Here is a 144,179-nt window from a genome sequence, read left to right as displayed (position 1 = left end):
CTTCCTCTCCCCCCTGCTCTTCAGATCAGTGAGGATAATGTGCATCAGATCTTCAGTAAACAGAAGAGAAGGAAAGCACCAGGGCCAGATGGTGTCTCACCAGCCTGTCTGAGAACCTGCGCTGACCAGCTGGCTCCCATTTTCTCACATATCTTCAATAGATCACTGGAACAGCGCAAAGTTCCATCCTGCTTTAAGCGCTCTACTATCATCCCAATCCCGAAGAAGCCAAAGATCACAGGACTCAATGACTACAGACCTGTGGCCTTAACATCTGTGGCCATGAAGTCATTCGAAAGACTGGTGCTAGCATATCTGAAGGACATCACTGGACCCCTGCTGGACCCCCTGCAGTTCGCCTATAGAGCAAACCGGTCTGTGGATGATGCAGTCAACATGGGACTGCATTATACCCTACAACATCTGGACAAACCAGGGAACTACGCAAGGATTCTGTTTGTGGACTTCAGTTCTGCCTTTAACACCATCGTCCCATCACTGCTTGAGTACAAACTGGCCCAGCTCTCTGTTCCTAGCTCTGTCTGTCAATGGATCACCAGCTTTCTGACAGATAGACAACAGCTAGTCAGAATGGGCAAAATCACATCCGACAGCTGCACCATCAGCACTGGTGCCCCCCAGGGATGTGTTCTTTCTCCACTGCTCTTCTCCCTGTACACCAACGACTGCACTGCAAAAGACCCCTCCATCAAACTCATTAAGTCTGCAGACGACACTACTGTTATCGGCCTCATCCAGAACGGTGACGAGTCTGCATACAGACAGGAGGTGGAGCGGCTGGCGTTATGGTGCAGATACAACAACCTGGAGCTGAACACGCTAAAAACAGTGGAGATGATAGTGGACTTCAGGAGAAACCCCCCTGCACTCCCCCCACTCACCATCATGAACAGCACTGTGGCTGCAGTAGAGTTATTCAGGTTCCTGGGCACCACCATCTCTCAGGATCTGAAGTGGGACATTCATATAGACTCTATTGTGAAGAAAGCCCAGCAGAGACTGTACTTCCTTCGTCAGCTGAGGAAGTTCAACCTGCCACAGGAGCTACTCGTACAGTTCTTCTCAGCTGTCATCCAATCCATCCTCTGCACTTCAATCACCGTCTGGTTCGGCTCAGCTGCCAAAACCGACCTCCGTAGACTACAGCGAATAGTCCGGACTGCTAAACGAATCACTGGCACAACCCTTCCTACACTTCAAGAACTGTACTCTTCCAGAGTGAGTAAAAGGGCTCGCAAAATCACTCTGGATGCCTCACACCCAGCACACTACCTGTTCGAACTGTCGGCGCTTCAGCCGTCTGGTCGGCGCTTCAGAGCACCAAGCACAAAAACAGCCAGACACAGGAAAAGTTTCTTTCCTCAGGCTGTCTACCTTATGAACAGTTAAATATTCCCCTACTGTGCAATAAATATGTGCAATACTTTCTCATACGCACTTGTACACAGCACCTTATATCAATATACAATGCAATACTTTCTACATTCGCACTTGTACACAGCACCTTATAACCTGTATATTTATAACAATCTGTACATACAACTCAACATCCAGGTTTCACTAACCGCATCTGTTTAATGTTCATCTTTTTTTATTATTATTATTTTATTTTTTCAGATTTATTTTGTGTTGTCACTTGTCACTTTATGTACACTGGAAGCTTCTGTAGCCAAAACAAATTCCTTGTGTGTGTGTGTGAAGCACACTTGGCAATAAAACTGATTCTGATAGTATTTTTTTTCCGATGAAGATCAATGGATACCAGCAACTGGCATTCTTCAAAATATCTTCTATGTTCAACAGAAAGAAACTCAAATAGGTTTTAAAGAAATTAATTTTACATAAATGGAAGCACAAAATACAGTAAACTGTTAACAAATGTTTGTTTTTTGCCAAACTAGAATGAAAGTTTTTTTATTATTATTATTTTGGTTCTCTTTATATCACTCTTTAGTTCAGAAAAGATTGGAAACAGGCATAACTACAATCTACCATTTTTATAGGATAAAATGTTGCAAATATAATCAGGCAAATTACGTATTAACATTCACAACCATCAGAGTATTTAAATGAAAAATGCTGCTAAAATGTAGATTTATGACTTTTTTTTTTTACATAACACAAATCACTTTTTAGAGATCCAAAAAGCCCCAAATCTCAAAATTTAGGTTGATAGAAAACTGCTTTTGTCTTAAAGTCAAACAGTGTCTCGCCTTAAAGTCAAGGTTAAAAGTCAGAAGTTTCAAGAGGGGCTGTTGCAAGTCTTTACACAAAGCTTAAAAACTGGGCCCCTATTCTTAAAGTTCAACGAGTTCAAATGTAGGCAATACATAAATTATTAACCCACACTGTGACGCAACACCATGGCACTGTGACCTTATTATTTCTGCTTTCCTGTTTTTTAATATACAGCTTCTACGATGAAATTGGCACTCCGCTGTTATCTGACATCCGTGTGGAGTACTCTGAGGATGCTGTTGAATACATCACCCAAAACCTCTTCACAAACTACTTCAACGGTTCTGAGCTCATCGTGGCTGGAAAACTGACCAATCGCAGCTCAGATTCGCTACATGTTCAGGTCACGGCTAGCAACAGTGATCGAAGCATCGTAATGGAGAAAGACGTGTCGATACAAGAGTGTGAACAAGAAACTGAACGGCGGCTAGCAGAAGCTGAAGCGGGTTCGAAATCGGATGGTTATGTGGAGCGACTGTGGGGATTTCTGAGCGTTAAAGACGGGCTAAAAGGACGAATGCGAAGCCAGACAAGCGGAGAGCGGGAAAATTACACACAGCATGCTACAAATTTGTCGTTAACATATAATTTTCTTACGCCGCTTACACAGATGATAGTGGAGAAGCCACAAGTTCTGGCTGATGGGAATTTAGCAGAAGCTCCACCTAAAAGCACTGAGGCTCCACCCTCTACTGAGTCACCCAATCAGCTTTCAGAAGATGACAACAGTCTACCGCCTCAGAGCCTGCATAGAAACGAGCCACCAAAGCCGATCTCTGCACCCGCCAAAGCAACAAGTGTGTTTGTTTTAACTGGCCAGGAAAAGTAACATTTGCTTTAGATTAGATTTCATGGCACAGTCGGTCTTTAAAATATTAGGGTGGCTCAAACAATTCATGACTTTCCACTGTTCACTGTTTTTTTTCATCTCCAGGTGGCGAAAGCAAACTGGCCCAAAAGTCTGTTACCTTATCCAAAACATCCGGTATTTCAGAATTTTAGCATCTGCTTTGTGTTTCTCAGAGTGAATGTGTGCAAATGTGTGAGAGTGTCTGTTCACGTCGACAGGGTGGCTTGTAATTTTGTGCTGCTTGGGTAAAGGGGCTCATCAGAGCTCAGTTAATTACTACTGAGAGTCGTGTAAGGGCCCTAATTTACAGTGTCTGTGAGTTAGATGGGAAAATTTTGGACAAACATCTAAAATTAAATGTAAAAAACTTTTTTAAAAGGCATTACATAAAACTAAAACTTTTACTGACATGACTGTTATATCAGTATTGTGTAAGTTTCAATTTAAACAACACAAGCACTGGACAGATGGATGAATGGATGGACGGATGGATGGATAAATGTCAACAATTTAAATCGATTTGGTGTCAGTTGACTACCTTGATGTCAAAATAGCATCAAATTGACATCTAACATTGGCATCAAAAAAAGGAATTCAGAGATTAAATTGACATCTAACATTGGCATCAAAAAAAGGAATTCAGAGATTAAATTGACATCTAACGTTGGCATCAAAATATATCAAAAATCGAATTCAGACATCAAATTGACATCTAACATTGGCATCAAAAATCGAATTCAGACATCAAATTGACATCTAACATTGATGTCAAAAAACACATCAAAAATCAAATTCAGATATCAAATTGGCATCTAACATTGGCGTCAAAAACACATCAAAAATGGAATTCAGACATTAAGTTGATGTCTAAAATTGGCATCAAAAAACACATCAAAAATCGATTACAGACATCAAATTGATGTCTGACATTGGCTTTAAAAACTATTATAGACATCAAATTGACATCTAACATTGGTGTCAAAAATCAAACTCAGATATCATATTGACATCTAACATTGGTGTCAAAAACACATCAAAAATCGATTTCAGACATTAAATTGACGTCTAACATTGGCATAAAAAAACACATCAAAAATTGAATTTAGACATTAAATTGACGTCTAACATTGGCGTCAAAAATCAAATTCAGATATCAAATTAACATCTAACATTGGAGTCAAAAAAGACATCAAATCTCGAATTCAGACATCAATTACAGACATTAAATTGACATCTAACATTGGCGTCAAAAAACATCAAAAATCTAATTCAGACATCAAATTGACATCTAACATTGAAATAAAAATACGTCAAAAAACAAATTCAGACATTAAATTGATGTCTAACATTGGCATCAAAAAAAATAAAAAATCGATTATAGACATCAAATTAACATCTAACATTGGTATCAAAAAACACATAAATCAATTACAGACATCAAATTGACATCTAACATTGGCATCAAAAAACACATCAAAAATGTATTACAGACATCAAATTGACATCTAACATTGGCGTCAAAAACACATCAAAAATCTAATTCAAACATTAAATTGAAATCTGACATTAGTTTCAAAAACACGTTAAAAGTCGAATTCAGATATCAAATTGACATAACATTGGCATCAAAAACATGGCAAAAATCAAATTCAGACATTAAATTGACATCTAACATTGAAATGAAAATCATGTCAAAAATCAAACTCAGACGTCAAATTGACATCTAACATTGGCTTCAAAAACACATCAAAAACCGAATTCAGACGTCAAATTGACACCTAACATTGAAATGGAAAACATGTCGAAAATCAAATTCAGACATCAAATTGAAATCTAAAATTGCCATCAAAAAACATCAATAATCGAATTCAAACATCAAATTGACATCTAAAATTTAGTTAAAAAACACATAAAAAATCTAATTCAAAAATCAAGTGGTCATCTAACATTGGCGTCAAAAACATGTCAAAAATTGAATTCAGACATCAAATTGACATAAAAAAACACATCAAAAATCGAATTCAGACATCAAATTGACATTAACATAGGCATCATAAAACACGTAAAAAAATCGTTTACAGGCATCAATTTGACATATAACATTGAAATGAAAAACATGTCAGAAATCTAATTCAGACATCAAATTGACATCTTACATTGAGATGAAAAACACATCAAAAATCAAATTCAGACATCAAGTGGTCATCTAACATTGGCATCAAAAACATGTCAAAAATTTAATTCAGACATCAAATTGACATTAACATTGGCATCAAAAAACACGTAAAAAATCGTTTACAGGCATCAGTTTGACATGTAATATTCGAATGAAAAACATGTCAAAAATCGAATTCAGACATCAAATTGACATATAACATTGCCATCAAAAACAGATCAAATTAACATCTAACATTGAAATGAAAAATACATCAAAAATTGATTACATGAAATTGACATGACAACATTGGCATCAAAAATGCGTAAAAAAAATTAAAACTATCAAAAAACTAAGTCCTGTAATTTTTTATTATTTTTTTTTTTTTACATGTTTTTGACGCCAACGTTGGTGTCAATTTGATGTCTGAATTCGATTTTTGAATCAATTTTTGTCCATTTGATGTTAATTTGACATCAGGTAGTTTACATGCATCGTAGCGATACAAAATAGAGTGTGAATTTGGAATTGAAGATTTCAGTTAAATGCAACTATTTGTCTTTATTTTGTGTCTTTATTTTATCGGTCAAAATAACATCTATTTGTGGATGTCTAATGGACATCAAGGTTCTTATATCAAATCGATTCGCATTATTGATGTGTTTTTGATGTCAATTTGATGTCGTTTTGAAATCAAGGTTCCCGCTGGGATGAAGACCACAACTCCCATAATTCCACACTTAGTAACTATATACCATCTTCCAACTACAACTTTATTGTGAATATCCACCCTCTAGTGGCGAAAATTACATACTGTGCCTTTAAATTTAAAAAGTGAATCAAAAAAGTTTAACAAAACTATTGAAAAACAAAAACTGATAATTAAACAACAAGCCAAATCAAACAACAATTCAGAACCCCTAGTAACTAAATTATAAAACCCTAGCAACTATTATCATTAAGGGTCAAGTTTAGTAAGTGGTTGTGTGTAATTTTAAGGTTTTCACAGAATGTCTGAATAATGCAGTCAATTTACAAAATGTGTCTGTCAAGGGTTAAACTCAGTCTGCAGGGCTCACAAAGAGTCTTTTTCAAGTTTCAGATGACGAAATCTCCTAGATGCGTTTATCAGATGAGTAAAACCGCCCTCTGTTGAGCTGAATCTAAACGCTTTGAAAAGCCACTTCTCTGCTGGCATGATTTGGAATCTCATAAAATGTTGCATAAAAAGAAGCATGCATAAAAATTGCTAACTCTGAGAATTCAAGTTGCACACACCAAGCTTGATTTATTTCTATGCAATAAAATTCAAGTATTAAAAAGTCAACCAGACTGAAAATGGATTTAATTATGTTTTCTGTTTTTTTTTTATTATTGTCATCATATGTGTGTTTTAGCTGATGGAGACCCTCATTTTGTGGTGGAGATTCCTCAGAGTAAACTGACTGTGTGCTTCAACATTAATGGAGAACCAGGACAAATCCTGCGACTGGTGACGGACCACAAACACTCAGGTAAACAACAAACACTATTATTGTAGGTTCTTTTTAGTTTTGTAGGTGTTATATGTTTTGGTACTATTTAATATTTGCAGTTATTGTTTGAAGTGTACTTTTAGATTATAATATAAACATATTATTATATATTATATTTTTTGATTATATTATAGATTTTATAGATACAATTAGACTTTATATGCATTGTTTTTTTTATATGTGATGAGTATAGAAATTACTTTAAAAACAGTGTAAACATGTGAAATTAGAATGCCCATATACTATATTTGTATTCATGTTTAATGTTTTTTGTTTAAATTGGTTTGTATTTAATTTTAAAATATAATTATTTTATATTGATCATAAATATTTAACATTATATTTATTCTAGAAAAAATCTTTAATGTAATATTTATCAAATTTAGACTTTGTGTATTTTTTAGTATTAACTATTTAGTTATTGTTTAAATATTTGGGGAACTTAAGATTTTATATTATACAATTTATGTGCATAGTTTTTATGAACATCATTATTAATGCATATTTTTACAGTAGATATAACATGTAAAAGTACATTTAATTTAATTTTAAAATGTTAATTAAATGGACAATGTGGATTTTTTATATATGCATACATTTAGTATTATTATAACTACTGTATAACAAATAACATTTGTGCGTTTTTCCTTGTTTAGCCTAGCCATGTTTTGTATTGTGACACAGTTCCTAGAGAAACTGAATATTAAATGACAAATCAGTGAGCGTGGCTTGTTTTTTCTACTGTGAGCTGATTGAATGTAGTAAAGTAGGCCTTTCGTTCAGAAAGATCTGGAAAGGGGTTTGGGGAGAGTTTTTACAACCTAACAGACTCCTCCTGCTCACCATTTTTGTTTGTTGCCAAAACTGACAGCTAGAGTGATGTGGTTAAATATGTTAACCATATCCAATTATAAAAAAAGATATACATAATCTGACAACTTTACTAAAAAAACAAAAACAAAAAAAACAGGAAGTGCATTTTCAGATTTCAATTAAAGATTAAAAGGCCAAACTTTTTTTTTTTAAATGACATGCACAGATGAATTGTTCACCCCAACACTAGCAATTTGAGCTAACAAAACCATATGGTTAGTTTTGATTTCTTGGGGACTTTAAAATGTATATTCATATGCATGTTTTTTATGTTAGGTGTGACTGTGAACGGTGCTCTGATTGGTGCTCCAGCTCCAGCTGGCAGTCATAAACAACAGAGGACATATTTCAGCATCATCACTATTGTAGCCGATAAACCAAAACGTTCATACATTGAGGTGACACCACAAAAAGTGATCCTGGATGGCCGAGACCGGATGATTCTCCCCACCAGCTCCAGCATTTCAGTTGAAACCGCAAACCTGGCTGTGGTTCTTATTGCTAACACAAACCTAACAGTAACCATCCAAGGGAACATCCAGTTTGTCGTCTTATTCCACCATTACAAAAATCCAGCAGCCTTTCAGCGAGATCATCTGGGTTTTTACATTGCTAAGAGCAAAGGACTGAGCAAGGATACACACGGTTTGCTTGGTAAGCACACATACATGCACTGTTTTACCTCAGTCTAGAGCAGTGGTTCCCAAAGTGGGGGTTGAGACCCCCTGAGGGTCACGGGACAATGACAGGGGGTCCCCTTGGTCATTTCCAAAAGTCAAAAAAAATTATTAAACTATTAGAATTGTCATATTTTATCCATAACCCACAGAAGATAAAACTAGTAGTTAATAGTAACATAAAAAACAACAACATGCAAATGAAATGCCATCAGCCCTTTAAATTATTATTTTTTTCATAGGATTGGTGTGTTTATGTTAAATTAACAACACAGCAATAGTGTCAGATGCAGCAGATTGATTTCATAACACCAAGTTAAACTTTCTGACACCTTTATGACAATCAAAATACGTTAAAAATAAATACAGGCCCCAGCTGCACATTGAGGATGATCTCTGAGTGGCGGTCTCCAAAAATAAACCAAAGATTGGCCTTGTGCTGAAAACATTGTGCCCACCAGCACAGGTGAGATTAATATTAAATTAAAGAAATTAATAAATGACTATAAAAATTATATGATTGTTAGACTGTTGCACTTTTTTTTGTCAATATGCTCAGGTTTATACAGGCCTATTGCTGTGTGAACAACATTTGTATATTTATAACCACATCCAAGAAATGTGGGGGTCGCGAGTCACTGGCAGTGTTATTTTGGGAGTCGCTGAGTGAAAAGTTTGGGAACCCCTGATCTAGAACACTAAAATGAGGGCGTTTCACACTGGTAGTTACAGGAACGCTGAGTTATACGAACTAAACACCTAGAAAAAATTTATTTCTGTCTGTCATTTTCCTGCATTCATACTTGTGCTGGTGTTTGATATGGCATACATTTGAGCAATCAGTGTACACTTATGTCTAGTGCTGTGAAATGATTAGTTTGTGTTTACACAATATATGTGTTTACTGTGTATATAGTATAGTAATTCTAATTAATAGTCCTTATTGTGATGGGTCACTCTATTTTGGTATGATTTTGTACCCCAAAAAACATTCCTGAAACTAAAATCATTCCCAGTTTCTGTGGTGCAAACATAACAAAAAATGTCTGCCAATAGTTCTAAGAACTATGAATATGTTGCTTTGACACAAAAATTCTTATGGTTAACTGTTAACTGTGTTCTAGCCTGGCAAAACTGATATACTCTTTTATTTTTTATTTTATAATTTTTTTAGTAAAGCTCTGAGAATGGCTAGCTTGATTAGATAATTTAGCTAAAAATTGTTTTAAAAGTTTTAAATAATAGTAATGGACAGGAACTAATGTGTTTGAATGCATTAAACAAGATGAGCGTTTATATCATGAAAACAATCTAATTAAATGCATAGATCTCTGGAAGTGGTCAAAAAAGTAGACTTAAACAATTTATAGATGGTGCGCTGAATTTTTGGTATTTGGCTAGAAATCTCGAGCTGAAAAAAAGGCTATGCTGTGCCGAACTGCCCATCAGTGTTCTGCACTTTGGTTTCATTCTCCCTACAGCCATAGTCACTGTGCAGTATGAAGCCGCTTTCAGACTGGACGCAGAAAGCATTGCGCTATGAAAACCATTGATTCCATTAATTTCATTGAGCATCAGAAAAGTTTGCTCAAACAATGTGTTGATGGGACATTTAGTTTAACTGAAGTTGTTGAATTAATTATGTCTTTACCTTGTTTTAGACCCTGTTGATGCCTCTCGACTCGTTCACTGATCTTTTAAACTCAGTATAATTTACGTTAGATTTAAAACGTTTATCCTTAATTTTTGACCCTGCTTACAGCTTTGTTGCTAACTCGCAATGCATGATATATCGGCTACCATATTATTATTATTTTAACTTTGTTGTATCTGTAAGATCTGTTAGAGTTAGTTTTTTATGTTGAACAAAATAGTTGTTGAAGAATGTTGGAAACTGTAACCACTGGCTTCCATTTCCGCCCCACTATGGATGTGAATGGTAACCATTTTCCAACATTCTTCAAAATATCTTCTTTTGTGTACAACATAGACTCATAAAGGTCTGGAATCACAATAAATGGCGAGTAAAATGTAATTTTTGGGTGAACTATCCCTGTAATACCAGGTGTAAATGGGGCTTTGCTTTTTGTAACAGTGCCAAACACAATAAAACTAAAAAAAAGAAACATTTCTGTACTTACAGGCCAGTTCCTGTATGAAGACATCGGTTTAACGCAGTTTCCTGGAAACAGCACACAGGAAACACTTGGTAAAAACATCACACTACCCAGTTTCCACTTCCTGAAGGTGAAAGATCGAAGCGTCGCCGTCATGAAGAAGAGCAGGAGAATCTACTCTGGAAAGCAGACGGTGGATTGTTGGTTCGCCAAAAACAATGCAGCTAAACTGATCGATGGACAACATGATGATTACATTGTTTCACATCTGTTTGACACAGGAGCTTGGGCTAATGAAACAAACACACACACATACACAAACTGATACTGGACTGATGGGTTTTGACCCTAATGTATTCACACAAACACTTTAAAATCATCACAAAGACCCATAAATCATATTTTAAGAAGGTGATTTTATTTAGCAATATGTTTTTGTAGTCATCTACAGATATACTGCATATTTTTGTTAATATAATAAGACTGTTTTTCTACTAATAAATTAAATGTTAACAATAGACTGATTTTCATTTATTTTTAGATTAAAAGGATACAGATACAGATCAGTGAGGAGACAGAAACAGATTTTTCAGGGTTTTTTTTTACAATTGTATATAAATATATTGGTCGAATATCGGTTATATGTCAATTTTTCTGTCATAGTGATTTAAAGTGTTTCAGTTATGTTTGGAGACTTTTTTAGTATTATTAAATGTATTAAAATATAATTTTCACAATAAATAATAAGATAATATATACTATTTTGCATTAAAATAATGTTAATAATTATTTTAATTTTGAGTTTTTTCAAGACGATCTCATTGCAATTTGTAACTTTTTGATTTAGGGGCTAATTCGCATTAATTTGTACAATCTCATTTGTACAATTTACATTATAATGGCAAAAAGTCAAGACAACAAATATTTTTATATTGCTTTAACTTATCATAATAAGTTAATCATACAAAGCTAATCATAAAAGTTATACAAAGTTTAACTTAATATTTTTAGTCAGTTGAGATGACTAGAAACTTTAATTTGATTCAACAAAAAAATAAGGCAGCAAGATTTTTTTTACAATGTAGTACAATTTGAAGGTCCCCAATGAAGGTTGGCTTTAGGGGTGGGGTTGGGTGCCACGCCTCCTTTTTAAAATCGTAAGTTTTTGTACGACTGAACTAGTGCGAATTAGTCGCCAAACTGACAAAACGTAAAATAGTTACGTTTTCTCATGAAATCAGGCTGTTTTTTTCCACACATTTTAAAAATATGCAAAATATTTAGAAATATTGACTGTTGATTATTGAATGTTGATCAATATGATTAAAAAATGTATAATTACCCGATAACCATTATGATACTGATTTATTATGTTTCCAGTTATAGCATTGATTTTGTGATACAAAATATATTTTGATACAATATATATTTCTGAACTATGTTGCATTAAAAATATGAAGAATATTTATAAATATTTGCTGACTTTATAACATTGAAATTATTGAATATGAATGCAAATTAAAAAATAACCAATACAGGTTTACTTCACTTCTTATTCCAATATAATACATTCTATTATAGACTGTCTTGCATTAAAAATATCATTAAAAGGTTGAAATAATTCCTGAAATGCTTCATATCATACTGGTTGATCAGAATATATTACCCCATAACCGATACAATACTGTTATATTATGTTTTCACATATATACCATTCTATTGTGTGTTACTTTATTTTTTAAACCAAGATGAAATATACATTTTTTAACTATATTACATAAAAAATATAAAGAACATCTTTATACCAACTTTAAAACTCTGAAATGAATGAACATTAACCAATAAACTTTCACTTCTTAATCCAATACAATACATTCTATTATGGACTATCTTGCACTAAATATATCATTAATGGGTTGAAAGAATTCCTAAAATGTTTCTTATCATACTGGTTTATTAGAATACATTACCCAACAACCGATATGGTACCGATATATTACCACAATACATCATTTTGAACACATCCTAAAAATCAATTTCAAGTAACACTTTAAAATAATGATCCATTAGTTAATGCATTTACTAGCATGAACAAAATATTGGTAATACATTTATTACATCTTTGTTAATGTTAGTTAACGTTGTTTAAATTAAATATTTTCAGTTTATTAACTAATGTTAACAAGCATAACTTTGGATATTAATAACGCATTAGTAAATGTTGAACCATGGTTAATGAATGCTTTACAAGTTTATTGTAGAAATACATTAACTAACATGAACTAATCAACCATTATTTCTAAAGTGTCACCAATCAGTCTGTACTGTATATATACACACACATTTAAATCCTCATCCTCAAAATGAAAAAAGTTACATTTTTTTACAAAATGCATTGGCAAAAACTGACCAATTTTATTTTTTTTAATGCAAAAAAAGTATATAATTTTATTATTCATTACATATTGGTTATTAGAACACATTACCGATTTTGCATTGTGTCACAAGAATATTTTATTTTTATTTTTATTTGTTGTTTTTCTTGTTTTTTTATGTGTATAAAACTATTTTATTAAAAAAATATAAGAATACGTTATTAAAAATATATATTTACGATTAATAAAAAATAAATTGAACTTAAATGTTAAATTAAAAGTTCCTAAAAATAAATTATTTACCTCCCTTCCTCTCAGCATTTGCAAAGCTTTTGAAATAAAAAATATATTTTATGTTGCCTATAGAGAGAGAAATGAATAGGAGAAACATTTCTTGAACTATTATTACACAAATATAGGCGATTATTGTGGCACTAAGAAATAAACATGGTTAATTACACAAACTACAAACGTACAAATGAGTGTTATAGATCCATATCATCTGAGAACAGTCTTAACTCTACCTGACTTGACTGATGTCTGGATAAGGATGAGCAGTTTGGCCCCTGTCATCAGTCTAGGTCAGATGGTCACCAGATCCTCCCAGTCCAGGTGTTCTTAGTTTGCTTTACCTCAAACAGACTCTTTGTCTCACAGGACAAACTGGACTTACTGTGGTTATAACAACAGTCAATATGCCGGTTTTCACACACACACACACATAAAAATGACTTGACCCTACTTACAAAATGTGAAATATTGTGCAAAAAAAAAAAAAAAAAAAAGAAAAAAGTGTGCACTGACTGACACAAATCCACTTTCTTAACCTTAAATTCATAAAACATTGACATAAATGCTTTTCTACCTCAGTGTTTTTGTCTTGTTTCACAGTAAAAATATTTAAGCTTTCTTAAATTAATGTGCATTTACCTGAGAAGCAGAACTATATAAGATAATATTTTTCTTTGGAAAATATATACTAATTAGGTGGTTTGTAAAAAAAAAAAATAAATAAAAAAAATATATATACATATATAGTGGGTACGGAAAGAATACAGACACTCTTAAAATTGTCACTCTATTATATTGCAGCCATTTGCTAAAATAATTTAAGTTATTTTTTTCCCTCATTAATTTACACACTGCACTACATTAAGGACAAAAAAAAACCACACACACACAGAATTGTTGACATTTTCGCAGATTTATTAAGAAGAAAAACTGAATTATCAATTTGACATATCAGTCTGAATACTTTCACATCTCCACATCTAACTTAATTTTGCATCTCAATGAATGTATCTAACTTTTTTTTAGATATTTGTACAGAAAAACAAGACAATTTACAACCCCAATTGAAAAAAAGTTGAAAAAAATTTAGGTGATATCATGTCGAAATTAAAGGGATAGTTCACCAAAAAAGGAAAATGTTCATTAATTACTCACCCATCCAAACCTGTTTCACTTTCTTCGTTTTGTTGAACATAGTATGATATACTGAAAAATGTTGGGGGAAAGAATGTGCACCAAAAATGTAAATATGACTTTGTTCATCTAGATCTCCCACTTCAGTTTAGAGTGTGTGTTTATTATGGGCAATATGATGCAGATGTGAATACAAATACGATTGGCCATAGTAAACGCACACCCTGACATGTTTGACAAAAATGTGTGACAAGAGATGTTTTATATTTACAGAAGATATATATATTTCATTTCATTTTCCTTCGGCTTAGTCCATTTATTTTACCAGAGGTCACCACAACGGAATGAACTGCCTACTTATCCACCATATGTTTTACGCAGCGGATGCCCATCCAGCCGCAACCCAGTACTGGCAAACACCCATACATTTTCACACTCATACACTATGGACTTGCTTATTCAAGTCACCTATAGCACATGTCTTTGGACTGTGGGGGAAACCGAAGCACCTGAAGGAAACCCACGCGAACACAGGGAGAACATGCAAACTTCACACAGAAACGCCAACTGACTCAGCCAGCAACCTTCTTGCTATGAGGTGACAGTGCTAACCACTGAGCCACCATGCTGCCCATATTCGTATAACTGACGCTGTTGTTTATTAAGATCCCCATTAGCCACGACCACCATAGTGGCTATTTTTCCTGGAGGCCAACAAATAACATGACAAATTTACATTAAATCATCATCACACTCATTAAACATCATGGAACGTTTTGACATTTGACATGTTTGAACTTTGAATGTCTTTGGACAATTGTTGTCTATGTAGGATGAGGGAACTCTCAGATTTCATCTCAAATATCTCAATTTTTGTTCTGAAGATGAACCCAGAATGTTGAAATGACATGAAGGGGAGTATTTAATGAAATAAAATAGTTTTTCGAGAGAACTAAAACATGCATCTGTCGCTCAACTATTTTGGAGGCTGTTGTGGCTATCAAAATTAAAATCTGTTCACATTTACAGAATACATTTACATAACAATTTTGTCATGTTAGTACATGTTAAAGAAAATTGTAATTTTATAATATATCCCCCATTTTTGGAAATTGGGGTTGTAGATCGTGAAATCTAAGTTTAACTTTCTATCTAAATCTTTCTAAACTAGATTTTTTTTTTCATTTTTAGTATTTCACAACTTAAGATTGTAATAAAAAGCTTAGAGCAGTCAAACTCTGGTTTTATTTTTTTATTGTTTTTTTACATCATAAAAAGGCATCAAGAGAATATTTTTCAATATCAAAAATGTTTCCTGAAACATGTTGAAGAAACAGCATGTGCGAACTGACTTTCGTCAATTTAAAAGACAAAATTTGACAATTCCTGTACAACATATCATACACTATATACATGTTTTAAATCAAACTGTCAATCAGAACTTATGCATGATGTTGCAGGCGTAAAAATTAAAAACTATTATACAAAAATGGAATAAGGTACATTCTTTAAACATTACAGGTTAAAACCAACGCAATCTTGTGGGAAGTTGCAACTTTTGAATTAGCGATTAATTCCAACGCTATCTAATGCCAATTCATCATTTTTGATTTAGTGGCTAATTGGTATGAATTTCTATGATCTCATTCATACATTTTAGTACGATTTGCTCAGCACCCAATGATGGTTGGGTTTAGGGCTGGAATTTGGTGCTACATCTACTTTTAAAATCCATATGACTGAAATTAGCCACTAAACTGACAAAACGTATAATAGTTACGTTTCCTCATGAGATCAGATTGGCTAATTCATATGAATATGTACAACTTCATTTGTATATTTTAATACAGTTTGCTCATCCACCAATGACAGTTAAGTTAGGGTTTGGGGACATGCCTCCTTTTAAAAATTGTTTTTATATGAAATCAAATTAATTTGTACAAATTAGTAACTTTTTTGGCAATATGTAAAAAAAGTGATGTTTTCTCGTTAGATGAGGCTGGTTTATTCAACACTAAATATAAACATATTCACACACAGATTTCACATAAAAATACTTTACTGTATTCCCCCTGAAAAATAATTCTACAAAATTTTGATTCCTTAACCTTTGGTATTATGTCTAAAACAGTGAATATAAAACTGTCTTAAAACACGGCACCTTGTTGTTATTTATTTTTTGGTGGGAAAATAAAGAATAGAACAAACATTCTGTCATAAATCAGAAAATCTGCGAAAATGACATTTTTTATGTTTTCAATAGCTGAATAAATATGAATCCTAGCCTGTTTCTGATACTGTAGTAGTGAATATTCTGAGGTGTTCTTCACAGCTAACACAAGCTCTTTAGTTTTCAGTTGAAGAGTGAGAATGTCTGTAATCAGGAGAAACTCCTCTCTCATCTTCTCTGCTTCTCTACTTTGAAATTAACTTCTCAGAAGTATGAACTCAAAAGGAGAATGTTTGCCTTTAGAACTTCCAGTGCTACTCATTATCTTCTGCTGCTTATATATTTACATACAAATTATCTAAAAAGTAATTCACTGTTGGCACTTCTCTTTTTCAACCACTGTATATTTAAGTCTGAATGAGTTTCAGGTTACAGCATAATGTAAAATGTATAACTTAGGCTTAGGCTTGACAAATGCTGACCATTTTAACCACATATTTGATTAAATAATTGTACAGGCATGACAAACACATTTTAAATGTACAGATTTCCATGTATTTTCTTAAATTATAGTCATTCCTAAAATGGTCTCATATGTAATTAAGCTGCCAGTGTCAAACTTATAAAAGAATACAAAAATGATGAATTATATAAAGTATGGAATGTCAAATTACATTTGTTTCTAATGTTTCATCAGATCTTAAATTTACTGAGCTGCCAAACTAGACAGAACTTCCTCTCTGAGCATTGTTCGCAGAATGTTCAAAAAATGTAACAAAATATAACCAGATTTCACCAAAAAACAAACAAAACATACCAACAATTTTTTTTTAATAAATATTCTGAATATTATGGTATTACAGTACATTTATTTAGCTGAAAAAAGGTAATTGTCAAATTATCTCTTATTTTTAACATTTATTTTGCAATTGTGAGTTAATCTCAATTAATCTATCAATCTAAATTAAGTTCATAAAAAATTCTCAAAATTGTTTGTATATCTTCAATTGACTTCTTTTCTCATAACAATTTGAAATTTAAACTCTAAAGTTTAATTCTGAGAGAAAAATAAGCACAACTGGGAGTTATAAAGCCAGAACTGACATCTAAACTCTCTTTTCTTACAATTGTACATTTATATAATGCAATTCTGGCTTCTTTTTGACATAAATTTGCAATTACAATTACAAACAACTTCTATTCTACAAAGTCCTCAAAGAAAAATTAGAATTGCGAGTTTATTGCTGGGGAGAAAAGTCTAAATTGTGAGATATAAAAGTCTAAATGCATATAATACAATTCTGAGATTATGAATTTAGTCTCTGCACTGTAAAACCCAACAGTCAACTTTATCAAATGAAATGATCGTGGTTAACTCAAAATTTACTCAAAGTTAATTCTACTAATTTAAAAAAAGAGTTTTGAACTCAGTGTTGAAGGTAATGAGTTAATTAAATATCCCATTACTTCAACTTAAATGTAGTAAGTTCACAGTACTCATTAGGATTAGTTTAACTCAAATGGTTTGTAGCAATCGGTTTCCTCAAACGGATTGAGTTGCCTTAACTTATTGGGAATTACAGTACTCAGTAGGTTTGAATTCTCTTCATATATTGGGTTTTACTATGCTCAAGTTGCTTCATTTACTGAAATGGATTAAGTTCAAAGTAGTCATTAGGATTAGTTTTTGAACTTAAATGATTTGTTGCAATCGGTTTCCTCAAAGGGTTTGTGTTACCTTAACACAAATGGGTTTTACAGTATTACTTTGACACACAATTACGAGAAATGCAATTCATTGCGAGCAATTCTAATCAAACCATTTGTTCTATTCAACTTTAAGAAAAAAGTCAGGATTGTGAGCTGATATAGTGTACAAAATAACCATAATTGCGAGATGTGAGTGCATAATTGCAGGAAAAATTATGCAAAACAAGCTCATTTAAAGAACAGATACTTAAAAGAATATGTTCTTTATGTTATGTGTGATTTACAAAAAATAACCGGGAAACCAGGTTAGATTAGCATTATTTGTTCATCATAGGCACACGTCCAACACAAAGACTACTAAAAAGTACTATGATAGTAAAGAATAAGCAGCAGCACATGTGTTTGTGAGAGAAAGCAATCCAGGAAAACATAAACATAAAAATGGTGGACTAAGACGGCAGACATTTTGACAATTTAATTCGATGTCAATATAAAACTTTAACATAGCTAAAACAAAAGATGAACAGTAGACTCAAATGGAATCAAATATAAAACTACTGATTTAAAGGCACTGTTCACTCAAAAAGTAAAATTTTCTTACCATTTAGTCACTCAAGTGGTTGTAAACTAGATTGTTTTTCTTCTGTTGAACACAAAACAAGGTATTCTGAAGAATGTTAGGAAAAAATGTCATTGACATCCATAGTAGGAACAAAAAAATGGAAGTAAATAGCTTTTTATTACCCAACATTCATCAGTATAGCTTACTTCGTGCTCAAAAGAAGAAAGAAACTCTAAAAGGTTTGGAACTAGTGGAGGATGAGTAAATGATCACAGCATTTTAATATCTGTGTGAACTATGCCTTTAAGCATAAATTAAAAGCTATTTAAAATATATCTGTTGTGCTTTTTGGGGGATTTTTGTTTCATATACTATGTAATATGGCTGTTTTTAAACAAAATGTATGTTGACCCTATTAATCTTCAAACGAATCGACTGAGAATCAATTGAGATGATATTAAATAGTATATTATGAGAAACAAATTCAGTTACAGGTTAAAGAAGAACGAATTAGAAAATTAGAAAGCTTTAAAATAGAATAACGGGTCAACAAAAAAAAAAAATACTAACAGCGATAATAAACAATATGATAAATATAATTAATTCGTTAGCAAAATGTGGATCATAAAAGTTCAACCAGAATAAAAATTACAAAATTGTGTATGTGCCATGAATTTTTATCCTTATGATGCGTTCAATACAAAGTCGCAAGTAAAAATATCAGAGTTATTTGAATATTCGACTGCAGTGTGTCCCAATTACACCACAAGATGGCACCATGACTCAACCAAATAATTTGGCAAATTCCCAAATTAAACTTTAAACATTAATATTAATTAATTAAATCTCTCCCAAAATGTTTATAGCAATGCTAATTCGACGTTGATTTGTTGATACAAGCAACACTTCTAGCCCACATCATATATTGCACATCCATACAATTTCCGCAGCAAAATATATTAAAGTGACATTTCACACTGAGCTTACATGCCAGATGTCCCACTGAGATTGGCATTCCAGACTCTACTTTTCACTCAGGAGACGGGAGTTTCGAGCTGTCTGGAATGCACCGTTAGTATTTTGTCATTGTGTTGTTAGCTTAGCATCATGCTAACAGCAAACTACTGGAGTCCTGTTTCATAAATAGGTCTATTTGTTTGGATGTGTTGAGATTCCACCTAATTAGAGGTCCAAATCCATCCTTTCCTAATCAGTAAGCCGCCTTCAAAGGTAGTTGCCTATTTAGAGAGTAAACAACAAAGCAGCTCACTGGGATTAGCCATTTAGAAGTAAATTATACTTCTAAAAGTGTGTTAAACCTCCATGCAGACTCGTATTAAGGCCTCTTCTTTTGAGACATGATCTTCCTCTTCAGAACACACTGCGGCATCATCATCTTCCTTTAGCAGCACCTACACAAACACAGACTGTGGTCAATCGCAAAAGCCTGAACAGATCTTACACTTGATCCTTTTCCCATTCATGCGTTGGACAACATTATAGTGGCATAAAACAATAATCAGACGGCTAAAGTAGAGTAGTTTTATACGGTGAAAATCAAAATTAGAGAACAACATCATTGCTTCTTATGTTATCCTACCAGGAGTAAAAGGAATTTCTAAACAGATTTTTCAGATCAGAGTTACATATAGTTTTTCAGCAATAGCAAGAAAAAGAAAAAGTGGCTCCAAAACTGTGACTTCTAAAATACCCCATTTTTACAATGTCATTAAATCATTCAAGTCCCCCAAAAAGAATGGTCGTCTATAAAAACAAATGTTTGAGAGAAAATACTGATATGGAGAATTTCATGTACCAATCAGCTAATTACTAAACATTACTGGACCAAACCCTATGGCTTTGGTTGTGTGATTGTAGATTATAACTCTGAAATCTTTTTGGTCACAATGTATTTCAGAAGAAGTGCTAAGAAAACCCGACCTTGTCAGAGAATTGACCTAAACCTAAATTTTGGCCCTTCTCCCACCAAATAAAAGGGCCACGATAGAGATTAAGAGCCACAGATTGCCGATCACTGACCTAAACATTGTGTGGGCAAAGTTAGTGGTGATCTTGAGTTAAGCCATGCCATGGTGAAAGTGTTTGACACATGATGGAGACGATTTTAAAAACTTTAGACACCAACCTTGAGCCTTTAGACTAGGTTGGGCAACAACAAGACTCAGTTTATCAGTTGCTCTTTCGGCAACTTGTGGTTCCTTCCATTCTTTCCTAGCTCAATCAGCCAAAAATGTACATGCAGCACATTAAACCCTGAACACATCAAAACGAGTGAAGCACATTCTTCAAACTGAAAATATTTAAATAATGGAAGGGCAGCCCAGAGCCCTGACCTAAACCTGAATGAAAATCCTTGGTGACAAATTTCTGGCTAAGAAATACTAAAGTTAGTGAACTTTGGAAGAGCCTGAAGAAGAGCAGTCTAAGATCACAACAGAGCAGAGTGATAGACTAATATCTGTGAGAGACTAGTGATGCCTAATTTATAATGCCTTATTTTAACACCAAAATAATTTTGAACACTGAACATTAAATAATTCAAGTGTTCATAAACTGTATGCTTCTGTAAATCTGATCTCCACTGTATGGCCTCCTTCATACTGGCACTCACCAAACACACTTTTCCAGAGCATGAGCTTATGGAATCATGTTCTAAATGTCACTCCTCCCGCTGAACAAACGGATGATTTGTGAGCAGTTGGCACACAACCAAAACTGGAGGAGTGGAGGAAAGAGGGATGAGCAAAAAATAAAAGCGGAAAGAAGAAAAACAAAGAAAAAAGATGGGAAAGACCTACGATTGGTCAACATGCTGACACCAATTGACCCTAGAAGTCAGTGGCCTTTGGAAAAGTCTTTGGTCGAATGACGGATATAAGAAATAAATGGAAAGAAAAAAATCTGTCCAGTAATCACATTCACAAAGCACAATCCCACCATTCAAAAACATGAATACAAGACACAAACACACAATTAAACTATTCATATTGAATCTCAGCATGAAAACACTGATTTCAGCTGGTAGATTTCATGCTAAATATTACATGCAAGAATAAAGCCAAACTAATGTACTCACTGCTGATTTTGTGTGTTTGCCCACTGACAAAAAAGATCAGTCTATAATTGTAATGATAGGTTTATTTTAACTGTGAGAGAAAAACAACAAAACAAAAAGTTATAGACCGATTTCCATTTTAATGAGTGAAAAAAGCAGTTGAACCCCTATTTATAAGCAGGATTTCTGGCTACCAGTTATCTTTTATCCAGGTGAAAAGATGAGATTAGCTGCTAATCTCAGTTTTCTTACCTGTATAAAAGACTATTGTTCACAAAAGCAATAAATCAATCAGATTTTAAGCTCTCCACCATTGGCAAGACTAAGAAGTTGATCAAGGATGTCACAGACAAGACTGTAGAGCTGCACAAGGCTGGAATGAACTATAAGACTATCATCAAGCAGCTTGGTAAGAAGGTGACAACAGACAATGAAATTATTGGCAAATAAAAGAGGCACAAAACAACAGTCAATCTTCCTCAGGCTCCACCTCATGGAGTTTCAGTGATCATGAAAACGGTGAGGAATCTGCCCAGAACTAATGAGGAAGATCTTGTCAATGACCTCAAGGCAGCTGGGCCCATAGTCCCCTAGACAACAATTGGTAACACTCTACACTAAAATCCTGAAGTGCCTGCAAGGTTCTTCTGCTCAAGGAAGCACATGAACAGGCCTGTCTGAAGTTTGCTATGGAACATCTGAATGAACTGTGGTTTGACGAGACCAAAATCAAGGGCTGCATCTGAAATCGCATCCTTCCATACTATATAGTATGCTAAAAAGAGTACATATGTCCGAATTCATAGAATTCGAAAAACAGTATGTAAGAAGTACCTGGATGACCTACTACTTCTGGCGAGGTTCTGAAGTGTGCATCGTATGGACACTACGTTATCCCATGATGCCCCATGAGAGAATTCACGAATAGGAGTAAAGCGTTGCATTTCATGTGGGTAGGTCACATAATCATGACAAAATGGCGGATATAGTATGTCCGAGTTCCATTCATGCTACTAACAATTGTACTGTATAGAACATACTTTTCTAACAGTCGAGTAGTTCATTTAAATTCAAATGCAGTACCTACTGAGAAGTAGGCAATTTCCGAGGCAGCCAAGCTCTTTGGCATCAACCCAACTCGCCATGTTTGGAGGAGGAGGAATGCTGCCGGTGATCCAATGAACACCATCCCAATGGTCAAACATAAAGGTGGAAGCATTCAGCCTTGGGGTGTTTTTCTGCTAAAGGAACAGGACAACTGCTCCACATCAAAGAGATTATGGACAGGGCCATGTACTGTCAGATCTTGGGTGAGAACCGTTAAAAATGGGTCATGGATGGGTATTTCAGCATTACAATGACCCAAAACACATGGCCGGGGCAACAAAAGAGTGGCTCAAGAAGAGGCACATTAAGGTTCTGGAATGGCCAGTGTCCAAACCTTAATTCGACAGAAAATCTATAGAGGCAGCGGACAGTTTGAGTTGACTCATAACCTTAATTATTTAGAGATGATCTGCCAAATCATCTAAAAAAATACCTACTGAAATGTAAGCCTATATGTATATATATTTACATTAATTCATTCATTTTCTTTTCGGCTTAGTCCCTTTATTAATCTGGGGTCACCACAACATAATCAACCGCAACTTATCCAGCCCGTTTACGCAGCGGATGCCCTTTCAGCTGCAACCCATCACTGGGAAACCCATACACAGTCATTCGCACACATACATACACTATGGATAATTTAGCCTACCCAATTCACCTGTACCACATGCCTTTGGACTGTGGGGGAAACCGGAGCACCCGGAGGAAACCCAAGCAACCCCAGGGAGAACATGCAAACTTATTTCCATGAATTGATTTACGTAATTTACACTGAAGTGGTTCTAAACTTTTATGATCTTTTTCTTTTCTTGAAAACAAAGGAAGATATTCTAAAGAGTGTTGGAAAAAAGCAGCCATTGACATCTATAATAGTAACAAAAAATATTATAAAAGTCAATGGCTGTTTCCTTTGTGTTTAACAGACGAAAGAAACTCAAACAGGTTTGTATCTTTTTATTTTGTTATTAATCATCAATTATCCATTTTGAGGTCAATAAATCAGCATTACATGCATAAGCCCAATAATTTGAACATTCACTATTACATACTGCATGTTAGCTTGAGGTTAAAAGTCAATAGTTTCATGCTATTGACAGCAAACATATTTTGGTCCTGAATAATATTGGTTTGTAATATTCAATTTATAGTCTATATTTAATCTATAATAATTTGTGTATTTGTGTAAAGTACTTTGTGTCATATTTCCTTTTGTTTTGCATTTTTTGAGATGAGGTCATATTACGTTAATAACTTGTTATTCAAATGTATATATAAATATAGGAACTGCATAGATGAAAAGCATGGTTTTTGAAGTCATTAATATAGTATGTGCTACTGATTCATTTTCAGTTAGGAAATCCATCTATTATGCCATTCGGACAGTACATACTATAACTATACTACTTTAAATATTTGAATATAACTAAAGAAAAACAATATTCTTAGCTTTATTTTTTATTATTTTATTGCATTTAGCTTTGTTTTTTACTCCTCAGTGTGACTCAAAACTAACCAGTTGAGAACCACTGAAGTAAACTAAACAAGGGTAAAATGTCCAAAGGGACAGATTTGTGGAACAGGGTCATTAGGATCAGATTTAGGAATTTTCACTGACTCATTCTTTCCTGGATCTGAACAAGGATTTGCTAAACCCAGGATACAGAAACTCCTGGGTTTCCCACATGATGATTTGATGAAAGTTTGTGCAGTTCTTTAAGGTGCAGGGGAAACAACAAGCTTTACAATTTATAAAAAGTGCTTTAAAATATGTTTACGGTGGTCAAGCCAAAACTGGACAGATAATCAGTAGATTGTGGGTTCAAATCCTACAAGAGGTGATTCATGAGTAACACATGACCATTTGCATTTGTTAACGTAAAGGCAGTGTAGTCTCTTCACATGGCTGTAGCATTAGGTGGTCTAAATGTATTTTTTTCATCTGTGGAAAATGTAGGACCAATCAAAATATTAGGTCTAAACATTATGATAGGTTGTCCTACCTGCCTGTCAACATATGTCTTTGCATACCTCATTGTGGTCACGTCATCAGCACTTTCCCACTATGTAAACTGAAGGGGCACATACTGTATACTAAAGCTTAAGTGCTGAGTCTTCTGAGTGCTGTGTTTAATCCAGAGTTGAAAACTGCTAAAGCATTTAAAAACCATCAGGCAAACAGCACCTCGTCTACATTAATCGTGCTCCTCCCTTAATGCTTTTAAATTTCATTTTTTTAAATAGCCTTTTGTCTCTTGCATTTGAGTATAAATATATACATATATAAATATAATTTATGTACAGTTGAAGTCAGAATTATTAGCACCCCTGAATTATTAGCCCCCATTAAAATTTTTCCCCAACTTCTGTTTAACAGAGAGAAGATTTTTTCAATACATTTCTAAACATAATAGTTTTAATAACTAATTTCTAATAACTGATTTATTTTATCTTTGCCATGATGACAGTAAATAATATTTTACTAGATATTTTTCAAGACACTTTTATACAGCTTAAAGTGAGTAATTAGGCAAATTATTGTATAATGGTAATTTGTTCTTTAGGCAGTCGAAAAGAATTTAGCTTAAAGCTGCTAATAATTTTGACCTTAAAATGATTCATAAAAAATTAAAACTGCTTTTATTCTAGCCAAAATAAAACAAATAAGACTTTCTCCAAAAGAAAAAAATATTATCAGACATACTGTGAAAATTTCCTTGCTCTGTTAAACATAATTTAGAAAAATAAAGAAAAAATTCAAAGGGAGGCTAATAATTCTGTCTTCAACTGTAGGTATAATTGTAGTTTGTTTGCGTTTTTGATTTAAAAAATTTTGGTCCACATTTGTTGTTTTTGAATGTTATATAAAGAAATAAAATGAAAATAAATAGCTATGTTTCCATCCAAAGAGACACAAGGAACAAGAACTTCACTTCCTGATAAACTGGTGCCAAATATTAAGAAAAATGGAATTTGCTGTGCCACCGTGGGTCTTTTTTCTTAAAATAAATTACCTGCACCTCAGAAGATGAAATAAGTGGTGGCTTTTGGAGGTTTGAGACTCTCTTTGGGAGCGCAGCTGCTCAAGACAGTTCTGGAAGTAATAATACTGAACTACTTTGATGATAGACTTTGGCTGAGGCATTTTAGAATGACCAAATCTGCTGATTTGTCTATTAATGCTGCCCAATGCACATATTTTTGTCATCAAATGATCAAACAAAATCACATGCCTTTTTGATTTGCATGATGGAATTTTAGTATTGTTTTGTTTTTTGTTCATTGTAGTTTATGCAGAGTTATTTTATCACTATTTTATGCGCAATTTTAAAAAATTATGCACATCTCTGCATTTTCATAAAGCCTTTTTTATGCGATATTTCAAAACGCACATAAAAATAGGCGGATGAAAACATAGCTATTGAAATCAACAAAAAATGTGCGTGCCTATTATCTTGCTACTGTAAAATTATGTGCTTTGAACTGTAATGCTTTCTCACAGGTGAATGAGACATGAAGTAATCACCCTTGTCTTGTCACTTCTTATTTCAGGTGTAACATTACTCTGCGACTGCTGGTGCATGTTTATGTGTTTTGAAGGAGGCATGACTTTGAATAATGATTATGCAGGGTAAGCTGGATCTTTAGCTTTAGCAACTGCTAGCCTCTATGAAATTATCTACTCTACCTTTTATGAACCTAAAGGACAGTATTTGATGTGAGATTTGTCACATTACATTTGGCAGAACTTGCGAAAAAATTAGAATGTCTTGAATATAATGTAATTGTTGCCACACAACTGTATTTTAAGCCACTTTTTAAATTAAATTCCCAGGCAATTTGTAAATTTTTTATGGTTTTGGCGACAGTGTGTTAGTGTTACTTTCTATGAATTTGTGCAATCTCATTCATATTATTATGAATTTTATGGGCCTACTGTTTCTAAACATATATCTTTTTTTGTATGAAAGATATTTGAATTAGCCCAGTTATGTGCTGTACACAAATTACAATTTTTCTGTGAGATTAAGTTGGATACTTTTTATTTATTTAGTAGTAATTATTGAGCCAGCAATTTTAGAACTCTACAGCAAATGCATATGGCTATTCCTTATTAAATATGGCTTTAAAAACACTACAATATTCTATATTACTTGATTGTGTGAGATACACAATATTGCAGATATTTATCAATATGAAATTGTAAAAATACTACATAGATTTTACTGTAAAATCTGTTTTCTTTTCATGCATCTCATTCATATTCTCACCTCAGCTTCATCATTGCTCTCATCTGGCAAAATGTCTACTTGCTTCGGAGAGTCGCGCGAGCCTTCCAGAGATGTCATCTTCTTATATTTGCGCATTGTTAAACTGTCCACCAGCCAGAACATTATAGACTGAAACACAAACATATTATATTACTCACACATAGACATAGACAGACAGACAGACAGACAGACAGACAGACAGACAGACAGACAGACAGACAGACAGACAGACAGATAGATAGATAGATAGATAGATAGATAGATAGATAGATAGATAGATAGATAGATAGATAGATAGATAGATAGATAGATAGATAGATAGATAGATAGATAGATAGATAGATAGATGTTATGCATGCTTTAAGCATGACTCACATTGACTATGAAAGGCACGATAAGCATGACGATGGCCAGCTCCAGCTGTGGGTTTGGGATGTAATCCAGCACCACCTCCTCCAACTACAACACACAAAAAATAGCCATCAAGCCTTACAGACATCTATCTCTTAAATAATGCTAATAATATTAATAAACAATTGGATTTTAATTGTCCAATGTTTTATGAACACTTTACCTTCTGAAACTAGCACTTCATATTCTTTTATTATTTTATTTACCACTTTGTTCTAAAATAAAATAAAACCTACAGGAGGTAAGTCAATTAGCTTTTATTGTCCTTATATGCATGTTGCTTTAAATATAAACTGCAATTATAGTGACAATTTTCTTAAGTTCAGTTTTTTTTTTTATAATTATTTTTATAGGGGTTTTCACCTTTATTGATAGAACAGTGGAGATTTAAAGACAGGAAAGTGTGGGGAGCAGAGAGAGGGTAAGGATCGGCAAAGGACCTCGAGCCGAGAATCGAACTCGGGTCGCTGCAAGCACCTGGGTGCTTTATGTCGACGCACTAACTGTAATGCACTGTTTGCTGGCTGCCCAGCATCCTCTATTAACAAACTTCAATTAATACAAAATGCAGCTGCCAGAGTTCTTACCAGGTCTAGAAAATTTGATCACCTCACACCAATTTTATACTCCTTACACTGGCTGCCTGTTAAGTTTCGTAGTGAATTTAAAATATTGCTTCTTACATATAAAGCTTTAAATAATCTAGCTCCTGTTTATCTAACCAATCTTCTGTCTCGCTACAATCCAACTCGCTCTTTAAGATCTCAAAACTCATGGCTTCTAGTAGTACCTAGAATAGCAAAGTCGAGTAAAGGAGGTCGAGCCTTCTCATTTATAGCTCCTAAACTCTGGAATAGCCTTCCTGATAACGTCCGAGGCTCAGACACACTCTCCCAATTCAAAACTAGATTAAAGACCTATCTGTTTAATAAAGCATACACTTAGTGCACCACTTAGCGGGCTTCTACACAGGTTCTGCATCTTGTTGATATACACTATGAACAGCAGCTATGCTAATTATTTTCTTTATTCTCCATTTCCACCTGGGGATACTCTTCCCGAGGCCCTCAGACAATGCAGAGTCACTGATTCGATCCAAGACCAACGACGAGATGATCCCAAGGTTTCCATATCCTGGACCAGGCCGAATCCTGAGCAGCTACTGTGGTGGTCATGGAAGAGTGGAAAACATGAGACTGATTCCTGTGACGCTCCAGAGACAGACGAGTCTTCGCTGAGGCCAGCTTCCAGCCTCTGCCCCTGAGACTGCAGCTCTGCGCAAGACGTTTGGCCAGCGGAGAAATTAAAATGATCGTGCCCAACTGAGTCTGGTTTCTCTCAAGGTTTTTTTTCTTCACTTCCGCCATTTAGTGAAGTTTTTTTTCCCTCTTCGCTGTCGCCACTGGCTTGCATGGTTCAGGATCTGTAGAGCTGTGCATCGTTGGATTTGCTCTTCAATATTTGGACTCTCAGTAGTGATTACTAAACCACACTGAACTGAGCTAAACTGAACTGAACTTAAACACTACAAACTGAATTACACTGTTCCAATTTACTATGACCTTTTATGTGAAGCTGCTTTGACACAATCTACATTGTATAAGCGCTACACAAATAAAGGTGAATTGAATTGAATTGAACTAACCACTAGGCTATTGACGCTGACTTAAGTTCAGTTTAATGCTGCAAACTACTACTTGCACATTACTATATTAATAAAGGCTAAAATTAAAAACACAGCCCAAACAATTAAATTATGTTGCTTTTAAGCTATAATAATCAGACACTAGGAGGCAGTATGACACCAACATTTGTTCCTTTTCACACGTTATACATGATATTTACAGGCACATATTATTGCAGTAGTATCTGGATGCAGCCTTTATGATGCAACCTATCTATATACATGGACAACTTTTCTGGCATGGTCAGTTTGTACAGTGTTTTGCTTGTGATGCAGAGTGCTCGGATTTGAGTCCAGTGAAGTACAATTTCACAAAAGAGATAAAAGCAATGTAAAATCAAGGTAAAACTAGGTCGTTAAAGCGTACTTTCTCTTACATTTGCTTATTAAAACACTATTGGTTGGGTATAGGTCAGTGGTTCACTGGGTGATCTGTATGAAAAGCCCCACCCTCTCTTGGATATGTACAGGATGGACATGTATCTGAATTGTATTTAAAACATGAAATGAAATGTACCCAGAGAAACCTATTTTATGTTTTGCAAAAATGTAGACTGTGGGACATAATTTCAATGAGACTGGGCTAGCACTTACTCAAGTTTGAGTTATTTTATCCAAAGTAACAAACAACACAGCTTTGTGCCATTATTTAACATAAGGTGTGCTTATATCAAGTGAAGCTTGATACAAAAAATAAATAAATAAATAAAAAATTCAAGCAAAGTCTAAAACATCGATTTTGGAAAGAAAAAAATCAATATTAGGCCATTACAATGAAAATATATTTACTATTATTAATATAAATGTAAATGTTTTAATAAAAAAACATGTTTCATGTGTACAATGGTTAAAAACAACACAGTATTTGTTTCGAACTAAAAGACATGTACTAAAATTTCAGTACAAATACACTGTTAAACACCAGCACATGCACAGGTTATTTCCAAGCTATGAATAAAATTAATTTAAGTCTAAAATTGCATAACATAAATAAATAAGTAAATTAATAAATAAATAAATATAGCATTTTAATTTAAATCAAACCAGTTTATTTAGGAAATTATGCTCAGTTAATCTGCTCAATATTCCAAAACTAATTCAGACTAAACAGATTTATCTTTCCATCACTTCTTTCATAGTAAAAAGCATTTCAAAAAGTAATGTTTACTAGTATGTAATTCACTCATTTAACAAAAAAAGTTGGAATTAGTAAGGAAAATGTACAACCACGTGAAATATTTTTAACACAAGCAAGCTGTTTCAATAAAAAAAGTTATACCGTGCACAGTGGGTACAGATAGACTTACTGATTGTAGTTCAGGCTATCTTTGGCTAGTTTTATTAAATATTGTTAAAGGAAATGATGGCATTGTTTTGGTGAGCCTTTTACAATAACAGAAAGTGTGAGTGTGTGAATGTTTAGCTTACATTGGTCCATCCAGGAATGAGCAGCACCAGAGTGACCACACTTTTCTCCAGAGCAACGATGAGTAAATAGACTGAACACTGAGCCAACCATGCCGAGACTCGAGGAGGATCACCTAAAACAGAAACAATGACCATTTATTTACGTTTTGTGTCGAAAAATTCAACACCATTGATATTGCTTTGCAGTTCTAAAGGGATCAGTTCCACAAACACAAACAAACAACTAACAAAAGAAGAGATACAAACAATATTTAAGAACAAATACTAATAGAAAAGAACACAACATCGAAGCAAAACATAACTAATGTTATGTCTTTGGGATTTGAGACCATAATAGCCATTATTCACATGATTATTATCCATACTTTAAAGCATCAATTTATGAGTTCAATTGGAAAATGAATAATGAAAGTTGTTAAGTGAATAAATGAATAAATGTAATGTGACAGTAAATGAATATAGAGTAATATTTTTTTCTCTCACTCTCTACATATTAACTATGAGAAATCAATACATATGCCAACATACATTATGCAAGTAATGAAAAATATAACTCATGAAATATTATTAAATAAGTAATATTTTTTGAAGTAATTAAACAAACAAATATTTATTTTCTATATTTTTTTATAAATTAATAAACTACAAAATGTTTTAAAAAGTAAATATGCCAATATAAATAATTCAGGCATTCATTTATTCATTTTCTTTTCGGCTTAGTCCCTTTATTAATCCGGGGTCGCCACAGCGGAATGAACCGCCAACTTATCCAGCACATGTTTTACGCAGCGGATGCCCTTCCAGCCGCCACCCATCTCTGGGAAACATCCATACACACTCACTCACACTCATACACTACGGACAATTTAGCCTTCCCAATTCACCTGTACCACATGTCTTTGGACTGTGGGGGAAAATGGAGCACCTGAAGGAAACCCACGTGATCGCAGGGAGAACATGCAAACTCCACACAGAAACGCCAACTGACCCAGCTGAGGCTCGAACCAGCGACCTTCTTGTTGTGAGGCGACAGCACTACCTACTGCGCCGCCAATATAAATAACTTGTCAATGTTATTATAAATTATAAATGTCAATAAATTTATTTATTTAATAAATAAATATAACTTTCAGAAAATAAACAAAACACAAAATGTCAAAAAACCTTGCATAAATAAATAAATTCTGAAATGTAATTATTATTATGTAAATATAATTATTTTACAAACAAACAAGCTGTACAACGTATCAGTAATTAAAATATACAAACTATTAATTCATTATTTACCCATTTTAATGATAATTATTCATTGAAATACATACTGATGCATTTAACGAAAAAAAAAAAAAATTGTTTATGTAGCCTAGCGATCCTATTCTTCCATATACAAAGACATCTTATAAAATCGCTTAATTTAACGTTAATTACTTTGGGGGAAAACAAATGTGCTTATATTTAATCATATGATCAAATTATTTATTTTTCTATTTGAACCTTTAAGTGTTCAGCTTCCAAACTTTTCTGGTGTATTAAACATGGCATACAGTCAAAACAAGGATTCAAAAACTGACCTAAGTAGAAAAGCAGTCACGAACAATTGCTTGGCCAAAACCATCTTGAAACGGTGGGCGTTGTCCATCTGCTTTGTGTAAATGTTTGTGCAATTTTATTTTGCTATGGTGTTTTACCAAGGGAATCCCTCAGAAAGTACGGGGAAACTACATTTTAACACATTTGCAAAATCTATTAAGCAGCGCCCTCTGATGGCGAAATGTGACAAACGAATGAAAAGATCTCTCTTTTGTTTTAGTTTGTGTTTTTTTTCAGGTCAACATGACAAAATCCTTCAACTTTAAACTGAGCCCCTTCTTTTTATCCATTCAACCATTAACACTGGTGTTTATCAGTATAACTCACCGTATTCTCCGAACATTAGCAGTGTTAGCTGTTTATGTTCAACTATTTTGGAAACAACTTTCACTCCCACCCAGATCACCAGCATTCCCAATGTGGCATCCAATAAGAAGTTTAGCAAATACCTGTCAAACAGAAAACAGACGGGTAATGTCATGCTAAAGCTATACACTCTAAAAAAAAAAGAAGATATTTGTACATAATAGTTCCATGTAACATTGTTCTAATAATAATGCTAAAAAAATTAAATAACATTTAAAATTAACATTAATAATTATAATAGTAATTAAATAAATGATCTCATGACAAATGTTAATACTAATATTATTAAAAATAGTGCTAAAAATATTTTTTACATTTTCAAAGCATGGTTTACTGAGGTGGTACTGTTTAGAAACACTTTTCCTAAAAGCGTAATGTAGGGATCAAAACTTGAGAACATAAAACTTTCTCAGTTTTGAGGTCACTGTTTAATCTTATTTGTGAAGTTTTTGTAACAGAAGCAATAGAACGGTTTTAAGCATATTTTGAGGTATATTCTAATTAACTAAGTATCAGTAATTAACACTTAAATTAGATATCTGAGAAAGAACATTGACTAAAATTAGAAAAGACGTTCAGATCCTCGCAGGTTTATGGTGTCAAAGGTGGTAAATTCCTTAATTATCAGAAAAAAAAACAGTTTTAATTGCAAATTGCCTAGTTGACCTTTTGTGGATCGGCCATCATTAAAACAAACAAACTTAGATTGGTTGGTTTAGGAGGAGCATAATTTAACTAGTTAGTTCACCCAAAATTTTAAGTTCTGTTATTAATGGCACACCCTCATGTCGTTCCAAAACCCTGATATCTTTGATCATCTTCAGAACACATCTTAAGATATTTTAGATGAAATCTGAGAGCTCTCTCGTCCTCCACAGACAGCAATAGTCCCGATTCATTCAGAAAAACTTTGAATGAGTTGGGAACCTTGCTATCTATGGAGGATAAGTGAGTGCTCAGATTTCACTTGAAATAATTTAAACCTGTTAAACAGCAAAAGTAAGTCCAAGGCACTCGAAAAATATGGAAAAATATTATTATACAAGTAATAATTATTATTTATTTATTTTAATATTTTTATAAGTGCCTTTGACTTACTTTTGCTGTTTATTCTGATTAATCCCTTACCCAAAGAGCACCGACACATCAATTAAGCTACCCCTAAGCACATTTTGTTTGATATTGAACTTAAATCTGTTTTCTGAAGACAAACAAATGCCTCAATGTTTTGTAATCCCATGAGGGTGAGTAATTAATAACAGAATTTAATTTTTTTTGGGGGGTGAACCAACCCTTTAATCAAAGAAATTGGTCATTTTTTTCATAGCGCGCTCATTTAAGGGTTAACCGAGAGCCAAATTTTCAAGTTTTCACTAAGTTTGTAAGATGTCAAACCATTCTAAAGAGACAGAAGGTTAACCAGACAATGACTAAAGTGAGACACTTTCAGCCAAAGGAAGTAGAGCTGATTGAGATCTGTGATCTCTAGAAACCTTCAGAATTTTTAGCTGTAATCTTTCTTTGTGCTACAATCATTTTTGTTCACTATTTCAGACCACTGTGTTCTCCTCAAATTACATTTTTACATTTTGTAGAGGCTTCGTTATATTGTTCAACGCTGTTCTATAACCATGGTATTATGACAACAAACCTCCCTTTACATTTTGGATGATGAATTATGTCTAAGTATAAATTGTTTCCTAATTTTGATCACCATTATACTCACAGAGAGCAGGGATCTTCATTGGTGAGCGTGGAAAGGAATATGTTGGCGAAATGCATGAAAAGAGCCCCGACAGCTTGTTTAGACGTGTCAAAGAACCTGGAGGACAAAAAGACAGAATGAGAGTTTGCTGTTTTATGCGATTATTATTTTACCATATTTGTTTGAGAAATGTTAAATATCATCACCAGATCTTCCAAGGTCTTCTTATTCCAACAGGTTCACGAAACCTCTTCACTGTAAAGATTAAGACATAATTTTACTAATATGATTTCCTCAGGTCACTGAGTTTATATTTAATTGATAAAATATATACACAAACTACAGTAAATTAAAAAAAATCTATTTAAAAGGAATTTTCAATTTGAAAATATTTAAAATGTAATTTATTCATATGATTCCAAGCTGAATTGTTAGAATCATTACAACAGTTGTCAGTGTCACACGATGCTTCAGAAATCATTATCAATATCATAATCATTATCAAATCACAAAGTCTAGGATTAACAAGGTATAAGTATTGCACTAATAGTAACATGCTTAGTGATGCTAGAAATGTTAAAACAAGTCAATCATGGGTTAAAACATCCTAATTGATACTAAAAACACACCAATAATGTTAGCAGCATGCTATGTTTGAAACATTCTAGTTAAACAAAACTTTAAATTGTAAACATGCTTATAAACACGGTAGAAACATAGAACAGTCTGTGTTAAGACATGTTAGCCTTGCTAAAACATTCTAGAAACATGCAAGAAAATAATTCATGCTAGCAATATGTCAAGTACAATTTATGTTGGCTGTAAGGGTTAACACATGGTGACAACATTTTAAACAAACCAAACATGTTAGCAATGTAATAAAATAAACTTGTATTATGCTAGCAAAATTAAATAAATAAATAAACAAACTATTAAGTAAATAGACTGATTAATTTAAAATAAAAAATAAATTAAATCTAAATAAATATGCAAGTAATATGAGAAGTTGTTTGATTTAAGAAAATGTGGCTGCAAACATACTTTGAGTCTAAAGATTGACTTTTTTTTTTAATAATGTCAAGTAATAATTTGAACGTTATCCAATGTGATTAAGCAACATGTAGTAGTTTGGAGCCAATGGAAGATAAACAAAAAACAAACAAACAAAAAAACAACCCACATACACACACAGTTGGAAAACATTGCATTAGTTAACAAACTATTAGATCAAATTTGATTTATTTCAAAGACAAAGCATATTCATCAAAAAGTAAGATTAAATATAATAAAATAAAATAGAGGTTCGTTCTCATTCAAAATGTCCACAAACTCTAGTGGTTCCAAAATATTTCAAGTTTCTTTATAGTTAAAGATTAAATTAAATATATTGAAGAAAGCTGCTGGAAATCTCTAACCTTTGGCTTCTATAGTAGGAAGAAAAAAATACTACAGAAGTCAATGGCTACCGGTTTCCAGCATTCTTCAAAATGTATTCGTTAGTTTTCAACAAAATAAAGAAACTTACACGGAGTTGGAACAAGTAAAGAGTAGGTAAATGATGACAGTATATTCAGAATTTACTCTTTAATCCTGATATAAATGCTACATAACAAACAAATGAATAAAATAACAACTAAAACACAACACAAATATTTTAGAAGCAACTCCTACTTTTACATGTACAAATACAGTGCCTATAGAAAATCATCATACCCTTTTGAAATCTTCACTTTATTTGTCATACAGCCAGAAATCAAATCAAATTCCAAATAACTTTTGCAGTCTTTGAAATGCTTTTGTAGGCTTCTCCAAACATGTGCCTTTTACAACTTTATCCCGAAGATCTTTTGAAAGCAGGGAGTAATGTGAGCAAACGTATAGGTTTTCACAGGGTATTATGATTTTCTATAGGCGTATGCTGAAGCTGAACCAATCAAAAAAAAAAAAAAATGAATAAATACAAACTAGAAATAAAATGTGAGGCTACCATTGATGTACATCAATGCTCTATAAAGAAGGAGAGTAATCATGGAAGACTAAAACCTTGTGCTAACCAAGTTAACTGCCACATATTGAAATTTTTCAAAAATGCAAAGGTTATTGTGTAATCAAAAGCTATACAGAAGCAGGATTATTATTGAATGTCTGAGGAAACCAACAGTGATGATTTCAGCAAAGATAAGCTGCCAAAAAGAAGCCAGGAAATGCCCAAAATAACAGAGAGGAAGTGCATACAGTAAAAACACAAGCATACGCAGAGGTTCAACAGGGTTTGTCAAGTACAAATGTGCCAAACTGAAACTTGCATTTTCTGAAACCCAAGTAGAATAATTTGTCTTGCATTAAAAAACAGTTCTCTGATAAGAAACTAAAGATTTGGATATCTATTCCTCCATAGACAGCAAAAAGTTTAATGATCAACAGGAACAGCAAAGTTTCATGGTAATGTGTAACTCTTAAGGCCAGAGGTCTTTCACCATGTGTTTTTGGGTTATTCGGTACATGGCCTAGAAAAACAAACTGTTTTTGGGAAATAATGCTACATGTTCACTTTGCCTGATAAAAATGTGAGTGGTGCAAATCTTACCGCCTCCATTGAAAAGATATTTTAAGTGTCATTTAATTTGTTATATGCAGATGTAAGGGTGTCCTAGGTGGCTGGACATCCCTAGTCTCTCACAGCACATCACTAATATCTTAAAGACATTACTCATTTCTCACAGGACATCACTAGTCTCTCACAAATTGGTCTGCTCTTCTTCAGTCTCTTTCACAGTTTATTGATAGTAGTGTTTTTGTCAGAGCCTTCTCAACTCTCAACTTCAGTTTCAGGCCCCGTTTTCACAAATAGGTTTTAGTTTTAAAACAGCGTTTTAGAATGGAAACGATCCACGTCTACACTGCAGTTTCATCTACCGTTTCTTTTAAAAAAAAATCTGTTTATTAAACTTTTACAGATATAACAAAAGTGATTTTTCAAAAAATTTTAAACAAATATTATTTCCACCCCTACCCTCTAAACAAGTTGAAATTACATTTATCTAACAGAGAAAAGAAGAAAAATAAATAAATAGCAATAAATAAAAAAATTAAATGAATAAATTACAAAAAAAAAATTATACATTTAAAAAATCTATAAAAACCTGTACATAATACACTTATACCTTGATAATCTATTATTACAAACATTAATCCTCAGGTATTTATACAAAGTACTTAATTACATTTGCGTTGCAGTTGAAAGGCCCTTAGATTTACCTTGACAGTCTGTAGAGATACTGACATGCTCAGAAAAGAAAATTCTAAATGGGTCCCATCTTTCAGAAAAAGCCCTAGTATTGTTGTTTATTGTAAACCTGATTTTTTCTAAATGGATGAAGCTCACTGCATCTCGCACCCAGTTGTCAAAACTCGGGAGAAATCTTTGTTTCCTTAATAAAAGAATACACTGTCTTGCTGTGTTAAAAATGCAAGGGTGTTTGCAGTACAGCTCGATAACCCTGCTAAGTTCGGAGAAAGTCCAAAAAGTGCAATAAGAGCACACAGTTCGATGTGTATCTTTGTCACAGAAGAGAAACACTTGAAAATTGATAGCCAAAAAGAAGCGATTGATGGACAAAGCCAAAACATATGTATTAAGCCTGCAAGTGCTTGATTACAGCGATTACATATAGGGTCCAAGTCTTGAGTTATTTTTTCCAACCTTTATTTGATGAGCAAATTTTAATTGGATAAGGCAATGTCATGCACAGATAGAGAAGGTATGAACGTGGGACAAAATCTGGTCCCACATCTCATCCTCGAATGTAAGATTAAGGTCTGACTCCCACTGTTGTTTAATAAAGGAAAGAGAGGTAGTAGAGAAAAAGGAGATCAACCTGTATAAAATAGACAGTATACCTTTTTTATCTAAGGGTACTTAAAAAATTTGGTCAAGTGTTAGGAAGAGAAAATTTTTGTATTAATTGTGAAAAACTGGGGAAGATATTATCGATATTCATCTAGTGTTTCTGAAAATATCTCCGTCCACACTACACCACAGAAAATGCACATCACGTGACCACACACATGCTATGGTATGCGCTGTAGCGTATGATGACGTCTGAGCTCCAGGCAGTCAGCGGGTGATTTATCAAGGATTTACAGCTGAATTTTATCTCACTATAGTTGTTAAACATAATATTTAATTCATCTTGTCTCTATCTAACGACTCTTCTGTCTTTTGAATATATCACTTGTGCTCAGGTAACGCGTTTATATTAATTTATGTCACCACATACACTGATTCTGCACATTTGACTGATTGCTTACCTTTGTTTCCTATATTGCATAAACGTACTGTACGTTATACTTTTATAATGGCCATTATTAATTATTAAAAATGATATTCAACAAAAGAGACAGGATATGTTTCATATTTTTCAATCAAAATGAAATGTTATATGCTCCGTTTTGTTACACGATGCCTTAACATTTTTAGTGTCTGTTAAGTTGTTAATATCAAGTTGAAAATAGGCAGTTCCTTATTTCATGTTTTCATTTTATTTTTAAGATAGTGAAAGGTACCCAGGGTGATTTAAATGATGTTATAAAGTACACTGTTCCCTTTGAAGAATTAACCGACGTGTCCTCGGGAGTTTGTTTTCCATATCAAACTTGTGAAGTTAGAACTTAAAAGTATAGAATGTAAGACTTGTGCACTTAATATTGAGAAAAAGCCCAAATCAGATATGTCAGAATGTCTGCAGCCCCGCATCCATTTTCAGATGTCTCCGTTTTCCCCATCCACACTGACAAGGAGCAGCAGCATTTAAAAATGAAAACGGCCTTTTCAGCATTTTCAAAACGCTGAACCCTGTTGTCAGGGCTTAAACACTTCAGGGTAGTGTGGACAGAAGGTGTAAATGTAGCAAAATCTATGCATTTTAAAACTAAAACATATTCGTGTAAACAGGGTCTCATTCAGGTTTAGATCAGGACTCTGGGCTGCCCTTTCATTATTTTTTAAGCTTCAAGAATCTGTTTCACCTGTTTTGCTGTGTTGAGGGATCCTGCATGTACATTTCTGGCTGATTGAGCAATTGAAGAATAGAAGGAACCACATGTTGCTAAAGGAGAATCTGATCAATGTTTACATTTACCATTAAATCATAACACTTTACCTCCACCTTTACTGACTTCTACACACACTTTGGGTTCTGTCTTTTCAAAATTTATGATAAAAACGACGTTTCTCACTAAATTTAGAGCTTTCATCACTAAACTTAACTTTGGACCTGTTCTCTGTCTACAAAACATGTTCCTCAGCAAAAGTTAGAATAGTTTTTTGGTCACAATTCTTGCGCTTAACTACTGGCTTATTAACTATCTATTTTTAAAATATTAACTGTTCATTAGATGTCATAAAGTATGATCTTATTCTGCATCCCTAATCCTACCCAAAACCTAAACCAACTTCTACCTTATTAACCATTAATAAACAGCTCATTAGTAGTTTAAATAAGCTAATAGTGTTAGTTAATACAGTGAATAGTGACTTAAACTAAAGTGTTACTCTGTTTGATTATTTCTACTGATGAAGGTTTGGTCACTACAGGGTTTTCAGTCCAGATTCTATTCAATGTCAAAACACTGTATGTGGAGATACAGATCATTACCATGTTCAGAGCTAAACTAAGGATCAATTCCAGCTGCAGTGTTGAACTGATTGAACATTGAGATTCTACAGATTACCCTGTCCTTTCACACATTTGTCTTTCATGGATAATCAGTCGATGTGAGGGATTTAAACAAATACGTAAAGATACAATTTTGTAAAAATCCCAGACTAATATCTGGAAGCCTCATCGCTTTGTTTTTCATCTGGTCACCCTGCTGTCTGTGGGTTTTCAATCACTATAGAACAGCTCACAATCTTACAAAGTCTGTGAAAAAGGAAACACTGCCCTGTCAGTTAAATAGGGTGGTCAGATAATTCAGGAAATTACCACCAGACGTAGATTAACAGCAATAACTGGGAGGATCTGAAAATGTTCTTAGTGTTTGTCTAAATTTCCACATTCACAATACACTCTCAGAAATAAAGGTACACGAGCTGTCACTGGGGTGGTACCTTTACAAAAGGTACAAATTTGTACCTAAAAGGTCAATATTAATACCTCAAGGGTACATATTAGTACCTAAAAAGTACAAAAGAGTTCCTCTTAAAACTTGTAGGGACTAATATATACTTCTGAGGTACCAATATGGACCCTACAAGTACAAATGTGTACCTTTTGAAAAGGTACCACCCCAGAGACAGCTCGCGTACCTTTATTTCTGAGAGTGTATAAAAGAATGTAAAATGGCTTGAACAAAGTATTAAATTATGATTACCAAATATTAACCATGCAAACCTTATACCGTATACTGAATAAGCACATGACATAGTTCAATACTGGAAAACAAACAAGTCTGAATTGGACCTTGGGGGTCTAATTCGAAAGGCAGGTCACATGACTTGAACCCTCCAGCTGGAAATGAAAAATGTAGCTTGAGTTTAGTGTCTTGAGAGCATCACGTGAACTATAGGAGTGAATGCTGTTATCGTGTAATCACACATCTGATCGCAATCCTATCTTTAAAACAAAAATTCTTTTTTTTTTGGTTTGTGGAAGAGTCAAATGCAACTTTCCTAACCCTTTCATACATAAAATTAATTACTTCAGCTGACACCCCCAAGTGAGTTTTTTTTTTATGTGAGTGTTATTTAGAATGCATCACTTTTGTATTTCAATAGTCATACATCTAGTTTACCACATGACACCCCGCAGTCAAATGAACTGCAGTGTAGAGATAACAGCTTCTGGATTTACAACGTGTAAATTCATCGCCTGGGTGTCACTAAAGTCATCCCCTGGGTGTTACTAGAATGTTCCATGTGGTTGATAGAGTATTTGGAGTAGTTGTTAGAAGATTGCTAGAGTGTTGCTATGTGATTTCTAGGGTATTTTGTGTGTAGGGTGCTGCTAGACAGTTAGTAGGGAGTTCAGTGTGGATGCTGAGGTACTGGGGTGGTTGTAAGGGTGTTTTGTTTTTATATACAGTTAAAGTCAGAATTATTAGCCCCCCTTTGAATTTTATTTTCTATTTTTAAAATTTCCCAAATTATGTTTAACAAAGCAAGGAAGTTTTCACAGTATGTCTGATAATATTTTTTCTTCTTGAAAAAGTCTTATTTGTTTTATTTTGGCTTGAATAAAAGCAGTTATAAATTTTTTTCAACCCATTTTAAGGTCAAAATTATTAACCCCTTTAAGCTACATTTTTTTTCAACAGTCTACAGAACAAATGATCGTTATACAATAACTTGCCTAATTACCCTAACCTGCCTAGTTAACCTAATTAGTTAACCTAGTTAAGCCTTTAAATGTCCCTTTAAGCTGTATAAAAGTGTCTTGAAAAATATCTAGTAAAATATTATTTACTGTCATCATGGCAAAGATAAAATAAATCAGTTATTAGAAATGAGTTATTAAAACTATTATGTTTAGAAATGTAGAATTTTTTTTTAGAAAAATCTTCTCTCCATTAAACAGAAATTGGGGGAAAAAATAAACAGGGGGGCTAATAATCTGACTTCAACTGTATACCTGTATAAAACGCTTAACTCTCTTGTTTTACTTATTGGTTACTCTCTTATTTTCTTAATGTATAATGAGAGAATGTTCTCTTAAAAGAACCCTCCACCTTTTCTTTTTTTGGAAATAGGCTCATTTTTGACTCCACTTAGTAAATATGGTAAAACTCAACAGTTTAACTATTAATTTAGCCGATCTCTAGATCTGGCGGGAGCATATTTAGCTTATCTTAGCATAAATCATTAAATCAGATTAGACCATTAGCATCATGCTCAAAAATGTCAAAAAAGACTTTTCTTTTTCACATTTCCACACATAAATTTTTTTTTACATTTAAAGTATGACCATTCTATAGCTACATTGTTTAATAAGACCAAGGGAAGATGAAAAGTTGCCTTGGTCTAAAATCGGTCTAATCCGATTTAATGATTTATGCTAAGGTAAGATAAAAGTGCTCCTGCCAGACCAGGAGTTTGGCTGAATAGATTTAAAAATTGTTCAACTCTAAGGGAGATGTAAAATGAGCCTATTTCCAAAAAAGTGGAGTGTTCCTTTAACCACTGCCAAATAGCTCATCCATCATGAAACAAACAGATCGCTATAGGCAGTGTGTTTACAAACTCTTGCTTTTCTCGTGATCCAATCAATTCCCAGTTGATAAAATCAGCGCCTGTCCTACATCTTAACTCACTGAGTGTCTAGTTGATGGCAGAAATACACAAAATTATGAAAGTACAATGAGGTGTAAAAATAAATAATAACTTTTTTAGATCACTATTCCATAATTTCTTAAAATGTCCATATTTGTCATCTACAATTATGATTTGTTACCAGGTGACTGTTTTAATATTGGATGCTGTCTAAATGTCATGGTTCTCATTTGAAATGAAAATAATAACAAACATGAAGACTGTATGCTAGCAAGGCTTTGATGTGAATTATGACATTTATTGCTGTTAAAATCTAATGTTCCTTGCTTGAAAATTAAACACTTCAAACTCCTTTTACAACTCCTCTTGAGTTAGAGTTGAACAGTTAAGTTTTACCATTTTTTAATCCATTAATTTGATCTCCAGATCTGGCAAGAACTCTTTTAGCTTAGCTTAGCTTAGCATAAATCGTTGAATCACATTAGGCTGTTAGCATCTCATTAACAACACTTATTAACAATGAGAAAGGTAAATAATAAATAAACAAACCATTCTGCTGTAAATGTTGTTATTATTTAAATTTTATTGTCCATTTTTATCCAAAGGGTTGTCTGTAATACTTTGCTATACTTTTCTCATTATAAAACAAAACTGGTAATCATATTAACATTCTGGCATAATTACTATTAACTAACAATTGAATTTATTAAAATAATATAAATAACAATTTGTGTATGGGTAATCAATAACTACTTTGTCATATCGATTATCAGATTCAGTATTGATTAAAAGGTCCATTTTTATGTTATAAGTTTTTTATTTTTGCTCTCATTCAATACAGGATTCAATTCTTGGTTAAGTTCAGTCAACACAGATTTAAAAATGTATAATAATATTTAATAAATGATTAATACAAATATAATTTGTATTTTTAAAAGTGAACAATGAATATTGTTGTACAAAAAGGTAAGTTAATGAAGCAATTTTGCAACTGATTTATTTTTGTATGTTTTTGTCATTAATTAACAAGAAAACTCCTTTGGATGGAGTTACTAATTGTTTGGAAAATCGTACTGAAGTGAAAAACATCTTTAGTCACTTTAGTCAGCTTTAAACGTGTTTGCAAGTTTTTTGACAGTTATTAAGACAAATGAAATTAATAACAATAGATATGTATTGTATTTACGATATAACTTAATTCTTAAGTGTTAACATTTTGTTGTTTTACAACTGTATTTTTTGACAAAATAAAGGGGCAGTAATTCTCATTTTCTTTAGATCAAATCTAATGGATTTTTGCATGAAGTATTTTTAGTGTACAATTTACAGTAAGCATTTTTTTTTTCAAAGAACATCATTTAATTAATGTAAAACCGTGCTTTTGACAAAACCCTGGTACCCTTATGAAAATGAATTGTATTTTTAGTAAAATGTAATAAGAATTTGATTGGTCCCATGATGAAATCTGATATATGGCCATATATGAGCATTAGTTTTGGGTAAGTTACTTCAGAAAAGTAATTAATTAATAATAACAATTAAAATTGTATTTAAACAACTTTCCTATTACTATCTCTGAAAAGTAACTTAATTACTCAAGTAACTTAATTACTTGAATTAACATAACTTAATATCAAACCATACAGAATACAAATGAAACTCTTAATTTTTAAATCTGACAGGGCTTTTTTAGCTTATAAAAATAACACTTAAGAAATGTTATGAAAACCCAAAATGTTTCAAAGTAACAACGACGCGATTTCTCAAACATATAATACTTCTGTTTCCAGCTCAATTCATTCTTTTTTTTTTTTAATTATGTGTGATCATCTGACAACTCTAATCGTCTTTATTTGAAAATAGGAGTTATTCAGCAAACTTATTTGTATAAAAAAAAAAAGGTTTACAATTACTTTGCTTCTCTGAACTGATTTATAAAGAACTCTTGAATTTATGCAGATTTTTTAGACAGGTAGGCCTATATTTTAAGTAACTAGTTAAATTGCTCAAAAATAAAAAGTAATCTCTTTTAAAAAAAAATTTCACTGGTAAAAGGAATTACAGTAGGCTAGTTACTTTGTAACTATTTACACCCAACTGATAAACATATAACAGGTAGGCTAATTTATATAAACTAAAAATGTACATAATTGTAATTCTAAAAATGAAAAATTTATCTCTTTTTGTGATTTTAAAGAAGGTTTCACAGAAATATGTTCATTAATTCATTTTCCTTTCGCTTAGTCCCTTACTGATCAGGGGTCGCAGTAATGAAACGAACCGCAAACTATTCTGGCATATGTTTTACGCAGCGGATGCCCTTCCAGCCACAACTCTAACTAAAAGACATTATTTGTATTATTATTTTATTATATCCTGTTAATACAGTGGTTTTTGATAAGGTACCATGCCAATTCCTGTTGAAAATCATATTTAGCAGTCATACATCGAAAACCTGTAAAGTAAACAAACAAACCTTAAACCACGTGACGCGTCATTCTTAAAAGGAAACAATAAGAACACATTACCACACAAAAACATAGTTTCATTTCAGGTTTCTGTTTAAAAGGTTAAAGAAACTTACACATTAAAGTGCTGAAAGCCAGAACCGCCAACAGAGCCTGAATAAAAACACTGAATCCGTCCATCAGAGCTCCGTCCACGCAGCCCTGATACTCCGGGCTCACCAGATCACTCATATTAATGCTGTTTTTCACAAAAACAAACATATTTACGTCTAAAGCCCAAAAAACGAGTCATAAAATCTTTCCTGTAACAGAAATCCTCGGAATTCGGTGTAAGTCAATTTTCCATATAACTTAACTAGTCGGCGGATAAAGAATTTAACAGGCGAATGATGAACCGATGTCGCAAATAAACCGGTCGAAGTGTTGTAGTCGCGTTGAAGAAGAGCGATGTGGCAAAAGAAAGTACATTTCTCTCAGGTCAATTTCTTTTTTTCTTCCCTTCTTTCTTTCTTGTTATCGAGTCAACAAGAGGGAAAGCGTCTTGCTGACGTCACCTCCTGCAGCCGAAATCTCCTGCAGCCCTTTGTCCCCCTAACACACATCATGTGCTGATGTGAAGGCACAAACCAGGACAAACAACTATTATTTTCAAAACTCGTAATTATCTTTCAATTACATTACATATAATCTCAATGTAGGTCAGGCTTTCTTAAATGTATTGTTATAGTTTGCATCTTTATTTAATAAATGTACTATTATAATTTAAAATTAAAGCATTTTAACAAGCCAATGGGTTAACGAAACCATATTTTGGTGTCTGCATCCAAGATATTTTACAAAACATAAGGTGATTTCGATAAACTAAAATCACATCAGTCATAAGTTCAATGATTCGTTTTCTGAATATGCTTAACAATAATTCCTGGGATTACTCTGAACATATTTTATAGAGCGATATTCTCTAAATCATGTTAAAACAGCAGAGTATATTTGAAGTTATATGTACCAAGCCTGTAGCCAGGGGGGTGGGGTATTCGGGTGGTTCGGAAGACCCACCCCTCACTAGTAAAGGTAACTACGGTAACTAAAACCATTTAAGGAAACTGATTGCAACAAACCATTTAAGTTCAATAACTAATTCTAATGAGTACTGTGAACTTAATTCATTTGAGTAAACGAAGCAATTTGAACACAGTAAAACCCAATAAATGAAGAGAACTCAAACCAATGGAGTACTGTAAAACCCAATGGAAAACCAATTGCTACAAACCATTTGCGTAAAAAAACAAAACAAATCTATATGAGTACTGTGAACTTACTCCATTTAAGTAATGAGGTATTTAATTAACTCATTACCTTCTACACTTCAAAACTCTTTTCAAATGAGTAGTTTTAACTTTCATTACATCTTGAGTTAACTACACACATTTCATTTAATAAAGTTGACTGTTTGGTTTTACAGTGCATTCAGTAGCTCATTTATCTTATTTTGACTGCTTTGCCATCCTAAACAGTAAACAAAATAACCCATCGAAAAGGCTTTAAGACCGGAATCCTACTGTGACTTAGTTCATCAGTTTTGTCCCAGAAAACATCTGACATAAGTGTAGTCATCTTTTACTAAATAGAGAAAACATTTGACAAGTAACCTTCATTCTAAATCATCAAAAAGTGTGGTAATCATGACCATTCGACAAGCTAATTTAGCTAAAAATAGTGCTTAAAATGTCGCCTTAATTCAGTATTTTAATCTCATATAAAAATAGAAAACGAGGTAAATAACTGCAAAAGGTCCACTTTTTGAGAAAAAAAGAACCACCCATTTTACCAGGCAACAGGCCTGTGTACTGTAATTTAACGTGCTTCATCTGTACACATAATCTGGCCTATTCACACATACACACAAACACACACCAACTCCTACTTCTACACACATTTTCACTGTTAAAAATTGTAGTAGAAGAATAACACAATAACACAAGTTGTCTAAAATACTTACAGTGTATATTTGTAATCCAGCTGGTGTGCATTTGTGACACATCTACTGATCTGTTGAACCTTATAAAATCTATCTTTATGAGTTAAAACCATCCATGAAATGCTGAAAAATATACTTTTGTCCATCGGAAACTACCAAAACAACAAGCCACTCAATCAGTCATTGTTCTTGAGCACTATTTTTATTTGAAATATTTATTTACTTATTTATTTATTGTGTCCAATTAGTTTCTTCAGTTGATTGATTACTTTGAAGACATTTAAGTGAGGAAGATGCTGCAGACTTTTAATTCATTTTGATTGCGCATCTCCAACTGAAACAAAATACTGAATTATTTTTTGTGTGCTTTTCCTCTCATGTTTCACTCTCAGCAAACTAATGATTAGAGGGACGTAGCTAAGCATACTGCATCCAAGCCGTCAAACTGACATCATCAGAGAAGGACTGCCATTCCAGAATGGAAGCAAGGTTTTGATTAAAGACTACCAAGCAAATGGTCTTTTTTAGTAGATTAATGGATTAACAGTTTAAAGATTGTCCTTTTTTCCCCCATATTGTGATGTAATTCCATTAAGATTATGGTATTCTTTTATTATGATTTACAGTTGAAGTCAGAATTATCCCTGAATTATTAGCCCCCTGTATATTTTTTACCCAATTACTGTTTAATGGAGAGAAGATTTTTTCAACACATTTCTAAACATAGTTTTAACAACTCATTTCCAATTACTGATTTCTTTCTGTCAAGATGACAGTACATAATATTTAACTACACTGTAAAAAAATTGTAATTGTACAAAATTGGAAAAAATTGAAAAAGTAATTTCTGTAATTTAACATTCATTATTCTACGGTAAAATTCTGTAATTTCATGGCCATTATTTTACGCTTTTTTCCCTGGCACCCTAGTTGCTAAACCCCCCCATCCCCCCGTAAAATTACAGATTTTTTTTACAGTGTAGATATGATTCAAGATAAAAGATCAGCTTAAAGTGCAATTTAAAGACTTATCTAGGTTAATTATGCAAGTAATTGTAAAACAATGGCTTATTTTGCAGACAATCAAAAAAAATATTGCTTAAGGGTGCTAATAATATTGACTGCTTTTATTCTAGCCTACACTGTAAAAAGGCAGCTGGGGTGCTGGTAAAAAAAAAAGAAGTAAAATAACGGCCCTTAAATTACAGACATTTCCCGTAAAATAACAGACGTTACATTACGGAAATTTACCAGAAATTTTTATTTAAAGAAATTTCTGTAATTTAATGTCCATTATTCTACGGTAAACTTCTGTAATTAAACGGCTGTTACTTTACATTAAAAAGGTAAAATCAGGGATTTTTTTTACAATGTAAATAAAGCAAATAAGACTTTCTCCAGAAGAAAACATATTATAGGAAATACTGTGAAAAATTGCTCTGTTAAACACCGTTTGGAAAATATTTGAAAAAGAAAGAATTTACAGGAGGGCTAAACATTTTGACTTCTACTGTATATGATTTTTATATGAATAATGAAGTGCACAGATACATTGTTTATAACAAGCACTACCATATACATATAAAGAAAAATAAGAAGTAAATGTAAGATATAAGAAGAGTGTTTTTTTTTAATTTTAAGCCAACTATGAGAATAACAATTTTTGCTAACAAAATAAACATAAGATTTTTATTTTATTTCATATGGACTTGAAGTATCAAAATGTGTCATGTAATGTGAAATTGAATATGGTACACCAGGTCAACAGATTTGAACTTTTTTGAATATGAGAAATAAAATACTGGTGATGTCTTAACTAGTCCTGATAAGATCAACAGCTTAATTGCGGAGATCTTCAGGAAATGTGTGTGTTGGGTCTGAGAGCCATTTGTACAAAACAACAAGGTACAATAAATTACACCTGCATTTGGTTTAAAGCTTTTTAAGTAATTATCCCATTGTAATCAAAGGAAACCACACAATTAAAACAATTACAATTAATTATATACACCACATATGCAGCAAACATTGAGTGGCATGTTTTTCATTATGGTTGACTCCTAGTTTAATATATTGGGTGGAGGACCAAGTTCATTTCTGGAGCTGCTGTCACATCTGGTAGAGTTTATTTCTTTTTTATGTTATGTATTTTTTTTTTCTTTATTTGAGTTCTTAGTAAATGTAAAACTTAGTAAATAAGTATACTGTTTACAATCATTCAAAGGATATTTTATCTAGTATGAATATGTGTGAATGAAATCTGGATGTGCTTCATCCATTATGCTGTTGACGTGACCTATGAGCATCAGTTGCATTGCTTCACAGCTATTCACAAATCCTCCCTAGTGGCCTCATGGGACATAAACTCAGCTTGGGTTCAGCTGTAATAGAAAAGTTCATGTAATTACACTTACAAAGTGGTCAAAAAAGTGGTCTCTCTATCTCGCTTTATTGAAAAGATTAATTGGAAACCTACAATGTAAAAAAAATCTTGCCTTTAATTTTTTTGTTGAATCAAATTAAGTTTTCTAGTCATCTCAACTTACATCAATCAAAAATTAAGTTAAACTTTGTATAACTTCAAAGAATTAGTGTTAGAAAGTTAAAGCAATAAAATATTTGTTGTCTTGACTTTTTGTCCGTCATTTTTAACAGTGTATTGCAGTTTTACAATATTACAGTCTTTAATAAGGTATTTTTTTTTTAATTTATGGGTGTAAATATTTGTAAGAACATAGAGAGAGGTGTATTTTGGCAAATTTTGTAGTTGGTTAAGCAAAACTATCAATTTGGAAAACTTGCCGAATGGCTATTGAAATGGAAAGGATTGAGATTTTGCCTTGGTTAAATCCAGGATTAGAATAGAATATATATATATTTTTTATCAAATCAGAGAATTTACTTGAATTTAAGTTGAAATGGTGTGTGGATTAAGCTTTATGTACGCTATGTGACGAGGACATGCTATTTTACAATTGATGATGTTTGGCAATTGGATAGTTTTGTGACATTTTGTCTATCTTATAGTTTTGTGACAAATGTCATTATACAGTGCTCAGCAATGACTAAACCCCTCAAAAAATCTATCTTTTAAATTAATATATTTTTTGCAATATTTAATTTGAATTTAAATGTATTAGGTCAATGGTCGCTTGGTGATTTCCAAAATCAAATATATTTTATTGAACTATTGGACTTACCATATTTTAACCATAACCCACAGAAGATAAAAATAGTAGTTTTAATATTAAAAAACAACAACATGCAAATGAAAAGCCATCACCCTTTAAATTATAATTATTTTTCTTTTTTTCGGTTAGGCTAACAACACAGCCAAACCGTCAACTGCAGCAGATAAATTTTACAGTACCAGGTTAAACTTTCTGGCACCTTTATGGCAATCAAATACATTAAAAATAAATACAGGCCACAACTGAACATTGAGGATGATCTCTGAGTGGCAGTCTCCAAAATTAAACCAAGAATAGGCTTGTTTTGAAAACATTGTCTCTTTAGTTAAGGTCAATATTAAATTAAGCAAATAAATAAATGACTATAAAAACGACATGGTTGTTAGACTGTTGCACTTTTTTCGTGTTGTCAATATATTTGTGTTTATATAGACCTACAGTATTGTTGTGTGCACAACGTTTGTATAACCACCTCTAAGGAATTTGGGTGTCGCGAGTCACTGGTATTGTTATTTTAGGGGTTGCAGGCTGAAAAGAATATATAGGTTTAATAAATCTGTTTTGTTCAAATGCACCAAAAAATGATTACCTAAATTACTTGTATACCTATATTCAATGACATATGGATCCAATGGATAAAAATATTTTCAAAATGGGGTGTACTCATTTATGCTGGACACTGTATATCTTTATAATCATGTTTCATGTGCTCACTGGGGCAGCATTTCTTTGATAAAACAGTTATATTGTGATTCATTATTACTGTAACTAAGCAGACCAACAAAACACACAGATGAGAAAGACTGATGTGTTGCAAAAGAAGGGGGAGCAATTATTGTACTACTTGCAGAAGCTTCCTTATTATCTTTTTCTTTGCTTTGTCCATTCAATTCTCCAAGTGTGAAAAACAAAAATAGTTTGGAAAGGACTGTGAATCAAGGAGATGACATAACTAAGAGGAAGCAGACAATGGCTCAGTTATACCATAGAAATCCTATCAATAAAACAAACTGATTTAAACATTAATTTATCCTCTCAGCTGTAAAGTTTTTAAATTAAAGCTGTTGTTTTTTTCCTATAATGTGTCTTTTAACATACTTGTATGCTGCAACTATCCTTGGTAAATAGACAAAGATGAACTGAACTGGACTTGACCATACATTTTTTGGTCATAATCATAGTAGAACCAATTCAGTGCAATATATAGAACATATAACGCACCTGTAATAGTTCTCCAGTGTTTTTTGGGGTGGTTACATTGCTACAAAGCATATAAAGTGAATCAACACCTATTCTTGTCTTCCAATTTTAAAACACTTTTAAATGTTGACTACCAGTGCCTTTTAACTGACTACAAGTTACTTTTTAAAGTAATCCATTACAATATTGAGTTGTGTTACTTAGTTTTCTTTTTATGGTAAGTAATGCATTAAGTTACTTTTGAGTTACTTTGCTGTTACATTTATGACATGGCTAAGGTTTGATCTCTTTCAGAACTTTTGTGGGGGGGGTTCATAGAACTATCAATAAAACAAATTGATTGAAACAATTCATTAGTTAATAGTTTTTTTTAAGTAACTCAAAAATTTTACTTAATTTCAAAAAGTGTGTTTTGTGTTAATGTGTTAATTGTTACTTAGAAAGGTAATATTATTATGTAACCCATGTTGCCTGTAATGCGTTACCCTCAAACGAAATACCAAGTATCTCAATTTTCAGTGTATCAAAATAAACTACAATACAGCAGCTACAAAATGTATCAAAATAAAATACTGTATTTTTGTACTTTGAAAATGCTATAAAATACTTTTAAAAGGTGAAATTTCTTTGCAAACCTTCCATCAACAGTCATATTCAATCAACCCCTTCACCATTAAACTGATTTAGTGAAGTAACAATGACTGAGAACAACAGCTTTTCTCTGAGCAAGTTTAAGTCAGCTTGTCTGCACCTCATTCTTCTCTACTGTACATGAGGAGGTATTCATAAAATGTAACTTGTGTTTCTCTTTAATTTTAGTACAGATTTTGTTTTTAATAAAGTCCTTTCTTGAAGATCATCTTTTTAATCACCGTAAACACAATTTAATGAAGATAATGAGTTGAAATATAGTACAATATCTCTTGATTGTGAAAATTTCCAACATCTTTTAAAAGTCTTACAGTATGTTTCAAAATCTTTGTACTTCAATACTCGATGTAAAATCATGATTTCTGAAAACTATTAAACTAGTTTCCATAAATCTTGTTCTTTTTTTTGTTTTGTTTTTTGGAATTGTTCAATACACAATATATTAAAAAAAATTGCTATCTGTTATTGCTGCCAAAACACCCAAGTTTGGATTTTTTTACCAGTTTGTAGATTGGGGCATTATTAAATAATTTTGTCTCATACTGATAACTATGTCAAAGTTTGTAATTAACTATAAAGAGCACCTGCAGATAATCTACTGACATTTGCAACAGCCAATGGAGCCAATTATCGCCATTGTGGGACTTCATGTTGTTTGTCTTATTTCGACTTGCTCCTGAATCTACCCCTGCTATTTGTCTGTTTCTTTCTTTATATGTGATGCATAATTTCTGTCTATACTCTAAGTATTGGTCGACTTAACTAATAGCAAATAACTGAGCAACCACCAATCAAAGGTCACATTTTTAAGATGTCACCATGTAGACATCTTACAGTATCTTACAGTATTTTAAAAATACAAAGATGTATTTAAAATACGTATTTGAAATACACATATCATAAATACTGCCCATCCATGTATACACTGTACATAAAATGGTGCAAAACAGCACTCAGTGTTCTTCAGGTTCAAGTTCAAGTTTGTTCATTTGTAGAGCACCTTAAAAAAAGACACACACAATACTGACCAAGGTGCTGTACATAAGACAAAGTAAAATAAAAAGACAGAATATAAAAACATAAAAATAAGACAAGACATTTTTTAGAAATGTCGCAGTAGAAAGGACTATTAAAATAATTTTAAAAAGTTAAATAAGTATGTTTTTTTAATAACAATAATCATTAGCAGCCATATTGCGCCAGACCGCACACCACATACCAGCTGATTGGTGGAGAGGAGACAGAGTGATGAAGCCAATTATGATATAGGGATGGTTAGGAGGCCATGACGGACGAAGGCCAGTGGGCAAATTTGGCCAGGATGCTGGGTTTAAACCCATACTCTTTTTCGAAGGACATCCTGGGATTTTTAACAACCACAGTGAGTCGGGACCTCGGTTTAACTTCTCATCCGAGAGACGGCTCTCACTGAGCAGTATAGAGTCCCCTTCACTATACTGGGGCATTAGGACCCACACAGACCACAGGTTGAGCACCCCCTGCTGGCCTCACTAGCACCACTTCGGCAGCAAACTAGCTTTCCCATGTAGTCTCCCATCAGTCCTGCTTAGCTGCAATTGGCGACTATCTGAGAATTGCAGAGAACTATGCCGGAAAATAATTTTTTTAGGAGTGATTTAAAAATAGATAGTGATGGAGCCATTCTAATCACAAGGGGCAAAGTGTTCCATAACTGAGGACCCGCCACAGAGAAAGCTCTGTCCCCTGTACTTTTCAGTCTGGACTGAGGAACTAAAAGAAGATTTTGATCACTTGATCTAAGAGATCTTACGGGAGTGTAAAAGTGCAACAGCTCTGAGAGATAGGTTGGGGCTAGATTATGAAGAGATTTATATACCCTATATGTTCTTCCCCTATGATTGCAAGCTAAAGAACCACTATTAGTGATACATAGCACCTACTGTACTGTATGTAGTGCTATATAAGAACCGCTAGAGTATCATTACAGGTTCTTATAGGTTCTACACAGCACTATTAAAAACCATGTTTTTTTATGATTCAAATTTTTCATTGTCTTCAATAATTTAACAGTGCTATCTGTTCACAAATTTTTTACCTCCTTTTAACACCCACTTTTCCCTCCTCTACCCGACAGCGGCAATGACTGTAATTAGATTTTGCTATCATAAAATCCAGAAAATACAGAAAAATAATATAAACTCAATAAATAAAAACACACACACATACAGAACTACATAAATACAATACAAATACAATAATAATAATACATAAATAAATAAATCAACTAAGATAATTACACTTTTACCACGCGTCTCCATGCGTATTCATCCTACAAAAAAAAAACAAATAATTTCCCCATCTTCTCTGATAAACATCCAATTTTTCAAGTAATCTATATGTCATTTTTTCATATGCTGCCACCTTCCCCATGCCGTAACCCATTCTTGAAATAATGTTGGACCTGCTAAACGCCATCCCCACATAATAATTTGTCTTCCAATCATAATTCTTTTTGAATCCACTCAGACATCTTCACAACCAGATCCCAACACGAAACGGGTCTCCCAGTACATATATATTAGGACAAAACGAAAAGCAGCATCCAGAAATATCCTGAATGTAATTATGCACTTTAAACCAGAATTCCTGTATTTTAGAACAGGACCACAGGGCATGCATCAAGTCTCTTTCTTCGCTTTCACATCTCCAGTATTCAGCAGATTCCTTCAACCCAAGCCTGAAAAGCCTACTCGGAGTCCAATAAAAATTAGTCAAAATTTTAAACTGTATTAAGCGTACTCCTAAATTTCTTGGCATTACAGTTTTGGCAATTTTTTTTCCAATGTTCATCGTTAAATGTACAATTTAGATCTTTCCTCCAAACAATTTTAAGAGCAGAATAGAAAGTACACCCCATCTTTTATAATACCACTAACCATTTATAATACACAAACTTAGTGCCCTCTGCCTTATACTCTAAGAATTTCTGATAAATTGCAGTCCTCCTCTGGAGCTCGACTACCCATCTTAAAAGTACTATTTATTAGATGCATAGTCTGTAAATATCTCCAAAACTGATTTATGTTGAGGCCAAATTGTTGGGTTAACTGGTCAAAAGATTTTAAATTGTCATTTTCAAAAAGATCCCCTAACCTAAAAATACCATTCTCCATCCATTTCTTCCAAAGAAACTTAGATTTTCCGATACACAGTTTGGGATTCAGCCAATACTTGAAACTGTGCTCAGAAATGGGTTTAATGTTTTCGCTAAAAAAAAAAACATGTTTTTTTTGTGTAACCACAGAAAACTGTAAGTCTTTCAGATCAGACCAGACAGGACCATGATGGACATGCTGATCTGGAAAATCGGGAGATGATAATGGAGAAAAGGGAGCAGGAGATGGAATAGGGCATGCTTGCAGATTTGAACCACACATGGAATCAGGAGCCTAAGCTATAATGAGGAATGGTGCCCCCCATGAGAACGACACTCATGGCATATGCCAGTAAAGATACGGGACACACAGAAGTCTGAAAGAACATAATAGCTACCAGTACAGACTGGAAACTCAAGAATGACTTCAGTGGGCATGGCAATACAGACAGGAATGTTTTTCTATTGCTGTGGCAGTGCTTAGGTTGCTCTCGCCTACTCAGATAATATGATGTACTGAAACTGGCTCAGATAGGCATCACAGTTAGCACAGACGAAAGAAGTAGCACCACTCATATCACAGGAGCAGATACTGCTGGGATTCCAAGCAAGTAAGCAAGCAAGCACAGAACATGCGGGAGCTCAGAATCTACCATTTGCACGTCTCTGTTTAAAAGCCAACACTAAAGCCAAATATAGATCTGAGGTTGCTATAGTTGTTTTTCCTATCACTCATATATGCAATCATGTTCTGTGCACTATGACCCAGAGGTATGCTGCATGTACTGATGTCACAAGAAGATGTGGTGAAGTCTGCTCATATAGTTTCAACAGTTGACAGTTCATTGTTTTTTTTTACACATACACCCTTTTAAATGCAAGACAAAATCACACTTGTTGTCGTAACATTATCATTAACATGTTCGGAATGACATACTGATGTAGGCACTACATTTAGATTTGAATTTACCTCACAACTGTTATAAAATGTTCTATACAGTATGAAAGGAGTAGTATGAATGTGGGGATATCAACACAATCTCACGGCAATTCGTAACTTTTTGATTTAGTGGCTAATTCATACAATTAAATTCGTACAATTCACTACGATTTGCTCATCCCCCAATGACGGTTGGGTTTAAGGGTTTTTTCACAGAAAAGAATTCTCGAAAGCTCATATGATTATAGTTGAAGCACTGAAGTAACATGGAATGTTTTGACAATGTTTTTGTTCTGGACTTTGAACGTCTTGGGACCATTGATGTCTTTAGAGGGTCAACGAGCTCTCGGATTGAATAAAAAATATTTAAATTTGTGTTCTGAATATTAACAAAGGTATCAGGGGATTGGAGCAACGTCAGAGTAAGTAATCAATAACAGAAGCCAAGCCATCCAACTGGCATCATAAAAGAAGGAATGATATTCCAGGAATTGGATTAACTTGCCCAGATGAATTGTTCACAACAGAAATAGAAATGTGAGCTACCAAAGTACATTTGGACAATTTTGATTTCACAAAGCTCATCTTGCTTTTCAACTGCAGTTTATTACGAATTTAGAGTGTGCAGGATTATAAATACATTATAATAATTGTGCATTCTCTACTGCTGTGACATCATTCTGGGTAGACCCATCCACTCCTTGACTACTGACATAAGAAAATGTCTGCATCTAATCTACTGACCATTTGGAGTTGCATGCGACAGTAGTTCAAAATGATCCTGAATGATCCTAATTTTTTTTAAGTTAAGTGGTTGTAAACAATTTATTTGGGCTGAATTTAAACAAATTAAGTTGAACATTAGGAAATTTAATTTCTGTTTAAATTCAACACATTTAAATTGTTTGCAATAATTTTGCAGGCATCATTTTTTCAGTGTACAGTGCCTCATACTGACTGATTATTCAAATGTAACAAATTTGGTGTTTTGTGTCGCAAATTCGTTTTTTGTGTCGCAGGTAGTGACCATTCTGTCTTGTCAATCAATGATTTAAAGTGTTTACACATCACCTTTATCAATATTGCTCACTTGGAACCTCAACTAAGGTGGCAATATAAAGGTACTGCACTGCAGTAGAACTTCAGTAAGAATAGGGTATACAGTAAAAATGGGGCTCATATGAATATAACAAGCAAAACAAGACAGGAGTGAAAACAATAAAGATGCCATGGGTGGTAAAAACAATACGGAAAAGGAAACACACATATAAATTATTATTTTTTAGCATTTGCATGGTAAGTATTTGGTAAAGGTTTTATATTTGTTCAGAATTTACTAGACAGCTTATCAATTGATCCTAAATAACCATAAATCAAATCAGCTATTCCTGCAGAATTAATTTGAACTTGAAACGGGGATCTATTAGGAATTCATTGTAAGGTACAAACAGACACTTTAAAGACATAGTTCACCCAAAAATAAACATTTACTCATTATGTATTCACCCTAAATTGGTTTTAAGCCTGCATGTGTTTCTTTACGCTCATCTTAAACCCTAAGGAAGATATCTTGAGGTGAATATCAAGTCTTATCTCATAACTATTTTATGTTTTGTCAGTTTAGTGGCTAATTCGTACGAATTTGATCACGGAAAAAAAGATGTCTGCAAAATAGTTGCAAACAATTTATACTGTGTGTGTTGAATTTAAACAAATAAATTAAATGTAGCAATGTTCAACCTAATTTGTTTGTTTAAATTTAGACCAAATAAATAGTTACAACCAAATAGCTTTTAAAAAAATTGAGTAATTCCAAGGAATCAGCTTTGAATCATTTTTTCAGTGTATGAGTTCAGTGCACCCAACCCTACAACTAAACCCAACCATCATTGAAGGACAAGCAAATCGTACTAAATTGTATGAATGAGATCATAATTATTTAAATGAATTAGCCATCAAATCACAAAGTCACAAATTGCTGTGAGATATCGTCCATATTCTGACTTCCATAAAAACTACTACGAAAGTCAATAGTTAGAGGTTTCTTTTTCAGAATATCTTCTTTCATTTTCAACAGAAGAAAGAAACAGATTTGGAACAAGTGAAGGGTGAATAAATGATGACAATTTTGACTTGGGGTGAAATTCCTTTAACATAATTTTTAGGCAGTTGTAAGATGTTAGAAGAACATGTCCTTGTCAAATTAGTACCATTTGATGCTGTATGCACTATTAGAAATACACAATTAGTTATATACTTTATATGATTATATATTTCTTTCTCACTGGGGTAAAACCGTCTTTAAGGTAACAACTACTCAAACTTTAAAAATCTCAAACTTTATACATTTGAAAATAATTGTTGCATTTGTATAGTCTACAATGTGCTAGAACACAATAACATTTCTGAAGGCCTGCACATCATGTTTGCACATGTATATATTACCTGATAATGCACAGAGCTAATTTCTTTAGGCAAAACTTTCTGAATTATTCCAGAGTACGGAGAGGATAAAGTACTGACCCACATTGTCTATCTCGTCCTGCAAGGTCGCTGCTCCCTCAGTGGTAATCTGTCCCTGGAAGTGCTTGTCACAGTCTCCTCTTGTAGATTAAGCTCAAGGCATGAACCATCTGTTACATCACTAAGTGGAAGCCTGTGCTTATTAGATGAGAACATTTTTTTCTCTCCTTCCGGACAAAGAATTTCACCTTGTGTGTGCACATAGTGTCCCACGTGTGTGTGTTTGTGGTTTAGAGGGTTTATGGTGTTGCCTGATAAACTAGGCTCTACTTCTGAACGAGTCTTATTGAGAAACATTACAGTGCACTTTTCTTTTTGCTCTGAATGAATAGTCCTTTATAGAGGCATGTTAAGAGGCAACAATTTATGTCAAATTCAACTCAGTACAGCAATAAATATTGTTACCACAGGATGGCAATGGAGGACAAAATGAGCAAAAAATGTCTGTGAAATAAGAGGGTAATTTCTAAAAACAGTATATTTACAATTTTATGTTAACAAATAAACATTTTGTTAATATTAAGAAATGTTTTATATTTATATTCTGCAATTTTTAAAATTTGCTGTAATAATTAGTAAACGTATTTGTAATGATTATGTACACTGTCAAATATGTTTGTAAAATATATGTAAATGTAAATATTTATGTTAAAATCAAACTAAATGTTTAAAAATATACATGAACTGACTTGACCTCAAATTAAAAAATAAATAAAAATAAATTAGAAAAACAAATTGAATAGTTTTATATGTCTTATATTTTTCAATATTATTGCCAGATTCATAAACTGGCAATAATTTTAGGTTAAAAATCTTGTCATATTTTAGGTAAAGTTGGTTATATTTCTTTTTTGAAAAAACATTTAAGCTATTTTAATGACTAAACTTATTGTTATGACTCACTTGAATTCTAAAACTGAAATTATGTTCTGTTATTTGTGAAATATTCTATATTTTTAGATTTCATGTGGCTACACGATAATATCACAAAAATGAATAGTATTTCATTACAGAAAATATGGAAAACTATAGAAAGCCTATTTCTCTCGTTATAAGAAGGCTACAATTTTATGTAATATGATAAATGCTTAAGTAAAAAGAGTCTAAAGAAATAATTAAATAGCTCCAAATAAAAACAAGTGAAAATTGCAACAGCAACCCCCTCTTGTTTACATTATCTGTGTCTAAAAACGCAGTGAGTTATCTAGATAGACAACTTCTTATCAGCAAATTTACCGTATTTACGAATAGTATTTTTGACCATAAAAAACAATAAGCGTCGACACACGAATTAATGATGCCCGAAAGTACTTCACGCGCCCTTGAATGTCCAAATGCTGTCCATGCAGGCGGTTGGCAATGTTTTAAGACACAGCCATGAGTTCTCCACACGAGGGAGGCGGAGGCTTGGGCCCATTTCTATTTATAATGGGCTGAACAAATTTTGCAACTGTAAAGGTCAATGAAGGAGTCGGCTTGAAAATAATCTGTAGATGTTGAGACATGCGCAGATGCGGGATGATGCCATATTGGACACACGCATACACACACCGCTCCTGCTTCAACCAGAACACCGGATCACCCAATTCAGATAGACGGAAAAAACTCGCATAAGGTAAAAAAAAACTACATGATACGCATTAACTTCATTATGTAATGGTGATCGCGCTTGACACGGACTTGCGCTTCTTAGCGCGAATTTCCGTGTAAATACGCTTTTTCCTCGTTAAAAACATTTGGAGGTTGTTTGTAACAGTCAGAAATATACAGAAGCGTCTGCGTAAGAGTTGAGAAAACGGTCCGAGAAATAAAGTAAGCTCGTTTATCCGTGACACGAATGTCGAGTGACGGCACTTTCGATTCCGCAGATTAATAGCCTATATTAACGATCTGAAGAGAAATGTCGTTCAAAATAACGTTTATGTAACAAGCCATATTTTCGTTTCGCCTTCTTCCTCAAAGCAATTGTCGCTGTGTTTCTATTGACTTTATTTTCAAACTGGCATTTGACCTCCTTTCGATTTCGGAGGACACAGGCGTGAATATCAACATTTAAGTTTGCACGTTCGGGCGGTGTTTATAGAAATGTTTTCGGACGTCACGAACCGGTCGGTGTACGTTGTTCAGGTGCGCAGTATATGATCCGAAATCCTCGTCCCCCATGTGTCAAATCCACTTTCAACATGGCGGGTTAAGGTGTGTTAAAACTGCCATGCAAAATCTTTGAAGAAGGAAAAAATAACATTGCGCTGGTTACGCGTCCAGTTTTGGTTTCTTTCGCTGCACCTGGCAGTGCTTTAATGAATTAAATTTAAAGTTGTCGTTTGGCGACCTCGTTGGAGTTTTTTTCCGCTGCAATACTTTTAGAGTGTGTAAAGTAGTACAGTATCTCACATGCTCATACAATATTTCCTGTTTCGCTTTGTGCACTGTTCGCTGTACACTCATAAAAATAAAGGTTATTTATTGCCATCCATGATTCCATGAAGAACCTTTAACATCAATGCAACATTTTCATTCCACAAAAGGTTCTTTATGGTGATAAATGGTTTATTACGGCGTTCTTACAATATGAAAATGGTTTCTTTGACTAAAAGCTTCTTTGGAAAACCCAAAAAGGTTCTTCCATGCCATTTGTTTTTCCTGGCACCTATACTTTTAAGAGTGTATTGAGCCAAACATAAATTCGCGTATTATATCAATAGTTTATCAGAACTTACATTCTTTTATCAGAATTCACATGCTCCGACGAATGAATGAACGTGCCTTAGCTACTTATTAAATCGATTATGATAAACTCCAAATCAACTAGATTCATTTTAGAGAATCTGTTTATCTAATCATACTTTACATATTAGTGGATGTCGTCGTAAATCCGTGACGTTTTATCCACAGGTGGATTAATGAAGGGGAAATGGAGTCACGCGTTTGGTGATGAGATGAGATGAGATGAGATGAAATTATATTTTTCATGCTCGTTAATTCTCTGCCTGACCTGGTAGAGATGAACGCCAGTGAGTCTCTTTATGTTTATCGTTTAGCCTTTTTATCCATTTAAAAAGCATAAAATCGCTCTGCAATGAGAGGCAAAGATAACAGCCACGACACTCAAAACAGTCATGATATCAAATCAAGTGTTTAAATACGCTGAATCAGCCTGGCTGAGATAAAGCTTGACATTTAAATCAATTGCCCTCACAGTTGAGTCAGAGTACATTTTCTTTCAAGCGGAAAGCGTTTTCATTAAGGTAAAATGTGAGCAAGATACCATGTAGATACGACACCTGCACCTGTCACTCAGTTCAGGTTTTAAGGTAAAAACCCATTTGCTGAACCCTTCAAAAGCAGTCAAAACAAAATATTGATGTCTCAACATGGCCAACATGTTATATTGTAGCATAACAGCAACGTTGTTTACCACCGAGGCACACAAGTTTTACGTTATGACAAATAAGCGCAAACAGAAGTTGCTTACGTCGAAAGAGGTAACCATAAGCAACAGCACGCAGCTTTAAACGTATCTGACAGTAGTATTAACATGACGTCCCAAATACGTCATTCAATTATGACAATGTGTGATACTATTCAGCACAGGGCCCTTTACTAAACTAAACAAATTATTATGTAGCCTAGACGCGCAATATGAGGTCGAGCATTTTGGAGCCTTTAATATTAGGCTACCTGGCGATTACGTAACATGTAAAGGTCTGGTAATCCATATTTAAATACACAAAACACCCCTGGATGTGAAGCGAGAGAGATATGCGATCTACGGTAATCAGATAGTTTACCCTCAGGTCGCAGATATCGGGTGTCTGCCTCTTTTCTGCTGCGGATTGAATGAAGCGATTTACATTCAGCCCGTTTTGTGACGTAGCCTATGTCATTGAGGACGTCACAAGGTGAGGTTGAAAATAAAAAACAAATAAATATAGGTTTAAGGAGGTTTAGGAAAGTATAAACTCATTGTAGTGCATGAATGAAGGAATGGTGTTATTTTTGATAGCCTAAACTTGTTGTATGGCTTATATAATGAAGTGTTGTATTATTGAGAAGTAGGCCAAGACGAATTTCCCTTCATAAGGTCAAAAAGTTGTTTTGATAGAGAATGATGCCATGGGTGTTTTCCTTTGTCAAGTGTAAAAAGCCAGGAATTAAGTGGTCATGACATCATTGTGTTCTGGAGAAATTAAGTCATCTTATCTGAACAGTTGTTTTCTAGCAGATATTATAAAACATGTAAGTTTCAATTCCTTGGAGTTGTCATATTTGAGATGTTTCAAGTTCAACGTGTTTTGTTTTTATTGCCTTTTACTTGAATGAAGTTATGAGACTGGTCAGATGAAATGTAATGAACACTGTTAGGAAGAAATTGGGTGATTTTCAGAGAAATGCATTTCCACTTTATTATAAAAACGAGAAGTATTGAAGGTTTGCATTTAATTTTAGCATCAAAACAATAAAAGTGTAATAGAAAACAGTAAATACAAAATAAATACAACAATAAATTTGTAACAGCATGCATATATATATATATATATATATATATATATATATATATATATATATATATATATATATATATATATATATATATATATATATATACATACATACACACACACTTTTTATAGATTTTTTAAACAGTCAGTTTTAAGTTTTTAATTACTTCACAAATAATCCAATGTATATGATCACTTGTAATTTTAAATGTTATTTGATCTATTTTAAAAGATAACTTTAAAATAAATAAACAATTAAATAAATAATCCAGTTTGATCACTTGTTATTTTAAATCTTATTTTTAACACAGAATTTAAAAAATAAATAAATACATAAATAAATAATCCAGTTTATATGATTACTTGTTATTTTATATCTTATTTTTAAAAAGTAATAAATAAAGATTCAAAATAAAGGTACAAAACCTGTCACTGGGGTGGTACCTTTTCAAATGGTACACTTTTGTACCTTACAGGGGGACATATGTATACTTTAAATATACAACTTAATACCTAAAAAATACAAATGTGTAATTTTAAGGTACCAATGTGCACATTTAAGGTACAAAATTGTACACTATGAAAAAGTACCACCCTAGTGAAAGGTTTTGTACCTAAACGATTTCAGCATTATGGATGTGACATTTGCATGAATCACTGCATAATCCAAACTGCATAATCCAAAAGAAACAATGCAAATCAAAAGAATAAGAGTTGGCTCTCTATAGAGCAAAAATCATTGATTTTATTTTATTTAATATTGTTGCATTATGTGACACCTATCCGTTATTGATTTGAACGATGTAAAATTTCCATTTGTGTGACTTTGGTAAATCAAATATAAAAGTTTGAAAACACTGAGAGAGACATTTTTGAGTATTTCTAAAGTACTGTAAAATACTTTCTTACGCAAAAAACTTAGAAACAGTTTCCGTATTTTGGTGAAAACTTAATTTTTTTCATGGCAGGGTTGACATTTGCATGGAATTGCTTACCTTCATTTCTGAGAGTGTAGGGTGTTTAATTATAACATTAATATACCAAATAACATTAACATTATTTCACTCATATATTGACATTTTATGTTGACAATGTTTTAGGAACATTAAATTAGACACTTTGCTTGAATTTAATGCAAATGTAATTGATTTTTATGCTTTCTGAATATAAAAATCACTTTTGTAAATGATTGTACAAATTACTGTGTATTGTCTGCTTTTACATACACTGTTGGTGTTGTCAGTGCTCTTAAATTGAACTCACTGTTATTTAAATTTGTGCTTCAGGTTGCTTTATTTACTGGCTTTTTTTGTCCATTCAGATAGAGACTCTTCTGAGGCATTTCATAAGCATGAAAATAGACCTAAACCTAGAACTTCCTGGAAATCCTTAGGCAAATAAGACAAATAGTCAAATCTCAAATAAAACCACTGCAGTTAACAATTAATCTCAAGTTTTGAAGCCGGGCAAATAAATGTATCACAACCTGCTAAACTAGCCGCTAAATAGATTAACTCTCCAAGTAGCATAATTAAAATGGATTAACAAATGTGTCTTCAGACCGAAAAAGGCCACAGCCATTTATTTTAATAAGAAAAGCAGCAATACATTGTGCTCCAATAATCCTTTAATTCCCCTTCCACAATTGAACAAGTCCTGGATTAAAGTGAGGGCTCAACGTGAGCTAATCGATAGCATGGCCTGCCTAAAATCGGGCTTTATTCTGAAATAGCCCACATCATAGATTAGCCTGATAATTCACTTTAATCCCACATCTTCAATCTGGAGGCGTCTTGCAGCCCATGCAAGGAGTTGACTCAACCACAATAAAACCAAAATCAAATGACTGTAGCTGCATTGTAAGCACTCCTGACCCAAAACAGCTTGAATAACTTATAAAATTAAGTCAGAACATGATTAACTAAGTTTAATAAGTTACAATGAACTTAAAATATACGCTGTCATCACTAATTGGCCATATAATCTTTTACAGTGTGTGAATAGCAAATATTTGTTAGGCATTCGAACATTTGATATATTAGTAGCTCAAATAGGGGATAGCACTGATAATGATAATGTTGTGGGTTCAATTCCCTTTTTGCAATCTCAAGGTCATTTTGTACATGACAAATTGGAGACAAAAAAACAGTGAAACATGAAATATATGATCATACGTTCAGAAAAACATGATTGGAAATGATGAAAACCTAAATGTAAATGTAGTAAATTTTAGACATTTTTCTTTAGTTTGGTAAGGGTAAGTAGTTTGTTTTTATTTTTTTGGAATTATTATTTTTTGTTTTATTTTATAACAGTTTAAACTTAACAGTTGACTTTTTGGACATTTTAATAATCTCATAGAAGCTATTTAATCATTACATTTATATTAAGTCATTTAGCAGACGATTTTGTCCAAAGCAACTTACAATTGAGGAGGAATTCAGCATTTCAACAAGAAGAGCTTTAGTTTTTTAGAATTTAGCACTGGATTAAGGAGGGGGGGGGGGTGCAAATGTGTAAAAAAAACTGGTGCAAGTGTCGATTAAAGTGTCAGAAAGAGTGTGTTTTCTACAGTTGGTTTGTTAAGCCCACTCACCTGTGTGAGGCACAAATTAATAATAATTAAGGGTTGGTGTGTGGTGAGGTGGGAGAGAGAAGAGGGTTCTTGGTTTTATTCATATGTGTTTTAATGATCTTTTAGTTGTTGTTTGAATGATACCAGTGAATCCTGTGTGGGAATGGGAAGATCATTCCACTATTGTGGAACATTGAATGAAAAGGTTTTAGAAAGTGACTTATGGTTAGGGCCAGACAGAATCTGTAGACATTTTTTTGCTATTTCTACTGAGAATTTTGTAAAAACCTGCAGATTTATGTCATAACAAAAAAATAATGTATGAAATTAAAAAATAATAAATTTTTTCTTTCATATATCTACTAAAGACAGAAAATATTACTTTACAAAGTGTACTGTAAATACATCAAATGAACATTTTATTATTATTATTATTATTATTATTATTATTATTATTATTATTATTATTATTATTATTATCATCATTACAATAATATAGTGAAATTAACTTAAAAACTGAATTAATATAAATTTACACACATTTACACAACTAAATACGCAGACTCATGGATGGGCTAAAAATCTGTGTAAATCTGCGTATTTCTGTGCGCGCAGATTCCATGTGGGCCTACTTGTGGCTTCTCTGTGATGGTACCACAAAGTGGTGCTCACTCACCAACCGGAGGCTCCTAGAGGGGATGTAGACCTTAAGGAACAGGTGGAGGTGAGAGGGTGCAGTGCCAGTAGCTGTTCTGTAAGCAAGCATCAATAATTTGAATTTCAGCCTCAACTGGTAACCAATGCAGGGAGATAAAAAGAGGTGTTACACTGGTTCTCATAGGCTCATTGAAGACTAGACAAGCTGCAGCATTCTGGATCATCTGTAAATGTGTAAGAGTGCAAGACGAGAGTCCAGCTAGAAGCATAGCAAAAGTCCAGCTTTGAAATGACAAGAGCTGGGACTAAAAGTTGTGCAGCATGATCTGTTAGGAAGGATCAGATTTTTCTGATGTTGAAAAGTGCACAACTGCATGATCGAGCTGGTTAGCAATGTGCACTCTGAAGAACATCTGATCATTCAGGATCACCCCAAGATTGGATGATCTCAGCTGGACTGAGAATATGTGTTGAATGTATGGAGTTACAGGGAGGATGAGAATTTTATGCCAGATTAAGCTAGGAGATGGTCTTTCATCCAAGCTGAGATATCCTCCAGAGATCCTTGCAGCTACCGTGGGGTCATTCATTCATTCAGTTTCCTTCAGCTTAGTCCCTTATATATCAGGGATTGCCACAGTGGAATGAACCACCAACTAGGGGTTGGTGTGTGATGAGACACACACACAACTTTTTGACTATCCCGGCATATGTTTTACACAGCAGATGCCCTTACCCATACACTCTCGCATTCACACACACAGTCATACAATATGGCCCATTTTGTTTACCCAATTCACTTATACCGCATGTCTTTGGACTGTGGGGTCAACAGGAGCATTGCTGGCATAACAATGATAAGAGAAACTATGTGATTGGATGATGGTTCCTAGTGATGTGGTGTAAATAGAAAATAGTAGGGGACCAAGAACAGATTCCTGAGGTACCCCAGTGAACAGCTACTGATCTCTCCAGCCAACTCTGTAAGACTCCAACCAGCAGAGCGGGGTTCCAGTGATGCCCATTGAGGAGAAGGAGAACAGTAGAATCTGGTGATTTACTGTATTAAAAGCAGGTCCAATAAAGGAAGAATGGATGATTTAGAACATGCCTTGGCTTCAGCGACTGAAAGTCTCAATGGAATGTTCATATTTGAAGCCTGATTGGTTTGCATCCAGCATGTAATTGTGAGATAAAAATGTGGAAATTTGGTTAAAACAACTCTTCCCAGGGTTTTAATAAATAAAAAGGAAGGAGAGACTGGTCTGTAATTTTTAACCAATGAGGTGTTGAGTGATGCTTCTTTGAGCAGCAGGGTTTCCCGGGCCTGTTTAAAAGTGGTTGGGAATGTGCCAGTATCGAGTGAAGGCTAATGATGTGTATTAGGACTGGCACTATGGCCAGAGAAATGTCCTGCAGGATGTTTGATGCAATTGGGTCCAGAGGGCAGGTTGTGGGATGGGCAGAGTGGTGAAGTTTGGATACTTCTTCCTCCTTAATGAGTGAGAAGGAGAACAGTCAATTTTCTTCAGATGGTGTTGTTTAATGGAGAGTTGGAATGGACATGTTGGGAAACAAATTGCTAATTGCAGTTTTGCTTGTAAAAAAAGGAGGCCAAATCATTAGCTGATAAGGAGGTGGTGGAAGAGGGTATTAAAAGTCCTGAACAATTTGCAGGGATCTGAAGTAGGTATAGGCTTGTATAAGATTCTGACAGTATGATAACCTTGGATAAAATGAATACGGTTTCACGGTATTGTGATTACTGCTCTAAAACAAATTCTTTTTAAATGTCTGGGTAAAAAAAAAAAAACATTTTTCCCCTTTGAACACAAAATATTTTATTTTGAAAAACATTTATAATGTTTTGGAGCAGTAAACATGTCAGGCTAAATAATTCAAATGAATCATTGACTTCTGCTGTCTTTATCAGTTTCAAAAACACAGATTTCTTTACAATTTAAGACGGCATCTTTGGATATCTTTTCTACTGTAGATATTGTTGTCCTAAAAACAAAAAAAATGTAAATAAAAAAAATCTTATACATACTTTAGGAACAATATAGCAGAAAATGTTGGCAGTTTTAAAACCACGACATACCTTGAAAACGGTTATCGTCCCATGCTTAGTTTGAAGTACTGTTAATTTAGTTATAGGGTTTAGTATAGGGTTTTATTTACCATACATAATTTTCTATATTATAGACATGTTGAATGTTTGTTGCTTGTTGAAGAGCAAAAAATACACTGCAACATTTATTTTTTTTAACAATAGCTGATCAGTTCAATTATATATCATTTTGTTGAACCCATCTGTTTTTCTGACTGTTTGTAGGATTTTATAATAGATAAATGAAAGGATATATTCAATATGCTTTTGACTTCTTTGAATCTAATTATGTAAAATGAAATAATAATAAATAAACAAACTTGACTATATTTTTGTTCTAGAATCTACATAAATGTAAATGTAGTAATTTAAAAGTATTTTTGTTTAGTTTTGCAAGGGTGTTTCTGGAATGTATTTTATTTTTTTATCATCATGCATTTGACATTTTGATCACCTTAGGCAGGGCAAGGCAAAAGGTTTATTTATATAGCACATTTCATACACCACAGCAATTCAAAGTGCTTTACATAAACAGGAATAAAAGAGACAAGTATTAGAAAAAAAAAATAATAATAAAAGTGATTAAAACATGTTAAACGGGTTATAAAAGAATGAAAAGGAAAAGAAAGACATAATAGTGCTATCTGTGTGAAGTAGCAGTGCTCATTCAGTAAAGGCACAGCTAAACAGATGTGTTTTCAGTCTTGATTTGAATGTGCCTAATGTTGGAGCACATTTGATCATTTCTGGATTCCAGTAGCATGGGGCGCAATAGCTGAAGGCGGATTCACCCTGCTTTGACTGAACCCTTGGAATTTCTAGTTTATATGATCCGATCCTAAAGGTCTGAGTGATCTGTTAGAAATCTTAAGAACCTGTTTAATCACAATAAATATCCTTTTATATTATGAAAAGCTTGGATGTTACGTTCTTTGTTGCATGAATATCTACTCTACTCTAAAACTCATATACTTAAAAGCTTTTTTTAAAAACAACAACTGATCAATTCAAATATGCTTTTGTTGAACCCATCTGTTTTTCTGCCTGCTTGCAGTATTTTATGATGGATGGTTAGATAAAAGAAATAATTAAAATTAAATCAACTTTGACTCTAAGATTTGTAAAAATAAAATAAATAAAATCAACTTGGCTTCGTATTTTTTTCTAGAAATGTTCATCTGCCCACTGCATAAATGTAAATGAGGTAATTCAGAGAGACTCCAGGTAGTTTTATTTTTATTTCTGGAATTTATGAAAACTTTTTATAGCAGTTTGACATTTTAATCTCAAGAACATGTTTTATCACAGAAACTTTATTATTGTGAAGAGCTTTGCAGGTGTGTTGAGCCAAGTTGGAGCTAAAATCTGTAGGACACCAGCCCTCCAGGGCCAACTTTGGACACCTCTTATATATGCCTTTGTTGCACCCATTGATTTTTCTGGCTGTTTGCAGTATTTTATGAAGAACGAAGTAACTAATGTCCACAATATTTGTAATTTTTACATCCTATATTGGTAACACTTTACAATAAGGTTGTATTAGTTAATGCAAGTTAATGCATTTACTAACATAAACAATGATTACTATGTCTATATACTATGAATTTAAGTTAAGTTAATGAAAATAAAGCGGTTCATTGTTTGTTAGTTAACTCATAATGCATTAACTAACGTTAACAAGCATGAATTTGGATTTTAATAATGCATAAGTAAATGATGAACAATGCTTAATAAATGCTGTACAAATATCGTTCATAGTTCATGTTAGTAAATATATCAACTAACATTAACTAATGTAAAGTGCGACTCATATATTTGTTCTAGAATCATGCACCTTCCCAATTCATAAATGTAGTCATTTTGAGAGATTTTTGTTTAGTGAGGGTCGATAGTTTTATTTTTATCTCCGGAATTTATTTATTTATCAGTAGACTTTTTCTCAGCCCAGTTTATGAGAAGTGTTCCTTCTGACAGAGATTTGGATGGAGGTTCTCAAGATTTTTCCTCATTCAAAGCCCACATAAGTCAGAGCGAATCCTTGTCATGTTAATTTCCGCTTTGATTCCAGTCTTTCTCGACTGGAGCAGTGAGTAACGCTGCCAGAAATATCTGCCAAAGGAGTGACAGAAGCCTAATATTTTTTCTGTGGAATTGTTCTGCTGTGTTTATAACACACACACACACACACACACACACACACACACACACACACACACACACACACACACACACACACACACACACACACACACACACACACACACACACACACACACACACACACACACACACACACACACACACACACACACACACACACACACACACACACACACACACACACACTGCCATCATGGCAAATACTGAATGAGTCATTTGCAAGGAAGTGGTTTTCAAGTGTTAAAGTGCACTTCTCATTCTTAGTTCCATCTGAAACCAGGACTTCAATAGAAGAAAAATACATTAACATCTCAATGTATGTATTATTCATTGCTCCTCACTCCAAAAATACAGGTTGTAGTGTGTATGGAGGAATACATAAGTTTTAGGAACTATTTTTCTGGTGTACATATTGGAAAACTCCAGAATTTTTTTGAATAACCCTATGACAAACGTTTTGTATTGTAAAAAGTTTTTTTGGAGTTTAAATGTTCTTTGTAACCAAAATTGGTTCAAGTTGTTTTTCCCCCAAAACATTAATCAATTTTGAGATTGTTGGCTGTTGTGTCTAATATAATTTTATTATTTTGCACGCTATCAATTTGTTTTTGTCAATTTCAATTATAATGCATGTAGTTTTTCATACATTTTTCATCAAAAATGTCAAATCTTCACTTCAGAAGTTGTTTCACATGCCGGACATTGTTTTATTTATATTTATAGTCTGAAATTTATTTATTTATTTAAATAGTTTACAATTGTTTTTTTTTTATTTTGTTTATATTTTTTGTTCACACATAATTTCTCTGAATATATACAACATTTTAATCAACACAAAATTGTGAAATTTTTTTCTAAATTATAAAGTGATTTACAAAAATCTCCCAAAATCCCCTCTGTAAAAACCATTAAATCTAATTTTAACATTTTAGAAAACAAAAAACAAATAATAATACTACTATTTGCAGTTCTTAATGTGATCCATCAGTTTTGGAAGTATAGTGATAACTGATTTTTGCCTAAATTAAGACTTTTAGGGAATATAAACAGGAAAATTGTTCATGAAAAGCATGTTGGTGCTATTGCATTTTATAAAGAGCTTCTATTTTTAAGACTATGATAATTTACAGATTAGCATATTAGTTTATAGGTTCTTTAAAGCATGCACTGTAAAAATTATATGATCAATTAGTCCAAACAGCATATGTTTTTAAGTCATTATTAAACTAAGTTAATCATGTTCTAACTTAATTTTATAAGTTACGCAAGCTGTTTTAAGTCAGTTTAACATAATATAAGTTCAATGGACTAATAAGGTTAATTTGATTCAGCTTAAAAAATTAAGGCAATCATGATTTTTTTTACAGTGTGAGAACTGTACAAACTGTAGCTAAATTACTTAAAGAACAACAATAATAATCTTTTTTTGGAATCATAAAATACTTGGCACAAATTTGAGCTTTTATGAGCTATTGAATGTATTACAAATTTGTGATTGACAAGATTTCGCTGCATACCAGCATAAATAAAAATCAAACATCAAACCAGCATAAGCCAAAAATAAACAAATGAGGCATATTTGTTCTGTCAAAAGTGTAGCATTCTTCAGTTTTAGCAGCAGAAGTAGAACTGAAGCATGCTGGTTTTTTTGGTTGCCAGTCACTTTTCTCACCTTAGAGACTGTACTGACATCATTCGTGATTACGTTTGAAATCAGCCAATAAGAGAGCAGGACAGATCTTCACAAAAACACTGCATAGATGATCTGACAGCTCAGCTTGTAATAATGATCACCATTCTGAATAATCCAGAGTATTTCTATGGTCATTTATAGATGACTGTATGAGTTATAGGTGAGTTTTATTTGTAACTCATCAACAAGCAACAAGGCATGGCTTGAGAGTTAAACTTAGATCTTTTTTTTTCACATTATGAGAAATCCAAGAATAGATTTGATAGAACTGAAACCTCATTTTGAAGCAACTTTTTTTTTTTTACAGTTTTATATTGAACTGTGTGGTATGATAAGCTGCAACTCACATTTTGAGATAATTTGATTCGATTTCAGAGATCATTCAGCCTTAAATTCATTATTTAAGTCATTTATACATTTACCTTTTGCGTGTAGTTTTAGCTAACACTGTAAAGCATTATGCATGTGTCAAGAAAAAGTTAATTAGTTTGCAATATAATTTTTACTATTCACATTATGAAAATTAATGTGTAAATACATTCATAATAGATTGTTGATTGGACATTTTAATAGATTTCTGATTCATTGAAGAAATTAATATATTGTTTATATGTAATCGGATACATTTAATAAGGTAATTGTAACTGTTCTCTAACCTTTGCAACAAGCTTTAGCTTGAACTTGCTTTGTGTTTTTATTATTACATGTTAAATTCAGCTATGCAACGAAGAGAATCTGTTTGTTTTGGGAGTAATCTGTGTACTGTATGAATGAATAATCATAAACTTTTACTCAATAAACTTTAACAAAAAGGGATTGTTAAAATAGGGAGAGAAAAAAAAGTAAATAGGCTGAGAGACATTGAGACTGAGTGGTCCATGTTCTCCGACTCCATTATTGACATGGCCGTAAGGAGCTGTGGCCGTAGGGTCTGTGGTGCCTGTCGAGGTGGCAATCCATGAACCCGTTGGTGGACACTGGAAGTAAGGGATGCCGTCAAGCTGAAGGAGTAGTTGTACAGTGTTTGGTTGGCTTGCAAGACTCCCGAGGCAGCTGATGGGTACCGACAGGCCAAGCGGGCCAGAGCCCGGGTGGGCAAAAATTTGGCTTGGGAAGAGTTCGGGGAGACCATGGAGGAAGACTATCGGTCGGCCCTAAAGAGACTCTGGCAAACCGTTCGGCGCCTCAGAAGGGGAAAGCAGCTTTACATCAACACTGTTTACCATGGAAGTGGGGAGCTGTTGACCTCGACTGAGGATGTTGTCGGACAGTGGAATGAATACTTTAAGTATCTCCTTGACCCCACTGACGTGTCTTTCAGTGAGGAAGCAGAGACTGGGGATGCAGTGGTGGACTCATGCATCACCCAAACTGAGGTCACTGAGGTAGTTTACAAGCTCCACAGTGGTAAAGCAGCGGGGGCGGATGAGATTCACCCTGTGTATCTTAGGTCTCTGAATATTGTGGGGGTGTCTTGGCTGTCTCTACAATATCACATGGAGGTTGGGGACAGTATGTCTGGACTGGGCAACTGGGAAGGTGGTTCCCATTTTTAAGAGGGGGGACCGGAGGCTGTGCTCACACTCCAACTCACACTCCTCGGCCTCCATGGGAAAGTCTATGACAGGGTACTGGAGAGGAGGATCCGGCCGATGGTTGAACCTAGGATCCAGGTGGAACAATGCAGCTTTCGTCCGGGCCATGGTACACTGGACCAGCTCTATACCATTAACAGGGTGCTCAAGGGTTCATGGGAGTATGTCCAACCAGTCCACATGTGTTTTGTGCTCTTGGAGAAGACGTTATATATAAATAATTATTATAATTTTTTTTAAATATAGTTTTGTTGAGTGTGCAAGAGTGTCTCTGACTAAGTTCTGTTCTGGAAATACTCTAAATTTACAGACCATCATATGTTGTTTGTTTAGTCATAATATGAAGTGCTGTTTTTTCTCAGTTGAGTCATTTATATTCATGTAGTAGGCTATTTACTGTACATTAAGCATTTGTTGTGTAAATACATTCATAATACTTTAAACTGCTTGTTCATAAAAAATCTGTTGGTGACATTTAATAGTTCTATGATTGATTGAACAGCTATTACAATTATATATTGTTGAACCAACTACTGTAGTATATATAACTGGATACATTTAATAAGTTAATTATAAAAATTACTCTAAAAAATATGACTCCTGACCCAAATATTATATATTTCCACATTTTATTTTTGCTATGGTGCATTTGGGGTGGTTGTTGATAATTATATTTATAGATGTTACTTAAGTTACTTTTTAATAGGAATGTTTTTTCCACCATGTCAAAGTCTTCAGAAAATAAGAGCAATATGGAATGTTTACCCACCATGTCCTTGGCTTTAGATTGAATGAGGGTTTTATCTTGAATCTTTTAGAGCATTTCTTTTAAGTGAACAAGTCATCAACAATGACTAGACTTTCCCACACATTTGATTTTTTTAGAAGATGAAACAGATGACTCATAGCATAAATGAACTAATATAAAACCTGAAGTCAATGGAGTGTTTATTACTGTAATAATGTTATGAGATTAGCTTTTAGTCAAGCTAGTAAGCTGAAAAGCGAGAGAGAGTGAAAGAGAGATGTGGGAGAAATGGGAATGCTGCACTTGTAAGTTTATGAATATTTCTTGTGTTTGCTCATCAAAATGCTTCAGTGCATTTGCGTCACCCTGCAAGATTAGTAAAGTGAATGACAGATTGCCTTTTAAAGTCCATGTGAAATCCAAATTTACAATATTTATGTTATACTAGTGCACATTGTTGTTTTTTAGGTGAAAAAATAAACTGTGAAAGTAAATCCAGTAAAAAAGTTTGTTTTGGTAAACTTCAATCAAAGTCTGAACATTTGCTTCTGTGTTTGGAGTGCTGGTTCTTCTCTGATGACGGCAGTTTGATGTCAGTATAATATTCTTAACCAGGGGTGCATTTCCCAAACAATGACATAACACGTGGCTGAAATATCACAGTCTGATGCATCGTTTCGGAAAAGATCGATGTAGTGACGAGTGTTTCCCATCAGAGAAGAACCAGCACTCCAAACACAGAAGCAAATGTTCAGACTTTGATTGAAGTTTACCAAAACAAACTTTTTTACTGGATTCTAATCTTCTAATCGACAGGCCCATGTTATACAGGCCTACAGAACAGGTCACCTATAGTTTTCATCATGAGTCACGGCTACATTCAAAATGGCATAAATATTTTCAAAGTGCACTGCGAAGGCAATTGTCAATATGAAGATCGCTAAAACTGAACTGTAAAAATACTTTGAAAGCAAAGTACACGTAAGAGAGATAACTTTAATGTTTTCATTTCAAGTTTAAATGTTGGAATGTTCTAAATGAATAGGGCATAGGGGGGATAACTGGGAATAGAACAAACAGGAACTATGCTTCTAACTACAGCTCTATAGAGTTTGTGAATGTTCGTAGGAAAGATGGATTTGGTAAACACCAAATCAATGAACTATGTTTGTAACAACGGAACTTGCGACCTTATTTAGCTAACAATGATTTTCGGAAATGCACCCCAGTTTAGTTTTACTTTTTAAACAATTTAGCTCAGGACGTGAAAATTATACCCAAGCTGGACTAAAACTAGCAAAACAAACCCACTTGTGTCGCATCTGGTGCTGCATTGCATCAGATATATGATAGGTCCCAATGCATCTCTGGATATATGCTCTCAATTTCTGCCATTGCTTTGTTGTTTTTAAGACTGCAAATAAATTAATAATGTCACAGTACTCAGTGTTTTTGCAGTTACATAGAATTTATAATGGTATCAATTTTAAAAAAACGTACACTTTGACAATCATTTTTAAAATTGTGCTCCCAAGAACCTAGTTGTCATGTGCGTAAATAAGCAGCCAAAGTGCATACAAAGTTTTTGGTTTTTAGTTGAAAATGATCCAGAAATCTGGAAATGAATAATGTCACAGTCCTCAGTGTGTTTGCAGTTACATAGAATTTATAATGGTATCGTTTTGAAAAAACGTAAACTTTGACAATTATTTTTAAAAGTGTGTTCCCAGAACCCAGTTGTCATGTACTTATATAAGCGGCCAAAATGCATACAAAGTCTTTGGTTTTTAGTTGAAAATGATCCAGAAATCTTTCTATAGTAGAACTGATGTTATATTTTACAGACTATTGTGGCAATAGTGACATTGTGGATTAAGAATTTTGTACATTTTGCAATGACTCACAAAACCGAGCTATTTAGAAACGGCTTCATGTACTTGCACGGAATAGGTTTCATCTACGTTTCATCATAATATCTAGCCACAATACATGTATGAGTAAAACAACAACAAATTCTAACATGCTGACACAAACTTGTTTGCTCTGTCTCTCTCTTCTAGCAAACATGGATTGTGGAGAAGAGGAGGTAGATTTCAACTGGGAGGAATATCTTGAGGATACTGGAGCCTCTGCTGCCCCACACACTTCATTTAGACATGTGAGAGCTCGCATGCACACACAATTCTTTTAATATATATATATATATATATATATATATATATATATATATATATATATATATATATTGTTGATTTTTTCCCCCAATTTCTGTTTAACGGAGAGAAGATTTTTTTCAACATTTTTGAACATAATAGTTTTCATGACTCATTTCTAATAACTGATTTATTTTATCTGTGATGACAGTAAATAAAAAAAAAAATCTATGATGACAGTAAAGATATACAGATAACCTTAAAGATATATATATATATATATATATATATATATATATATATATATATATATATATATATATATATATATATATATATATATATATATATATATAACCTTAAAATGTAAATGCCTTTCTGAAAAAAAATGTATAAAGTGTGTAGTGAGAGGTTTACAGCCTTAAAACATCTATAATAATTGTAAAAAAAATAAACTTTACGTATTTCGCCTATTGCGGGTTATTTTTAGAACATTAGAATTATTTCTTAAGGATCATCTAACATTGGAGTAAGAATGCTGAAAATTCTGCTTTGCCATCATTGAAAGAACCTATGTTTTCGATTGTATTTAAATAAAATTACTGATTTTAATAAATTGTAATATTTCTCAACTTGAAAGTTTTAGCCAATTCTTTTGATTATAAATGCAGCCCTGGGGATCATAAGGAACTTTTCAATTGATCAATCAATCAATCAATCAATCAATCAATCAATCAATCAATCAATCAATCAATCAATCAATCAATCTTTTATTCATTTGTTTGCTCATCAATAAATCATCAATTAATTAATTCAATATTCATTAATTGATACATTTTTTGATTAATTTATTATATCTTTAATCAATCAAACATGCTGTCCTCAAACCCTTAAATGAATATTTGCTGTTAATATTCTCCAGGGTACTTTGACAAAAAAAAAAAAAAATCAGTGTAAAAACCACACAATTGGAGTAGTTCCAACAAGGGCAGATTATTGTTTCATTTTCAACATTATGAGCAACGTTACAAATACAACCAGGACAACATGAAATACAGGTTAGGTTTGATACTGAGTTGGGCTGCTACTGAAATGTCTCATGAAAAATTTGGGTCAATAAGTAAAACCATTTGAGACATATACAAAAGACACATAAAACATTTGATTTCAGTTTAAATTAGATCAGTGTTCGCCAACCTTTTTTAAGATCCCTTACCTCGGCCTTGCTGAAAGGCAAGATTTACCCATCAAAAAAACTTGATAGAAAAAATAAAAGTAGACTGTTCATTTGTGTTTTCAGCTTGAGCCCTTTACTTAACATTTTCCGTAAAATTGCTAGTTTAGCCTACTTTCAACTTTTTATTTAATGCAACCAAAACAATCTGCGACAATGCACCTGGATGACCTCTCGATAGGTGAAAATTTGGGTGACAATGCAGTAATCAGATCATATGACGTGCCTTTAAACAAAAAAAAAAGTGACACTTCTGCAGATAGCCTACTACATTAGAATTTTAAAAATGAGCTGTAATAAAATTCTACTACTGCTAATAATAACTATTTAGGCCTAATAACACTAAAAGAATATAATTCATCATTTGTAACTGTGGTTTTGTACAAACGTTTTGTAGCATCAATTCACAATGTTAAAAGAATGCAAACTGCTGCGTGAAGCTGGATATGTGGGAGCTTAAACCTTAATCACAGTGAATGCATTGTTTCAGTTAAGAGGCTCCTTTTTTAAGGTGTTTTCTATTCACAGTGATAGATTTGCATGCTGCTGATGTGCCTTGCATTTTGGCAGTTTCATAAAAACTTTCACTGTGCTGCATGCAACAAAAGCTCATTCTGAACAGGTAGCCCTATATACATTTCTGGAGATTCCGAATTATGTAGCCAGAGTTACGTATGGCTGCATTTCATCTTTAAAACGAATGCTACAGGGCGGTAGGATGGCGTTTTTTTCTCGGTTACCAGCTGACCTCTGTATGGACGACTTTCCCGCTGTTACCAGTTTGTCCGGTAGCTCGACATGTGCGTTGGCGAATTTGAGCCGCTGAGCGGAGTTGACCACAACAACGGGGTTCAAATATGGCGAAAAAACGTTCCAGAAAGCAGGTAAAACAAAAACAAAATTAAAAATAAAATAAACAAGTAAATAACGGTGAGAATGTGGTAAAATCTGAAAATGTGGTAAAAATCTAGGGGCTTTTCTTTTTCAGGATTGCTTTTTAAAACACTATTGGTTGGTTTAGGGAAGTGTATGGGCGGGTCAATCTGTGCTTTTTAAAACACTAATGGTTAAGTTTAGGGAAGGGGACAGGCGGGTCAATCTGTGCTTTTTAAAACACTATTGGTTAGGTTTAGGGAAGAAGGTGGGTGGGGTTATCAGTCGGTTGGTCAGTCAGTAGGTCAGTCAGTCGACAGCAGCCTCTGCTGGATTTACATGAGAAGAGCAGGCGCGAATGGCACTCACGAGAGAAATTGTAGATCTGAAAAAGCATACACAGCAGCCTCTGGTTGATTTGCGAAAACAAAAACTGCTAAATAACGTAGCTCCTGGGACAGATTTTGTTCTCTCTAGAAATGTATATAGGGATACATAAATAGAATGAGCCTGGGTTGGCTGTATGCGCACATAGAAAATGCAAGCATGTTGCAACTCGCATGCTTCATTTTCTATTGGCATGCTCAAGCTGTGCATATCTATTTGATATGACAAACTTGAGCGTGCAAAATACGCAATATGTAAACAGCCACTTATTACTTTGAGGCTAGCTCCTCGTGGGCTGAGGTATGTCTTATGAAGAGCTGAATATTGCTGTTTGAAAACAGTAGTTGGAGAGATAAAGAGCGATACAAAAATGAATTTCTACAAACAATCTACAAACAATCTGAAGATCTACAAACAATCACGATCAACAGTTTGGGAACCATTGACTATTATTAAGTTATATACAGTATGTAAGCTATTATTGACTTTACTTGATTTACTAAGTGAGTACCATTTGCTTAAAATTATTAAGTAAAAGAACTATGTGCTTAATTACAAAAATTAGTGGTCAACTTAACATTTCCACATTACAACCAATTATTCACTTTTTTTTTTAGGAAAAGTAATGCCAAGTTCAGACAGCATGATTTTCAAAGTAGTCGTGTTTTCACACTGCATGACTATCTGGAGGAGCATTTCATCACTGCTGTGTTTACACTGCAAGATGGAAACAATGCAAGGTCATGTAGTACATATTTTGTAATTAACTACATAATGAGAAAGAAGCCTTTAGTGGGGTAGAAAATGCTCACCTGGCTTTTAAAGGGAACTAGCAATTTCTCCTCAACTTCTTTATCGACCCGGTTGTGATATTGCTCAGATGACATGTCAAACAGACACGGGTGCTCCTGCCAAATTTCCACTAGTTTTTATTCTATTTCTCAGGTCAAAAAAGACTGAAAATAAGCGCTTTTAACTTTCCCTCAACCTCCCGCTGGTCTGCAGATACCTATACTAGTGGATGCTACACTCTCATATGCTTTTTCATATCTCTCATTGGCTGTAGGTAATCGCTGATGTTATTTTCATGATTTTGAATGGCCGACAGATCCAGGTGTCGCTCACAGGTGTCGGCGACTCATTGGCCATTCTCTCAGATCACATCTTTGATAGTTCACACGGTGTGATTGTTACTCACATGAACGAGCACCAATTTTCTGGTAATTTTCAGGTATTTGTCAGCAATTTGTCAAAACCTGTCGGCTGAAATCATGCAGTCTGAACTCAGCATAAGTCATCGAACATGATTAGGAATAGAAAGATAATACATTTTAATTCAAATAAGGTGTTTATTTTTTACTTTATATTGTTTATGTTTCTCTTGATTATTTCCTGTTTAATAAAATTTAATTTGGAAGTGGATCAAAATCTTTCAAGGTTTCATAAAATTATTGAACTTCACACATTCTTGTCTTAAGATAATTTTGGTTAACACTTTAGTTTAGGTAACAATTCATGCTATTAGCTACTGGCTAATTACCTGCCTATTAATAAGATATTAATGTTTATTAGTAGTTATAAAACATTATCTTACATTGCTTCCCACAGGTTTGAAATATACTTGCTGTGGTAGCGGATTGAAACACACCTTTGACCCACATCCCATAAATATTTAACTATATGCTACAAAGAAAACATAATTTGATTTTAACACCTTTTTTATTATTATGTGTTTTAAACTTTTTCTTTTCAATGGGTTAAAGTAAAAAAAAGATTGTTGAAATAAATTTTTTAAAAATCCACTATTTCTCGTTTATGCTATTCAGGAGCCATGTGCACCCACTGACAGGTCAAATCTGCTTTTTTCCATCTCTCATTCAAGTTCAGGTTGCTTTATAGGCATGACATTTTGTACAGTATTGCCAAAGCATTTAGATGTATAAAGTGTGTAATATATTGACATCAAATTATTAAAATAAACAGCAAATGAGAAATAAATAACAGAAAAAGGAACAAAAACAAACAATATCTCTAAAAAAATAATAATTACAAGAATGTGTAGATTTAAATAAGAGTTGATTACCCATCTCTAATGGTGTACAAATATTCTGCATCCAATTTAGATGTAATTTCGTTTTCGGAGTCATTTAGATTAAAGAATTAATTATTTAATATCTCTCTCGATCTCCCGCAGTGCGCATCAAATTAACGACAGCTTAGAAAATTAAGCAAAACCAAATCCCAGACAGTAGATTTAGAAACCCCGGCTGGATGCAAAAAGATGCAGATCTCTGCGGGAGTGTTTCAGTTCTCCTCGTGCACACAGAAAGAGCAGTGTGAAACAGGTATAGGAGAAAAGATTTTCCACTACTTAATCACTCGCGGATATTTGTTTATATTGGCACGATACAAAAAAAAAAGTGTAAATGGATGATATGTGAAATGTGTCAGTAAATATTTTTGGGGGGTCGTTAATTTATCTGGGCGGCCCGCCCAAGTAAAGTGTATATGTGGGAAGACCTGTCCTATTCTGCATCACTAAAAACCTAAACCCAACTTCTACCTTACTTACTATTAATAAAGAGCTAATTAGTAGTTTATTAGGCTAGTAGGGTTAGTTATTGGTTTGTTAATACTGTGAACTGTCACCTAAACTAAAGTGTTCCCCATTTTAGAATTTTTTCGATCCACTTCAAATGTTGACACACACATATATAAATATTTATATTTAATATTTAGCACAACCATTGTGTTTGTCCATATATTACTCCAACATCGATTAAAACAACCGGCGCCTTTAACATCAATCCCATCTGATTGTACATACAGGTAGAGCTCAGTCTTCAGAGCAGTTTTCAGCCAGGAATGAAGCTAGAAGTGGCCAATAAAGGGAGCGTGGACACATACTGGGTGGCCACCATCATAACCACATGTGGTCAGCTGCTACTGTTACGCTACTGCGGCTATGGTGAAGACCGCAAGGCTGACTTCTGGTGTGATGTCATGACAGCCGAACTACATCCAGTTGGCTGGTGTGCGCAAAACGACAAAACACTTCAACCACCGGAAGGTAAGGTGCAAACTAAGTTAGAGAAACACGTCTATTCAAACACAGATAAAGATCATGTTAAAACAGTCCCCTCTCATCTCAACCAATGACATTCAAACACACACTCACACTCACGCACGCACGCACATTTTTAAATCAATGACGCAAAGGGTTTAAATACTTATATCAATCAAACAAAGAGAGCAGGCGTGTGTGGAAATACACAAAACATGCTCTGATATGAATTTCATAGAGATATTGTGTGTAGCGTATGTAACAACTGAAAGGTTTTTAGGTTTTATCTTAAGTGGATTATCTTCTGCCAACGGTTGGATTGGTTCTTTGGAATTGGAATGAGGTTGTCGTTTTTGTTCTGATGAACTATATACACTTTTAACCCTTATGAATCCGTCTTTTACATAATTTTTTGTGATAATTTTGCCTGTGTTAATGCAGATAGAATACATTTTGGCAAAAAAATGTGTATTTTCAAGTGCCCCCATTGAAACTCATTAAAACTGCAGTATTTAATTCCAGTGCCATTTAGCCCACATTCTTCGTTAAAAGGCTTCCATTTTATTGGCAACAAAACTTAGAAGTGACATTTTTGGGAATGTTATACTTATATGATTACATAAAAAACATTTTTTTTTAATTTGCATAAAAACTGCATGCACCACTGAGTAGTGTAAACTTTTTATCCAATAAGAAAAATGTGTGATGGTAACTACAGTGGAAACACATTTACTGAATATATTCAATCATGTGCATGAAAAAGCCATGAAGTTAAAGAGAAAATGTGATAACCAAAATGGTGGAAGTGACCATTTTTATGCAATATCATGGGCCCTGATATACAATAAGGCACAACACGTGTATGGTGCAACTTTTTGCTATTTTCAGACCAGCACAACCCAAATTTTTTACATTTTGCACCACGTTGTTTAAATAGCAAATCTATTTGCTCCACTTTGTGGACTCATGGGCGTGCTGGTCTAAAATAGAGGTGTGCTAAGGCGCATCATTGGCACGTTGCTATTTTGAAGAACTGAAATAGACTGCGTCATTGGCAATCTAAAAGCAGGTCTAAAGTCCAGCGCAGAGGGCATTAGATATGCGCCTATGTGGATTCAAATGCTTACACATTGCTTAATATACACAGGATGTACAGCAATACACAAATATCTTTATATATGAAAATAAATTAAGGATTAAAATGTTACAAAAATTCTTATTTTCTATATAAATATAAAAACCACTGCCTCCATGCCTTTTTCAGTTCATTCATGACAATTTGCATGCATTTGTATAATGTTATTATTATTAGCAGCATTATTGATTATATGCATTTTTATATTTGTTTTAATAAAAAGAAGTTTAGATTTGTCCACCTGTCAGGTTTTGGAGACGTATGCATCATCATATGGGGCATAAGAATAGGACGTGTGTTTGGATATGACTCAGTGTTTTGACCACACTTCATTATTATTGTTTATTTATTTATTTTTTGCTGGAAATTAGAACTGAATTTAGAAATAGTTCTGAAAGAAATCTTTGTGCTTAACAAATGAAATTAAATATGTAGGATAATAAATGTTTTCAGTGGAGTGTGTACAGCACCGTTTCCTTATCCACAAAAGTGAAGGAGTAAAGAGTAAAAGAGGAAGAGAAAGTAAAGAGGCTGAGTGGAGGGAGGGGGCGGGTGGTAGGTATCTTGGATGAAAGTGAAAACCGGGAGGCATCTATGGGCACGCCGGCCCTGAATGAAATGAGATGCATGTTGAATGCATGTTATTCTTAAAACACACCCATAACTCATTTAGAGAATAAGCACAATCATGTTAGACCATGCGCCAGGACGCAGAGATTATTTTTCTGTCCTTAAAATGCAAAAGTGGATTCGGACATGCCGTTAATGCTTTTGTGCCATGCGCTTCAGACTTTGCGCCCAGATCGTTAAAATAGAGTTATAAAGTTTAATTTGCTTAGCAGTACATGATGAAAGAACTACACTGTAAAAAATTATATGATCAGTTTGTCCTGACAGCATATGTTTTTGGGTCATTGTAACTTATTAAACTAAGTTTATCATGTTCTAACTTAATTTTATAAGTTACGCAAGCTGTTTTAAGTCAGTTTAACATGCACTGTAAAAAATGCCTATGATTTCATTGGTAAAATACTTTAAAAATGTTACAGTAAAAATCCATCACCTGGTTAACAGTATGTTTCCTTAATATATACGGCAAATAATTGTAATTTGACTTTTCTAGAATTCCCTGCACGGCACATCACCTTTTATGCTTTTTGTTGACATTACTATGGATCTTTTAGTTGTTTCCCCATCAGTTATGTACATTAGAGATTTATGTTGATAAACAATGTTAATTTCATGACTTTGATTTGATGCGTGTTACCATACTGGTGTTTAATAGCTGTTTGAATGACACTGAGCACCTTCTATATACTGATACACTTTTCTGCTTGTGGAAAAAGTTGTTTGTGATGAGCGTTGGTTCATTATGTAATTTTCTCATCATCACCTGCATATGGCTGTGCTAACGTGTCTATCAGTGCAACAAAAGATGTGTAGATGTTGGTAATTCAAAATACAGACATGTTACATCTATGAATTAATGAAATACGGTAGTTTACTGTAAAAATGAGGAATTACTTTTACGGTTTGTACCGTATTTTTAACGGTAAAATACTGGCAACCACAGCTGCCGTTTTTTTACCGTAAATTTTACGGATTTATTTTTTACAGTGTAATATAAGTTCAATGGACTCATAAGGTCAATTTGATTCAGCTTAAAAATTTAAGGCAACTAGGATTTTTTTTACGTAATACTGTAAAGAATTCTTAAAAACCTTTTAAATGCTTTACTTTTTTAAATAATGTTTTTTTGTAATCAATTAAAGTATACTTTAATATTTAAAGTATTGTTCTGACATTAGTACCCAAGTCAAATATTCGAAGGGTTTTCCTCAATTACAAATATTACTAAACAAAAAAGACACAGTAGATGTATTGTTACAATCTACAGTATATGTTAACATATATACTAACCAAACATAAAAAATGTGGTACACAATAAACAGTTATGTTAACAGTCAATGAACGGATGTGTCATATTGAGTATGTCATAAAACAACATGTTACCACACCCAACAACAAAATCACAAATAAAACTTACTTATTTTTTAATTAAATGTAAACATAAGCAATTCCAATAAAAATACTATACGTATAAATGCGGCGTTTACATTTTAATATATATGAGCTTGAATTAAGAACAAACACACTTTTTTTTTTTCATTTTAATCCTTCCCTTAATAACTTAATGTAGTATTTTTTCTGGCCTCTCAGAATCATTTTATTAATCACATGAGCTTCTTTTAAAAAATATATATAGAACAGTGTAGTCTTTTAATCATAAATCCATGGAGATATCATAGAGAGTAAGTAACATAAGCACTTTAACATTGATGTTCAAACAATACTGGATCGGATACAAATGAGAACAAGGAGCTTAAACAAACAATGATAATAAACTCAAAGGCTGACAGATGAGATTGTTAAATGAATAACTATTGAGCAAATGACTGAAAGGAACATGTAGAAACAGGTCACTGGAGGAACAAGCTAGAAGTGCTTAAAAATTAAAGTAAACGGTGAATTTAACAGCACAAATAGCAGCAGTGATTAAAAATAAAAAAGAGAGAAAGAAAGAAAGAAAGAAAGAAAGAAAGACAGAAAGGAGCCTTTTAATACAAGTTATCAAATGATTCTTGACCTAAATATGATTTTCGAAGATTTTTTTTGTTACATAAATTATTGTTACACTCAATTTAGTATGTGGTAATTGTGTGTTTTGCTTGTTTGTTTAAGGTGAAAATAAGTAAAGCTTTAACTAAAGTAAGCAAGTGATAAGTTGATAAATACAGTAAGAATTGAACAAATAAATAAAATGACACGAATCTCCAATAAATAAATAAATAATACACTTTTATTGTATTGCCTTTTTATATGTATCAAGAGATATACAGTTGAATGAAAACTCACTTTATTTGCCTTCCTATCAAATTTGTAATTCCTTTTTATATATTTTACAAGTGATGTTTGACAGAGCAAGGACATTTACAGTATTTTCTATAATATAACAGTTCAGCTGGGGTTTAATATTCTTGTTGGTGACAAAAAATACAATATGGCTACTAAAATATAGTACAATAATATGTTATTGATAGCAATTTTGTACAAAATCAAGACCAGAAAATGGGGATTTTTAATGATCCGTGCTTGGTACAGTAGCTAAACAAAACTGATGGGATATTCATGTGAATTTTGCTCCTACACAACTATTCAGGGCATATGCAGGAATCCTAAAGGTAATTTGAATACCTTTTTAAGACTTTCCAAAGATCTTCTCAGAATATTTTAAGACCTCATCGCCACTTCAAGTTCTAATCAGTATCAAACCTTTAACTTAATAAACAGTTGTTAATAAACTGTTGTAGTTAAAAAAATGAATGGAGCACAACCACGCAACAGAACTCAAATAAGCTTGGAAGAAACAAAGCTTGAAAGAATAAATTACGCAGTTGTTTTCTGCTATTTAAACTTGTCTTTCTCCATACATTTTCCTATTTTGCTGTCTGTTTCACTCGATAGTTTCTCTATATGTGGAGAGTATCACATCACCTTCCAGCGTTTGTCACAAATTACGTAACATCACCCGGACGCACCCAAGCCAAAACTCGCTTCGATTGAGCATGCCGTTAGAAAATAAATATATTTATGCTTTTTTTGGAGTCAAACACCTAACACGTAAAAATGTGATTAAGACTTACTAATACCTTTTAAGGGCCTTAATTTTCTCATAACTGATTTATCAACTTGTAATATGTTAAAAGCCCACGGACACCCTGCTATTGTATGTGTGCCAATTTAAAAAAAAAAAAAAACAGTTCAGATAATATTCTTGTTGGTGACAAAAAACACAATATGGCTACTAAATATAGTACAATATTATGTTATTGATTGCAATTTTGTACAAAATCAAGACCAGAAAATGGGGATTATTTTTTACTGGAGAAAGTTATATTTATTTTATTCTGGCTAGAATAAAATATGTTTTTTTATTTTTCAAAATTTTTTTAATCATTTAAATGACACTTTAAACTGAATACTACTATCTTGAAAATGACTAATAAAATATTATTAACTGTCATCATGTGCAAGACAAAATAATTTAGTTATTAGAAATTAGTTACTAAAGCTATCATATTTGAAAATGTGTTTAAAAAAACTTCTCTTCATTAAACAGCACTTGGAAACTATCTGAAAAAGAATACAAATTTAATAATTAAAATAATTAAAATTCTGTTTCGCACTTTTAAAAACATGATTAAATTACTCTATAATATAAAATAAACACTTAGTAATACAAATAACAATCCCGTCCCATGTTGAAAAAGTCAATTAACATGATTTTACTGCAGTTGGGCTTTGAGGAGGTATGGATGTAGGGAAATTTAGAGAGGTGTGTGACACAATTTAACTGTTTTATCCCGGTTATTGTTTTTTATAATCCTGGAGGCCAAAATCAAAACTGAATTTAATTAATTGCACTGCCTTGGTTAATAGTACAACAGTGAACTAGTAGCGAACTTGACTTAGTGCACTTGTAGCTTAAGAGTTGACAGAGCATTATTTTATTTAGTAGTAGATTAAAGTATTGGTAGGGGCATTTCAGTAATTGGTGGCTATTGGTGGGGACACGTCCCCTCCGTCCATGCCAAATCTAAACCCTTTTAACTGTACGACTTCAACTTTAAGGGTTACAATCATAAAATTATTATTAAATTCATAAATTCTTATTTAATCCAATAATACAATGCCATATATAACTGACTTTAAGAAGAACAGGTTATAACAAGGTTACAGTGTCATGATCTTCTACAAAACTAGTGTTTCACTGAAGATTATAGGTCTTAACATTCGTGGGAGCCAGTTCACAAAAAAATAAGGGATGGTTCCAGTAGCTTGATCATTTGTTAAACCCTTCAGAGAAGAATCCAGCCATACCAGTTTTGCTCATATTAAAAAAGATTTTTTAGTCTCGAACGAAAAATGTTCAGTTGATAAGTGCATTTGTAACAGCAATAACAAACAATGTTGACCTCAGGTCTGGCACAATATTAACAAAAACGCAGTTTGTGTCAACAGATCTGATATAAGTTGGTTTGGTGACAACAAGTGAATTTTAATAATCCTGTATATTGTGTAAAGGGCCTTTTGCATCAGGTGCAATATCTATAAACATAACAATAAATAAAACTTCTGGGTGTTAAACAACAGTAGAGTTCAGACCATAGCTATAACGAGAAAGATACTGAGAAACGATATCTTTGGGATCACTTTCACAAGCTTTCACTTTTCCCAGCTAATACATGAAAAAAACACTGACAGTTTTCTGACAGTCAGAATCTATTGGAATTTTAAAGGGTTTGTAAAGGAATGTGATGTCCAACCAAAAAATCAAAACAAAAAGAGAGGTCATGGCAAAAGTGGAGACCCAGGTGGTTTTAATATTACATAATATGTTTTTCCACCATTCACAGGTTTTACACTGATGTATATATTACAATTTTGAATTTAAAACAATTGAATAGTTACAAAACTAAAATGAAGTAACAAATTATTTCTTTGATAACTGGAAAAGAATATTTGAACCTATAGGTTAACAATATACTGATGCCCTGTTTGTAGGCTTTATTGATGATAATGGTCAGGAATGTTGGACCATTATTGCCTTTTTAACATATAAGCAGAGGTCAGAAACTAGCCAGACAGTAATGTGTCATTTGTGGAGCAGGCTAAATCTAAAAAAACATTTGTATTTTTTAGTGAGTGTACTTTTTGGATTTTATTCTTGCTATAATAAAAATACATATTTGTCGAGTAACCCATGTTCTCTTGTCATTAATATTTTAATAACCTTTAATAGGTAAAACTGTTCAAGATATGAACAAAAGCAAGTGATGCATCATAGTTTGATTTAAAAAAATCTTGAATGGTTATAAAAATCTTTATAACCATTAAAATAATAATAATATTTTTTTTTTTTAAATCTTCAATAATATTAAAGATATGATGTAGTTGCGGAAACTTTCTACTTCTCTGTTTAGCCGTCTGATTTTAAGGTCAGTTTGTTTTGACCGCCATCTGTTGTTTTAAAGAATATCACAATGGCGAACGTATAAAAGCCTTGTCTGTTTTGTGAGGTGCACGCGCAGTCAGTGGAGGTCCGTGACGCGGTGCCAGGCGAAAGTATAAATCAGCATTAAGACAGCTATGTTCCCGACTCATTCAAAGCTCAGAAAAACATGAAAACACATCCCCAAAACAAACAATTTCCCTTTAATGATTCAATCATAAATATTATCAAGCTACGAGAATATGTTGTGCACACATGTAACAAAAATAACGACTTAATTTAACATTTTTTCCCCCTCAGTGTCAGTATAGGGGGCATGTTTATTTGTGGAATGTTGTCTGTTAAAAATCACAATTTATTTTCTTTCTATAAAAGTCCTGTGAAATGCTTTGAAATGTGCAGTTTTGTTCGATGTTTGACTATTTCAAATGAAACATAAAGACAGAGGGGGACATATAGTAGCTCCTCCCATTTTAAAAGGACAGCCAATAGTGTTTAGTTTTTTTATCATAGTTCTGCCAGTGAGAGTGAGTGATCACATCAAATAAAAATTACACGAAAAGCATCGTGAAGGGGGTGGGACATGTCAGATATTACAGAGCATATGATTGGTCCGAAGATTTGATGAGAAACTGAAGTATGACATTAAAAAAAAACAGTGGTAAAAAATTGCAAGTTTGCATTTTTATTTCTTCTAAATGTGAATTTTGTCCCCATTTTAGAGCACAATAGCTTATAGATATTCTAGAAATAGACTAACATAGCAATACCAGCATCTAAAAATAAATTGATTTCATTGGGACTTTAAATGTACATAAAGTAACACACTGTAGGTTTACATGTATGTGCGATTTTATCCATTTTATTTTAGACGGTGTATAATGTGAAACATTCACTAAATTAATACATTGCAATAATGCTTTTTTAGTGACAGATTTTGTCTTTCTAGTCCAAAGTTATGTCAATTTTATTACAAATAATAAATCAAAATCAAGAGCATTTTTCTTAAAACTAACAAAATATTATTAAGATTATTTTGCTTGTTTTAAGGAAAAATTCACTTAATTTTGAAATTCACTTAATTTTTGAATTCACTTAAATATTTCTGAAAACAAGACAATATTTTTTTACTCTTCTAGAAAATGCTTCTTGATTTAAGAATGTTTAGATATTTAAACTAGAAACAAGACCAAAACTCTAAGTAAGCATTTTTAAAAAAATTTAACATAAATCTGCTTAAGCATAAAGCTAGTAGGTTAAAGATTATAATGTCAAGTCTGCTTGCTTTTTTGTGTGTCTGTTTGAGAAAGAGTTTTCAGAAGAACTGATACAATCTGTGTTTGCATTTTTAAGATAAGATGCAGTTTGACAAATAAACACCATCAACAATCCTAGAAACTCAAACCACATTATATTTCAAAGAAAGTTCTCTTTGCCGTTGAAATACTCTCCAAAATAAAACGGTAATGCTATTTTGTCAAAATTATTTGATGTGTGGTTTACTTTGTGTTGTATGTGGTTTACATTGTGGTCAGGAAGAAGGGGTGGAGCTTACTTAAATCACCACTTCCCCTTTTATCGCAGCCAACAGGCTTTAGTTTACATCACAGCCTGACAAATCATAATAATCATTTTTTTTTTAAACAGATTAACTGGGAAATAAAGGAAACATATATAATCTTTGACAGTTAGCTACCTATGATCAGATCAAATTGTATATAGTTATAAATATGTTTTAAAAATATAATAGAATAATTTAATTGAATTTACATCATAGAATTGTTCTACTAAGTATATTTCTGCAATTATTTATTTATTTTAAAATTTAAACTAATAATATTTTCTTCAAAATTAATCAAAATCAAAAAAAAAAATATATCAATAAAATACGTAAAACATATTAAACATTTTATTTATATATTTGAAAACTCTTGATTTATATGAGAATAAGACGTCACTATATATTTGCATAATTCTGCAATGTATTGCTGTAATGTCTTGCGTGCTGACAGCAAATTACCAAATGCCAACACTCCAGTTCTTCAGCATTTAATCAAAGGGTTTATGGAAAACTACTGTCATCATAAGCTAGTTACATTAGCAAAGTTAATTTAACTGAGTGCCACAAGAAATATGACTAAATGAAAAGACTCGTGCAAATGTGATTGAACCCCATAAATTAGATTTATAGTGTCTACAAAAGCTTCATTAAAAAACAACAAAAAAAAAAAAAAAGAAATATGTAGACAGCCAAGAATTATGTTTGTTTTACAAGTATAATTGTTTGTGTATGTGTATGTGTGTGCAACTATCATTGTAAGGACAGTTTGATTTTAGACCATCAGAATCAAGGTTGCTAGAAGGGATTCAGCTGTGGCCAGAAGTAAACGTGAATTATTTATATTATTCATTAAATTACCCATTAATTGTGTTTTATTATTCTCTACCCCAACCATCACAGTAATGTAAAAATAGTAATTATACCACTGATTATTTATATTATTTATCAAATTACTCATTAAATTGTATTTTATTAACATCTACCCTAACCCAAACCCTCACAGTAATGTAAAACTCTTAATTAATGTTAATTGTAATTATTTAAAAAACTATGCTAAACTGATGTGAGTATTCTTAAGTAAAGATATTTTGACCACTCCTCATTTTCTGGCACCATTTAAAGGGCTGTTTGAGGGTTAAAGTCTGGGTAAACCGGAAGATGCTGGGGGTTGGGATTGGTAATATGTATCATTCCCTCAGAGCAAACTAAAGGTAAGAGGGGTGTGGTTAAGGATATTAATATACAGTTGCTTTGGAAGCCCTCACATTGATGTCAACAGAAGGACACTCCAAACGCAGAAGTAAATGTTCCGATTTGATTAAAGATTACCAAAAAAAGTTTATGTCAGTGCATTAACTTGCATGGATTAATTGTTCATCTAAAAAATAACAGTGTGCGCAATGTGTGAGTTCACATGTGTCTTAATGGAAATACTTGGATAATTAAGGAGGCATATTAATGGCAGCCTTAAATTGACCCTTAGGGTTTTTTCACACTACCTAATATTTCCTATGGAGTCTGTAAGTCCTGTGAAGTGTTTTGAAATGTGAATGTTTTTTCATTGTTTGACTTGATCTCAAACGAAACAAGAAGACAAAGGCAGGAGAAAGTAGTGCCTTCCATTTAAAAAAACAGCCAATAGCCTTTCGTTTTGTATCATAGCTCTGGTAGTGAAAATTTATTTTGATTTCACAGGACCTTTAAAGGGTTTTGTGCAAGCGGGCCCCTAAGTACGAGGTGTAAAAACAAAAAAAAAAACTAAACACAACACAAAACAACAAAACACCACAAAACAAAACAAAAAAACACAAAACAAAACAGAAAACAAAACCAACACAACAACACAACAAAACAAAAAAAACACACAACACAACACAACACAAAAAAAACACAAAACAAAAAAACAAAACAAAATGTCAAAACAAAAGTCAAAACAAAACATTGACTAAACTCATAAACACAGTAAATATAGCATAACAAAACATTAAAAACAGTAAATATTGCGTAACAAAACCAAACTTTAAAACCAAACAAATTACATATAACAAATATGTAACAAATTACATAAGACAAATAAATAAATATAATAAAAAAATTATTAAAAACATAAAATAAATTTATAGCACCATTGTGCAGTGTTCCAACTGTAAAATTGTTTACACACTTATCGGAAAATAGCATGAAGTAAGAAACTGCACATTTTTAATACTCTTATATTCTAAATTGAAATGGAATTGAAAGTGTAAAACATATGCTGGAAAAGTTGGCGGTTAATTCCGCTGTGACGACCCCTGATGAATAAAGGGACTAAGCCGACAGAAAAATGAATGAATTACCTTAAAGTGTAACTACCTTAAAGTGTAACTGAAAAATGGCTATTATTACAGCTTGTAATAATGACTGTCATCAGTAGGATAGCTGCACAAATGTGTGTGTGTGCGTGCATGTGTGTTTGTGTGTGTGTTCAGTCAGTGTGTATCTGTTGGTCATCTCTGTTCCTGTGTGTTTATTTCTCAGATAACGTTTACCTCAGAGCAGGTAAGCTGAATCTATTCTCCTCTCTGTCCTCTCCTCTGTAAGACAAAGGGCATTGCTTTGGTTTTAAACCTGTATAAATCAAAGAAGCAGTCATCATTTACTCACAAACAGGAGAAAGAGACTATGAAGACACATTTTTTAATGAAATAGGAGACACTTCTTTCCCTCCTTTAAAACTCAGAAACTTCAAAACAATCATGATGAGACAAAAATATATCGATCAAGTAGGGTAGATGTAAACCTATTATGAAAGTATCAAAACAAAATATGTAACCTTTACAATAATATAACATTTACATTTAGTCATTTAGCAGATGCTTTTGTCCAAAGCAACTTGCAATTGAGGGATTCAGTGATTCAACAAGAGTAGGCAATACACACAAGTACTAGTTATACAAAGTAACATTGTGCTCTGAAATTAGTGTTAGAGGAGTTTTTCACATTCCTTTTTCAACAAAACACAAAATGGGAACATTTGGATAGTGTTTAAATAACTTTAATAAGCAGACAAACTGTATTAAAATTCTCGATTGTTTGAGCTTTTTTTATTCTTATTTGTTAAATTTTATTTGACCTTTATTTTTAATAACTAAATATATTTAAATATATAATAAATATATTTAAACCTTTATTTATATATAAAAAATAGACAAGATAAAAAATAAAAATAAGCTGTTAATTTACACACCCTAATGCCATTTGATATCTTTTTTATATCAATAAATAAATAAATAAAAAAACTAAATACCCAAGCATTAATTTAATTTAATTTAATTTAATTTAATTTAATTTAATTTAATTTAATTTAATTTAATTTAATTTAATTTAATTTAATTTAATTTAATTTAATTTAATTTAATTTAATTTAATTTTTTATTGTTTTTTTTTTTCTTTTTCGTTTGTGTTTTATTACCTTTTTGGTAATAATGTTATAAATAATGTTCAAAGACTGACCATTTAGCTTCATAAGAATATTACCAGACACCACAATTATTAATTTAGTTTCAAACAATTTGTTCAATAAACGTGTAAACGATTTTACTTAACAGTTGGAAGACTGCACACAAGTGTTTTTAATGTCTATTTTAATTATTAAATTATTATTATTTGTTTGTTATTTATTAAATAATATTTATTATTTTTAATTTAATTTAATTTAATTTAATTTAATTTAATTTAATTTAATTTAATTTAATTTAATTTAATTTAATTTAATTTAATTTAATTTAATTTAATTTAATTTAATTTGCCAGTCCCCTATTCGTTATTTGCATGTTAATATATAATTATTATTATATATTATTATTAATTGTTTGTTATTTATTATGTAATACTTATTTTAAAATATATATATATATATATATATATATATATATATATATATATATATATATATATATATATATATATATATATATATTATTTATATGTATTTTTTTAATTCGCCAGTCCCCCCTTCATCATTTGCATGGGAAAAAAGTGACCTTTCTCCTTTTGTGTTTGATTGAAAAAGCAGTTTTGTACAACAGTGTTGAATAAATGGTGTACACTAAAAAGTACACTAAAAACATAGTAGTTCTGTGCCCAAATATTTGCCCATGTCTATATGCATGTCTCTCTATCTTATTCTGCTTTTTCTTTTTTTATTCTTCTCATCCAGAATTACTCTTTTCTTTTACACCATCTTCCTTTCATTCCTCCACTGTTCTTACATTATCTTCTTCCTTGTTCCTCATGCCTGTTAGCTCAGTTCTGTGTGTTAGATTGTGTGTGTGTGTGTGTGTGTGTATTTGCATGTATTTGTGTAGCAGGAGACACAGCAAGTGAAGGCATATTCAGAGGTCGTATGTAAAGCTACTTAGTGTAACATGCTTCACGAGGCGCACGCACATGTTTACAGGGTTATTAGCATGGTTATCACATTTATCAACTTCTACTAACCTGATTTTATCTTCAAATCATGCATTTGTTGGCACATTCATTTAAATTGTTCTGTCACTGCCTGTAGTGCCATTTTTCCATCTAAAAATGCAAATTATTTAGAATTTAACTATTTATTGACCTCTAACCAAAAAACTGGCTCATAAAATAATTATTCATAAATCTTTTATTTTATATATATATATATATATATATATATATATATATATATATATATATATATATATAAACACTATGTACCCTCAATCGAATACCTATATTCCTAATAGTAATTAAAATTTCATTATTAAATTTTTATTTTAAGCTTTTTAATTAAAATTGCAGATGTTTAAACTTTAATAACTTGGATATATTTAAATTTTTTTATTAAATATTTATTTAAATATATTAGCTTTGATTTGTCTTTTAGTTTTACTTTTAATAATTTGACGCTATTATCCATATTACTGTTAAAATACTTATACAATAAACTTAAAGACATTTGATTTTGCCCAATTATGCAAAGTGTTTAGTCTGCTGTAAATTTTGCATGATATTTTTCATTCTACTCAATTGTTTTAATTGAATGCACTAATTTAAGTATTCAAGTCTGTTGTCAAGAAAACACAATGCACGGAAGATTTTGATTTGGTCTTTCAACTGACATCATGCATGGACATTTTATTATTTACAAAAAAACATTTTAAGTTCATCGTACATGACATTTCAATTTTACTGTATTGAAAACTTTTAGTTCACTCAGCTAAATGCCATTAAACTTAAAATGTTTTGTTGTTTCAACAAGACAAAATTAGCAAAAAAAATCTTCTCTCCGTTAAAAAATAAACAGGGGCCTAATAATTCTGACTTCAACTGTATGTACACTTGAAGTCAAAATTATTAGGCCCCCTGTATATTTTTTCCCCAATTTCTGTTCAACGGAAAGAAGATTGTTTCAGCAAATTTCTTAACATAATTTTCATAACTCATTTCTAATAACTGATTTCTTTTATCTTTGTCATAATGACAGTAAATAATATTTTACTAGATATTTTTCAAAACACTTCTATACAGCTTAAAGTGACATTTAAAGGCTTAACTAGGTTAATTAAGTTAACTAGGCAGGTTAGGGTAATTAGGCAAGTTGTTGTATAACGATGGTTTCTTCTGTAGACTATCGGAAAAATATATAGCTTTAAGTGGCTAATATTTTTGACCTTAAAATGTTTTTTAAAAAATTTAAAATTGCTTTTATTCTAGCTGAAATAAAACAAATTAGACTTTCTCCAGAAGACAAAATATTATCAGACATACTGTGAACATTTCTTTGCTCTGTTAAACATCATTTGGGAAATATTTAAAAAAGAAAAAGATTTATGTATAACACTTAGTATTCTCTTCAGAAGTTCACATACCGTTGGTTCTTTACTATTGGTCTTTTGTGTTTTATATGAGTCCTACTGTTTTGGACAAAAGGCCTGCTGGTCCTGTAAGTTGGTATATTACCCAGCATGCTCTGCACATTTGATTTCTTCCCCACGGTGACTTTATGATACAGAGCTTGAGAAACATCAAGCTATTCAAACACAAGTGTTACAAAGGGCCGCAGGCTGCCATTGATTCTCAAGGAGACGCTGCATGATACTGAGAATGTAGATGTCGGGCATTTGTGCAAATCGCTGTTTTATTAAGTAAATGCTCACTTTTCACTTCATTTCCACTATGATGCAGAAGTGTCAATTGATTTCGGCAATTTAGTCTGATTGATACACTGTTTGAACTCATAAAAAGACTTTAAGAACATCAAAGAGCTGAATGATTCAGACAGAATAATGCTAATAGAAAAACTTTTACTGTTTTTAAATGTAAAGTAATCAGCACACTGTAACAAATATATAGTAATTTCCTGTTATAGAAGCCTGTTTCCCTCTAAGAAAAAAAGTTAAACCAGCACATATCATAATTATGACTTCTAAAAACCAAAATAAAACCTTAGAAATCACGTTTTTTTTTTCTAGTAGTGTGATGAGATCTTGGGCTATGAGATTTCTCGTCGAGGTAAAAAGTTGTCTCTTTGAGCTGTGATGTTATGATTGGGCATGAAGGTAAATTTAGCACAGAAGATTAAAGGCAGGATTGTATTTGAACCACAAATCAAGTTCTTTGCACACACCTGGCAACCCGGGCTGCGTCTGTATTGCTCATCACTTGTTTGCTTGGACGGGTGTGACGTAACTGCTTTTTTCACCGGAGTTCAGTGTGGTTGCTTTTTCCAAAAGCAAAGGCTGCTACAACTGAAGCCACTCAAATTAAGTATGCAATGGAATAGCACTTTAGAGTCATAATCGTCGTAAAACAAATCGAATTAAGATGTGAAATATCATATTTCAATAGCATTGTTAAAGTGCTGTACAGTCATGTAAACACCTAAATCAAACTTTTACGGTCGTGTAAAACTTTACGGTCAAACTTTTAGTCTCATTTTGCGTCAGGATAAGCCAAACACACGGCTGTTTGACACTATTGTCTGCACCTGCTGAATCAGTAACGCACCACAGACACACACATGGCCCGTTTCCACTTAACGGTTCGGTACGCTTTTATGGCCATTTCCACTGTTAAAAGGTGTTTGTCCAGTTTATAGCTAAACATTTGCAGTGTTTGCATGCCCTTTATGTCATAAATCATTAAAATATAAGTAAAATAAAATTTATTTCATATTTATTTTAAAAAAGCACCTAAATATTTTGCATTTTGTGATTTTTTTCATCATCGAGGATTCCAAAAAAAAAGTATAAAAATCTCATCTTGTTCTCGTGAACCCAATCTCGTATCTCGTCTTGTCGAGTGAGCATCTCGTCACACCCCTACTTCTTTCTATATCCTTAAATGTTGTATATTGTTAATTCTACACTTAGCCATTAGCATGTGCTAAGATTACTTTCAAAATCCCATATATATAAATTTATATGATAAAAAATATGACGTACCATTGTCATGTGCTACTGTACACTGTGTATAGTCCTGAATGGAATGATTTAAAAAAGCACACATTTTCTGCAAGAAAGTCTCTCAGAAACAATACATCAAAATTCAGTAAGTTTTACCTATAAGTAATCAAAATATTATAAGCAAAATAATCTGCTAATGGGGTACGTGAATCAATCTTTTTTCAAAGTGAAAACAAGATTATTTTACTTAACCTATTGGCAGATTCTTTTGCATGTTTTAAAGGTCCCATGAAATAAACATTTTTTTTAGATTAAAGTTAGCATTAGTATTGTTAGTTTTTAAGATATCTATAAGCTAGTGTGCTCTAAAACAATGACAAAATTCATGTTTAGATGATATAAAATTGATATCAACATGTAAAGCTTTTAGTTTTTCCACCTAAATGGATCAACGATTTTACTTACATCAACCCATACTACAGTTGCTCATCAAATCATAACTAATCAAATGCTCTCTAGTATCTGACATGCCCGCCCCCTTCAAGACCCAAGAAAAAAAGGCACATTTCAAAGCACTTCGTGGGACCTTTAAGGAAAATCGTACTTATTTTGTCTATCATTATTTCTTAAAACAAGACAATATTTTTTGCTTGTCTAGGTAATGCTTCTTGATATATGTAAGAATTTTTCAAGACAAAAATATAAGTAAGAAATGCACTTATTTGCAGTGGAAATAGAGGTTCTGTCAAAATATTAGGGTGTAACCATTTATTTCAGAACAATGCAAGAGCATAATTAGCACAAAAGAACAAAACATTATTTTTTAAAAATACATACATCTGCTTCTCAAAAAGAACCCCATGGTTGGCATGAACTAAAGGCTAGTTCAAGAACTAAACATTGACATTGGCTTAAAGTAGAGGGCCAGATTAGCCATATGGGCAATTGGGCATGAGTCCATATGGGCATCATTCAAGACAGTATAAATATTTTTAACTGTACCACAGTCAAAAGCAAAGAAAGAGGGAAAACAAGAGGGATTCCTCACATCAGCCAACAAGGAGAGCTGTTTCTGAGTAAATGGCTTCATTTTGATGAAAGATTATGAACTTTGGCACTGATAAATTGGGCACAGAGGCTATATGATTTGTAATATTACACTGTAAAAAATATCTGTTAAATAATAGTTTCTGTATTTTGTGTTTTCCGATTATTTGCGGTAGTAAATTGCATTATGTGATGTTGATCTCTGCTCTTTTGACTTTTAATGTTGAAAATTCAACTCTACAGTCTGACAAAGCGACTTTTATTGGCATTTTAGTAGTTTGAAATAATATAATACATAAGAAATAATATATAGAGAAATTAATCTGTAAAATAATAAAAAATGTACTGGCAGTTTATTACATTTTGCAGCATAATATACAACACCAACCCAGACAATACATCAATTTAAATGATTAAAAATGTTCATACAAGTGTTTTTTTAACTTTTGTAAGGCTAAAGGTTGTCGGAAAAAAAGATCAAGGTGTCAATGCGATTCAAAAGCATAAATAATAAAAAAAATATATAAAATACGGAAAACTGTTAATTCACAGATATTTTTTACAGTATTTATTCCTCTTGGGGTGTAATGATGTGTGGTTGTGCTTGTAAACTTAAAATAATGAACTTTTAAAATATATGAACACCTATTATGGTTTTTGTAGCATTAATGGACAGTTCACCCAAAAATGAAAATTCTGCCACCATTTATTCACCCCTAACTTGTTTCAAAGCTGTTTGATTTTTTTTTTTGTTCTGTTAAAGACAAAAGAAAATATTTTGAAGAATGTTGGAAACCTTTAACCATTGACATCCATAGTAGGAAAAAATTATATGGAAATCAATGTTATTGTACATTTATTTTTGTGTGTGTTCAATAATAGAAAGTCAAGGGACAGTAAATGATGGCAGATCTTTGTAGGGTGAACTCTCCCTTAAACCTATTGCAGTCCAGCTAAAATAAAGTTACATGTGTTTATATATACTGATCTACAAGGCTCTTCTTGGTCTGGAGGCTTTTTACCTTTGTTTCCTTCTTCATAGGTCAAAAAGTCACTATGTCCTACATTCAATTGAAATGCTGCCGGTTTGAACTAAAATACGGAAGCAAGCTTTAGTCATACTGCCCCCTCATCCTGGAATATTCTTCAGTCTGAAGTGAAAATCTCTGAGCTGATCCCAATTAAATCATCCTGCTCTATCTTTTATAACAAACAACAACAGTCAATTTCTCAATGTGTGTGTTTTAACATATTGTAATGTGTATTTTTAAAATATTTTAATTTGTTTTTTTTTTTCATGTGTGCTGCAGACCTCATTGCCAGGTCACCCTTGTAAATGAGATCTCAATCTCAAAGGGCATTTTACCTAGTTAAATTAAGAAATATATAAATCACATTTTTTGTAATATTATACTGATAATTTTTTATAGTGCACATAAAATAGGCAAAAAATAAATAAATAAATACAATTTATATATATATATATATATATATATATATATATATATATATATATATATATAGGCCTATTTGGCCTATTGTGATTTAAGTAAAATTTACACACAACACAACTTTAAACCTGTTAACCTGTTCCATTAAAATAATGACCTCATAATCATATAGCCTCTTTAAAAATCTTTGTCAGCATATAAAAAGAGACATTAAGTCAAATATAGATTTGGAAATGCATGATGTGCATAATACCTGTGATCTTTAAGAAGTTTATGAATTATTCATTTATGAAGGCTATTAAAAGATGAAAGCAGCAGCTAAACGCACACTGAAGTGCAAATGTAATAAAGTAGCTGAAGGTTAATGGTATAAAAATGTGAAGTGATTATATTCAGTCAAGACAGTTTGAGACACGGGGGGTTGGTGGCATGAACGCGGGCACACCACGGTCCCATTCGGGCACTACTTAAGAGATTAGCAAACATACTCGTGCTGCAGAGATTACATGCTGAGACACAAACACAGTATTATCAGAGTGTTCAATGAATAAGGCAATAATGGCTTGAAGTGCAAACATAGGCCTTAAATGATAAATTATGCAGATGTGTGTTGGCTATAAGATGATAAAACAACTTGCTTATACAATGAAATAAGCAATAAAATCTAAGAATAAGGTCTTCAGTCTGATAATTCATAGAAAACGTTTTTTTTTGTCCTGTATGGTGAGTAGGGCTGCACAATAATCTCAATAATACCATTTGCAATATCCGTATCTCAGAGGGTTATATGGCAAATTCAATTTATTCATTAAAATACAATTTATTTCAAGTATTTGGGTGTTGTGTGCATAAATGCTTATCCAAATTTATTACAAGGCTCTAAAGAATACTTTATTTTATTGGTAAATTGCGAAAAATGCAGGGTTTTACACAATTCATTCAAGTTGTCTCAACACAAAACGATTAAGTTAACTGAACAAATTTAAGTGGATTAAACATAAAACTATTAAGATGTCCCCCAAAAAATCAATTGTTCAAAAATCAAACTAAAAAAATAATAATTGTGTTGTTTCAGCTCATTTGTAATAAGTAGTTTGAACAAGCTGAAAAAACTTCTTTTTTTATGTAGAACAAATATTTAGTTCACTGCGGTTTTGTTAAATCCTCAGCTTTGTTTGCAAGAAATGTTTGCTATTTCCCACATTAGACAATGAAATATTCAATTAATTTCTTTACTATTTTAAATGAATCGCAATGTGACCTTTTTTCAAAACTTATTTTTTAGGCAATTTGTGCTTTATTTTCAGTTTGAGACATTCATCAGATATTACAGTTTGTTTCCTTTTATTTTAATATCATAAAGAATAGAAACATACTTTTTCATTAGAAAACACCTTTAATAGTTGAGTACATTTACAGTACATATAAAACATACTGAACTTGAAAGAAAAAATATAAGTAAATAAATAAAATAAAACTAAAATAATCGTTAGATAATCAAAATCCAGTTATTGATTTAGGTCATATCGTCTGGTTCTACTATTTTATGTCATGAAAACATGAGTCTGATTTAATTTATTGTCAGAAATGAGACATCTTGGATTCTTTGATAGATGCAGCTTAATTCAGAATCATTTTTTTTTTCACCCACTACGCCAGTGTCAATTCACTAAAATTTGTGTCTCATTGTTAGCTTTGTGTTTGTTTTATGTGATGTATTTGGACTTGATAGTGTGGTTAGAAAGATGTTTATAGTTTTGTGGTCAGATTTGAATGTCAAATGACATGCGACGTAACAATGTCAAAGAGAATGATTGCGGTTTAACGAGTAGATATCCAAACTGCATAATTCATTTTCTGCTTTTCTAGATTATTTTGAAGTGGAGAAAATAATTAGATGAGGATTATTAGAAGTTTAAAATATTAAAATAATTTATAGATTTAAAGAAAACATTGAATTTGTTTACTTGTTATTATTTAAATTAATATTCATAACAATACATTTTATCATAAACAACAACAATAAAATAATTCATTTAATAATCTGAGAATAATTCTGACTTCAACTGTATGTATGTATATATGTATGTATGTATATATGTATATATGTATATATGTATATATGTATATAAATATATATATATATATATATATATATATATATATATATATATATATATATATATATATATATATATATATATATATATATATATATATATATACATATATACACACTGATTACACACACCTTGCCTGTTTTGACCCTCGCCTTGTTTGTTTACGTTGTATGCTGTCTGCCTTTTGACCTTATTACATAATATCTTCAACATCAATAAAATAATTCATATATAATAAGCTGATATATAATAATATAAATCAATTTAGAATTTGTACACTATATAAAAGCATAGAATTTATTTGTAATTTTAAAAAATGTACTTAAATTTTATATGGTATTTAAATTAATATGCATAGCAACAAATAATATCTTTCTACAAATCAATAATAAAATAATGTATATATATATTAATCTGATATATCATTACAAATATTTAGGTTTATAAAAAGCCTAGAATTTAAAGTTTTTAACTTCTGACTTTTTAAAAATAATGTATATTTTAAATATAGTAATTAAATTAATATACATAATACATAATAACCTATCATACATTATTAATAAAATAGGTGATATATAAAAATCCGGTATATAATCTAAATCACCTTATTACTTTGAGTAAATAATTATTTTATATTTAGCTTTTAAATTGATATTACAATTCAATTAAATTAACAATACATAATTTAAAATCTAAAAATGCATCTTACTACACATAATTATTAAAATAATTAATATAATCATCTGATATATACAGTTGAAGTCAGAATTATAAGCCCCCCTGAATTATTATACATTATATATATATATATATATATATATATATATATATATATATATATATATATATATATATTTATTTTTTTTTTTTAGAAGTAGTCGATTTATAAAAAGCATACAATGTACAAGTATTTTTTTACTTTTTAAAAATATTGTATATTTTATAAATAATATTTTGTATAATATGCATAACAACACATAATATATTACTATACATCAATGATTAAAATAGTAAATGGAAACGTAAAACCTAAATTTGATACCAAAATACCAGTACTACTCAACAACAAAAATTCTGATAAAAAAAAAAAAAGTACCTAAAAATACAGAAGTCAACTATCCTTTCGTTAATTTGCTTAAGCAGTGCCCTTTTTGCTGTTAAAAATAGTCTCTTGGATGTACTAGTGTTGGCAGGCGAGCAAGAATAGTGTATGTGTGTGTGTTTTATCTTCTTCAGAGACTTGGGACAGGTTGTTTCTACTGCTCTTTTTTTTAACACACTCAGAGTTTTGTTCTCCTTCCTCTCTTGAATAATTGCTCTGATTACACGAGCGAGAGAAGCTCTTTAAATCTGGCTCTTCTGTTTATACAAGAGTTGTTGGAAGAAATGCAAATCTGATTTTTGCATAATGCATTTTTGCATAGAGACTCCCCAGTGCAGAAAAGAGGAAACGCAAAGCGGCTCATCTGTCTCTTTGAGTTCTCCTAAATTACGCTTTCATTTATTTGATCTGAACAAGTCTGCACAGCCTAAAGCAACACAAGAAAATGGGCCACCATGGAATTCAAGTACACTAAATTTACTACATATTTGAAAATAAACCTACATAAAGCACACAGGGACTTCTAACTAAAGGAGACCTTTTATGTCCAATTTCAGCTGGAATACTACACAAATAATCTTTTATACCTCTATGAAACTGACCCTTTAAGGCTTTGATCCCAATCATGCCATTTTGGTGACTGTCACTTTAAATTCAAATGAGGTTGTGCTCCCAACCCTCTTTTCAAAGGAGGGTGGAGCTACAGTACAAATGCCTATGTGTCAGCATTGAAGATTCAAAAATAAGGCTGATGTCCTATGCTATTGAGGGAGAAAAGTGATTATAAAAGTGATTTGTGCATAATAGGTCCCCTTTAAATCTGACAAAAATCACCATTTTTAATGTGGATTGATCTTGTTAATGTCTCAAACTGTGCTCATTTATATGTACAAATATAAGGCTATAATCAGAATGTTTTGGATAAATGATAAACAGAAAGACTGTATTTGTATAATTCTGGCTGTTTTTTTTTTCGATTGGGAGATTATATCTCAATTTCAAGTTATAAACTCAATGCAGGGCAGCATTTAGCATAACAATTTAATAATATTATTACATCTATTTGACCAATTTTACATTATTTTTACATTTTGATATCTATAAAACTTCATATTCGAGAGGATTACCTTATTCACACCAAGCTGATGATATGCAATGTAAAAATGGAAATGCGATTGTGACGTACTCCATCAAAATATTTTGTTACTATTTATTATTTCTGTGAGTCAGAACAATACTAAACTAGTTTGAGTTTTAATACAGTGGCTATATCTACCCCATTTCAAAGAGTCACCTGCATTTTTAAAGAATCCTCATCAGTTATGTGGTTGTCCCACCCCTACACATGCACACCAAATATCATCAGTTTATATGCCCTACTCATGCTGTTTATTTATGACACTATTATATACAACATCACTGCAAACTAGTAGTGATAAAAAAAAATAACAACAGATTATTTAACAATTAACATTTTATGATTAAACCATAATAACACATAATAATAAACAGTATTAATTTATAACAATTTAACTCTCTCTCTTATTCTCTCTCTCATTTAATCCTGATATAACAAAACAGGTCCCACATTATAACAAAAATTTGGACAGACATGTGTGTATCTATAGTGTATAGACCATCATATTGGGGTGATATAAACACACACAGTCCTTTTTTTTTCAATTTAACAACACAAAAACGGTGGACCAATTGGAGCGGTTTTTAGACTGACTACAACTTACCGTATAGAGTGCGGTTCCCCCACCCACCAATATTGATTGACAGCTGCGTATTAACATGTCCCGGTAGTCACGTGTAATCATATCAACAAGACAGGACATGCGCAAAGCAACCGGGAATAAAAGGTCTGTTTAGTTGCTACAGTAGTTTGCTAATCATCATCAAATGTGATCAAGAGTAAGTTTTACAAGTTTAAAATGTTTTAAAACAGCGCACGTGTGTAATGAATTACAGTGATTTAGCTTAGCTTTACTTCATCAGCACAGCCACGTGTCTGAACAATTATGAAAGAAGACGCTTCATTCCCGGTTTGTAGACATTAATTCAGGTTTATTTTGTGCATTAACATAACAGATATCCATACAGCAGTGGATATTAACCTGTATCCTGTAACATATGCGTGGAAAAAAAGTGCAAAGCTAAAAGCTAAAATCTGTGTGTGTGTATCTGTGTGCGTGCACGTGAACTTTGTAATTGTGTGTGACTCGTTGCAATCCACAACAAATGCAGCATCAAATACTAATCGATAAAGTTCTTACTGTAGTATTTCTCACAAACGCTATGTGAGATCTGCTTGCTTTAAGTCTGTCTGTTGTCTGACGCAGCTGAGGGAGGAAATTAAGGCACGCAGAAAGGCACGTAGAAACGGTGGGTGGGGAGGACTAGCCTTAAAGGCACAGTACAACAAAACTGCATTCTGGTGCAAAAATGTATAAAAGAGAAACTTATAAAAGGTATAATAAAAAATCTGATGGGTGTTTTGAGCTGAAACTTTACAGACACATTCTGGAGACACAAAAGAGTAATCTAGGTGCCCTTTAAGGTAATTTCTCACATTTGTTGATTGATTTATTTGTTCTTATACCTGGATTTTATTTATGTAATGGCTTGTGTCCTCTGTAATTTATATTCAGTTATGTAGTTTATTGACCAAAAACTGCAGTTAAAGTTCTATTTAAAGTCTGCATGAACTGGAAGTTGTTAAGACTTTTATTTCAGCTTGTTGACCCAGTTCCAACTAAAACCAAAAATATTGAGTTGAAGGCAGGGCTAGGGTTGTGCGATTTGGGGAAAATATCTAATTGCAATTTTTTTTTTAAAGATATTACAATTTCAATTTGATTTGCGATTTGATTTTGTAGTCAAGCTGCAGCTCAATCTGTATAATCGGTAGCTTCTTACTGCTAAAATGCAGTGAGTGTTAGTTATAAAAAAGGAACTGAAAAGATACTAACTTTAACATTTATTCAATTTGTTTTTAAATATTCAGAAATGAAACACTAATTTTTCTCTAGAGAAAACAGTAAACACACAAAAAAAAATTCTGTTTTTGTTCGGTGTCTGTGACTTTGAAACCAAAATATTCCCATATTAACGATGTCCTATTTTTCTTTGATATCAATTCATCTGGTAATGCTTCGGAAGCAGCAAATGTCATTATCCCGCACTCGTTACTTGTCCGTGCTTTCCTGTTTGTTTGTTTTATTGTGGGTGTTCCACATAGTTCGGTTGCGCAATTCGACTTTTGCAGAGTGAAAGTGTGTTCACTCAATTGGCTATATATATATATATATATATATATATATATATATATATATATATATATATATATATATATATATATATATATATATATATATATATATATATATATATATATATTATATTATAATCGCAGCCTCTTGCGATTACCTAATTGCAACATTTTAAATCGTGGTTGCGATTCGATTTAGATTAATCAATGGATAATTATTTTTGCGCATCATTCGCTCCAAGCAAACTGACGGTAAGAGGGCTGTGGTTAAGAATATTGTGGCTAAAGCCATCAAACTGACATCATCAGAGAAGAACCAACACTCCAAACATGGAAGCAAATGTTCAGAATTTGATTAAAGATTACCAAAACAAACATTGATTTTCCGTGAATTAATTTGATTAATTGCTCAACTAAACAATAACAATGTGTTCCAGCAAACTAAACATTGCAAATTTTGATTTCACACACACTTTAAAGTCAACTCTCTCACTTTTCATCTCAGTGTGTTTGTTTTCTGGAGCTCACACCCTCATGAGTGCTGTCATGTGTTATTGAGTGAATCCGTCCTGACGTAACAGTTAACAGTCAACAAGCAATGCACAATCTGCTGATGTTCACATTCACCACTCGTCATGATTAATTGACTGTTCTCCTTCTGCACTACTAGCACTTCTCTCTGCACTGGCTCCATGTACGCTATTGTAGAAAACAGGATGTTTAGACACTCAAATGCTGGAATTGACCTGTCATTATATACATTTGTAATGCATATATGAATATTTTATGCATCTGACACTGTGGGGAAGGAAGTAGGAAGACGTTTGAGAGAGGAAGTGCACTTAATGGCGTATCCGTAAATCTGTTGACGATAGATTACGTTTCGATGTGCTCATTCTTCTAGATACGTTTTTTTTTTTTTTGTACCGGAAAATAAACATGAAACTATATTAAGTAGGGAAACTCAAAAAGTGAATTGATAAAAATCCTAATAATTATCAATGTGCTTCTCCAGTTAATTGATCCCACATGAAAAGATACGATAGTAATTTATATTTAGTGTTTTTGAACCATAGGCTACTATAGTAAAGTGTATTAAACTGTACGTATTATAGTATGTACAACTCTTTGTTAATGAATGCAACAGCATACTGTAGTGTTAACTATAGTAAACTGGAAAACTGCAATAAATAGTGAATACTTTAGTTTTTACTGTGTTGTAGTATAATACTATAAGACAATAAATTTGGGTCATTTGTTTATAATATTATAGTTTTTGTGTTACCATCGCAACTGTAGAATTACCACAACAGATTAATTCAAGCACTTTACTTTTTTATAGTATGTTTAAAAAACACTTTAGTATTTACTTTAAATGAATATAGTATTTCTCAGTTTGGATTACATTAAGATTTTATATAAAATCAGTTTAAAAATGACAATTCGTTTGAAATTACATTAATATATTTAGATTAGATTTAGGTTTATATGTTATAAAAATATATAGAATTTATAATTGATAATTTAGTATCAAATAAAAAAAGTAAAGTGAAACAATTTTCTATGTTCTCTAACATTTGGGAATGGAATGTGCATTCATGAGTAGGTTTTAGGGAATTTCTGTAAACCACACACACACACACACACACACAGACAGACAGATGATTGCACAGCTATCTGTATGGGGACTTCCCATTGATGTAATAAATTTTACGCTGTACAAACTGTATTTTCTATCCCACTACCCCAAAACCCAACCCTAACAGGAAATAACCTGCATTTTTATATTTTCAAGATACTTCATTTTGTGTGATTTATGAGCCGTTTCCTCGTGGAAAACAAAATAAAAGGCCTCTACAAGTTCAAAATGTGCTGATATTGCTATACTTGTGAAGACATTTGGTCCCCAAGTTAGTAATACATGGTGTATGTGCGCACACTATCTACAGCAGCATAATGCATTAGTTTCAGTGAGAGAGTGTGGAATTGTATTAAGTTCATAATGTGTGAAATTCATTGCATTTGCTTTGTTTTTCTTAATCTTTTCAGCCATTAAAGAGAAGTACAGCGACTGGACTGAGTTTCTTATCAAAGAGCTCACAGGGTCACGGACGGCACCTGCAAACCTGCTGGAAGGGGTGAGAATCAGATTTTGTGTATGACTACCAATTTGCTAAAGGTTTGGTTCAACCCTAAACGAAAATTTTGCTATCGTTTACTTACCCTCAAGTTCTTCCCATAAAAAAATTAATTCATCTTCAAAACACAAATTAAGAGTTTATATATATAAATAATTTCGGAGAGATTTAAATCCCTCAACTGAAAATAAATTCATCCAAAACTCTGATGCGTTCAACAGTTCTTAAAAGGAACCTCACAGTATTCAAAATGGTATTGAATATCGATATCTTGGTATCGTATCGAAGTTAGAAATTCCAATATCATGACAACACTAGAATAAAAAAAGCTTTTTGCGTTTTTCAGGATCAGTGTTTGTAATTTATATATTTTGTATTTATTTATATATTTTTATATATAAATAAATGTAATATTTACATATTTGAGCTTAATAGAGGAAACAAAAATATATAAAGTATATATATATTTTTTAACCAATGCTAGTTTTGAATGCATCTGCCAAAAAAAGTATATATATATATATATATATATATATATATATATATATATATATATATATATATATATATAATATATATATATATATATATATATATATATAGTTTTGAGAGATTTATGTCCCTCTACTGAAAAAGTATTCACCCAAAATATTGATGCTTTCAACAGTTCTTAAAGAGAACCTCACAGTATTGAAAAAGGTATCGAATATCGATATTTTTCTTAGTATCATATCGAAGTTAGAAATTTCAATATCATGGCAATACTAGAATAAATACAGAATAAAAAAAAATTAACTTGGGGGGTTAGGGTAAATTTTTTTAAATATATTTTTAATATTTATTTTTATATTTTTATATATTTATACATTTAATATTTAAACATTTCAGCTTAATAGAGGGAAGAAAAAATATATACACTTAACTGACCAATGCTAGTTTTGACGGCAAAAAAAAAAAAGTTTGTTTAGTAGTTTTGAACTTGTGAAAGTAATTTTGGCATGATTTTGATTAGAATTATGCCAAACCAGTTCTTTGAATTTTCCTCAAATAACTACTATAACAACTAAAAAAAAAAAAAAAACTTCAGGTGGGTTCAAAGGAAGCAAATTTCACTTGCCAAATCCTAGCTAAGTGATAAATTTATTGTTAATACCCAAGTTAACAACCTCTCTTGTCTCTTCCTTTCCTCTCAGCCATTACGGGGTAAAAACACAGTAGATCTGATCATGGAAGGCAGTATTTTGGAGTTGCGAGATGCCTCAGAGCCCAGCGTCTACTGGGCCACTCAAGTTCAGCGTAATGTCGGTGGACGTTTATGTCTCAGTTATGTTGGATTAAATGACGCCGCCTACTACATGTGGATGTTCTACCTTGACACCAGGCTCCGCCCCCTGGGCTGGGCCAAAGAAAATAACCTACCAATGAAACCACCCACAGGTAAGAGTATTAAACTGTGTTTAATTGAAATTAAGCTGAACATTAAAATATAATCAATGGGTACATCAGTAATCCATATATTTACCTTATTCTGAAGTAGTCAATATTATGATTTAGGTGTTTACATGAGTTAGTTTTAGAAAATAAATTTCTTATTCCTATTTTATGTTAATGGGTCTTAATTAAATAATTAGGTTTGATAATCATATGTAAATAAATTCAGTATAATAATTTAAATAAAAAAATCCTGAATGAGATTTTCTGTTAGCTTTTAGTTAAAGCAGCACAGCTCATATTCATGCTTTTGCATTTTTCTTAAGGTTTCCTCTCTTGTATGCAAATGTTTTTCCATTGCACAATTGCCAGGTTTCTATGTGCAGCCTGTCTGACTTCCACTATTATGGATCTGAATTGACATCCCTAAAGGAAAGCCTGTAAATAAATTCAAGAACATGTTTGAACTTGTTTGCTAATGACTTTTTTCAAACAGATTTGCTTATGTAATGTACAGTAGTCAACATGGATTAATTGATTGGAAAGTATTAAATCCAATACTAAATGGATTGACTGATGGACAGATAAAACACCTTGATAATATATTATTGGATTCATAACTGGATGGATAGTTGAGTTAAATCTATTGATAGACGAATGGATGGATAAGTTCTTAAGCGGATGGAAAGACAAATTAATATTTGGTTGGACGAAAAACATGGTTGAATGAATGAATGAACAAAAAAATGGATGGGTGGATTAATGTAATAAATAGTTTAACAGATGAATTGCTAAGGATAGTTGATTAGATCAGTGGATTTTGAGTTGGATAAATACTTGGAAGTATGGATGGATGGAAAACTGCTTCAGAAATTAAATTATAGTTGATAATGAATAGTTATAGCTGATGATGTATTAACACTTTTGATGAATGGGATATTAAATGTAGCATAAGTATTGATAGATGACCAAAACTTGAAAATGTAGATGAAGGATTTGATGGATGGATTGTAGGAACAAATGGATGAAAACATATTTCAGTGAATAGATAAATGGATGGGTTGGTTAAACTGATGGATGGTTAGATGAATTGATGAATGGAAAAATACTTAGGTGGATATGGACCCATTAAGAAATGGTTGGATAACTGGCTGGTTTGATGGATGGATATATGGATGAATGGAAAAATACTTTGAATAATAGATGAAAATTTGGATAAGTTGAAAGATGGATGATTGGTACAGATGATTTGAATACAGTATGGAGTGGAAAATGATACTGTATGTTCAGCCACTTTTAATAAAGACTACATTTATGGATGGATGGACAAAAAAAAACTGATGGATACATACAGTAAATGGATGGATACTGGATGGTAGTTTAATTGATGGATGGATAGATGGATGGATGAATAAAAAAGAATTCAATGGCTAGATAAATAGGTGTGTAGTTAATGAAATGGATAAATAAATTACATAATTAAATGTTTTATATAGTATGAGAATAGTAAGATGAACGATTGATAAAATCTTGGTTAGATTGATAGATGGATGATTGATAAATCTTGTTTGGATGGATGGATGGATGGATGAATGGATGATAAAAACTTGGTTGGATGAGTGAACATTTGATAAAAACTTGGATGGATGGATTGATGGATGATTCATAACTTGGATGAATAGGCGGATGGATGCACAATTGATAAAAGTTTGGTTGGATGGATGGGTGGATAGATGGATTTATGGATGGATAGACAATTGATAAAAACTTGGATGGATGGACGGATGGATGCACAATTGATAAAAGTTTGGTTGGATGGATGGATGGATGTACAATTGATAAAAACTTGGTTAGCTGGATGGTTGTTTGATAAAACTTGGATGGATGATGGATGGATGATTCATAACTTGGATGGACGGATGGATGCACAATTGATAAATGTTTGGTTGGATGGATGGATGGATGGATGGATGGACAATTGATAAAAACTTGGATGGATGAATGATTTATAAAAACTTGAATGGATGGACGGATTGATGCACAATTGATAAAAGTTTGGTTGGATGGATGGATGGATGGACAATTGTTAAAAACTTGGTTAGATGGATGGTTGTTTGATAAAAACTTGGATGGATGGATGGATGGACATTTGATAAAACTAGGATGGATGGATGTATGGATGGGTGGATGGATAGATGATTGATAAACATGGATGGATGGGAGGACAATTGATAAAAGTTTGGTTGGATGGATGGATGGATGGACAATTGATAAAAACTTGGTTGGACAGGTGGATGGATGGATGGTTGATTACTTGATTGGATGGATGGATGGATGGATGGATGGGTGAATGGACAATTGATAAACTTGGTTGGATTGATGGTTGACGGATGGATGGCTAGTTTCATTGGATGGATGGATTGCTGGTTTGGTTAGATGGATGGATGGATGGATGGATGGATGGATGGCTGGCTTGGTTGGATAGATGGATGGACGTTTGATAAAAACTTGGTTGGATGGATAGCTAGTTTGGTTGGATGGATGGATGGACAGATGGATAGATGGACGGTTGGTTTCGTTGGATGGATGGATGATTGACAAAATCTTGGTTGGATGGATTGATGGACTTTTTTACTCTATTGTCAGCACTTTGGTCAACTGTGTTGTTTTAAAGTGCATTATAAATAAACTTGAATTGAATTTAATTGATTTGAATGGACGATTGATAAAAAATATTGGATGGATGGACTGTGATGGATGGATGGATGATTGGATGGATGAAAGATTGATAAATGCTTGGTTGGATGGATAGATGGATGGACAATTGATTAAAACTTGGTTGGACAGATGGATGGATGGACGGTTGATAAAAACTTGGATGGATGGATGGATGGATGGGTGGACAAATGATTAACTTGGTTGGATGGATTGATAACTTGGTTGGACAGACGGATGGATGGTTTGGTTAGACAATTGACAAACTTGGTTGGACAGATGAATGGATGGACGATTGATAAAAACTTGGTTTTACGGACAGATGGACGAATGGATGGATGGAATCATGGAATTGGTTTAATGCACAGATGGATGGATGCAACAGGATAGATGGTTAATTTGATGTAGTGATGACTGAATGGATGAACTGAATTGAGGATGAATAAATTTATGAAAACTGGTTTAATGTTATAAATAATTGAACGGATGAATGAAAAATTGGTTCAGAAAAATAATGATAAATGAAAAGAAAGATGGTTTAATGAATAAATATGAATGGATGGCTGGGTCAATAAGTGGAAGGGTTGATAAAACCTTGGTTTAATAAATGGGTGAATGGTTGGAGGACTACAGGTGGACAGATGGATGCATGAGCTCTTTTTTTCTCACTGTCTTTCAGATCTGTGTGATTTGAGGAGCAGCTCTGAATGGATTGCAGCTTTAGATGAAGCCACAGCTGAAGCTTTGAACAGCCCTCTTCCACTGGAGGTCTTCAAGGTCTGTGTTTGTGTGTATATATTCTGTGTGCGTGTGATTCTGGTATTCATCCCTACAAGTATAGTTATACCAGTCTTTTTTTTTTTTTTGGTAATGCTAGTTTGAGTAATACATGCTTCAGTCATTTATGTATTTATTTTACACTTATGATTTCTATCGATGCTCTAGATATGCCAGTTTCAGTTGAATAAATTTTTTTCTTGCACAGAGACTTATTTTGTGCAATTATGCATTCACAACAAGATGAACCATTATAGAGGTGGTCAAATGTATATTTATAATATCTATTATTTTAATTATTGACATTAATATTTAAATTACAGGTATTAATGGGCTGACCCCTCAATACATCTTGTTTTCATGTCCCCTTAATCCCCCATGTAATTCACACCCTTGTTAGAGGATTAACACCCTGGTTACCTTCTAATATTTTTCAAAAAAATCTAATGAAACAGTTTTGAAAAATCACACCAATTGCATCAAGTTATCTCTAAACAACACTGTTTAAACAGGCATTTAGCGGTCTTCTTGTCTTGAAAATATTAACTTAAAGACTCCCACTATATTTTAAATGTCTCTGCCTTCTGAATTATATATTCAGCTTCAAATATCATAAAATAATTAAGTTTACTATGTTATATAAACATTTGCATGAAACTTCTATTTCCCTACATTCTGGTCAACTCTGTTACAGTACATTGGCTTTGAAAATGTGTAACAATCTTTAAAGCAGTTATATTTTTTTTTTTTGCTTGCTGCAAGTGATGAAACTCGGAAAGGCATTGAGTCCTTATCATTTCTTTCATTCATTTTTACAAAATGTTTTGGAAACACAAATAGTAGATTAGTTACTGAATGCCAACTATGTGCAATATTTCAGTGAATTCACTTTTTAAAAACGATAGTATGATCAAATTGCCTAAATTCAGTTTTAGAAATGCCATGCATTATCTATTTTGAGGTTAGCATCATTATAAGCATCATTATTCATCATCTGCATTATTTTACATGAATTATTAATTCAGAATTTATACATTAATAGATTTACTTTTTAAAAACAATTACATGATGAAAATCGTTATAAATTATGTTATAGACATGTCATTGGGTATCTGTTTTGAGATTAGCATCTTGAGTCAACCACAAAATGGTGAAAAATGTCAACTCTGTTACTGTCAACTCGGTTTAAAACATTTAACAGTAAGTTAAACAACTATTAGCAGCAGAACCAAACAATCCCTATCGTATTTAATAATTTTGCATTACTTACATTAATAATTAATTTGGTATACTTTAAATTATGCATTAGCTAATACAGTCACTTTATAAAAAAACAATAACATGATGAAAATGCTTAAAATTATGTTACAAAACATTGTAATGGGGTCCTCTGTTTTGAGATTAGCATTTTGAGGTAACCACAAAATGGTGGAAAAAGTCAACTCTGTTACTGTCAACTCTGTTTAAAACATTTAACAGTAAGTTAATCAACTATTAGCAACAGAACCAAACATTCCCTATCATATTTAATAATTCGTTTTGCATTATTTTACATGAATTATTAATTCAGTATACTTTAATTTATACATTAGCTAATACATTCACTTTTTGAAAATGATAATATGGTTAAAATGCTTATAAATTCAGCTTTAGACATGTCATTGGGTATCTGTTTTGAGATTAGCATCTTGAGCTAACCATAAAATTGTGGAAAATGTCAACTCTGTTACTGTCAACTCTGTTGAAAACATTTGACAGAAAGTTAAACAACTATTAGCCACAGAACCAAACATTCCCTATCACATTTAATAATTTTCCATCACTTACATTAATAATTAACTTGGTATACTTTAAATTATGCATTAGCTAATACAGTCACTTTATAAAAACAATAACATGATGAAAATGCTTAAAATTATGTTACAGACATGTTATGGGGTCTCTGTTTTGAGATTAGCATCTTGAGCTAACCGCAAAATGGTGGAAAAATGTCAACGCTTAACAGTTAACATTAACATTAACATTTAACAGCAAGTTAAACAACTATTAGCAGCTGAACCAAACATTATCACATTTAATCATTTTGCAATATTTTACATGAGTAATTAATTCTGAATATTTGAGATTAGCTTTTAGCAGTATGGTCAGTTTAAGCAAAATGAATGGAAAACACTTGAAATGCAATTCCGGAAAAGGTCCGTGTGTATGTGTGTGTGTGTGTGTGTGTGTGTTTTGTGAAAGCTGTTGGATTGAAGCATCACATATTGATAACACAAACAACTGATCTGTCTGTGTGTGTGTGTGTTTTAGGATCATGCTGACTTGCACACACACTCCTTCAGGGCAGGAATGAAGCTTGAAATGGTCTCTCCCGGTGGGAACCCTTCCACATCTGCCCCGTGTCTGTGACTAAAGTACGCTCCTTCACACACAGGCACACCAGATGAAGGGTTATGAAGTGTAGGCTATAATTAGCACCCACCGAGCCTGACTTTGAGTGTCTCTGTTCTACAGGTCTATAATGAATACCACTTTCAGATCACTGTCGATGACCTCACAGCTGAAGCCACGCCCACCAGTGCAGTGTGTCACGCAGAGTCTCCGGGAATCCTGCCAGTGCAGTGGTGTCTGAAGAATGGAGTCGAACTGGAGAGGCCAAGAGGTGGGCGAGATGCTCTCGTTACTGTAGATGCTAATGAGATTTATGCTCTTTTGTTTAATTTACATTTGCTTAATGAGAATGTTTATCAATGGGTTTTGCTGTTATCTCGGTTTCATTTTCAGTTTGATGTGGATTATTTATCAAGAGTTTATTTGTATTTAGTATAATAATAGAGAGTAAAATATAAAATTAATTAATATGAAAATGATTGTAATCAGGGATGGGCAAAAATGCATTAAAATGTATTTTAAAATAAAATACAAAATACCTCAGTTTTACATGTATCAAAATAAACTACAAAACACAGCAGCCACAACAAGTATCAAAATAAAATACTGTATTTTGAAAATACAATAAAATACTTTTACAAGGGAGCATGACATTTTTTCACACACCTTCTATCAATAGGCATATTGAATCAGTCCCTTCACCACTAAACTGACTTAGTAAAGTGTTTGACAGCAACAGTGTTTCTCTGAGCAAGTTTAAGTCAGCTTCTCTGCCACCTCATTCACCTCTTATCCTGTATCCAAGTATTCATAAGCTTTTGTTTTTTTCATTTTACTATAAATTTTGTATGAATTTCATACAGAAAGTCCTGTCTTGAAGACGTTCTTTTAAATTACTGTAAAAAACCATCTAATCCAGATAATGAATTGGACTATAGTACTATATCTCTTCATTCTGTTTCCATCCATTGTGTGGTCAGTGAAATTGACACTATCTCTTAACAGTTTTATATTTTAAATAGGTGAAATATAAAGGGTTATTTTAATTTCTTGCTCACAGTTTAAAAAAAAAATTTATTTAGTTTTTGCAATCTTCAATACTTCATGTAAACGCATGATTTCTGAAAATGACTCAAACCTCCAGTTTTAGTCATTTTCATAAATCATGTTTTTTGAAATTGCAGATTTCAGTGTACAACATAAAACAGGATATCTCTAAAAATAGAATTCATATACATCCTGCTGCTGCTGTGTAACAGGAGTTTGTGGTTTTTGACCAGTCCATAGAGTATTATTAAATATATGTGTTTCATGCACTGCATTGTGCCACTTTGATGTGACATCTTTGCTCTTCATTAAATATACAGAGCACTTGCAGCTACTGGCATCTAAAACAGCCAATGAAGTATTGTAGGAATCGCCATTGTAGGACTTATTTGTATGTTGTTTGTCTTATTTTCTTGGCATCTACATCAGCAATCTATTCAAAACTATTATTATTTGTGAAGTTTCCTCATTCTCCCAAAAGTTTTCCAGTTCTTCTTTAGCTTGGTAAACACCACTACAGCATCTTTAGGTGCTTTTTTTTTTATTTCTAAACATCCATGCATTCAAAACATGCATTTCTACCTGCAGCACTGAGACCGTTGATGATTATGTGCTGTAGAGCTCCATATTCCTGTTCTTAAGAACTGAGATTTTATCAATCTTATTTTTAAGCAAGGGAGCTAATGCATTGTACTTAAATATTACTGGTCTTGGCATTGTGCAGTATACTATTTTCAATGATTGTGGACTTGCTCCCAAATCTACCCATGCCATTTGTCTGTTATTTTCTTTATGTGGGTTGAATAATTTCCATCCATACTCCAAGCACTGACCACCTTCTTCAATATTAATCAATTTTCTGTTCTCTAACTGAGAAAGCTTTAATCTGAGGCCACATTTTATGATGACCTCATGTAGACTTCTTACAAAGTATTTTACAGTATTTTAAAAAATACAAAAATACAAGACACTAAAGTATTTTGATACAAAATATAAACCCATTTTAATAAATTCTATTAAATACAAATTACAAAATACTATTTTGTTTTTAAAATCTCTGATTGTAATGATCTATAAAGTGCAGTTAACTAATTTTATTTGCAGTGAAAAAGTAAAAAATGAATACAAAATCAAATTTAATAAGTGAATAATAATATACAAATAAAATAATGCATATTCTAATGTATGTTGTAATAATAATAATAATATTAATAATAATAATAATAATAATCAGAGCTTGACATTACCTTTTTTGTAGTTTTCCAACGTTACTAGCCACTTGCCATTTTCACTAGCCAACCTTGTTGTTGGGAAAATATATTTTATATGCACATATTTCACTTTGCCATACTAAAAATGACTATTTTTTTTATTTTGTGTTATGTCCACATGCCTTCTGGTTAATTAAACAATTTTTTGTTATTTCACATGACTTTTTAGGGGTCAACACTAAGGATTTACCTTTTTTTTTCTCTGGCCACACCAAACTAATTATTTTCTTGCTGCAAATTTTAAATAATGTGTCAAAACAAGTTAAATACAGCTGTATACATACATTTTATTCAACAAAAAGTTCTTAAAACAATTGACATTTAAAAAAATTTATTCTTATTTATCTAAAACTATACACAGTCGTTTGTTCAGGCTAAAGGTCCCAGATCATCAGGTAACTAGATAAATGGAGAGGTAATTTCCTATTAAAGCAATGTTATTGCAAAGGATGATAAACAAACCATATTAACAAAAATAAATGCAAGCAAAAGAAGGTAGATGAAAAACATTCTGTTTGTGAAAGTATGATCATGTGAACATGGTTAACATTAAGCCTAGTAATAATCTGTTCAAAGAATGGTAAAAGCAGCAACTGCATACATAATATCTGGAGCTCCTGAAAGCAGCAGGACTGTGGGCTCATGAGCACCAATTTTTACCAATCTATTTCAAAGAGAAACTTTGACATTTTTTACCAGTTTTTCCCAGTTGCATTTCCAGGCACAGTTGTTTTGTGCAAGAGAACTGGAGCTTTTAAGCACTCATGCGCATCCCAATATCATCTGTGCCTCGCTCATAACGTCAGTGAGCGAGGATCACCTGTGTCTCACTGTGCGCCAGATCATGCTTTTCATTCGGTATTTACCTGCTTTTTTTTGCTCGCACGAGCAATTATCAGTCATGCTCCTGCTGCTAAATATTTATATATAAAACATTATTATTATTATTATTATTATCATTAACAATATTATTATTATTAACAATATTATAATTATTATTATTATTATTATTAACAATATGATTATTATTTATAATAATATTCACATTATTATTATTAGTTGTAGTAGTAGTAATAGTTAACAACAACAACAACTAAAGTTTGAAAGTTTATTTTCATCAATCTTTTTCTCCTAGTTTCATTTCTCTCTCTCTGACAAGTTTTTCTCTCTCTTTCTGATTTTGGGACAGGTTTTGAGTCACAGGACTTTGACTGGGCTGACTATCTCAAACACACCGGCACTGAGGCCGCTCCAGATGCGTGTTTTCCAAACGTAAGGCCCCTGCTCTATTTGAACTTATCTCAACCAGACCTTTGTGTTTTTTTTTCTATTTCAGTAGATCATTCTGATGACTGTTGACCCACTAGTGGGTCTTCCTGGTGTGATTTTGGTCACAGAAACAAACACACGAGAGCTATCAAAAGACTGTTTTGTTGTTGTGAGAAATACCCTTTCACTTATGAGTTTCCTTTCTGCATAACGAATAAAGGAAACTCTTTCAACTAGTGGACAACAGATATTACGACAGAAGATACAGTCAGATGGAGATATTATAAAATCATTTCTACCAGCATGTACTGGAGAATAACATTTATTTGTAGTCTGAAGGTCTCCAAAAGTACAATCCAACATCACAAATTGTTTGAGAAAAGACTCACATCCAAAAATTTAAATAAACAAATATATAAATAAATAGTTAAATTAATAATTAATTATTAATATAAATAAAACAAAACTTATTCTAATATACAGTTGAAGTCAAAAGTATTAGCCTTCTATGAATGTTTTTATTTCAAATATTTCCCAAATGATGTTTAACAGAGCAAAGAATTTTTCACAGTATTTCCTATAATATTTTGTCTTCTGGAGAAAGTCTTCTGGAGAACTCTGCGTTAAACAGAAATTGGGGAAAAATATACAGTACAGGGGGGTTAATAATTCCGGAGGGCTAATAATTCTGACTTCAACTGTAGACTCAAACAAAAAGATTACTGCTGCTTGTTCAAACTACCCATCTAAGATAAGCTGAAACAAACAATTTTTGTCATTTCTTGTCCAATTTATTTGATTTATGTTCAGTTCACTTGAATTTGTCAACCATTAAGATAACTTAGGCGTTTTGTGTTGGGACAACATGAAGGAATTGTGTTGGTCCAACTACCATGTTAGGGGATTTGTACTGTAGGTCCCAACGTGCTTTGCATGAGATTGAATAAAGAGAGGGAAATGTTGACAATAAAAGTTATTGTAGGTGTTTAAAGTTAATGGAAAGACTTGTTAAAGTTAAATCTTCACTTTAGTTTGAAGATTTAGAAGATTTTCATGTAATGCTTTGAGTTTTGAGATTACCACCTTGCAGAAGCACCCATGCTTTGGGTGTTGGTAGCTTAATTAGCAAAAATGCAGTTTGTTGGTTTGCTCAATGAGCAATAACTGTCCTAAAATAAGTTTTGAGATCAGCCTCAATCCACTTTATATGTAACTCATGAAATATGTTTAAATATGGTTCTTTTGGTTCATTTAGGATAACTTCAAATAAAACTAAGAGACTTCAAAATTTACGACACAATAGACCAACCTGATATTATCAGACCTTTGAGTTCAAGTTGAGTAAAAATACAAATGTATTTAAACTTTTATTTGATAAGTCATGTTGGACCAACGCATTAATTGTGTAATAGTTTTATTTTAGTTTGGTACTAAACAAATTTATTAGATGTAAATTCTGCCCTCAATTAAAATTGAGTTTCATCCAATGAGTTATTTTTTGAGTGTATATTAATATTATTTAATAGTATGTTTTCATAATAATAATTATAATAATAATCATCATCGGACTCTATTTGTAGTTTTTTGGATTCCAAGCCGACTTTATTCATATTTACCAAGGGCACCAATACTTTTGACCATGACTGTATCCCTCTCCTTATCCTGTTTTTTTGTGTTTGTTACGCACTGTTAGTGTGATCTTCTCCACTGACCTGTTGTTATGTGATCAGGCGTCTCAGAGCCGGGGTTTCTGTAAGGACATGTGGCTTGAAGGGGTGAATCCTTTATATCCTGCTGAACTCTGCGTCGCTCGCATTACTCAGGTCAAAGGCCGTCTCCTCTGGCTCAGACTGGAAGGTATGAATGAATACACCATTTATTTTCACAATTCTTCAGATTAGGTGAAAGAAATCTTTCAGACACATGGCCTTGGTGTGAATACAAAAAAATGTGGTCCAATAATCATGAAAAAACTGTGAATTTAGGTTTTGTAAGGCCCAGATAAAGTCACTGAAAATAAAGAAATCTTAGAAAGTAGTAAAAAAAAATTCAATAATGAATATGAAATGCATTCAGTAAATATTCACATGCTTTCAGCTAGTACATTCTTTATCTTGTGATTACAAATAAAGATTCATAATTGTCAAAGATGTCATGATTTTGCAAACTGTAAAAAGTGACAAAATGCAAAGAGTAAAACTCACACAATCGAAGGGTTTGGCTATTTTGGAATTTTTTTTTTTGTAAACGTTAGTAATCAGCAGTAGTACAGTAGAAACAAACAAAAAAATCAGTAGATCAATTGAAAAACTAACCGGATTTTTCGGCTCTGGCTCAACCTGATAGGTGTGAATGGAAACTGCTTTTATTTTCATCATACTTTAGTTTAAAGAAATCTTTCAGGCACATGGCCTTGCAGTGAGTTCGAAAAGATATGGCATACTGGCATATTGATGACAGGTTTTACCTCTGCTCTTCTGTCTTTGTTTACAGGTCTGACAAAGCCATTACCGGATTGTATAGTAGATGTGGAGAGTATGAATATTTTTTCCTGTGGGCTGGTGTGAAGCAAACGGCTATCCGCTAACACATTCACCTTAAGACTGGTCTGTGAGTATCATGTATAGATTGGATAGATTCATGAATCAGTGATTGCATTATACTATTTTAGTCATTGTATACAGTGCTCAACATAAATGAGTAGACCTCATTTTGAAAAATAAACATTTATATCCATTTCTCAGTGAATGTAGGCAATGTACTTTTGGTGTATTTAAACAAGATAGATTTAATAAACAGAATATATTTATTCAAATAATATTTTAGTCACCAAACATATTTAGAAACTGAAAGATAATACAATTAAATTCAAGCAAAATATCGCAAAAATAAATTACAACCTACAAAATTTCAACTAAATTTTTTAATTGTTTTGCTGCTCTTGATATTTCCTCTTTTTTTTAAATTATATTTGATATTTTTCTGTAACATAAATTGTTGGTTTTTGTACTAGTTTTTGGACCGTTATTCATAAGTTATTTTTGTATTGATAAGCTCCAGATTTGGCTTCAGTACTGACTAATCTAATGTATATGCACAAATATAATATTATATAGCTTCCTATTAAAAATATGAATTTAAAAGATAGATTTGTTAGGGGTACTTACTGTGTATATGTGGACCACTAGAAACACACACACATACATACATATACATATATACACATACACACACACATATAATATATAACATATACATATATACATATATATATATATATATATATACACACATATACATATATATATATATATATATATATATATATATATATATATATATGTGTGTATATATATATATATATATACATAACACAACAATCAAATGCAAATAAAATTTAAATAAAGACAGGAAAATGCCTTTATATTGCACAGAGGTTACTCTATGCTCTTTGCACATGCAATTCATATAACTTATGGCATACAGTAGTAGTCACAAAGTCTTGGCAATTCATCTATGAATAATTCATGTTAAATTACTTGATATTGCTAAATGGACGTTTCACCTGTGAGATGAGCACAGCAGAAAACAAACAAACTTTAATCAGTCCATGTACGCAACTTGTCATTAGGTGATGATACAGCAAAAACAACCCTTTACTGCATGCAGTGCATGTCAGAAGGACATTTCACACTAATAATCTTCTGTATATTATAATCTTGCGCTGATGTTTTGTCATCTGCCAGATTTGTATTTCAGCGTTTTTATCATTCATCGACTTCATGATTTGTGACGTAAATAGATTTTAAAAATACCACCAATAGTCTTCGCAATACTTTGATCACATTAAGAATTGCTTTTTTTCATTAAAAAAAAAAAGTTTGCTTAAATTTCCAAATGAGGTATTATTTAATGAAATATGCAGTAATCTGAATATTTGTCTAGCACATTTTTTTGTTTAAAAGAAAGGTTTCATTTTTATTTATTTGTTTTACAATAGTCAAAGATTTTTACTATGGGAATTTTGGTAATAATTGTTATCTCTTTTTTTTTTTGTTTTTAAATAAAATATTTTATGTAAAATGTATTTCTGTAAAAGCCTTCAAAATATAGACCTGAAGAAACATTAGCAGTTTGGTGTATGTAAAGTTGCTGATGGTAAAAGTGTAGATTTATGACTCAATACAGAAGTTAAATGTTTTGTCTTGCTTCCAGTCTAAAATATCTAAAATAAATAAATTAATTAATTAAAAAAAAAACTTAAATCAAATAAAGAAACATTTTCTGACAAGTAAACATTGTCTTGTTTTTTTAGAAAAAAAAAATTATCTGCCAGTGGGGTAAGCAAATTATCTAAAAACATTACTCAATTTTGACTTCTTTCTCTCAAAACAAGACAATTATTTGTTTAGATCTGTCACACTTCTTAAATAAAAGTGTAAACAGATGAATCCAATCGCCATTGATTCAATGTCCGGAGGTAATATACAGTACCCACAGTGAATGTAAATAAACAAGGAGAAAAAGGAGTGAACTAATCGTAGCCAGAAAACACGGAAGTCAGACAGAAACAAAAATCAAACCGGAATCCAGAAACAGGTCCACGCCAGTTCTAAACAAGAGACAGAGTACGCGAACAACTTAAACGACTGACAATTACTATAAGAGTCACCGCCCATATATAGTCGCAATAATGAGCCACAGCTGGCCGACTAATCAGAACAGCTGATGATGCCAAACAGTGACCAAAACAACACAGACACAATAACACGTGCATGAGGGAACCAAAACAACAATCAGGCGAGCGCACAAACCCACAACCGTGACTAGAACTTGCTTTTTGATTGAATAATTTTTAGATATTTGGACTGGAAACAAAACTTCTAAACAAAGAAAAATAAATTTTGCTTTGAAATTGATACAAAAGAAACACTTAAAAGTAGAAATGAACCCATACCACTTTTTTTACAAACCACTATGAGTACAAATATTTTAATTTGTGTACTCGCCGATACAGAGTACCGATTACGATGCTTCTTAGATTTGGTTTCAAAGAAAGTTCAATTAATTTGAAAGAAGGTTTTTTTAATTTGCCTGTAGCAAGGATGAACACAAAAAAACTAACAGAAGGCTATTCCAAGCCAAATATATACACACATTGTTGACAACCTTGTATCGATTACCAATTAAGCATGGACATTTAAAGAATAAGTTATCCTTTAAGACTATACACAATACATATCAACCATTATTTCAACTCTCAAACAGCGTCTGAACTTAAGAATGAATTTTGAAACTGTATTGTTATCCTCACTTCAAAACAAACCAAATGACAAATCACTTGAAGAAACAAGAACAGTCCTTGAAATGTCCCAGTTTTCCCCCTGAGTTTTGTTTTTGTTTGGTTTGTTTCAGGTCTGCCTCAGAAGAAGATTGCTGTTGTTCAGCCTGAGAAACAGTGAGTGGATGTGCTCATTTCATGGAATATTTTTTGAAATCATGATCATTTTTATTTGTGTGCTAGAAAGACTGGGACTGTTGTCCTATTATAAACATGCTACACATGATTCATCAAATTTTTCAGTGTTGTTTTTGTACATCATTTTCTACATCTGTGTTGTTCTGTTACAACCCAGGCTCACTGGAAATACGTGCCACAGCATACATTGTTTTTTACAAAAACATAAAATATGTTGCTCTGGGTTATGTTTGAGATGAAAAGTCTATTGGAGGGTGCTGTGTTGAGTTTCCTGAATCTGAAATACTTTACTTTGAACACGTTTTGTTGTGCGTTTCAGATACACACATCCTTCTTGCACACGTCCATGAGAAAGCAGAGCTTGTCATACTGATAACCAACTGACCACTAACCTAAACTCAACGAATGGTGTTTTCAAAAGCAAACATAAAAGAAACATTGATTGATTACATCGATTTATATTGTTTTATTTCTTTTGTGAAACCATGCTATACCAGACTTAAACCCGAACACTCTGCAGCACAAGTACATTATCTTACAAAGTAAGCTACCGAGCAAACTGACCACAGCAGAAAACTTGTTTATGTGAAGATGGATGATTAAAGCAAACACATTTGATTACATTAAAGTTGCTTTGTGGTATTTATATGGTGTTGTGCAAAAATAATCCTTTATTCGTCAGTAATATGTCCCTGTGAATATCATTAGCGTAAAAAGGAACAAAGTTTTTGGTGTCATTCTGCCCCTAATGTTCACTTTACATAGAAACGGCAGTCAAACAAATGTTTATGTACTTTGAGATATTTCCCTTGAGCCTGTGTTGATTTGATAACTTAATTTAGGATAGTATTTTTTGAAGTTGTGTCCACCAAAGCACTTTTCTCAAAATGCCGGTACGGTTTCTGTCAACTGATTATGTAAATATTGTGTTTTTCTTCACTAAAATGTTGACAGTGTAGATCAGAATTAATTTGTCTTGCAAAATTCTTCATCTCTAAGGAGCTAGAAAAAAAGGCAAACAAATGTTAAGGGACTTGTCACACTGCTGCCATTTTGAAAAAGATGGTGATCCCCTTGAAGACGTGAAATATACTGTACAGCAGGTTTGGTGAAATATCATCATCATCATGCTGCTGACGTTTGGAAAAAAAAATTAAATGAATCGCTCTCATTGAAAACAACTGAAATATAGACTAAAATTTTGAAATAGTGTCACTTTGGTGGACACAAGGCCTAAAGATGAATGGTAAAACATTATTAATACCCTGATTGATTGATTGATTTTTAGGTTGGCTCCTTCACAGTCTCCTGATATTCCTATTAGTCTGTGCCCATCTGCTCCCATGGATTCAGGTTTTACATGTTTACTATATATTTTGACAATAACTTCACCTGACTTTTGTTTTAAAGCTAGTTTTAATTTACTTATTTATCAACACTCTCCCACCCAACTCAACACTAATGAATAGAATCTTTGTCATCGCTTTGGTAGAAATAATTTGTATACATGTTCATACTTTCGATATTTTTGAGCATCTATTCTTATCCTGAACCTAAACACAACCACTTCTTATATACAAAACATGTTACAGCCACAGGTACTTAGTATTTATTTGAAAAAGCTAAGCAGAAAATAGTATAAAAGTATTATTAACTTATCATATTATATTTGAAGTGTTCTGAAGCCATACAATGTAATTATGTTTTTACAAGGTTTGTGCTTATTGTTTGTAAGGAAACTAGTAAACAAGACCGTCTTGATTTCCTAAGTTGCCCATTAACATTTGTAGGCTGCTTTATGTAGTTTACTTGTAATGTTTATTCTTGTAAAATCCGAAGGAAGTGACATTGACAAGCTCTATGGCACGTTAAAATATTGCTTACTATAAATGTTTAAGGTAATGCAGAAAATGACATTTTTATTGACTCGTCAATGTGCAAAGAAATAAATTCAAACAAAGAATTAATTCAACTACAATCTCACACAGCCAGATCTATATAGTTTCAAGTACAACATTTATATTTACATTTAGTCATTAGCAGATGCTTTTGTCCAAAGCGACTTAAAATTTGATTAGGTGTTCAATGATTCAACAAGAAGAGGCAATACACAGGGCTAATTATACAAAGAAACTGTTAGTGCTCATAGAATAAAGTACTAGAGTTAGGGGAAGAGTGTTTAGTTTTTTATAAATCAAATTACTGTAAAGGTGTAATTTAAATGACCTCATCTGTTGACGTGTATTGGTGTAACCATAGTATGAGGTGGTTCATATGAGGAATGTGTTATGTGTTATTTGAGTGTTAGTGCTTTACTCAAATTATTCGTTTAGCTTCTGTAGATTTTTTTTTTTAATTTGGAGACTTTTGGCAACAATTTAAATATGTATACATATATTCTACCTGTATCCTCGTATATTGTAGTAAAATGTGTGCATCCTCTAATGATAGTTGGGTTTAGGGGTGGGGTTTGGGGCATGCCATCATTTTTATTTATTCATGAAATATTTACGTTCCTCATGCGGTGCATTTCCCAAAAGTATCCTTAGCCAACTAATATCGCAAGCCCCATTATTACAAACATAGTTTAGTGATTCTGTGTTTCCTGAATCCATTTTTCCAGCGAACATTTGCAAACAGCATTACAATCTTGTGTGTTAGTAATTACATCACTAGAGATGTGGTTGCAAGTATAGTTCCTGGCTAGTATTGTCAAAAGTACTGAGTTCGGTAACAATTGTTACTGAAATTTAAAAAATGTCCATTTCCTGCATTTGAGAGCTGTTGAGTTCTATACAACCTTGATTGGCCATTGTGTTCACATGCTTAACAGAAATGACTTTGATTTGCCATGAAGGTCAATAATTCACCACTCTTCACCCCTGTTCATCAAGTTCAAACACAGATATATGAACACTGGAGAATTTCAAAGTCACATTGATCTTAGCACTTTAAAATCACGTAAAAAGCTGGTCCTTGTATGACCTGATATACGAGCGATCCACTGATGGATCAACTGATCTATGTGGCTTTGAAATGCTTCATGTCCTTGTATCTCAAAATGCTCAAATGTTCGTGGGAAATGGATGTTTTTAAATTTCAGTATCAAAGTAAATACTTTTCATGGCTTTGCTCTATTCAGAGTTATTCCCCTATGCCCTATTTCTTTTAATCATTTTACTATCCATTTTGAAATTCTCAGTTATTTTTATTATAGTTTAGTTTAACCATCGTTCGATTAACAAATGTGGTCTCTTCTTAGTGCACTTTTTAATTATTTACATTACAAGTGAAAATTTGTTAAAGTTCTGGAGAATGGTAAAACAAAACGTATATGTTATGGCATTTGCATAAACAAATGGTTTTAAATTAAATTTAAAAAGCAGGCCTGACCTTACTGAATACGTAAATTATGTGAAACATTTCTGCAGTGTTTAAAGTATAATGTCAAAATGATTTGTAGCAGGCTACATGTTATTAAGTGGTTATAGGTAAGTGGTTTTATGTTTTTTTTTTACAATAGTAAAATAAAATAGGGAATATTATACATGTTTTTTGTAAAAGACAGGAAATATCTTGTGTACCTAAAGGCTTTAATTACATATGCAGGGTCCAAGAGAAGCAAAACTAATATAGGATAAAACAAAAACAAAAAATAAATGAATAAAAAAAGGAGATACAAATCCACAAAAATACAGAAGTAGTTGATATTCCAACCCCTTAAGGAGAATCATTAAATCATTTTTATGGTTTATCTAACATGGTTCAAATTATAGATTTTCAACAGAGTTCGGAAAACTGTGGTTTACTTCCTGATTATTCTAATTTTGCTGTTATTTGGGAAACGCACCCCAGACTAAAATAACATTTCATATTAAAAAAGTTATGTACACAGTACCTATTTTTTGCTAACATGTTTGTGCTGTGTAGGTTTGGTGAATGGAAAGTACTGCTGCTCTCAGCTCTTCATCAATCATCGCTGTTTCTCTGGTCCATATCTCAACAAGGGCCGAATCGCTGAGTTACCAAAGGCTGTCGGGCCCGGAAAGTGTGCTATAGTTCTTAAAGAGGTACTGTACAGTTTCCTCTTACTGTACATTGGTAGTTGAGGTATTGCAAATTGTAATTATATGTAAATTATGGTATTTTTGCAAGTTGTAAGGGAAAGTAAAGATTATAAGAAAGGGAAAGATTATATGCTGTATATTTGACGAAGACTAAACATCATATTTTGCGGTTTTTATCAAATTAAATATACAAAATTGATTTTAGATGAAGTATAATAAATGTAAGCAGTGTTCACATGTTTTAAATTACTTTTGCGAAAACAATTACCAATTTTGCTCAAAATAATGTTCCTTTGTCATTTAGTGTAGTAGTTTATGTAAAAATTAAACAACAACCTCAAACAACAAACAAACACATTAAGTGATCATATGTTTTTACATTTTATGATATTTTAAATGATGAAACTCCTTGCCGACAAATGGGAAAAACCTTGTGGTTTGAAGGATAGTGGCAAAATGTAACATTTAAAATGTTTATTCATTATTTTTTTAAAGACTGCATTGGTTCTTAAATAATACCATTTCAATGTGGTGATGCCATTGGCCCATGAACATTTCCTGCTTGTTGTCAAGTTATTTCAGAACTATAACAAGAAGCAATTCAATCATGACTTAACATTAAACAGCTATCATAGCATTATTTATCAATATGTGGACCTTCCAGGATTTTTGGAAGCTATGAAAAATAAAAATGTAAAACAGGAAATACATTATGACTATTGTTTTTGTTCATGTCCCTCAAAGTGGTCTATAAATTTGCCTATAAAATTCTGTAAATTTGCCTAGAAAAATCTTTATGACAAACTTTTGCTACAATGAATTACATTTTTGTGTTCACTTTCAGTGTGTTATGTGTGATAAATGATTTTATCACACTTTAAAACTAAAATATGTAATAAGTGTTAATTTGTGTATCTGAATTTATAAAATGAGATTCAATAACTGAATATCTGAATATGATGTTTCTTACAGATTCTTACAATGTTAATAAACTCAGCATATAAACCCGGCCGTGTGCTTAGAGAACTACAGATGGTGGAAGACCCTCAGTGGAACTGTCAAGAGGAAACCCTCAAAGCCAAGTACAAAAATACACACACACAAATACAAAAATTATCACACATACTTAGTTGAGGCTGTTAAATAAGCAGCTTCTCATCTCCTGGCATAATCTCAAAGAGACAAAAAAAAAAAACACTTTCCAGAACCTTCTCATTCACTGTTCATTGCTGCTGGAATAATGTTTCCAACCCCATCCGAAATACATATACAGTAGTTAACATTTAATGTGAATCAAAACCTTTCATTAAAGTTGTCCTTAAACTATTAAAAAAGACGCATTATTGTCCTTTTGAGAAATTTTGAACCAGTTTTTAGGCACCGCTTCAAATGTTGACTGCATATAATAAAATCTAATTTAGTCTATAATAAATAAGTCCATAATTCTGTATTTCTAGCTTTTCCCTCGTTTATTTGCTTCATGATTAGTCAATTGTTATATTCCTTATTTTCAGTTTTACTAAATATAAAAATACATGTAATATGCATGGCATAATGAGGACATACACACTAATGTTTTTAAATTAAGCTTTTAATAATTGTCACAAACTAATCGTATCTGCAAAAGAAAATGGTTTTGTAAACTAAAAACTATGAAAGATCAAAGAGTTTTCACAAATATTTTTTTTACAAAAAAGCAAGTAACATTTCTTTACATGTGAAATCTTAGAAGTATAAAGACTGAAGCTGTGTTTTGTAACGCATCTTTAATTGACATATTCAGTGTTTTTTTTTTTGTTTTTTTTTGCATTTCTAAAATTTAGTAAAATTCAAAATTATTTAACAATATTTGTGTTAGACGGTGATTAAGGATTTGTTAGATTTCACTAGGTTTAGGTAACAAAACTAATTAACATAGGTAATTTGTGCCTTTAAATTAAATGTTCTAATACAATTTCTGATTTTGAAATTGTTGCATGTAAGTAATATTTATTCTACTCAGTTATTATTTTGAACTGATCCTTCTTGTTAATTAATTTGACATTAATCAACTATAATTGTTACTAATACCATTATGAACTTATGAGAAAGTAATAATAACAATTATTATTATTATTATTAATGTATTTTAAATCATTTGAATAATTATGAACTATTGTTAATCGATATTGTAACAACTTCTGATGCAGTTGTTTTCAAAAGTATCTGGATGTAGCCTTGATGATGCAAGCTGAGACTGCATATCTCAGCGATACAATGTCAGGCGCAATGCACTCAATGGAGATATTGATGTCATTGTGAGGGGTAGGGTTAAGGGCGTCGCACACCAGATGCGCCGTGACATGGTGCGCACATGACGGTTGGAAGTATCGCACAACAGATGCACACTTTCGCATGATATTTAAAATGAAACTATTCAGATGGTACTCAGTGGTGCGGCAGAAATATGAACAGTGTCCTGAGTCGTAGCTGGGCGGCACAGACAGCCGCCGACTTGCAGCGCCGGTGTGCAGTAATAGAAATCTATGTTTAGAATTCTAAAATGCATGGTGCTGTGTGGCGCGTTGCCAAGCGACGCATCCATTGCGACCCTCTTTAGGGGTGGGGTTAGGGAAGCGCATTGAAAAACACTGGATGCAGCTCAGATTGCACTGCACCAGGTCTGCATCCAGACCCCTCTCAATGTTTTTTAACCAAAAAAAGTTATTTAAAAGTAATCTTAAAAGTAATCTGACTCTTCAACAAATTGACTGCAGTCTGTACTGCAATTCTAAAAGCAATATTATTACTAATAAATTAGCAAACATGCAGAATTAAATTGTTAATCAAAATAAATAGAGTGCACATTATAGTATATTTTTATAGTACAGTTCATGTAAAAAGTAATAAATTAGTAAAAGAATTGATAAAGTTAGTGACCCCTTACTGAACTTCAAACTACGTAAACAATTACTTTTTTCTTCAGAAATGATGCTGTACCCCTAAAAAAAAAACAAAACAAAAAAACACTTTTTACACCTATTTTTCAACTACTCATATGTACTTAACAATTGAAACACATGTTTGTTTCCAGATATAAAGGGAAAAGCTATCGGTCAACCATGAGGATCGTCCGGACCGCGGATCAAGTGACAGAGTTTTGTCGTCGTGTTTGCGAGAGACTCCAGTGTTGTCTAAATCTTTTCGGGCCTACATTCGTATCCGACAAGTGCCCTGAAAACTGCTCCAGTCAAACCAAAACCAAATACAGTGAGTCTTTTATTCCTCTACAGCAATAAAAAGTGACATCTGCTCTAACCTGGAATTAAATTGAAATGTTTTACAAGAGCAAGGTATAATTTTCTCCAAACACACACACACTGACTCACACGTAGCTCTTGCTAACTCTCAATGTATTTTGTGTTTATTTATATTTATGCCTAATGTAGCATATTATAAGAAGAGGAAAGTCGGTCGGCCAAGTTTAGGGGAAAACGCACAAGATGGTGACCTGAGCAAGCCAGCACGACGGAGGAAGAAACGCAAAGCCATCTTTGTCCAGAAGAAACGGCGCTCTTCCATTGTAGGATACCACACCACAGAGTCACCTCAGGTCTGCCAAACCACACGGTCCAGACAAAAGCAAACACCCACAAACATTCAGCTAGAACACACTAGTGTGCAAATACAAGCGCATACTTTTGGAATAAATGAATATGAGGATAGAAGTGCAGAAGTGTCTGCTGAAAAACAGTTCGAAGTGTGATAAACAGCCAATTACATAATATTTTATGTTTACAGATACTTTGACCAATTAAGATTTAGTAGGCGGAGCTACTGCGTGTATTGCCAAATTCATTCCCTCTAAACAACTGTCGAAATCAAATGTTTTCTATTGAAATACTTTTTTTTTTAAGAGCTGAAGAGGCAGACTTTAGCATTCTTGCTGATATCCCTGCATCCAATGCTAAAGATGCCAGTTTGAATTAGGGATGCATGATATTGGAAAAAACAGACATTGCAATATTTCATTGTTTTTTTTTTCTGCAATATGTAATGTGATATGAACATAATTTTACAAGATGACTATTAATCCATGATTTAACATTGATTGGATGATTTTGTAGGGGAGCGCATCTGCATAAAATACAAAATTACACAAAAAAATACAAAATAAAATAAAATAAAACACAAATAAAAACAATAGAACAAAGATAAAAATGAAATAAATGTTTTTTCGCTGGAGTCTAACAGTATTGCGGTACAAAAATAAATCAATATTCAAATGCAAAATAATGCTGCATGTCTTTCATTGTATAAATAAACAATCTTTGTTAAAGTAGCAAACTTAATATTATTCTTGTGTTCAAAGGGTTTAAATTTGCTTGAAATTGTACAGTCAGAGGACTTAAAAACACATCTGAATAAAATTTTTTTCATACTATTAGTTAATAGTGTTATGAAGTGTGTTTTATAGTTAATTAGAATCCCAATTTGACATTGCAGATCCTGCAATGTTACTATTGCAGATGTGCAAATTGCGATATCGATGCGGAAACGATTTATTGTGCAGCCCTAGTTTGAATCCCCCTCAGAGTGGTGTGTAAAGAACCGGAGGTTATATCAGCCTGATCTCACCAGGAAACATAATTATTTTATGTATTGTCAGAAAAGTGGCAAATTCATATCAGAATCAGAAAGAGGTTATTGCCAGGTATGTTCACACATACGAGGAACTTGTTTTCGTGACAGAGCTTCTACAGTGCAACAGGATAACAGAGACAGGACAAAAAAACAGATAATAAATATATATAAAAAAAAAATAATAATCATTTCATTCTTACAAATACGTAAAAGGAGGCATTCCTCCAAACCCCTAAACCCAACCATCATTGGGGCATGAGTAAGTCGTAATAAAATAAACGAGATTGTATATTATCATATGATTTGGCAACTAAATCCAAATGTTATGAATTTGCTGTGGGATTGCATTTGTTTTATTGGTGCCGTGACCCTGATTGGAGTAAGGTTTATAGAGTTGAGTGTGACTGAGGTCAGCTAGTACAAGCTGTGCAAATAAATCTCATTCTGCTGACCTCAAGAGACACTAGCCTTTCCTTCATTTATTCTAGTATTATAGAAACAACATACAACTCACAGTGTACGCACACACGCACAAAAAAACTGGAATGGGTATTAAATTTGATACTTTATAGGAACTGACAGAATTGCCTCGATACCATCAAGTATCGAAAAATTTCTTGCCATTCAGTATCTAATTTCGATACCTGAAATGGATGAATCATCAGTGTTAGCGAACCAAGTGTGTATGGAAATCTATGGCAATAAAGTGAGTGTTTCATATTCATAATTATATTCATATTTCACTGAAATCTATTGAACTGATTTGGACTGATTTATTGTTTGATGAGGTTTGGTTTCTTTGTGCTTTTAAGAGTTAAAACAAAACTTAAACTGAAAAATATAGATTATTATGTAATCTTGTTAAAATTAGTTTTATACTGAATTCAAAGTATCGGTGTTGAAACATTTTAAATGATATCCAGCCCCAGTAAAAACATTTAAGAATAAAAAAACTCAAAAAAGATATGTATTAATCTTGATGAAACTAGTTTTATAAAATTGGTATCGAAAAAAAAAAAAGTATTGTTCAGAAACCAGTATTAAATTCAAGGTATCGTTATTGAAACATTTTGAATGATATCCAGCCCTAGTAAAAATATGTAAGAGTAAAAAACACAAGAAATGAAAACAGATATGTATTAATCTTGTTAACTAGTTTTATAAAATTGGTATAAAAAAAAAGGTATTGTTCCGAAACCAGTATTAAATTTAAAGTATCGGTATCGTTATTGAAACATTTTGAATGATATCCAGCCCTTGTAAAAACTGTAACATGTGAGAGTAAAAAACTCAAGAACTGAAAAAAGAGATGTATTAATCTTGATAAAACTAGTTTTATAAAATTGGTATCAAAAAAGTATTGTTTAGAAACCAGTATTGAACTCCAAGTATCGAAATCAGTATAAATTTTTTTTTATGATATCCAGCCCTAGTAATATCTGTAATAAGTAAAAGTAACCCTCTGTCTTTACAGGATAGTGATTATAACTACGATGAAGACGAAGATGAGGATTTTGAGGAATGGGGCAGTGAGGCAAGTTCCAGCTCACTGCGTGAAGAAGCGTCTACCTTGAATAGCCTACCGAGGAGAGGAAGACCACCACGCCGTGCTGCTCTTCAGCGCAGGATGACCCATCCAGGACCAGAGACCTCAGAGAGTACCTCTCCCAGAAGAACCACACGATCGGTCTCCTACAGCCAAAACCAGATGGCCAAAGACACAAATGTGAAGGTAAACATCTGTACAGACATTTAATATTTTCCTCTATCTAAATGTGTTTTTGATTTAGAGACAGATATTATTATTATTTTAAACAAATTGTGCTCTTGTAGATGGAGAGTACCGAAGAAGAAGATCGTCTGGTTTTGGACACTAATCCTTTACAATGGAGCGTTTCGGATGTGGTGGACTTTATTACGTCCACAGATTGTGCCTCATTAGCAAAGATATTTCAAGAACAGGTAGAGTTCACTAATTATTTATTTTGTATATCTTATTAATTTTATCATTATTAATTTTATTCATCTGATGATTATTTTTTATCTATTTTGTTTTTTGAATTTTTTATCTATTTTGTTTTTTGAATTTGAATGAAATTTATAAGTAGGTACTGCAAAAATCACACATTGTGATTTTTTTATTATTCTGCGATATATATTGCAATATGAATGCAATTTTACTAGATGAGTTGGAAAGCTGTTTGGAAAGAATTTATCATTTTAGATTGATTGGGATGATTGGAGGAGAGTGCATTAAATATACCAAACAATCTACAAGCATAGATAAATTTAATAAATTTGTATGGTAGACTTATAATTTATATATTATATAATAAATATGCTAATTAAATAAACAGTGTTTTATTGTTTTCCAAAGAGTCGAAATCTATTCAGATATAAATTAATTAATCAAATATAAAATAATACTGCAAAGTCTTCGTTTGATCATTTTAAAAAACTAAGCGTTATTTCAGTGTTACAAACAGCACATTTTCTTATGCCTGAATGCTTTTAAAAGCCTCACACAGTCAAAGGGGTCAAAAAATGCTTGCAAAATGATCAAATATAATCCAGACTCAACATTTCCTATACTTACGATGTGACTATTGTGAATGATCAAATTGTGATATCGATGCTGAAATGATGTTGTGCAGCCCTAGTAGGTATTATTTTTATGAAGTTTTATAATTTTTGTTATCCTTTTTTTCTACATTAAAACTTTCAGAGAAGACATCATTTGACATTGTAGTCAACAATAAATTAACAAGCATAATCAATTAATACATTACCAAACATTTTAACTAGAAGCCCAAACATTTCAGATGAAAACTGCACACATTACAAGAGCTAGCAAAACCGTTATTTAAAACAGCTAATATTTATGCTAACTTGTTAACTTTTCTTTATTCTCAAGGACATTGACGGACAAGCCTTGCTGCTGCTGACACTTCCAACAGTCCAAGAATGTATGGACCTAAAACTCGGGCCAGCCATAAAACTCTGCCATCAGATCGAAAGAGTCAAAGTGGCCTTCTATTCCCAGTATGCTAACTAAGCTAACGTTCTGCCTCAGCGGATATAAAAATCAACAAATACCTATAAATGAAACTCAGGGGATGAAAAAAAGAGTCATTCCATCCATCAAGAAACCTCAGGCGGCCTCACAACCAATGGAGACTTTTCCATTCACTTGCCTTCAATATGAGATTTAGCCATGGAAAGGGACATTTATTTACAAAAACGTAGTATCAGTATCAGTTTGTTGCATAGCCTTACATCAAATATTCCATTCAAATCTTGACACTGCAGGTGAACAGGGTAAAAAAAAAGTACAACTATTTACAGTATCACCATTCTTCACCAGTTGATTTATTACTCAAAAAATTGCAAATGTTTTCTTAAACGTTATATTTTAATATGCAAATATGCCATTGTTTATTTAAATGTGCACTAATTTGCATTCGTCCAAGCACAAAGATCTGAACAATCAGGTTCAAAATCCTTATTTCTTTTTTTGTTTTGACTGTCAAAGGTTTTTATGCAGAGAATTTTGGAAATCAGAAAAATATCATTCACAATTGTTTGGTTGAATGAAATGTATATAAATCAATTTACATATGAACATAGCCTACTGTAAAAACTTTGGAATATAGATTTGAATAAAACTGTCAAATTGGTTGTATTGTTCAGTGTAAAAAAGTAATAATAATAAACAAATAAATAAATACATTTTAAATGGGAAAAAAAATTATTATAAAAACTATATGCATATCGCATGGTACCATTATATCTTCTGTAAACTTTAATAATAAAACTACTGTAGAACAAAACATATCAAACAGATTTTTCTGAAGAAAACAAAAAGTACATTTAAAGGCTTTAATACATTTTGACAGAAAAGTGTGGCCCCTAAATTAAGACCACCAGAGAATTAAACTCAGGGTTAAACATCAGTGTTTTTTTCAGTCTTCAGCAGTTTAACGTAGTTCTCATTTCATCTGCTTTCTTTTTTGTCTGCAAAATAATGTGCCGATTCCACATGAACAGTTTGTGGACAAAAGAGATAAAGAGATGTGTATCCCTACAACAATAAATCTAGTTCACCCCAAAATAAAAATTAGCATGTAATTTACTCATCCTGAAGACATATTCAGTGTATATGACTTTTTTCTGTCAGACGAACACAGTTTGAGTAGTTTTAAATTTTATTCGGGCTCTTCCATGCTGTATAAGGGTATTGGATGGTGACTTTTTTTTTTTTTTTTTAATTTCAAAAGCTGAAATTCCTTGTTTAACGAACCCACGCACCACCAGGGGGTCAATGTATGTTTTATGAAGCAAATCAATGTGTTCTGATGTGTTCTTGACCACCTCCATTTACTTGACGCATGATGCAAGATGCATTTATAGAGGATTGAACCTTACCACAGTTTGTTTACCACAGAAAACGACTACGAACAAGGAAACTAGTTGTATATATTATAAAGTAGCGTCAAAGTCTCTTTAAGGCTAGTCATTTCAGTCAGCAGCCATCTTTGAAACGCCTCTCGGGCAGTATGGTCGGGCATTCTGTCTTAATGGGGAAACATGAAATTCTCCAAAATTGCTTGCCAAGCTTACGATTAAATTTCAGAATATGAAACAACAATTAAATTAAACAACAATTGTCTCCTTAGTTTTGTTTCTAAACGTTTGACTTGCACAAAATCAGCAGAAATTCACATCTGATCCCAGCCCCTCCCCCAGAGAAATATAAGTCTATAGCGATCGCTGATTGGTTCTTGTACTAGAAGGTGGGGCTTCATTCGCCATATTGACTGTAACACTTTTACTTATTTAAAACTATACAAGTCTTGTGTATTCTATAGTCTTTGGTAGCATCAAGCGAACTATTTTTTCTGTTCGACGATGTCTTCTGTTGAAGAGCCAAAATAAAATTTAGAACTACTCGGTTCGTCTAAACAAAGAAATTCAAATACATGAGGATGGCTTGAGGGTAAATTATAGGATATTTTTTTATTTTGGGGTGGACAATTCCTTAAAAGCCCAAGGTATGCTTGGTATTTTAACTTACACACAGTTTTAATCTGTTTGATATTGTGCGCAAACTGAAGTTCTCAATATATACAGTACACTCTAGAAAGATTTACGCCATCCAGTGCTTTTTCTGCTCGTTTAAAATACGAGTTGAGAGTTTATTTTAATTCCCTAATATATTAATCTTTTTAATAGACATCTACTGTTTTAATTAGTGATCTGTTGTTGTTCTGTTTTTCCAGCCTGTACGCAAACTAAATAGTAAAAAACTTATAATAATTCAAATTAGATTAAAGAACAAGATTTTGGGTTTAAAAGTGAAACTCCGATGCTAGGTTCACACCAAATGTGAACAATTTTTTTCCACCTCAAGCAAATTTTACACTTGAATTGAATTTTTCTTGCGTGCAAGTGAAAATTAAGGCGAATTCTGCATGTTTGCACAAACTCCTCATGCATTCCACATCATTCACAGGCCTCGGTGGATGTTCCCCTTAATGTGTTTGCATGTAACTTAATCATGCAAATACTTAATTCCATATTTGGTGTAAACTCAGCATAAAAGCAAATGTAAATAGTGTGAATTCTAATGTACGGAAGTTAATTTGTGCTAACACGTCATGCGTGTTTATGTAAATCATTAGGATACAATTTTATGACCTGGTGAATTCCGAAGAAATCTCAAAAATTTAAGCCAAAAACATAGACAGAAGAAAACATTGTTTTCATTCATTTCAAAGCCTCTCTCTTTCTCTATATCTCACACTCTCATGAAATTTTAACATGGATACAAGTAATGAATATTTTCGACACTACTTTCAGTACTGAGAAGGCGATTTGAGGTCATTTTCATGCGCATTTTGTCAGTAAAACCAGTTCTACTACATGTCCAGCTCATGCGTTTAATGCAGCAGAGTTTACTACACTATAGAGCAAAACAATCATTTTCCGATCATGAACTACGGCTTTAGTTAAAGTTGCATGTCAAACTACAACATGTTTTTATTCCAAATCCATCTAAAACTTACAGTCGAGCATTTGAAATAATTCCTTCTGAGAGATGATTCCGCAGTCATGTGTTTTTTAGTCACGCTAAAATAATTGAAAGCAGTTAAATCTTTAGTTTAATCAGCGACCATTATTTTCCCCAGTGGATTTCTTCATGTGTCAATTGAGTTTGTGATTTCAATTCGATTAATCGCCCAGCCTTATAATTACCCAACATGTGTGAATTAGACAGATCGGCAGTAAACTTTAATCTTTGACAATAATAAACAAGTTTATCCCCCTGATTGGTCAGCTTCAGATGGATTGACAAGTCAGAACTTTCAACCAGACACCTTAAAAACCCTAGCCAACAGTTCCCAAAACATTTTGACATTTATCAAATTATTAGGAGCTCGGAAGCCGCTTGTCTCGTAAATTCCTGTCACATGGTCTGAGCTCGAACCATATGATCATCAACGTTTTTCATGCTAATTCTTTCAATAGGAAAATATAGTGTACAAGCTCACACGACAGCAAAAAATTGCACTGTTTATGCTCTGCTTTAACTAGTCTGAGCTGGTCTACCAGCCTAACAATTGGTGTTTAAATGATTTAGCTAGTTGGTCAACTGGTCAAGAATCTAAATAACTGTCTAAAGCCATAGAAATAACTTAAACATTATTAGCTTTTAGCGTGGTGGTGAGTTCTTTAAGGATAACCAGACAAAAGGAGATTTACATTTAGTTCCAGAAGTTGCAGAAGAAAGTATTTAGGATGAAGATTCAGCATTGATAATCTGAACTGTGAAAATATCCAATCCCTGAGTTCACTGCACAATATTTGACATTTAATTAACCTTTCAGGACCAAATTGTATTTATACTGGTGAATTCTTTGTGAAGTGTTACATTCAGAAGTCAACTAATATATTTGTAATATTTATTTTGTGCTGATAAACTATTTTTGTAATGTTTGTCTTGTTAGGAGGCGAGTTTGGCATCCAGAATTAATTTGCTTGAAGTGCTGAGTAATATCAGGATTTATATTTGATATATACTGTAGTATGAGTACTTATATGTTGACTTGCATATTACATATAACAATATTGTTCCCAAAACCCTGTTGTAACACACCATGTGTTTACTTTAAAGATAAGGACAAATTAATGTGATGATCTGCCTTTAGTCATGCTCTATCTATATTTCATATAAAAACTAATTGTTGATCTATGCAAAATACAATGTTTTCTATGTATATATTTTGTTTGTAATGACTTTTCATAGTGATATATTTTTTACTTCTCTGTTTGATGACATGTAATGTGATTACAAGTAGAATGTAATAAAACTGAATTACCTGCTATTAAAATATTGTACAGTACATTATTGCAAAAAATAAAAACACAGATCTGCACAAAGTGTCTAGTAATAAAAAAAGACTCTTTGCTTAATAATTTTTGATCATACTAGCCTAACGATGACTAACATTCCAATATTGTTACATTTGAATGTTTATTTCAATAGGTTGTTTGACAGATTACTAAAAATAAAATAATTAATTAACAGTTTCTTGCTGTATTTTTTGTATGCAATCCAGAACATTAAAGAACTAGACTGCACTTGTCTGTTTGCAATACATTTTAACATACTGTATTTAAGCCAATACAAACATAAATTCCAAGAAACCGTAGGTGAAGTAATGTGGGTTATTTACAGCACATCCCACTCATACACTCAGCTGGTCAAGGCTAAAACATGATTATATTACATAACAGCAGCAGGTATTATTTCTACCACAAACATTTTTTTAATTTCATATAGAAAACACTTAGCTAGATTAGATTTAGATTATTCTATTAGTCACTTGACCACTGAAGTTTATTACGTTAAGTATAGGAAGTGTGTATGACAGCACAGAGCACCTGGAATGTACACTGTTGCATGTTTCTGGTCATAAAAATTAAACTAAAAGATGAAATCTTGATTAGACACATGAAGGGTTTCCCCACCACCACCACTGTGACCTTACATTCTTGACATTTAAGCACATTTAGCCAAACACATCCTTCACATAATGAGTCTAGGCTTCTTTGCTTTCTGTACTATAAACAGAATACAACAAAGTCTTTTTTTTATGCTTTATACAAACATGGACTAATTTATACAAATATTTTTAGTTATTTGTTATGTATCAATCTCTAGGTAATATGTCACATTCTATGGTATTTAAATCATGTACAAATGTTGTTTTGTTTTGTTTTTACAACATAGGTGTCCAGACTTTTATTTGAAATTATTTTCTCTTTTTTGTTTTGTTTTTCATTTGATTTTACACCATAGGTGTCCAGACTTTTATTTGTTTTGTTTTTACAGCATAGGTGTTCAGACTTTTATTTGAAATGTTTTTGTTTGTATTTTTCTTGTCCAGGGCTTTGTTCTTCGTAACTCGCTTAAATGATCCAAGATGATTTGGCAGATCCTGGATCCTTTAATCTTGATAACTGATCTTTGGCTAATTTGGTTCTTCAAACAAGTTCACGATTTAGAATAAAATGTCTGGATGAACTGATCTGAGATTGCTGCGCGTGTTGTGATGGACAAATCTATCAATCCACGAAATCATGATCAGCAATGCAATGATTGGCTGACAGCACAGCATCGTAATGACATCATCTGATTAATATTCAATTATCCATGAAATACATAAAATTCGTAGGAAACAGTTTGTTTAATAAAATACGCAACAACTTTTCAACTTTGTTGTGGGCTGCAGGCTTTACACTTTCACTTTTACACTTTTTACATTTATAGCGCATTTACTTTCTTAGTAGCCGGTTTACTCTTCGGTGTAAAGAATAACTGGATGTTTAAATTAATTTTGCATCACAAAAGCATTTTGATGTTGGTAAAGGTGCTTTTGTGAAGCATCAAATCCCCGTCATATTAGCTGTCAAAACATGTTCATGAATGCGTCAATGTATTATTCCTTAAAAAAAAGTCAAATATTGTGCATGTCTATTATCAAACACAAATTGTACTAAAGCAATTGTATACGTTTCTATCTAAAAAAAAATCCCTATCAATATATTTTCTTTTTGAACCATCAGCAGGTGACAGTCTTTGTACTTTTATTTCGGAGTGCAGACTGCATAAATTTTATTAATATAGATTTGTTTTTACTTTAAACTTTAAAGACTTTAAACAAATTATATTTACTATTTTCCCAAGTGTATATTACTACTACTGTAAGAAAATATCAGAATTCGATACTTTCACTATTATCTGTGCTTGAACTGACCCGATCTAATCCTGTTTATATGGGAT

At 32.6% G+C, this 144,179-nt stretch overlaps 3 protein-coding genes across 3 annotated transcripts in view; 2 read left to right on the top strand and 1 right to left on the bottom strand.

The window, feature by feature from the left end:
* Window positions 1-10,984, top strand: part of itih5 (inter-alpha-trypsin inhibitor heavy chain 5) — a 26,687-nt gene extending 15,703 nt beyond the window's left edge. The window contains exons 10-14 of the mRNA XM_056455514.1: window positions 2,434-3,056; window positions 3,194-3,244; window positions 6,662-6,778; window positions 7,949-8,326; window positions 10,493-10,984. Coding sequence (XP_056311489.1) covers window positions 2,434-3,056; window positions 3,194-3,244; window positions 6,662-6,778; window positions 7,949-8,326; window positions 10,493-10,791 — 1,468 coding nt within the window. The 3' untranslated portion in view covers window positions 10,792-10,984. The remainder of the gene's footprint in view (window positions 1-2,433; window positions 3,057-3,193; window positions 3,245-6,661; window positions 6,779-7,948; window positions 8,327-10,492) is intronic.
* A 4,526-nt stretch (window positions 10,985-15,510) lies between these two features.
* On the bottom strand, window positions 15,511-45,631 carry tmem110l (transmembrane protein 110, like). Its single transcript, XM_056455513.1, has 8 exons — window positions 45,200-45,631; window positions 34,553-34,601; window positions 34,368-34,463; window positions 32,603-32,724; window positions 30,686-30,798; window positions 27,538-27,621; window positions 27,163-27,291; window positions 15,511-20,120 (listed from the first exon to the last, which is right to left on the bottom strand). Exons 1-8 carry the CDS (start codon window positions 45,342-45,344, stop codon window positions 20,022-20,024), a joined length of 837 nt encoding a protein of 278 aa, XP_056311488.1. The 5' UTR covers window positions 45,345-45,631; the 3' UTR covers window positions 15,511-20,021.
* Window positions 45,632-60,223: 14,592 nt separating this feature from the next.
* On the top strand, window positions 60,224-142,335 carry sfmbt2 (Scm like with four mbt domains 2). Its single transcript, XM_056455512.1, is given in 24 exon segments — window positions 60,224-60,317; window positions 76,803-76,900; window positions 82,219-82,459; window positions 93,740-93,760; window positions 109,675-109,763; window positions 110,957-111,200; window positions 114,589-114,686; window positions 116,997-117,059; window positions 117,062-117,100; window positions 117,201-117,348; window positions 120,585-120,667; window positions 122,395-122,521; window positions 123,158-123,210; window positions 123,212-123,259; window positions 123,262-123,274; window positions 126,080-126,122; window positions 127,432-127,496; window positions 130,074-130,213; window positions 131,183-131,292; window positions 133,284-133,459; window positions 133,639-133,802; window positions 136,308-136,565; window positions 136,667-136,795; window positions 137,748-142,335. Coding segments are annotated over 23 exon segments (2,586 nt in total). The 5' UTR covers window positions 60,224-60,317; window positions 76,803-76,807; the 3' UTR covers window positions 137,889-142,335.
* The last annotated feature ends 1,844 nt before the right edge of the window (window positions 142,336-144,179 follow it).

This window comes from Danio aesculapii, chromosome 4, assembly GCF_903798145.1.
Source record: "Danio aesculapii chromosome 4, fDanAes4.1, whole genome shotgun sequence".
In the NCBI taxonomy this organism is placed as follows: Eukaryota; Metazoa; Chordata; class Actinopteri; order Cypriniformes; family Danionidae; genus Danio; species Danio aesculapii.
Note: the sequence above shows the minus strand (reverse complement) of the source record. Positions and strands in the feature narration are given on the sequence as shown.

Excerpts from the sequence above, each read along its gene's own strand:
- tmem110l (XM_056455513.1), bottom strand. The coding sequence starts at position 45,344 with ATGTTTGTTTTTGTGAAAAACAGCATTAATATGAGTGATCTGGTGAGC. Across the intron at positions 34,464-34,552 it reads AGAAGACCTTGGAAGATCTG|GTTCTTTGACACGTCTAAAC; the intron begins GTGATGATATTT and ends TTTGTCCTCCAG. Across the intron at positions 20,121-27,162 it reads AGAGCAATGATGAAGCTGAG|GTGCTGCTAAAGGAAGATGA; the intron begins GTGAGAATATGA and ends GTGTTTGTGTAG.